Source organism: Globicephala melas, chromosome 15, assembly GCF_963455315.2.
Source record: "Globicephala melas chromosome 15, mGloMel1.2, whole genome shotgun sequence".
NCBI lineage: Eukaryota > Metazoa > Chordata > Mammalia > Artiodactyla > Delphinidae > Globicephala > Globicephala melas.
The window spans coordinates 49841997-49986175 of NC_083328.1; the positions used below are offsets into that span (position 1 = coordinate 49841997).

Sequence of the window (144179 nt, forward strand, 5' to 3'; positions counted from 1 at the left end):
TCAGGGCCAAGCCGGGGAGAACAAAGCAAGTGACAGTTCAATAAACTGGGGGTCACATTAGTGTTCTAGCAATCTAGTTGTTTTGAGGAGGTGGCAGCTAAATGTGGAACTTGAAAATTAGGAACTGGGCTTCAGTCAAAGGGATAATGTTAGAGTTTTTTCAATTCTTCTTCTACAAATTAGCTGTCCAACTCAGACTTCCTGGACAGCATTTGCAGTCAGACTTAACAGTTTCTCCTAAAACTTGATCGTTTTCTATTAGCCTCCAAGGAAGGTAGATAGTTATTTTGTCCTTTTTGTTTTTTTAAACATTAGGTAAAAGGCTTCCGAGGAGAGGGTTTCGTTGTTGTATTTTCTCCCCTTTATGCTGTTTAGAAGCCATTGTAATGTTACAATTATGGAACCTGGTCTTTGGGGGAAGGTTCAATAATTTATTCACAAGGTGGATGAATTTGTTATCTGTTGCTGCATAACAAACTGTCCCCAAATTTAGCAGCTTAAAACAACAAGCATTTATGACCTCACAAAGTTTCTGAAAATCAGGGTATATTCTGGCTCAGGGTCTCTCATGAAGTTGCAGTCAAAATGTTGGTTGGGACTGCAACAGAGCAGGACCCTATGGGCCTTCCTGAGACAGACCCTACCCTCATATATTCTGCTGTAGCTCCTCTCTGAAGTACCCAGGTAATAGTATCTCATGCATATTTCTTGAGTTTTTCAGATGCTAAAAACCACCACCAAATAGAAGAAATTAACTACTTGATGATCATGAGCACATAACCCCCAGACCTTCTGGCGCCTAAGGATTAACAATGTTAACTGCTCTGTTACCACACCATCAACCAATCAGAGAACTGTGCATGAGCAGATCACATACCCTGTGATGCCCCTCCCTCACCTGGCCTTTAAAAATGCTTTCCTGAAATCCTTTGGAGAGTTTGGGGTTTTGAGGGGCATGAGCCACCCATTTCTCCTTGCGTGGCCCTGCAATAAACCTTTCTCTGCTCCAAACTCCAACGTTTTGTTGTTTGGCCTCACGGTGCATCAGGCACATGAACTAGCAGTAGGTAACAGGACTACTGCAGTCTTCAGAAGGAGCTGGAGTACCTGCTTCAAGAAGGCTTTTTCAGGTGCCCATTGGCTGGAGGCCTCAGTTCCTTGTCATGTAGCCCTCTCTATGTATAAGGTTGCTTGAATGCCCTTATGACATGGCAGCTGGCTTCTGCTTCCAGAGCAAGTGATCCAAGAGAAAGAAAGGAAGAAGCCACAGGTCTCTGATAATCTAGTCTCGGAAGTTACACACTGTCACTCCTGCCTTATCCTATTCCTTAGAAGTGAGTCACTAAGTGTCCACTTAAGGGGAAGAGAATTAGGCTTCACCTATTGGAGGGAGCATCAAAGAATTTACATATATATTTTAAACCACCAGAGTGGCTTTCCTTCAAATAGCTCCAGAGAAGGCAAACAAATCCTTGTTACCCTGTGGATAAAATACCACCTGGTATTTGAATGTTCTGCTGAGAGGTTGCAAGAGACATGGAAGTCTTACCTAATAATCATTGGAATAGTGAAAAAATAATACTTATGAGAACGGGTGAGAGGGTATTCTGTTCTTTTAGGTATGGATAACTGGAAGAACTTGGGAAGAGTAGGGGATGCCATTGGCTTCAATTTAGTACTTTCTGTTTAATATATTCAATATTAACTAGTTATCTCATTGTGGTCTTCCGTTTGGCAATTCAATACCAAGGGCCATGATGAATGAAACAAAATCCCTGCCTTCAAGGATGAGATACAGATGGAGTAATGCTATCCCAGCTAAGCTGTCCAGCCAAGCTCAGCCCAGATATAACCCTATCAGACCCACAGATGCATGAGTGAGCCCAGCAGAAACCAGCAGAAACACCCAGCTCAGAACTGCTGAACATGGAAGAAATGTGAGACATTAATATTTATCGTTGTATGCCACTGAGTTTGTGTGATTGTTTCTGACACAACAATAGTAACGGATACAAGTTTATAGTGTCATGAAAGAGACAAACATAAAGGCAAATTTTGCAATGCAATGTGATGCATGTTATACTTGAAGATTTAATAGGATGCTCTGAGAAGAGTGAGAAGGTAGTGTTTAAATCTACCTCAGAGTGGTCAAGGCAGTGGAAGACTTCAGCTGATGCCTGAATGAAGTTCTAAGGATGAGCAGGTGTTTGCTAGAGTGGGTTGGGAGACTGAGGTGGGGGTTGAGGAAGCACATCCTTTTCTGGTAACTGCAAGCCTCTTAGTAAGCTAAGGAGCAATAATAATAAATTGTTCCTAATTATTGGCAGCCACTGGATCATGAATAGCTTCATATGTCCTGCTAAAGAGTTTGTTCTTTATCTTAATGGTAACCAAACCACTGAAGGACTGGAGGTGCATAACATGAATGGATTGATGGCTTTTTAAGCTCGCTCTGGGGGTGGTGTGGACCCAGGCAATTCTTGGGGAGGCTAGTCTTGAATCTGTGTTCTTCCACATGTGGCCATAGGAAAGAAGGGGCAGAGGAGGAAGATATTAGGAGGTGGTGCAGACAAGGCTTGGCAACTGATTTAATGAGGGCGTGGTATCTGGCTTCAGTCCTGAGGCAGAAAAGTTTGGAAGCGGGGGCGGTATGCAATTCAGTATGGGTCATGATGAATTTGAAGTGGCTGTGGGTGAGCTGGAAGGAGGTGTTTAGTAGGCAGGCAGAAATGTGATTTGGGACATCAGAAAAGAAGCCTGGAGTTCTAGTTTTAGGCATCATCTGCATGGAGGCTGTAGCTGAAGCTAATATAGGCAAGGTTGGGTTTATGCAGAGTGAGAAGCAAACCAAACTCAGTACTTCAGGGAAACACTAACACCTAAAAGATAGGCAGAGGAAGAGAAACCAAAGGAGACTGAGAAAGAGAAGATTCAGAGGCAAGAGGTTTCTTGTAAAACAAGGAAGGAGTTTTGAAGTTGGAGGTCAACAGTATCAAATATACCAGAGAGGTTGGGGCATAGAGGATTGGAAAGTTTTCTCTTTGTCTTGTGCTCAGAAATTATGATGAACTTCATGGTGACCTTACCAAGGGTTGAATCAAAGGTCATGAAGGGTGAGAGAGTAGTAAGAAAATGGAGAAAACAATGGCTGTTAACTATTCCTTGGTGGAAGATCCATCCATGGTCTCTAGACCTCAGCTCTGATTTCAGTCATGGAGGGGTAGATAGTCCTGTGCAGTCTTTGACTCATTTCAAGCACACAGTGTCTTGAAAACTTTAAGTTTTCCCTTCTGTCCAGGGCTTCTCCAATGCCATGAGCACCAGTGAGAGCTTGCTCAGCCCTGTACATGAAAGCTTAGAAGTATGGGGGAGTTAACACCTCTGTGGGGGAATCAACAATCCTCCACCCATGTGGATGTGAGCTAATGAATGAATGATTCTGTCTTGCATTATTGACAGTAGCCAAGATATGGAAACAACCCTAAGTGTCCATCAGCAGATGAATGGATAAAGTAAATGTATTGATAGTATTTACACACAATGGAATATTATTCAGCCATAAAAAGGAGGAAATCCTGCCATTTGTGACAACATGAATAAACCTTGAAGATATTCTGTTAAGTGAAATAAGTCCAACAGAGGAAGACAAATACTATGTGACCTCATTTATATGTGAAATCTGAAGAAAAGCTGAACTCATAGAAACAGGGAATAGAATGGTGGTTGCTAGGAGCTGTGGGTAGGGGTAATAAGGAGAAATTGGTCAAAGGGCACAAACTTCACAGTTATAAAATGAATATATTCTGGGGATCTAATATCCAGCATGGTGACTATAGTTAATAATACTGTATTATATATTTGAAAGTTGCTAAGAAAGTAAATCTAAAATGTTCTTAAACAAAAAAAATTATAATTATGTGAGGTAATGGATGTGTTAATTAACCTTATTGTGGTAATCATTTTGCAATATAAACACATATCAAATATCACCTTGTACACTTTAAACTTACAAAAAATTTTGCATGTTAATTATAGCTCAATAAAGCTGGAAAAAAAGAAAAGAAAAAAGAATGCTCTTGCCTTTCCTCTTTAGACTGGACAATTCTGAGAGGCATTCTGTAAAGTTTTCAGAGGTTCCCATGGAACTGAGCTCCATTGCCCAGAGCAGTGATTTTGACAACACATGCTTGTACTGGCTTTTCTTCCTTACCAGATCCCTCACTCCTGCACACTGGGATTACCTCCCAAATAAACTGTCTGAATCTGAATCCCTAACTCAGGTTCTGCTTTGGGAGAATCTAAATTAAAAAAGAAATCTTTTAGACTAAAGATTTAAGGTGAATATATAGATATCAATAGGTACTCACTCACTACACCCCTTTTCCTTAAAGCTCCTGTTGCTTAGGTGGCCATGTTTTGTGTCACATGACCTAACTCTCCAGCAATAGCTAACTGGAGCACGAGTGAGCATGTGACTGAGCTCAGCCTATCCAAACCAAATGTCAAAGAGTCAGCAACCTATGATGTTGCTTGTTGTGAAAATAAGGGAGGAGCTAATTGGATTCCCTGTTTTGGGAATCAGACTAAGAAAGATCTAGGGAATGAAGAAGTGATGAGAGCAGAAGCTGAAAGGTTGAGATGGATGAGTTGGACATGGTTGGTCCCCTGCAGCAGCATTATGAGAGAGCAAAAGCAGTGAGCTAACGAAAGAATATAAAGACAGACAGCAGGGGAGCTTCCACAGGGCTCATAACTATGCTCCTTCTGACAACTTCAAAACTGACAACTTCACTTTTTCTCTTGAAATACAAGGTAAAATCATTCTAGGAGAGAGGAAACGAAAAGGATGGTTCAGAAGGGGTTCCTTTATATTTGAAAGCCCCTTACAGCTGAAGGGAGAGCAAGATGAAGCTGGGGACTCTATTTTGTTGTTTTTATAACTCTTTTGAAACTTCTTGTTGAGGTATATAATATACATCCAAAAAGGTGCACACATGTCATATTCTAAAGCTCAGTGAATTTTTGCAAACTGAATACACCCATGTAACCAGCATTGATGTCAAGAAACAGGACATTATTAATGCCCCAGAAACTTCTCTGTGTCCTGGTTAAGTTACTAGCCCTTCACTCTAAGGGTAATAACTATCCTAACTTCTAACCCTATGGATTGATTTATTCTGTTTTTGAACTTTATATATGTGGAATCAAACAAAGTGTTCTTTATATTTGGCTTCTGTCATTCTGCATTGAATTAATAAGGTCTATGCTCCTTGCTTTAGCATGTAGTTGTAGTTTGCACATTCCCATTGCTGGAAGAATTCCATGTGTAAACAACCATAATAGATTTCTCCATTCTATTATTGACGGGCATTTGAGCAAATCCCACTTTGAGGCTATAATGAATACTTTCTGCTATGAACATTCTAGTACATGTCTTTGATGAACGAAAGTACATATCTGATGGGTAGATACCTAGGAATGGAATTGCTGAATCATAGTGTATGCATATATTTAGCTTTTGTAGATACAGTGATCCCTTTGTTTCCTCGGGGGATGGGTTCCAAGAACCCCTTCGGATACCAGAGTCTGCGGATGGTCAAGTCCCTTACTGATAGATTTGTGATCGGTTGAATCTGCAGATGCAGAATCCCAGATACGGAGGGCCAAATGTCCTGCCAAATAGTTTTCTAAAGTGGTTGTACCAATTTACACTGCCACCTGCTGGGCATTACAGTTCCAGCGGGACCATGTGTTTTTATTGGCACCAATCCAGGTATTTGTGTGATTTTACCCTATGTTCCAAAGGACTTCATGCAGGTAGGATCAGGCAGTGGGCTGCATTTATCCAGAGTTTGGGGTTTATAGTCCAGGGCTGATGGGCAGAAAGTTACAGATGTTGGTACAAGAGTGGAGGAAGTTGTTGACCAGGTCTCTTGGTGACATTAGGAAGTTGGACTTAGAAAAAATGTAGGAGAAGCAGCTAGAAGTTTAGATGAGTTTGAAGGGCATGTACAGATATGTAAGAACACGAGAGAATGGAAGTGTAAAATTTTTGGTCAGAGATGATTTTTTTTCTCTGAACTTTGGAGCAATATTGGATGAAACTGAGGATGAGAGAAGCTTTGCAGTGCAGAAGCTTATAATCAAGGTCACCTTGATCACTGTGAGAATAAAGGTAGGTGGAGGGCTTCCCTGGTGGCGCAGTGGTTGAGAGTCCGCCTGCTGATGCAGGGGACGCGGGTTCGTGCCCCGGTCCGGGAAGATCCCACGTGCTGCGGAGCGGCTGGGCCCATGAGACATGGCCGCTGAGCCTGTGCGTCCAGAGCCTGTGCTCTGCAACGGGAGAGACCACAACAGTGAGAGGGCTCCCGCATACCGCAAAAAAAAAAAAAAAAAAAAAGAATAAAGGAAGAGAGAAGGACCAAGGATTGCAGGTGAGGTTATTTCCGGAAGATGAAAGAGAAATAGTAACAAGGAACTGAGTCCATAACCAGCCCCTATCCTCCAATCCTTCGGGTAGTTGTTTTTTTTTTGTTTTTTTGTTTTCCTAGTACGCGGGCCTCTCACCTCTGCGGCCTCTCCCGTTGCGGAGCACAGGCTTCGGACGCGCAGGCTCAGCGGCCATGGCTCACCGGCCCAGCCACTCCGCGGCATGCGGGATCCTCCCGCACCGGGGCATGAACCCGCGTCCCCTGCATCGGCAGGCGGACTCCCAACCACTGCACCACCAGGGAAGCCCCGGGTAGTATTTTTATCTAAAAGTTCTCTTTTATATTTCTTTCTTATTTCCTTTTAACTAGTTATGGCATTCTCTGCTCCCCCACCCCCACTCCCTCCATCTCTTCTGTGTTGTCATTTTGCCAGAATTGCTCAATACTATCTTCTTTGGTGTTCCTCTTCCTTATCTCCCTCCTAATGCTAAACTTTCTGGCCTTTTGCCTTTGGGTTTCCAGGACTCAAAAAACAAAAACAAAAAGCAAGCCTTCCCTGTTACTTTTCTGTTAACATCCAAAGCCTTTGATCCATCACTAATGTATAGAACTTTATTTTTTTTCCCATCTATTCTTCAGTTTGTCCCTTCTGTTGGTCCTCCAAATTATTCTAAAACAGAAGCTTTTAAAGGTTTCATCTTATGTTGTTTTTACATTTTCTTTTTTAGCAGTGGAATCTCTTTCAAACAAAATCTCATTTGAGACCCTATATATAAAGCAGGGAAATATGGAGCTGCTATTATGCTGTGAATGGCACCCTCTAGAGTTGAGCAGTATGCAAACTGCACAACTGTATGCAATGCACATCAGATGCTTCTTAAACATACCTTCCAACTCTCTTGTCCCTGTCTCTTATCCCAGCCACAGCAGTAGTGACCAGTTTCATGCAGATTTCAACAAGCATGAACTGACAGTACCTGCCTCAGCCCCATCTCTCACTTCTGCCTGGAGGCCTTTGATCTTCTACGGCAGGACAACCTTGAAAAGAGCCCCTTGACATTCAGGTGCCTCACTCAGAAGTATCTGGGAGTTGATGCCCTGCCCTGTGGCTATCCTTAACTAAAGGCAGATGGAAGCTGATGGGTAAATCTCCCCAGCTTGCCCCAGGAAGATGGTCCTGATGTGCATTTCACAGGGCTTCTCAGCTGCCCCATGGGAATCAACACCCAGGTGCCTGTAGCTTGGCTAATTCCATATGGCTCCCCCTCCTTTGCTATTTTACTCTCTTATCCCTCTTTCCTGCTCCCTGAAATCACACTCCCAGATAAACTACTTAGACTTATGCATCTATCTCAGCTTTGTTTTCTGAGGAACCAACCTGGAATGCCTCCTAATTCAGTCCCTGGAGGTTGCGGACAGCACTTCCAAGGCACTCCCTTGTTTCTTCTTGGCTTCAAATCACTGCTCTGGAATAAGATTATGTTGAGATAGTTGGTCAGGATATCTCGACTGAAGAATTAATTGTTCATTGTTCTCAGAGCTGAGTGGGCTCTTCATATTTAAGGTACAGAAATGAAATTTTGGAAGCCAGGAATTCCAGTAGGCCATTGTCATGGTCAAATCAATAGGTATGGAAGGTAAAGTGGATTTTCAGTGGAGACATATAAAAGCTCTAGCCCCTTAGAGAATCTCTCTGTCCTAGTTGGGGGCTTTACCTTTAATAACAAATGAGGGTATGGGTTTAGCTCTCTAGGGCTTTCTATCCCCCCCAGCCTCTGAAAGTTTAAAAACACACACCGTTAGCATTTTCTCATCTTTCCTAAACTGGCGGTTGTGTCGGTTCCTTTAAAGAAGTTAAGACGGTGCCTGGGAAGACAGTAGTCTCCTCCCACACCCCCATTCCCCAGACAACCAGGATACACTTGTGTGTACTTAAGCTGTCTCTGACACACATAGTTTCTTTTTCATCCCTGAGTAATCAGTCTTTTTTATCCTTTTAGCAAAGAGAATGGTGTATTTTTGTGCAAAAAGATTGGGAGGAAAGGAAAATTAAAGAAAGCACCTGCCCTCCTCCTGAGAAATTTCCATGTAAATTCCCACAAAATAGCAACAAATAAAAGATGGCAGGGAAAAAACCACAGAAGTTTTTAGAATAAGGATATTTGTCAGGTGCTGGTTGAGGATCCAGTTCTATTTTGAACATTTTAAAATGTTTTCTTTCCAGTTCTGGTGTTTAGGGGTTAATGATGGTGCTGAAACCCTATTGCTTTGAATAGGAGGGATTAGTTTCGTTATTTTGGGATTAAGGTCAGTCTTATCGACTGGCTGCCACATCCTGTCAGCAGTGCCCAGTCCTACAATCACTCAGCTCGGGTTCTCAGATCCTCGCTTGGGCTGCTGCCTGCTGAGCCCTACAGTTTTTCTTTTGAATATGACTAAAGGGGAAGAATATTCGGGTGTGCTTACTCTAAGGCACACAGAGGATCTACCCTTTTGCTTCCTTGAGATGACAAGGACACAGAGGACAGAAGGAGAATTCCATAGGCCTCTCGGTTGGTGTGGTGGATTGATTGCCAAGATAGCCATATAGTTCACCTCTCTCTGCATCCCTGCCCTTTGCAATATGACTTTAAGCCTTTCCCAATAAGAAGTGTATTTCCCTATCTCTTGAATCTGAACTGATCTTGTCACTTGCTTTGGCCAATAGAATGTAGTAGAAGCAATGAGCCTAGATCTCAAGAGGTTTTGCCTACTTCCACTCTTTTTCTTGGACTTTTTCTGATTTTGCCCTGAGAGCAAATCTTAGTTGACTTGTTGGAGAATGAGAGGCCACAGAGCGAAAAAGGGAGATTCCTCAGCAGACAGTTGGCCAACTTGCCCAGCTGACTGTAGTTATGTGAGGAGCCCAACCTAGACCAGAACTGCCAGCCAAGCCCAGCCTCAAATGCCAAAATGCAGAATTGTGAGCCAAATGAATATTTATTAAGTCACCATGTTTGGGGGCAGCTTGTTTTGTAGCAATAGCTAACTGTTACAGAGGTTCACAGCCTCCACCATATTCTTTGGATCCTTTGCCTGGTTTCCCTTATTATCATTGATAGTATTGGCAACAGTGATAACAATAGGTAATATTAAGACAGAACTGTAGAGTGTACGACTCATTTGGGTCTCACAATAACATCTAGGGGATGCCTTTTATTTTGTCTCTTTTTTAAATTTTTTGGCTGTGCCATGTGGATTGTGGGATCTTAGCTCCCCAGCCAGGGATCGAACTTGTGCCCCCTGCATTGGCAGCACGGAGTCTTAACCACTGGACTGCCAGGGAAGTCCCTGGGATGCCTTTTATTTTGGATGTGAACAATGGCAAAAACAGTGCTAACACTCTTGACTTTTATTACCTTTGGGTAAAGGTCAAAGAGACTGATAGATCTTTAATGGTGAAAAATTTAGCAGACCAACTGCTACAATTCAGAATGGAGATAACTGAAGAGTTTGTTAGTAGGTTTAACAAAGTATGAAGCATTTTTGATGTGAAAATTAATTTATTTAAACTTAAGGTGAAGTCCAGGGAGTACACTGTGTGTGCACATATGCAATGAGTGAATTCTCTAACCAAAAGTGGCAAGGGAGGCCTGTTTTCAGTCCTGGTGGTGCTATGTTCTCTTTCACTTTATTTGTCATCTTGTGGCACATAAGATTTACAAGGCATTTTAATGAACATGATCCCACTTGATAGTCTCAACCATCCTATAAAATAAGTAGGGCAAGCATCATTATATCTGTTTTGCTTAGACATATATAGACTAAGGCCCAGGCTAGTCTTAAGACTCCTGATTGAATTCTCTTTCCATAGCACATCCAAGCTACCCTTCAGTTTATAACTTTGTGAGAGGGAGCACATTGTCTTTCACTATAAGTTTTCATCCCTCCAACCCTTGTTTTGGGAAGGTGGGTGCTACATGAGGGGCAGAAGCCAGATTTCACAAATGCAGAGCCATGGGTTCAGACAATAATTGGTACTGCTTTGCATGCAGCTCCTTGCTCACCACTGAGGAACGCCAGTTTCTAGACACATGCAGTAGGAATTAAGGGGCATTTTACTGAAGAAGGATGGATCCAAAGAACAGTGGCAAGTAAAGAATGCTGGCAAGTGGGTGGCAGGCAGTGCATTTCTCTATGGCAGTGTTTTGGAGGAGATGATCAGAAGCTGTCATGAATCTCATAAAAACGTGTTGTCTTAGGTAGGGCTTCCCCAGAAGGGGACCCTGGGGCAAGGATTTGGGGGCATGTAGTTTATTTGAAAAGAGATTTCAGGAAATACAAGTAGGAAGGTGGCAAAGAGGCAGAGAAGAGAAGACAGCCAGTAAAGAAAGTGACAGTTACCAGGCAAGATGTCATGTGAGGAAGTTGAGATTGGTTCTACTGATGAACTCTGGGAGACAATATATTGAGAACACATGCCTCAGAGCCATCCCAACCTGGGGGCAAAGAAGCTGGGGAAACCACTCATCCAGCCCTATCCATCCTTGGTCGAGGACTGCTTCCAGGGGCATTAAAACTTCAGCACTTCTGGAGAGGGTGTGGAGAAAAAAGAACCCTCCTGCACTGTTGGTGAGAATGTAAACTGGTACAGCCACTATGGAGGTTCCTTAAAAAACTAAAAGTAGAGCTACCATATGATCCAGCAATTCTACTCCTGGGCATATATCCGGAGAAAACCATAATTCAAAAAGATAGGGCTTCCCTGGTGGCGCAGTGGTTGAGAGTCTGCCTGCTAATGCAGGGGACACGGGTTCGAGCCCTGGTCTGGGAGGATCCCACATGCCGCGGAGCAACTAGGCCCGTGAGCCACGACTGCTGAGCCTGCGCGTCTGGAGCCTGTGCTCCGCAACAAGGGAGGCCGTGATAGTGAGAGGCCCGCGCACCGCAATGAAGAGTGGCCCCCGCTTGCCACAACTAGAGAAAGCCCTCGCACAGAAACAAAGACCCAACACAGCAAAAATAAAAATAAGTAAATTAATAAACTCCTACCCCCAACATCTTCTAAAAAAAAAAAAATCATTTCATGAATGAATGAATGAAAGGTGGGTTTACCAAGACCTTCTACTAAGAAGCCCAGCACATTTGTCTTTACTGTTCTTTGTGAAGCCAAATGTCTCTCGGAGTTTCCTGACCAGCTGAATTGAGAGAAGCACAATCCTGGATTTATCTTCCAGGCCTCTCTACAGCTTTGGAGACACACACATCTGGCTTGAATCATGCCTCTGTCACTTATTAGCTTAAACAAGAGAAATCTGGTTCAAATAATCTATTCATTTCTTCTTCTGCAAAATGGGGCTAATAATGTCAAGTTTTCAGAGTTTTTAAGAGTGTTTAATGAGTCAACATTAATGAGGCACTTCACACAGCACCTGGAATGTACTAGCTGACCACAAGTATGATTTTTCTTCCCTTTCTCTCAATTTCCAGTGCCGTTATCAATGTGCTGACAAATCAGTGACACAAAGATTGGGACAAGATGGTCAAAGCAGATGCTGGGGGAGGATGTGGAAAAAAGAAAACCGGAACTAGAAATGGAGAGGCAGACAAGAGGAAAGGACTCTGTCACTAGGACACAGGACCACCTTTCACCTTCTGGTGTTCTGTTGAAGGCTCACGGATGAGAGGGATAGAAGACTTGGGCTTCGCAGTATTCCACCTTGCTCCAGTAATTATATTTCTACTGTACTTCCTGAGTTGGTGCGTTACACAGATCTGATTCATGCCTGGGGAATATGTCTTCCTTTAGCCAAATGAAGCTGACTGCATTAAAGCTGAGGGTAGACAAGCTCAATTATCAAAGGAAATATGTTTCAGAATGAATTATGTGATGGACCTTAAAGCAGGATACCCATGTCTTACTTTTCATGTATCCAGTGTGGGATTTTAATTACTCACACAATGTGGAACCACACTCACTCACCTCACTGAGAACAGATGGAGTTTGGAAAAGAATTTTCTAACTCGGCCCATACATCGACCCCTTAGCAGCTTCGACATACACGGTATATTTATTCGTCTTCTCCATCTTTGAGCATCCTCTCTATTACCTTAATTTTAAGGAATAAATGTGTTGCTAGAGTTGGTCCTTAGAATAACTTCTCTGAGCACCTGGGTATCTCTAGAACCTGTTCTGAGGTTTGGGAACAGGGTAAAGAACTGCAAACATTCCCTGAGAATGATGAGCTTGTCGTCACTGTTTTTACTTCTTAGCTGCTCTCACCAAACCTCCAGAGTTACTGGTGAAATGATATGGCAGCCAACCAGAGCAATCAGGATACATTTGCCTGCATTGCCATTATGGGGTAGGAGACAGAGACAGAGGAGGTGGCAGAGGTGAGAGAGATAACGGTGGTGTTGGTGAAGGTGGTGGAGGAGATGGAGGTGGGGGCAACTGTGGTGGTGGCAGTGGTGATGAATGAGATGGTTGTGGCTGGGAAGGTAGCAGTGATAAAGATGGAGGTGCTAGTTAAGACGGTTAGAGAGGTGGCAGAGGTAGTGGAAAGGTCAAGGTGGTGGTAGTCGAAGCAGTGGTCACGGTGGAGGTAGGAGGGTATAGGTTATGGTGGAGGTGATGGTGGGAGAAGTGTTGGTGGCAGAGGAAATGATGGTGGTGAAGGTGGTAATATCAAGAGCAATGAAACTTATGTTTGCCCAAAAACTTGAGCACGAACGTTCACAGCAGCATAACTCATCATAGCCCCAAAGTGAAAGCCATGCAAATGGCCATCAGTGGATGAATGGATAAACAAAATGTGTTTTCCATACAATGGATATTATTTGGCCATAAAAAGGAATGAAGCTCTGTTAGATGCTACAATATGGATGAACGTTGAAACCATGATGCTAAATAAAAGAAGCCAGTCACAAGGCTTCCATTATATTGTATAATTCCATTTACAGGAAATGTTCAGAATAGGCAAGTCTATAGACAGAACTTAAATGAGTGGTTGTCTATGGCTGAGGGAAGTAGAATGGGAGTGATTACTAATAGGTATGGGCTTTCTTTTTGGGATGATAAAAATAGTCTAAAATTAGATTGCACAACTCTGTGAATATACTAAAAACGATTGGATCATACATTTTAAATGGGTGAATTTTATGACACATCCATAAAGCTGTTAAATAAAGTGGGGGCAGCAGTGGTGGTGGTTGTGGAGGTCTAAATTTGGTGGGGATACTGGAGAGAGGAAGGAAGATGAGAGTTGATTGACACCTGATATACCTCAGTCAATGTACAGCCAAGTCTGAGTACCACAGATATTTTTCCCATGGAATTTTTTTCTATGCCTTCTGGCTGAACTACATTTCCCCACAGACAACACTGAACCTACACACAAGCATTTCTGAAACAGATTATAAAAATCAAGCCAAGTTTTGGCTGTCATTGGATCGTGTCTAGAAGGGACACCTTTGCTTTTTCCATGCAGTGTCCTCAGCACACAGAACTGGCTTCTTAGGAGCAATGGGATAGTAGCCAGATTTCTTCTTCTCATGTGAGTGCATCCATCCAGATTTCTTCTTCTCATGTGAGTGCATCCACTCATGTGAGTGGGTCCATGAAGAAATTAAAACAGACATCTGGAGTCTATAATTTTTAATAATTTTAAACTAGCTACAAAATGTCAATCACATCACAAACTGACAGAGAAGACAAGGGGGAATTTAATATTACATGCTGTAATGATATTTATCTCACAGTTTATCTATATTTCATTCATTTATATTATTTTTTAAAGGTTTCTTTATCAGCTACTAAACATCTCAGCAATTTGGTGTGCATAGCTCTAGATTAAGCAACAGAGAATTGTACTGATAACAAACCACAGGGGAAATGGTGATTAATAAGAATCAGCCTTATAAAATTTACATCTCCACACTGTTTCACAGCAAGGTTGCTTTCTCCAAAACAGAGCCTTCAAAAGCAGCAAACAAACCCTATATTACATCCATTTGACATAGTTTCAGCCAAACATATATTTTGCTGGAAATGGTTCAATGGTGAGCGTGTTTAGCCCATCTTTTTAAAAACAATTTTTTTTAAAAAAAGGATGATTATGATTAGTAAGTCTAAATATTGACAAAAAGAAAGTGACACTATTGCAGTTTTGCTGGTATAACTTAATCTTGACAGTGTCTCAATACTGAGCATGCTTTGTTGTTGTTTTGCTGTTGTTGCTGTTGTTTTATGTATGTGTTTTCTCATCAGTATGCTACTGTCATGGAAATATTTTGTTTAAGTAGGAATCTAAAAATCTATTTAGTTCTCATGCATAAATGCATAAATCACATCACTTTGAGTGCAATGCCTGTTATGTAATTCCACATTGTCTAATCATGAAATCATAAAGACAGATGACAGCCGTGAGGAACCAAAGACAGCAAATTTTGAGAGTTTCAGAGCCTGACACCCAAAGAAAGGACAGTGGCAGTAGCTCTGTGGAATGTCACAGTTTTACAAGAACAATACTGTGTATTGAAAGAATCAACAGCACATTGAGCATTCCTAAATTGTTGTCATTCAGCAAACGCCACTGAGGAGAGAAAAGGAAAAAATGAAACCCAAGACATCTTACGTAGGGAGTTAGAGCCACCAAATGACCACTATATACAGCCTTTGGAAAGAAAGAGACCCAGAAAGAACAAAAGACACGTAGTATTGTTGGGCTGATGGATGACACAAGACAACATTCACAATGGGGGCGGATTGATGTGTGCATGTGTGCAGACCTACTAGGTAATACCATGAAAAAAGCATGAAGGTGCCATCTTGCCCGACAGCATTTGGAAGAGGACACAGGTGGGCACATTTAACCACTCCCCAGCATCTTTGTTGCACGTTGGTTGGCCTCATCAATTCTGGTTTTGTTGGAATCAGCCTGGAGAAAGGGGAAAGAAAACAGAATTCAGTTTACCCATCCACATTCCATTCATCCTTCTGGGTCTAGTTCAAATTCCTCCTGTTGGGTGAAGGCATCTTGAGACTTCCCTGATCAGAATGAACCATGCCTCCTTTTGTGTTCCCAGAACCATTGCTTATGGCTGGACTTAGACATGATCACAGAAGCTTGATCTTAGTTCTCATGATTCTTTTCCCTACTATGGAGAGCAGAGTTATATCATTTATCTTTCTCTTCTGGAATGACACCCAGTGATTTCTATGGCAGGCATTCACATCCGTTGGATTGAGTTGAATTCCTGCCATTTGTACAGTTATTAGCAGTGTCACTTTGGGAAAATTACTTAACATTTCAGGGCCTCAGCTTTCTCATTTATAAGCTGGGGATAATAAAGAACACTGCTAATGAGCACAGTTCCACTCATTCAACTTTGACAACATCAACTATGAGGTATATCCTGTTATTAGCTCCTTTTACCAAGTGAGGAAACTAAGCAGAGGGGATTTAGGCAATTTGTCTAATGTCACAGAACTAATAAATGAGGAAACCAGAGTCAGAAGGCCAGCACCCTGGAGTCAGCGTCCACACTGGTAGTCACTATGTTAGTCATTTTACTACTTAAGTTTGCTATGAGGATGAAATGAGTTTATACACATAGTATGTTTAGAATAATGTTTTGCAAAAATTAAGGGCTCAACATATCTTATCTTGTAATTATTGTTATTGGGTGAAAACGTGGTTTGCTTTTAAGGATGTTTAATAATTGTTTAGCCCCATTTCTGAAGACTTACTCTTATGAGTTATAACTGGCTTGTTTTAGCAGGGGATCATTTACTATCATTTTGTGCCTTGACTGACCCCTTCACTGCTTGAGCTACCTTTTGCTCTGCATGCATCATGAAACCCAGGTCTGCTACCTGGATATACCTTTAAACTCCAGAAAATAAACTATTCCTGACACCACTGAGAAATGTATGAGTCAGCAAGTAGAAGGGAAGACAAAAATTCTTTTTAGGCTGTTGTTTTCCTCTATTATGATTGGTAATGTTGTCTGTCCCTCTCCAGCCTGGGAAGAGGGGAAGGAAGCTGAGAGGCAGTGTAGGGAAACTGGACTGTTTTTATATCAACCAGTATTTACTCAACAGTTACTGATTTTGCATCCATGACTGTGCTTGGTGCTTTCCAATCTCCACCAAGTTGTGTCTTCTTTAGTCAGTTTAATTGTGAATTCTCAGCACACTAGAGTTATCAATATTCAAATAGAAATTTGCCAAGTTAAAATAAAAAATAATTCTAGATTATCCATAACTCTAAATTATCTGGCAATGGCTCCCTACCATCTGTTTGGATAATTAAGTGTTGACTTCAAAACAGATAAGATAGAACACTAATTTTCCTTGATTGCCTTGATCTATAGATTCATATTTTTGACCTTAGGTTCCTAATTTGGGAAATGGGTATTCTCTCCAATTTTACTTGGCTCTTAAGTATTCCCTCTTCAGCTACAGAAATAATGACTCTTTGGTACAAAGGAAAATTAGAGGCTCAGACCAGTGTGAAATGCTCCTGAAGACTGGATTATTCTATTTTTCCAGACTTAACTTTGAGAACTGTTCAAATGAGAAAAATCATCCATTTAAAAATGGATAGCATTTCTGGAGGCAAACATTCTAGGATTTCTTACATTAAGAATGCACTGATGAGTCTTCACATGATGGTACAAGAGGATATTTTGAAGTAGAGCATGAGGTTACTCTTTGGATATCCTCAAAGGATCTGGGAGGAGCTGGAACAGACCTATCTTTAACAGCCATCTGTGATGTCCACCTGAATTATTTCTGAAGCATATCAAAATTCCAGCCCATACAGTACAAAAGTGCCATATCTTTATTATATTATATAACAGTAGTGCTTTTAGAAAAAACTCCTGAGATAATCTTATTTTAGATGTCTTCCTGGTATTTGGAGAATGTGTCTGTGTTTATTCTATTTATATGCTTTTTAGGACTTTATTTATGCAATATATCCCATTCCAACTTTCATATTTCTATGTAAAGAATCCTAAACTTGCTAATATACTCAAGATATGGTACATGATTTGCCCTTGTGAGAAACCCAGGATGACTAAGAAAAAAGCCAGTAAGAGAGGTAGAAGGAGCTATTTAGTTCACCCTTCTGAACACTCTGGAAATCTCAACTTCAGACCATGACAGGTAGATTTTAGGCCACAGCTCAGACTTCCACAAGTGGATACTCACTATCCCACATGGCAGCCTGTTCTGACCCCAGATTTGCACTGTTCTCTTATCATCTTTCAGGTGAGGAACCAGGTCATGAAGCTGGTGAGCAGGAAAACCTTGCTGGTACTCAAGATCTTAGTTTTCAAATTCCATGTTTCCTTGTTGATGAGAGAATGTGAGCAATGCTAAAGCTTCAACTTCACTGTATTTCAATGTGTGTGTAGCATCTTCCACTGACAACTTTAAGTCCAAGTTTGAACATCACTAAGTTGTTTCCTTAGCAACAGTTCCCATAAAGATCTGATATAAACTTGCCCTGTTTTAATAGTTTTCTAAGAGAATCGTAGCTTTTTAACCTTAGAAGATTGTCTATATATAAATATCCTAAATCAGAAAACAAGGTTTTAAAATAGACAAAGTAATTTCTTGACAGTCCGTAAGGATGTATTGAAAATTGGGTTGTTTTGGACTCCCAAAACTTCACTGCTATCTGAAGTGATGAGAAAGGATCATGACTGATGAAGTTGGGTGAAGATTGCTGTTGGAGTCACGAGAAAATATGGGAGAAACATCAGAAGATTCTCTTTTGTTCTACAGTGTGATTTAATCTTAAATATGCAGGAGACCTCTGCATACCATTCCTGTTATCAGAAGTAAGAACTTGCACAAGAAGATAGAAGTCTACTAATAATTTTGTAGCTCATGTAACATGTATCATTTGGAGCAATGCTGAGTTGAAATGGGCTTTATCTCAATCATATCCACATTGTTATTTTGAGGGGAAAAAAAGGCTAGTTACTCAATGGCAACTAGACCCCTACCTTACTTCTTAAGCAATTCAGCATTCAAGGATGATATAAACTGTAATGACTATTTCCTATCCACTTGTCTGACTTTTGATTAAACCTTATAGCTGCACATGTCTTTGCTCTTATAGCAAACTTGGCCCAGAATGAAAGGTATTCTCCTAAAGAAGAGAACTAGAAATACAAAGCGGCAGAATTAAGATGTCACTTGCCTTTCCAGGAAAACAGCTTGCTTAAAGCCCAGATCTATCAATAAAGATTTGACCCCTCTCTTTTAGTAGAACTTCTCCTTCTAGGACTCTAAGTGAGTTAGAGATACATTATCTCCCTACATCTGAGTCAATTGGGTCCTTTGATAGAAAATGACTACTCTTCATTTTTTAAAAATCATTTTCCTGTTGGAAGGTAGTTCAGCAATTATTTCTTAGTTCATTTTTCTGGGCCGTAATGGTTAGGTCCATTTCTGTTGGCTCTAGTGCTTTATGAAACCCCCAATATTGTTCTGAAAATCTATTGATTTGCTTTAAAAGCTTTAAAAGCTTTAGCGTATCAAAGGCTCTTAACAATAATAAGTATGTCATGACTTGTAAAGTAGGCAGAGCTCAAGTATTTTGTCAACTAACATTGACATCTGTGTAGCTCAATATTGATTAACCAAAGTGTTATGCAATCAAATATTTTTAATATAAAGTGCACAGAACACAATAGGGCAAAGCGTTCCCTTTATGTCTACTCGTTGCTTTCTCAAGTCAGTGGAGAATGCTTAGGTACTAAGAAATTGAGTATTTAGCCTTATGATTCAAGAGATCTCAAAAACCATCCTTCTTCCCCCTACCAAAGTGGATGAGTTGTTGAAAAGAAACTCAGGGTTTCAGCCTCAAAACTTCAATATCTTCCAAGGAATAAACTCACACAATATAAGATTAGCCACGTAGAATCGATTATAGATGCACAATTACCATTAAACCCATAATGTGTCTATTTCTCCCTGTTGGCATTTGGACACCTTTAAGAGATTACAAGCAATATTTAGGAGTCTACTGATTGGGGAGGGAGTGGAATACAAAGACATAGAGACTGAATCAGATTTACATAGTGTAGAATACCAGGTTTGGGTGCCCCAAATCTTTATATAAGAGCTTTCCAGTGTTTCTTTCTGTTTCCTCCTAATCTCAAGCCCAAACCTACCCTTTTCCATTCTACTGTCTCCACTCTTCCTTATGCCTCTTGTTGACACTAGGGGGCTCAGTCTTAGCATGACACCTGGTGTCCTTATGTGAACGCAGCTTCATCAGATTATGTTCCCTACTTTGAGATCTGGACATGTGCACTGTTGAACTGGAAATGGAATCTGGGACTTTTTGAACTGTCATTAAAGCTCTGGCACTTATAAAATCAAAGCTCATATTCATCATCTGGCTAACCTAAAATAACTATTCTTTTGCTCATTTCCTGATTCTGTTCCTACATCATCTCCACCTGACAAGCTCCTAACCATCCTTTAGGACTCAATTCAAATTCAACCGTTTTTTTGGAGATTTTCCCATCCCCTGACCCTTGAAATCTTTCCTCATCTAACATGATTTAGCATTTGATGTGTGGCTTTCTTGGCAAATTATATTTTCATCTAAAGCTCACTGCCTTCTGTAGGCTGTGAGTTTCTTGGCAGTTGGGATGATGTCTTTCTCATCTTAATATGTCCTTTGATTCCTAGCACAATGCCTGAAGCAAAGGTTCCTCTGAGGAATATCTGCTAGATTAAATTCTACCCTGTTACTTACTTATCTGTTGCTGGATTTTTGTCTTAGAAAATTAAGGGAAAATGTCTATCTACCAACGTCTGAATCCAAAGTCATGGTTTGAGGGTCTTGTTATGCCCTTCGCACTTCCTCGGTGGTTATTTCAGAGGAAGTGATAAACAATGGAAACTTGCTGAATGCCACATGCTCACCTTCTCCATGATCCTGTCGATCTGGCGGTTCTGTGTATCGATCTCATTGCCCATATCCAGGGCCATGTGACGGAGGTTTCCAATGATGCCGCTCACCTGCTCCAGGTTTTCATCCATTTCATTTTCTCGGGCATCATTTGTTACCCTGGGCATCAAAGAACAGTTTTTAGAAGATAGGAAAAAACCTCAAATACCAAGGACTCAAAGTTTAGGGAAAATCTGTAGACCTCTAGGTATCAATCCTATTCTTTTAAAATTTCTATTCTATACAAGAACACATGTTCGCTGTTGTACATTGGAAAATGATGTTTTAAAGTGCATTATTGAACACTTACATTTCTATTTTTAAAGAAAGCATATTAAATAGATTAATTTATCTTCTTCTCTTGCTTCCACCAACACATCATTTCCTCCCTTCATATGTTTATCCCAATTTTCATTTTTTTAAGGGTAAAATCAGCTGGGAGGATTAGTTGGGAGGGTTCCAGGTCAGAGAATGGAACTAGTTAGAAACTGTATTTTTCTTTCTGAAGTGTCAGTCAAAATCTCCAAGACTCAAATTTAGAATGAAACAAAAGCTACTGTACTAAGTCAGAGAATTTCTCCACTCATCTTCTTCCCCATTTGGGACCAACATCAATGGGAAGAGTAATGAGAATTACCGTCTTCCCCTTAATCCTGTTTGCTCCCAAGAATTCCAAAGGGAGTTACTTGTTCAAGATGATTTTTACTTGCTCAGATTTCAATGCTATGGGGGTTTTGGTGGCATTGTGAATGGTTGATTTCAAGGAAGAAAACTGTGATAAAAGATTATTGTTTCAGTTTGAATGGGGAGGAAGGAATTGGCTCTCAAAGTGCCTTATCCAAAGTGCCTTTCCATTTTTTTCATAGCTCAGCTTGAAAGTTAAGAAGGCACTAACTCTTTATTGTAAACAGTAGGTACTTATTGCAGAATGTCTGGCTAACTAATATCTTTCTACAACAGATGGTGATGAGCTAAAATATGTTCAGAGGGGTTAAAATCCATCCCCCATGGTAAATCCCAATGCAAACTGCCCCTCTAACGTTTTTAAAGCAGTCCAGGCCAGATAAAATTAAAGGGGAACTTCCTAGATTTCTTCTGTAGAAAAGAAGCTTATTTAAATGATCTTCAGCAGCTAAGGCATACTTCTGGTTCCAGGGTTCCCAGCCCTATTTGCACATTAGAATCACCTGAGGAGCTTTAAGAACTACTAATACCTGGATCTCATTTCTAGAAATTATGATTCAATTGGTGTGGATTAAGTCCAAGCACTGATACTTTTTAAAAATTGCTCAGGTTATTCTAATGTGCAGCCAGGATTGAGGACCCCTGGTCTGGTTTCCCTTGGAGCAATAGAAACATGAATAGAATTGTCATCTGTTATTTCTAGGTAGATATCTAGATTTTTATACACAAATGGCAGTGACATTTGAATCTGGTTTGTTGGCAGTCTCAGCTACAAAGGCCTGGGTATAGATGGCTGTACAAACAGCAACCCTAGTCATTGCTAAGTCCTAGTGTAGTAACCTGTAAAAAGTTATAGTTTTTTTTCCTTTTCTTTTTAACAACAGAGATATTTGTTCTTATTACTATTTTCTGATCTCTTGAGACTTTAGTTCCGAGTTGGCAGGTCTGTGTGACTTGAGATTTTTTAATAGATGTTTAAGTTAGCTTTTGCTTCCAGATCTCAAAAGAAACGATAAATAAGAATTCAGGTCTGCTCATTATTCTCTACTTGTACCCCCAGATCTGCTCTCTGGCCTTCTTTGCTCTCTGCCCAGAGAGGCTGACCTCTCTACAACCTTATCACCCAGGTTCTCTTACTCTGCCCTCCAGTAGGCTTTGTCCAATGGCCAGTGAGAGACTGGAGGACAAGAGACTGAGGAGTTGGGGCATTTATTTCCCTTTCTAGTTTCCTGTTGGGTTTGACAGTGGCTGCATCTCAACCCACAGCCCCTGCCCATAGCCATAACTACAGTTGGGTTCTGGTGACAGCTCTCTCCTATCCTTTCAGGATTCTTCCTGCTATTCCTAGTTCATAAGTGCTTCGCCATTCCTTATTATTGACCCTGCCCACATCTCTGTAAATAATCTTTCATAAGTTCTGTTCCAATTAAACTCACAGAATGAGACACCTGTTTACTGCCACACTGATGCTGGATGTGGTCATGTGACTTGCTTTGTCCAATGTAATGTGGACAAAGGCTTGATAAGTGCTTGCTCATCAGAGCCTGCCCCTTGGGTTGCTGCCACCACCATGCAAGAAACCTCAGCTCTCCTGCTGGAGAGGCCACATAGAAAACAATGGATGCTCCCTACTCACAGCCCCAGCCAACCACCAGACAAGCAAGGAGGGCCATCTTGGATCATCCCTCACCCGGGTGCATGTAATGAGTGAGTCCAGGAGAGGCTTTTGGAAGACCTACTCAGCCAACATAGAGGTTCAGAAGTAGAAAAATTATTTTTTTTTTTCTTGGCCTCTACACGCAGCCTGTGGGATCTTAGTTCCCCGACCAGGGATTGAAAGCAAGGAGTCCTAACCACTGGACCACCAGGGAACTCCTTAGTTGTTGTTTTAGAACCACTCAGTTTGGGGTGGTTTGTCACTCAAAAGTAGATAACTTACATAGCGCCGGCTGCACAAGGCTCACCTGCGGATGAAGCCACCACTGATGGCCATCTGCTCCCGTTCGTCCACCACACGAGCAGGCTGGCTGGCCACAACTCCATCCTGATTATTGCCCCAGGCTTTTTTGTAAGCATCGCTTGATTTAAGCCTATGCAAAAAAGAGGGTGAGTGACAAGCAAAGGGGGCAGAGCATCAAGCTCACAACAACGGTTACCTCTTCAAGCTAAGAACTGAACCAAGCGAATGAGTTTTAATTCGAGGCATTAGAGAATACCGATATATCATAATCTGGACCTATAGAGTTGGCCACCACCATGCCTCAGCTACTCAGGATTTAATTTCCAATCAAGTCAATTGCAATTGTCGAGATGGCAACCTTTGCCCGCGGGTTGTTCTTGTTTTGGTTTGTTTTTGTAGTTTAGTTGGATTTAAGACAAGGATTAAGGTAGTTAGAGGACATTCAGTTCTATTTCAATGACACGGTTATATTTTGAGACACAAAACACACAGAAAAAACATACTGGCAGACAGACACAAAACAAGACTGCCAAGTAGAGTGTGTACATCACACCACAGGAACACACTGTCATCAAGAAAAACATACTGGACCAAGTTTTTACACACCATCATGCAAAGATTCCCTGCTTAATTGTTTTCCCCCAACGCATGTGTGGAAACAAGCATTCCCACTCTGCATGGAGAACATAAAGGATTGGTGGTTGGCCAAGCGTGATGGTCTGTGAGTTGCCTCTAGAATGATTTGAATTAGATAATATATCGGTACTTCCAAACAGTTACCATACATCCAGAATCGATGTACAAACCTTTGTCCACAGAGACAAAAAGTAAAAGAAGCGTAGTGAAATGAATGCAGGAAAATAGAAGAGAGAACAAGCCATCTAGCACCAAAAAGGGAAATCCCTCTACATCTTCTTCATGCACCAGCTACAGGCATGAGTAGAAAGTGAAGCATTCTCATTTAAGCCAAACTACTCCAGAAGTTGACCATTCTCAAAAAAGGCACCAGCAGGACAGTAATAGCCTTCATGAGGATTTGAAACGCAGTTCAATAGCTTCTTTGTTGGGCTGAGGGGCAGGATGGGAGTGGTTACAGACTCCTACTTCAAACTGTCCTGGGATGTGGTGGGGGAGAGTGGTCTGGAACTGGTGTGGTCTCCGTAGGCCATATTTCACTGAGCTGCCTTGGAGAAAAACTTAAAATCCAGGCATACCTGTTGTGCCCAATAGAAACATGTGCAGCGTGTTTTGGTAGGTGTGTTGTAATTGAGCAATCAAAGATGTTTTTAGGTTCTTTGCATAGTAGAAACCACATGCTTTTTAGTCCAAGAACAGAACTTCCTTTGGTCCCATTTTTACATTTTCTATTATAAGACACCGGAATTTAACCTTTTTTTTTTCTTTTAGTGTAGGACCATAGCCATTTATTAAAACTGGCTCTAATACTAATATTTGAAGATTAGGGACCAAGAAACCTTGGAGACAAATTGGAAAATTGTACAAATGGAATTTCAGCAACTTCCACAATCTAGTGTATAATACCACAGCCTTAGAGCAGTCAGAATTCACTGCTCTAAAGAGCCAGAGGCCCACTTAGTGGGATAGGATCCAAAATCTAATTTAATGGAGTTTAGAGTCTGGTTTTGTTGTTGTTGTTTTTTTTCAAATCCCCATCTCCTCCATCCTCACATTAACAGAAGTTATATGGACCTTGTGATGCTTTCTGCTATGTAAAATGTCTGGTATACCATCTTTGGCAGAGTCAAGGGGGTGGGAAAGTTTGCGTTTCTGAACGAAGGCGAATCACTGCACCCACAATGCTGCACATAGACTCACATAACTGCCGGACATCTATCATAGTCCTTCGAAACATGCCGAGACAGGGCGAAGCCCTCAGAGAGTCCAGGGCACCACCAGCCACTGCGTTGTGACACATGGTTTTTAAAGCATTATTTACACACAATACGGAACACTTCAGTCAAGCTTTGAAGCTCAGTTAGGGTCTCTTGTGCAATAAGAAATTACTGCCAACTGGTATGTGGAATTCATAGGGGTCGTCATTTCATCTGAACGTTAGAATCCATCCCAGGGAGGGAAGGGGGCCTGCCTCCACCTTTTCTCCACATACAGTTGATGGATGGGGAAAATGTACCTGTGAAATTCATCACAAAGCAGGTAGACATCTCACCTGGGGGCAAGTGGCCACTGAAAAGGATATACAGTTAAATCTTGACTAACTGGAATGCGTAGCAATGTCATTTTGGTGAATTATTGGACTTTCTTCATTAGCAGTGGGCCATGGCGGTACATTTTATTTCAAGGGTGATGGCTGAATATCTGTTAGATTCTTGAGCTACTTTCCTGCCTCAGAGTCTTAGGGCAGTGAGCATGATCAAATCATTCCTTGGTTATGGTTTCTCTTGATGTGTCTGATGACCTTTCCTCTGCAGCTCAGCTCTTACTGTTTGGTCCTATTGGATGTAGAAGTTATATAGAATGGAGACTGAGTGAAAGAATGCCAACTGCCTAGACTGACCTTAAAGAGAAACACTTTAAAATCCTTGATGGGATTTGTTCTCTCCTTGTTCATTTGTCTTTTTGTTAAAAGTGGAAAGGAGCAAAAGTATAAATATACTCAAGGGTTCCAGTTAGCTAGATTCCAGTTAATCAGACTTTACTGTAGATCATTCTTTAAAAAAAGAAAAAATAAAAGTTTAAATTTATTTGTAAATTGAGCCCCTCCCCCTCCTAAACAGGAAGTGGGATATTTTAAATCAGCCTCAAAGTTTAAAGGATGTGAATGGTCATATAATCAGCTAGAAATGACATCAATTTCTATTCTAAAAGCTAGGATCAGGAGAGCTTTTAGGAAAAAGGTTCTGTTCAAAGGGAAGTGGGAGGGGTGAAGGGGATCGGGTAACGGGTTTAATTTTCCAAATGCATGTTGGACAATCCGCTCATGCATTTTTTTTTCACTGCTAGTCAAAGGAGACTACCTTCCAGAACCCTTATTTTCAGGTTCCTTCTGTTGCAAACCTTTATAACCACATGTCACATTTCTGCTACATTCCAAAAAAGCATTGCAGAACCTTAATAGTTGAATGTTTTGTGATGTTGTGCATGCAAAATCTACACATTTCAACATTTCGGCCAGTGTACAGGGAGGTCTTCCAAGAGGAGGAATTGGAGAGGGATGGGTCCAATTTGGCTAAGGCTTGAGCACTTCTTGTTGAAGGACTCATTGCCTCTGAGTTGGGTGCAGCTGTGGCATCTACGGGTTAACCACTGACACGATTTGGCAACTGGTGGGCAGTTGAAAGGGTGAGTTGCTGTCATACTCTCTAACTTATGAAATGCTTGTTTGGGCCAAATTAACTCTTATTTTTGCTTCTGAAAAATCAGACCTTGATACGTGTTTCTCATCTTCCCAACTTACCCACAGTCTTTTCTAAATCTGCAATTTTGGCTTTTGGGATTTAGAGAACATAAAATCCCTCTTTTATGGGATTTTATGTTCTCTAAAGCACCTCTTTCTTGAGATTAGTCTCTGTCTCGAGGTACACGTTCTGGAAAATGTTGAAACGTTCATCAATAAAAGTTGCTGACAGTGAAGCTTTCACTGTAGTATGCCTGATTTTTAATGCATCAACAGTAACTCCCACTAATATCATCTATGCTATGAGATGAATGCATTGGAGACGGTATTGATCTGTTCTGCATGCCACATACTCATCCTGCCTTTGCACCCAGCAGGAATGAGCTTGTCAAGGCTTGGAGATGGGCCTTGGGAAACCAAAGCTTCAGGCAGGCAGGCAGCACCTACTTGTTACAGGGACACACACAAAGCCCGCAGAATTTTCCTAGATCCGTCAAATTCTTTTCTGCTTCTTTCATGTCCTTATTGATTTGGTCCATCCCTTCCTCAATGCGTTCCAGTTGTTCTGATTAAACACAAGTATTTTATCCCCACAGAATGAAGCAGATGAAAAAGGACAAAGAAAAAAAAGACAAAACTTCAGACATTCACTTTGACATTAAAAAAGAAAAAAAAAAAAAAAAAGAAAGAAAACTGGACGCCACAGATTAGAGCTGGTACCCAGTACCTACTTGTTACAAGGACATATGAAAAGGCCACAGCATTTCCCTAAATCTTTTAAATTTTTCTCAGCCTCCTTCATGTCTTGGTTGATATGGTTCATGCCTTCTTCGACACGATCGAGTTGTTCTGGTTAGGACAAAGGGATGACAGTGTGGAATGAATTTTTGGGGGGTTTCCAACAGAACATGAGAAATGTCTATGTGAAACGGAATTTGAAAAAGAAGGAGAGCTATTACAATGCATTGTCCGAGAGGATGCATTGCTGGAGTCGGCTGTTGCTCCCCTATGCAGCCAGGGGTGGAAGGAAATGAACAAAAATGATGCTCAAATAGTTTATAGTGCAGATACGATGGGATGGGGTAGGTAGGCCTGTTAGATTCTGAGGATCCAGGAAAACAACACAGCATATTCACTTACTCAGACACCAGTGAAACCCAAGAGAAAGAAAACAGCATGTTAGTTTATGTTTTAGGCATTCAGATGTAATGCTACTAGAGAAAGTGTCTGCTTCAACTTTAACAGGTCTCAGTCTTCTGGTTTTTAAGCATCCTCAACCAGCTAAGGGTAGAAAATAATCCACCTTCTTCTTTGGGAAAAATAACAACTACAGTGATAACTATCACTGGATACCATACAGTTTTTCCCCCTAGCAGTGTTTCTCTAGTCAAAGGCAGGCCATGGACAGCTCTTGGTTTTGAATACTCAATTAACACAAGTTCTAAGAAAAGCAACATCAGCACAGCAATGTTATAGGTAGTGGAACATTTAAATTCCTTTTATCCTATGACTTCCTTGTAATGAAAGCTTTGGAAGGCATTTCACTTCTCTGCCCCTGATTTCCCATTCTCCACAATGGGAAATGCTAGACCCCAACCCCAGGCAGAGCATGGGAAAAATGAATGCCTGGGTCTCTGGAGGAAGGTGATGGATTGGAACATAAAACAGTACCAAGTCATCACTGCCAGGAAAGCTGACCTTAGTATACCTAAGACATAGATCAATACCCATAAAAATGAATCATACTTATAGGTCACCAGGGTAACATACACCAACTTGATTAATTTTTCAAAAGTTGTGTCATCAAATTGAGTAAACTATAAGTTCCATGAAGGGATTTTTAAAACAGCTTTTAAGACCATTAAGACAGCAATGGGATGTCTTGGCTGTCTATTTACAAAACCTAATTACATTTCTATTCATCTATATTTTCATGCATGCATGCCTACGCCTCTGGGAAGGAAGGCATGATTATAATAAAACTGGTAAATACATTTCCAGTCTAAGGGCATACACAATCACTTAAAAACAATTTCACATTAAATTGTCATTCCAGTCGAAATTGTCATTCCAGAAAACTAAGCTAGGTTCACTAGTGGCCCAAACTGGAGAGACTATCCATTTGGAAAATAAGAGCCTATTATGTTCTCTTTTGTGGGGCTGAGGAATAGAATTCAACTTATTAAGAATCTGCTATCTCTGCTCTGCTTTTCAAATGACAAGGGAAAACAAAATGTTTATCCAGCATAGGCTAGCCGGAGGAAATAAGGGTGCAGTGCTGGCAAACTTTTGCTGAATAAATATAGGTACGGTAATAGCTTAAGAAAAATCTCTGAAGGGGCTAAAAAACAAATGGATGACAATTCTTTACAATCCAGAGAATTCTGTACTTTTCTGAAGACTTCATTCCAGTTTCCTTTAAGGAATGCAATAAATTAGTCTGTAGATCAAATTAACTATCAAATGAGGGGATTGGTTGGGGGGAAAGGAGCCCAATATCCTCAAAACAAGAACTATGTTAAGTACAGACAGAATAGGGACGCCAAATTCCAATCGAGGAATTGCTAATGGCTTCCTGGAGAGCTGGGTTGAGATGAGATTGAAGCATCTGGGTTCAGAGGGAAAACTTGCTGGACTCAACTAATGACAGCTGACATATGCACAGGTTATGGCATGGGGACACACATTCAGGTGTTTGCCTTTCCTAAGGAATTTCTCTTGAGTTAATATTTTCAGCTAAGATAACTTTCTGACATTTCAAGATCCCCACCCACTGTGTCTCCAGGGATTAGAAAATAACATAAATAAAAGTGAACTGGCCCACAAGTGTTGAATTTCTGAACCAGAGAATTCAAATTAAAAGATAAAAACAAACAGGCAGGTCCAAATCCCTATTTCTGAGAGCGGGGTTCGGCCATGTTTTGCCAGTTTGTTCAGCAAAGATCATAGCAAATAGGAATTCTGGAGTTCTTTCAGAAAAGTTGATTCAGAAAACTATTTTATTGCTCCAATATTGGTTGAATGTTTCGTTATACACAATTATCAGTCAAATCCTTAATTAAAAAAATATTGTGGGACTTCCCTGGGGTTCCAGTGGTTAAGACTCCACCGCTTCCACTGCAGGGGACACAGGTTCGATCCCTGGTCAGGGAACTAAGATCCAGCATGCCTCATGGCATGGCCATAAATAAAAAAATAAACAAAAATTTAAAAAATAAAAATATTTAAAAAGAAATTTAAAAATATTGTGGAACCATTTTGTCACAGATATTCTGACAATAATATTTCTTTTTTTTGGTTCCCTCTTTGAATGTGAATGCTATAAAGGCAGGGATTTTTGCCTGTTTTGTTCAGTGCTATGGCATATAGCAGGAGCTCACAATAATGGCAATTTTAAGAGTGTTACTGAGTTACGTTTGTGGATATGTTTGGTGTATTGGGACTTCACAGCACTTAAATGATTTCTGTGAAGATTTTCCTCAGGAAATGCTTGAAAGCAATCAATATCCTCATTCCATTCTGGCGTAGACAGCAGCATCTGAGAGGCTGATGCAATGCAGTGTCTAGGGTTGACTGCTCCTTTCCTCCCTAAACTTACTTTCTGGCTGTTTTCTGTTTACTCTTGGAGACTGGGAGGGGAATAAGATTTGGGATTGGGGAGGTATTCCAGTACATCACACTATATGTTGGGGCAAGAGATTGTTCTTTCTTTTGCTATGATATTTGGATGACTGGTTATTTGCAATGGATCCACCAATGGCAGGATGCTCAGGGATCTAAGTTTAGACATCTTTTCTATTAATATTATGTAAGTAAAGCAGCATGGGACCATTAGAATCCTCCATCTAGTAAAAAAAGAAACAGTAGAAGAATAGCAAGAGGTCAATGCTATTGATTGATCCAATGGGTAAGCCTTCATGAGTGTAACCAATTACAAGATGCTGCCTACATGATTTTCATTTTCCTTAGAATTGATGACCATATGGAAATTCATTTAAATAAATTTAAATAGCCACGTGACTAGGGGCTACCATATTGGGCAATGCAGCTTTAGTCATTCATAAGAGATATTGGTGAGTGGACTTTAGCAAGAAGGATGTTTTCACAAATTTTACCCTGTAGTGCCATGAACCCTTTAAGAAAGTTGGCAGGCTCTGTGGATGAGGGTTTACTTTTCCTTTACTCTGCCAGGCAGTGGTCAAAGATTTCACTGTTTAGTTTGTAGCCGTTCCCATGGGATTGTCCCAAGAGCAGCATTTTCAGCATCAAAACAAACATATAACCCAGCAAAGACCAACAAAGGGAACAAGAGATATGGAAGTGAAAGGTTAAATCATCCCACATTAGGGCTAGGGGTTTTTCATGGGGATTTCTCTTGGAGACAAGAAAAGTCCAAGGACGTAGGACATTTCAGGGCCATCTGTCATGCTCAGTGCTCCTTGGTGTCTCCTGACACCTGGGTGTAAAACAAGAATCCCATAAGGAATTTCCTAGCACAACCATTTAGCAGGACAACCTGGATTGGCTCTTTAGGCGGATGGCTGTTTCTTGAGACTTCTGTGCAGTTGCAGTCAACACTTTTGGTGTTCAGGCAAAGACAAAATTAGTAGAGCATAACTGGAGAGAAATTTTAAAGCAGTTACTGATCTAAACAACTAAACACAGCATATGCAGTGTCAAAATGCATTTACAATGGCAGTAAAGATAGTTGTTGACTCATCAGTCATTTCAAAAGTTCTAATCTCTTCTTACAGTATAAATGGAACATGTAGCATTTAAGACCAGGCAGAAGCTACCCACTTTTGAGGGTTTACAGTTGCATGCTTCTCATCAGTATCAATTATTCACCACGCATCTGGTAAAACCCAGGTTATCCTAGGAAATATGTTCAACCAAGAAGTTAGCATTTATTGCTATGTGGCCACAATTGAAATGTCTTAGCTGAGAACATTAACTATCTTGTGGGGGCAATCTGCAATTTTACTTCGTTTCTCAGAGAATAATGTAAAGATGTTCCTGAGAATCATTTGTGTTTAAGAATAATATATTTTTGTATTATATTGGAGATTTTGGCAAATTTTGCCTGTAGATTTTCTTCATCAAAGTACAATGAAATTTGAACTCAATATCTTATTCACTTTCTTTTTGACTTCAGATTTGTATATATTATTTTTTCATGTCAATGCTTTATAATTAGGGGAGAAAATGGTATTATCCTGAACCTTTCTCAAACTTTTTCTTACTGCAATGCTCCTTTTCTACTCCCTTCACACGCAAATTATTAACTAAAAGAGTTAATAAGATAGAACTCCTTATTACCTGAGTATATATGTATCAATTTAGCTCTGGAAATGTGGTACCACTCTTCTGTATGGGCACCTGCTGCCTAATTAAATAAATTTTTTTAAAAAGCAATGATTTGCTGTGTCCTGAGTTTCAAAGTCTGGGACATTGTTGTACACATCAAGCCAGCAAGTCTTATGATTTATAGCAAATTCATCTGGAGAGTTCTGAAGACTGTCACAGCTATTGTAATTCCTTCAAAATACAACTCCACTAGGCTCCATTATTTTTGTATTAATTTTGACAATTTATATTTTAAAAATGGGGGGAGAAGTGTTGGGATTGATGTTCAATTGTTTTTTAAAAAAATTTTCTTCCGATTTAAAAAAATTAGTTGGTGTATATTTATTGGAAAAGTTCAATACAAATGAATAATATAGAAACAAAAGTCTTTATATAGCAGCCATGAGGGTGTACCCCTCAGATCTCCCTTCAAGAGGGACCCTGTAGTTAGCTGACACCTCCAGCTGTTGCACCTATGGGATCTACCACATTTACATGGAAGCCATGCCCTCCCTGGGATGCTTCTAGCCAACAGCTGAGCACAATTTACTAGAGCGGATGCATCCCTGCCCGTCACACGGCTGCTCCATTGGGTTGTCTTTGCTCCTGGGCTGCCTATCAGTCTGGCTGAGACTTTCTCAGAGCAGCACTACAGAATGAGACTCTTCCTACCCAATCCTCCTTCTGCCCCCTCTCCTCTCACAAGTGTCAAGCCCGCATCACAGTCCAAAGGCTCTCCCTGCCTACTCCTGCTTCCTCTCCCCTTCACCCATCACAGACATTTCCTTAAGAAGTCTCACACACTTCTAATTGATTCTTAGCAGTTGCTTCCCAGAGGACCCCAAATAATACACCTTCCTTCAGTCCCTCCCTGCCCCTGCTGTAACTCTTCAGAAGTCAGTAAAAATTGATCTCATATATTGTAAAGGTTGCAGAACATTTTATGCAGAATTTCTTTCCTGGCCATATCATAATTGATTTGGTCAGTCTCCCCACTGACAGACATTTAGTTTCCAGTTTTACACCATTACAGGTAAGGCGTGTATATTTTTCTTCATGGAGTTGTCAGTGAATATCTGCAGCATATAATTCTATGAGTGGAATATCTTGGTCAAAGATGGGTGAACATCAAAATTTGGAGATATTATCAAATTACTCTTAAACTTTGTACCGATCAACAGTGCCCATCTGTAGACTGAGAGTTTCTGTTTTCCCAACATATTCACAGCATTGATTGTTATCAATTAAAAGAAGTTGTGCCAATCTGCTAAAGAGTGGCATCTCATTAGTGTTGTTGGGTGAAGCATGGTTTCATTTGTCTACTTGGAAACTGATGATTTACGTATTACATCCATTGTTTCTTGTACGTTGTTGTCTTTTTCTTTGATAAAATGCAAGGTCTCTCTGTATTTTAGGGAAATGCCTTATGTCTGTTATCCATAAGGCAGTTTCCCGCCCCCTCCCCCCTCCCCAGTTTGAGGTTTATTCTTGGAGTTTGTTTATTGTGTTCCATGTTGTAAAAATTTTATATTTTTATCTTTGACAAAAAATTTCTCGTGATTGCTAAGAGTTTTCTAATGTCTTTGTAAAATATACATAAAGAGAAAAAATTCTGCTAAATCTGATTATTATGATAAGAATTCAGAATGGAATCAGGTAACTAACTTGTGGCTAGAATTAAATAAATCATTGCTGTATGATTCTATGTGTAAATCAAAGAAAAAAAGTTTGGTATTACCCTTCTAGGTTCCACTGTAGACTAAATATGCTATACTAAAATGTTGGCACTCTGATGTTCACTGCTTCTAGTATTTCCGTAATAATTAAAAGAAAAAGTTCAAATATTTTAAGTGGTTCAATTTTCCACTTTACAATGATTTCCCTCAGTTTATGTCCTGTTAAAAACAGCTTCCAGTTATTCAAGGAATTCTCATAATGACTTGGAAATCAATATTGCCAGATGCTGAATTAGGATGGTCAAAAGAAATGGACAATATGGTATACTATACTCTCATTCTATTTAGGAATTATCACATCAAATTTATGGGAAAGATTGGGGATGAGGAGGAGAATTCTCAAACTCTCCAAAATCCTATCATTAAAAATTCAAACAAATGACTTCTGCCTTCAAAATTGTATTACCCCAACACATATAACAGGGCATGTAGTACCATTTATTCAACCATGAAGATCTCAACATTTCCATACATTTACCAACCTTTTCAACAGAAAAAGGAGAAAAAAAGCAAGATAAAAACTGTAGAACTCTTACACACATATATGTGCATAACACACATCAATGACCACCTGTAGATGCACAAATCATTTTTTAATGGACTTTATTCAGATGAGGAATTGTTCTTACTGAAGAAATCTGAACTTACCTCCTTGTTCATCCAACATAACCAAAGTCCTGATACCAGCATCTTTACTCTACATTCCAATAATGGTAGCAAAGTGGAAAAAGAGTTAGAGAGAGAAAAGAGAGAAAGAGAAATCAGTAAGGGGACAATTAGCCCTAGATATGGAAAATGAAGAAGGACCAAAGGAAAAAGAGGGAGGAAATATGGCAGAGAGTATTAGGGGCTGGGGAGGAACTCAGAGAGGTGGGTCACCTGTGGACTTGCTTCATCAGTGATTCTCAGATAGAAGAGGGGGATGTAGCTCAGTCTCCACGGGGTGGGGCTCGGGATGGGGCTTGGCATGGACTTGAAATACACATACTTAATATTATAGTGTGATTTTATATCTGGAAAATAAAAATGCCTATAGTTTTTGTAACACCAACCACAGAAAGCAAATCTTTCAAAATCTTCAGGACTAAATCTTCTCTGGCACGATAGATCAGAAAGTTTCCCTAGGTGAACTGGGGAGGGGTGCTCTACTGAAAAGATGTGTAAGAATCTTGGGAGTGGTGGTGAGATTTTTAAGTTTATCAAAAAAGGTGACAGCTTCACAAAGGTTGAGAAACATAGCTCAAAAGGAAATTCAATCTTCCATTTCTTTCTCTATGGAGAGAAGTTCTGCAAGATTTAGAAAAGGGAATGACAGATGAGAAATAAGGGCTTTTTCTAATGAAATCTGAAATTCTGCACAATAATATGGTGTGAGAAAATAATTCATCCACAAGTTTTACTACAGTTTTTTTGTTCACCCCTTATGCTCTAAATAAACCAAACAGCCCTGAACTATTTAGTGGAGGGGAGTGGGAGTTGGTGGGTGGGAAAAAAGGAGCAGAGATATTTGCATTGTTCATAATCATCATTTCCAGGAACTAGTTATGTAAAGACCTTCCGTTTTATTAATAGATATTAAATGGCAGTGCTTACAGTTTGGATTAATTGTTTTTTCAAGAAAAGCTCATGGTGGTACCTAGAATAAATTCTAAAATATGTCTCTCATGGCCCCATTTATTTTCGACTGACTTACATTAACCTAAGAGAGAGATGTTAGTGGAGGTCAACAAAAGTGTTTTGTTTTGTTTTTTTAACAGTATTTCAACAATTTAATTCCAATAGTGCTTTCAAAAAATAAAATAAAACACTGAAAATTATTTCTGTGAGCTTTTATAAGCTCACCATTTCAGAGAACATGTGCAGTTAACTCTCCCGGACAGAAAAGCCTATTTTGCTTGTTTTAAAAAAATTGAATGAAAGATTCTTTAAGTTGTATAGTGCTTTATAATTTTCAAAACTTTCACATACATGATTTCATGTAATCATATAAGAACCCCTTTTTTACCCCTACACCTCTATGGCCCCTTCCCCCTTCCCTCTCCCCACTGGTAACAACTAGTTTGTCTCTATATCTGTAAGTCTGCTTCTTTTCTGTTTTAGTCACTAGTTTGTTGTGTTTTTTAGATTCCACAGATAAGATATCATACAGTATTTGTCTTTGTCTGTCTGACTTATTTCATTTGACATAATACCCTCCAAGTCCATCCATGTTGCTGCAAATGGCGAAATTTCATTCTTTTTTATGGGCTGAATAGTATTCCATTGTATATATATACCACAGCTTCTTTATCCATTCATCTCTTGATGGACACTTAGGTCATTTACATACCTTGGCAATTGTAAATAATGCTGCTATGAACACTGGGGTGCATGTATCTTTTCAAATTAGTGGTTGAACACATTTTGATAAGTTTTAGTTGCAAAGTCAGGATGTAGTTTGGAGAGTGATGGCTCAGGATGACTTCAGGAGTCATTGACAGCACAGATTCTGGAGCTAGACTCTGCCTTGGAATCCTGGTGATTTTCTTTTCTGGCTGCAGGACCTCAGGCAAATGTCTTAATTGCTCTGTGCCTCAGTTCTCTCATTTGTAATACAGCAATCATAATAGTTCATACTTCATTGAGTTCTTACGCGAATTCAGTAAATTAATAGGCGGCACGTGTTAGAACGGTGCCTGGCCTATAGTTAGCCTTACACCAGGGTTAATAAAATAAATACCTTCACAAAATGCATCTAGCGCAGGATATCTGGGCAAACTAAAAATATCATCATTACAGACTACCACCAGAAGTTTCTAGACTACTGCTCAAACTTTAATGTGTATATGAATTCCCTGCATAGAAAACATCTTGTTAAAATATAGATCCTGATTCAGTAGGACTGGGGTAGAGACTGAGATTTTTCATTTTGAACAAGATCGGCGATGCTGGCTGGTGCAGGGTCATACATGGAGCAGCAAGATTCTAGACCCCACAAGACATTTCAAAATCTTGTTCTTCAGTGTGTTATAAATGGACATTTGTCTACACTAGACTGTATTTTAACAATTTCTATGCCCCTTTTATGCAAATTTTAGCCATTGTTTATGAGAGGAAATTGTAAAATGCAGATGGCTCATTCAGGCATATGGATGTGACAATGCAAGTTCCAGTGAGGATGGAGTCATCTCAGAGAGCATCTTCTTCTCTAAGGACCCAACTCAAGGCTATGCACGAGATTTCTGTTCTGTTCTATTTGGGATGGAGGGTGAGAAACAGGTGAGTGACTTCAGTTTGGTCAGTTCAGCTCTCATCTGTTGACCCTTTCTGCTCTACCCATTTATGTTATATAATAAATAAAATAAAGTATAATTTCCTCTGCAAGTATAATTTCCTCTTTGTTCAATTTGGTGCCAAATGTTTCAGTGCTGGAATGATTCACAGAACCACCAAGAGTTTGCCCCAATTTGAGAGAACAGAAGCAGTGAGCACAGGTCAGAGAGTCAGGAATGCTGGATTATGTTCTTAGCTCAGCCAGTTAATAGTCTTGAGATTGGGGAAGAGTCACTTGACCTTTCAGGATGCTTTCCCATATTTAAGATAAGGATAGAGATGCTAAATAAGATTGGGTAGTTGCTAGGTTGGTTCATTCACTCACTCGTTCATTAGTTTGTTCATTCATTCATTCATTCACTAAATGGTTATTGTGCTTCCACTCTGCCCCAGGCACTAAGGTAAGGGCCAGGCAAATGCCTGGCTTCTAAACTGTGCTTCACAGAATGATAAACAGTTTGGTCAAGCGAACAGAGCTGGCATCTGGGAGTCAGTAATTCTGAATTCTACACTTATCTTTACAGTTCTATTGCTCTAGAGTCATCTGTTCTGTGTCTCAGCTTTTCCAGCTGTCAGATGGGGACAGAAACAGCTCCCTCACTTCCCAAGATTTATAAAGACAAAATAAGCTACAGAACCTAAAAGCTTCTACAGGTTCAACTCCACTGGAGGCCATGATTCAAAAACTGAGATAAAGGATTTCATTTGTGTGGAATCTGTCAGTTTAGGATGAGCTGCTATGTTTGTTTTCTTAGATCCTTTTGCTTTTTGTGGAATTCTCAAAAAATTTTTAAATATTGTGGGAATTGCTGGTGTAAGGGAAATGTTGTAAGAATTCACACTCTGGAATCAGGTAGATCTGAGTTTGAATTTCATCTCTGTCTTTTGTGGCTGTGTGTCTCAAGCAAGTTTCTTAACCACTGTGGACTTCAATTTCCTCCTTGGTAAAATGGAGAGCAAAGCAGTAGAAAAAGTGACTGCAGGGATTAAATTAGATAATAAACTCTGAGCACAGTCGCTGGCATATAGTAGGTTCTCAATAAATCGTAGAACTTATATTTGGCTCCACTTTTTGCTGACAACTTTTATCAAAACAACTGGGTGGTCCTTTGGAGGAACTAGGAGGGCAAGAGAGAAGGACAGGGATGGGACGATATCTTGGGGGAGGCAGAATATTACTTTCTCTGGTTCCTTAATGAGTATTATGTTTTAATAGCTAGGAGGGAGAGGAGGTTGTTCTATTTTTGTCTTAGCTCAATTCCTGGTTCCTGTTCAAGATCCCTGGGAAACTTGTCTAACTGTGAACAGGGGGAGTTGGAGATGCCAGTGATTTTTAAAAATATATTTATTTATTTACTTATTTTGCTGCACTGGGTCTTAGTTGCGGTGCATGGGATCTGCGTCGCAGCACGCGGGCTTGGGCTCTTCGTTGTGGCACATGGGCTTCTCTCTAGTTGCAGCACTCAGGCTCTCTAGTTGTGGTGTGTGGGCTCCAGAGTGCGTAGGCACGGTAGCTTCGGCACGTGGGCTTAGTTGCCCCATGGCATGAGGCATCTTAGTTCCCCAACCAGCGACTGAACCCACATCCCCTTCATTGGAAGGCAGATTCTTAACCACTGGACCACCAGGGAAGTCCCCGATTTTTTTTTTTTCATTTCTTTCATTTTACTTTTTATTTCTCTATTCTTATTTTTTTCTTGCTGATGATCTAAGACCATGTTTATAGAACATTTTAAAGTCCTTTGTCATCCTGCAATGCTTTTCCCAAAGTCCAATACACCTGAGCTAAAACTAGGCCAGTCCAGACACTCTCTTAACCGCGAGAGTTCCAAAAGATCCCTACAACTGCCTACCTGAAAACAACTGCTCAGCCTGAATTTTCCACCTTTAGTACAAAGTCTGGCATAACAAAGACATAGCTTTAGAATGCTTATTTTCTTCTTGTGGCCAACGTGTTTCAAAAGATAAGTTGGAATGAAAAGAAAAGATGCTGAAACACCCATAAATGTTGGGGAGCCCTCAGTAACCACCACTGCGTGAAAGCTCTGTGTGGGGCTTTGGATCAGCCTGCCCTAGGGCAGTGTGGCTTTTCCGGGCTTTGTTCTATAGCCCAAGGCATTAACATGTAGAGCTCATTTCCTGCAGTTAGTATTAGCAGAGTTAACTTTTTTGTCTGGAATCAAATAGTATTCATGACTCTCCCTCTAGAATTCATTGTCCCCTCCTCTGTGCTCCTGAGGCAGGTGTGGCCTTGAATTTGGAGAGCTATTTTCATATCTGTTTTTCTACATGATATCAATTTTGATCTTCCACCTCCAGCATCAGGCATTCCATAAATATTTGCTGAAATGCATCCATCAAAAGAGCCAGTTCCCAGCCCCAGGCTGGGAACCAAGTGCTATGTGATTTCTAATCTTTTTATGTGTGTATGGTATTCAGCTTTTCTGAACTTTCTCTACTGATCTCTGTGTAACTTTACATTGTCCTTGATACACTGATGATGGCTTCTATTGAAAACCAAGCTTCCATGCCTTCCACTCTGTTACACCGTAAAGTCCATGAGGGATGGCACAAAGTCCTATACATTCCACTGAAAGTGGGATTGTTTGCCTCAGGGAAACTTCACAAGTTGAGTAACCTTTCCTGTCTTTGAGACTGAATTTCAATAAGCATTCAGCTCAATTCAAATTATATGGCACTGATAGACTTTGGGATCATGGGCAAGATCCTAGTATTTCAATGCTCAGATTTTCCAAATGATTTCTGCCCTTGATGAATATTTAATGCTGATTCTCTTTAAAGAGAATTTCCTTCCTGATTGAAAGCAGAATAACATCTGACTGGCCAATGCCCTAGATATAAGGGATGTTTGACCATCAATATAAGATAACCCAGGAGGATGTAAGAGCAATCAATCTAGTCTAATAATGCCTTGCTCATAATTTCCTAAGGATGGAAAGTCTAATAGCCTCCTCTCATTTGTTAGAGGTAGGAGACAGCATCCATCTGTTTCACCCCCTGTTCTAAGATGCAACTTCATGCTTGGTCGAGAAACACTTTAGGAAAAACAAAAATGTAATATTTGAGAATCCTACTTCAATTAATAGCGCTTTTGAGATTTTTTTTTTCCAGAATAAATTAGAGCAGACACTCCTTTTCCAAGACTGGCCAACGTTGCCTGCAATTTAAGAAGACACAGAAAAAGAAGTCTCTGCAGCCCAAAGACTCTGATGGGGGAGGGGCCAGTTGGGAAAAGTGTGTTGGATGCATTCCTCCATCACTTTCTGTGCTCTGGGCAGTTTCAACATTGCACAGGTGGGCAAACTGGTGATAGATTTTGCAGTTTAGAAACTCCCTTCACATGTGCACACACACAAATGAAAATGAAATATGAGCTTGGAGGCCATGGTTGAAGGTCATAAACACGAATCAAGATAATGATGTCAGCTGACTTCTGGGCTCCCTGCCTTCCTGTCACGGTGAGAGCTCATGTGTGGATGTTACTCAGATCTGTTCCTTTTACTTGTTCTCATGACAAGATGAGGGGCAACATGTGGATTCTGAAAGCCTCACCGACACTAGTAGATTTAGAATATCTGCCTCCTTTTTGGTCCTCAAGTACTGCGTGAGTCCCAGGACAGCACAAAGAAAGCATTTCTCTTCATTAAGAGAGTGAAGGTTGCTTTCCTGTGCTGCTGAGGGCCCCTTGCTGGCCCACCTCCTGTGGGGGCCAATTTGTGCTATGCTGCAGGCTCAAACTCTCATTTTTCACGATAATAGATCTCCTTCAGTGGACCCCCTTCCCTTCCCAGGGGTCCTCTGAGCTCTTGGTTGCCACCTTCTCCTCCCCCTCCTGTGGCAATTCACAGTTAGCTATATACCATTCTTAGCTGAGAAGCTGAAGCTGCAGAAGTAAGGGAAAATGTTGGCTTCCATAGTGTAAGAGGCGGCTGCCCTTCCTTTTAGCCTTATAAAATTGACACTTTTCTCCTTTCATGTCATTGCAAAAGCAATTTACAGTAGCATGAGGCAAGTAGGCTCGTTTGATCATTCTGCTAGAAAACCCCCAAGATCTCTAAAGATGATAACCACACATGAATTTATACATTGATAAGCATTTTCAAAGCATAGATAAAACAGCATCTCACTGAATAAAAATGATTAGACTTGTTTTATTCAGTTAAGATAAATATAGCTCATCCCATTCTTTTTCCACTTCATCTCTCCCAACGGACAAGTTCAATTAATCCATTTATTCTTCCTGGTTGACTGCCGCTCTCCCAAATTGGAATAAATGAGGTTTATTGCAAATGCCCTTTTGATTCCATTATTGCTGTCTGCCCTATTTCACCCATTTAAAAATAGTCACGGATTCATTAACCATGCCTTGAAAATGGATGTTAAATCCAGAGTCAGGAATATAAAAGAGCTTCTATATTTACATGACTAGACTTGATATTTCCCTTTATTAAAGGATTTTCCTATTATTTCATGAATTTTAGTGCCTGACTATAAATGTAACAATTTCTGAAAATTATGCCTCTCTGGGTACATATTTTTTAAAGTGATATATGTAGCTAGATTTAAAACAGAAGGCCAAGATTAGATGTAATTTAGAGGCATCAAAATCAGTACAAATGAGGATTTTATGTAGATAATTCTTTCGTATATTAAAAAATCGTTCTGATTTGTTTTTGTGATTTCTTGGGAACATTTACATACTTGGAAATACCACCCTCTTCTGCTTCCGAGACTAGGAAGATAGGCTGGGCTGGAGGGAGAGTGAATACTTTGATGGCTACCTGGCAACTTAAATATAGCATCTCTCTCATTATATGGCTTTCTGGTAGCTACATTCACACTGGAATAAATGGGACAGTGGTCTAGGGAAAGGCAAAGGGTCTAGGCAAAGGATATGTCAGCCAAAGGGATTAGTTCATCTTAAAATATAGTCACTGCTTACCTCTTCAACCAGTTGTAGCATACGACGGGTGCTTTCCAGCGACTAAGATAAAAAACACAAATATTATGAGTGCAGGATCCAGAGTTCTTGGAATATCAGAAAAACTTTCTTCACTTGGGAAACATAAAGGGTTGTTATCACATGTTCTTTGAAGTTTGTAACTGAACCACAATTTCAATCTCTTTCCTATCAGGCTTTCTACATAATAAGATTCCCTAAAGCAATTACATTAAAGCTGATTGTCATAAAATCAAAACCAGACGAAGTTGATTTTGATATCAAAGACAAAGTGAGTTCGAAAAGGTAATTTTGCATGTGCAGGAGGCATGAAAAATTATCTCGAATACTCAGAGGACTAATTTGGCCTCCCTGGACCAGGAATATTGAATTTTAAAGGCAAATATCATTTGTCATGAATTGAGATGAATCTAACATCGATTTTCTTATAAAGCTCCTAGAAACACAATTGGAAGTTCTTATCAGTACAAATTAAGTTGTTGCCCTAGGGTGGAAAAAAAATCAAGCGTGTTTGAAACAACTAGTCTATAGGAGAAAGCTATAATAATTATCTTCATCCTTAGATAAGAAAAAATGAATTCAGCACTGGCCCCTTGGACACAGTGTGGTCACTTTTTTCTAAGTTCCTTTTAAATTACTAGAATCCAGCAACCAGTGTGATTTCTCAAAAGCTGTGCTTTTCAATGGCAAACTTATTTTGGACAAGAGTTTGCAGGAACATGAAGCATGTTCACTTTCCTGGAAGTACTGTCAGCAGGCTGCTTTTTGAAATAGAATGGCTGTAAGCAGAGGTATGCTGGTAATGTTAACAATGGGCTCTCCAGAAAAAAGATGTGTGTGTGTGTGTGTGTGTGTGTGTGTGTGTGTGTGTGTATTATTTTAATGATATAAAGGATGACTACCATAAAATTTATAAATAATAATAAAATACACAACACCTTATTGCAAATTCTGTATAGCCAATCGATTTTCACAGAAAACTTTTGTTGATTTTTGCTGAACTCTTGTGTCCACAGCTAAGCACGCATAAAACAAGAGCAGCTCTGGCATGAACGCTGGTTGATATTTTCATTTACGTGAGTGAATAAAAGGCAAGTGAAAGAATGAAGACATGTTTGGGAACTTTATTCATTTGTCAATGATGCAAGTGGCTTCTCTGCTGAAGAGAATCATAGTTTTCAAATACTGGAAGATTTTCTCAATTCTTTTTTGTGTTGCTTATAGTGTAATGGCTGCGGAGGTTCATACTTTTAAGTTTAATCTGCATTATTAATACTTTTCCACTTTCTTAAGTCTAGAGGGTCAACAAAACAATAGGTCAAGCCCTGATTTGTAGTGTTTGCAGATTCCGTCGTGTAAATACTTTTTCCCTCTCTGATTTCTAACTACACCATGGTATCACTGAAGGTGAACTTGGGAAGGTTCACGGTAACACGCCACTAGACGGTATCCTCACACTACAGATACAACACATGCCAAGAACTTTGAAAGCATAGATAGTAGTAAAATCATTAGGACGTGACGAGATCTGAGTATTTATTACCTTTGATTTTAATATGATCTATTCAATTGTCAGTTTATATAATTCAATTTTAATACCACCTTGCAAAGTTCTGGACAATGTAACAACCAGCTCTCAGAATTGAGCCAACTCTGGCAAAACGCTGGCTGTAAGACACCCAAAGACAGTACTTTTCTTAGAGGATCTTGACTTCTCTAGATTTCTAGGCATTGGAAGCTTGGGCTCAGTCACTGATCTGCATGCAAGTTTTATAACCAACCCATTCCTGTGTGCAGAGCCCTTAGATACATCGGAAATCAAAGTCATACTCCTCCTGTTTTTTTTTTTTTCTGAGACGAGAAGAAGCCCTTTTCCCACCTCAACCTGAATAAGACAAACTACGCAGCTCTCTATCTTTTGCTCCCTTCCCAGGTCTCCATCCCTCACCTCATCAGCCAGCTGGTCAGCCCTTCGCTGCATCTCCTCCAGCTCATTGCGCATGTCTGCGTCTTCAGCCATGGTAGGGGTGGGGGTTGGCGGGGTGCCTGGGCTGGGGCGTCAGTGATGGGTTTGGCCACGGAACCTGGAAAGTAGTAGCAGATTTGAAAATGTGAGAGCTTATATGTGTACAGGCAGGTGTGCTCAGCTAGGGGAAGGTCTCAACGGTCCATACTCTGTCTCCATGACTCATCTTCTTAGCTGTAAGCTGTACCCAGACAGGAGTCCGCAGAATGATGCTCTTTCTCCAAAAGCCACCATGAATACCTATTCGCCTACGTTACAATGGAGATGGATACCTGTCTGTCTATGAAATAATTTTTAAGACACACACCACTCAAGTTTGAAATGTCAGTAGGGAAGGATGTGGTTCCGTGTTAGAATACCTTTAACCTCCCACTTATTTATTTCTATTTTACTTTTTAACAGCTTTATTGAGGTATATTTGGCACACAATAAATCCCATATCTTTGAAGTATACAATGAGAAGTTTTGACAGATGCATCCTCCCAGGAAACCATGACCACAATTAAGAAAATAAACATATCCATCACCCCCAGAAGTTTCCTCATGCCTTTTATAATCCTACCCACCCACCCATCCCATCTCACTGTAGCCCCGTGCCAAGACAACTGCTTATCTGCTTTCTGTCACTATAAATTAGTTTGCATTTCCTAGAATTTTATATGAATGGAAAGATACAGTATGGATTATTTTTTTCTGGCTTCTTTCACTTAACGTAATCATTTTGAGATTCACTCATGTTGTAGCATGTACTAATAGTGCATTCCTTCTTGCTGGTGAGTAGTATTCCATTGTATTTAGGGGCATTTAAAAGCAAAAGACAGAAAATCTTTCATCTCTTTCAGTTGTTATCAGAGGTTGCCAAGAGGGCTTATGTGGGTGTGCACAGGAATTTTTCTAAAGAAGGATGGGCCCTTGGTCCTGAAACGTGACCTGTGCATTTTTCTGGCTGCTCTCTTGAAATCCCGTTTAGTGCAACTTACAGTTAACCAGACTAGGCTCCCTCCAGAGCCTTTCTTTCCCTACCCACCTCCTCCATTCTGGCCACCAGAATATGTACTCATGATATGATGTAGAGTTTTAAATGCTTTGCGTTTTACTTAAACACAAGTCTCCATTTTAGAAATTAGGGATCTAGGAAACAGAATTTGGAAGAAATTTATACCAAGTCATTCCTAAACTTTGAGATGAGCAGAAACAAAATTCCTATATTCCTCTGAGTGACTGGGATCTGCCCTCCAGGATAAAATGGTGGACCAGAAATGCTGAGTAGATTGTGGGTCGTAGCTTTGATATCAGAAAGACGTAGTTGTACTGCTGGTTCTGGCACTCAGTTGCTGGGTGACTCTGGACAAGTTTATCGCTGTCTCTGAGCCCCAGCTTTCTCAACAGCGTAAATAATACCAGACTCATTGGCTTGTTGACGGGCATATATTATAGAAAGTTCTGATCAACCTTGTTTGAAACGATGTGGGAGCTTAATATTCAGAAAGCTTGCTCATTCAGGATAAGCCTGTACCCTTTGCTAAGAGTGAAACAAATCCAGTGTTCGTTAATTAGCTTTCATTTACTGATGGCTGGGCAAGAGGCATGTTGCTGCAGTGCTGGTCACCCACGGAAGCCTGAAAACAGGGAAACCAACCGAGTGCCTGAATCTCCAGTCTCCAAGCAGCACCTCTCAAAGGATTTCCAGGTGGAGACAAACAAGAGCGCTTTCTCACCCTGGTCTCCATCTTCATATTTTGCTGCTGGGTTCCTTGGCAGAACTTCTTCCTTCAGTCTAAGCCAGCAAGTGACCTTTCCTTTTAATAGGCCAGTTTGTTAGAAGATAGAGGTCTTTGTGCTTTCAGACCTGTAGTGCTGTTGCTGTTTCCCACTCCTCTACGTCTGTTTGCAGATGGATGTGCCCCCAGAAATTCTTAAAGCATTTCCTGTCCACAGGGCACTGTATATTTGCTATAGACAGATACAGGGTGTGGTGTGTTTTCCTGTCTGTAGTTGTTTGTAGAATTTCCTTTGCCTGGAGTTTCCTGTGATAGGGTTTGTGTTTCCTGGACCATATTTTAAAACAAGAAATGATGCACGGGGCTTCCCTGGTGGCGCAGTGGTTGAGAGTCTGCCTGCCGATGCAGGGGACACGGGTTCGTGCCCCGGTCCAGGAAGATCCCACATGCTGCGGAGCGGCTGGGCCCATGAGCCATGGCTGCTGAGCCTGCGTGTCCGGAGCCTGTGCTCCGCAACGGAGACGCCACAGCAGTGAGAGGCCCGCGTACCGCAAAAAAAAAAAAAAAAAAAAAAAAAAAAAAAAAAAAAGATGCACGGAGTACAATATAAAAGTGAATTTGCCTTTGATGGACAGAGTTTTAGGACTACAAGTCAGATTTAATCCATGTGATTAATCTGGGATGACCGTACAGCCCTCATAAAGATGCCTAATTTTCATGACCAGCTGACCAAGGTTCCTAGACTCAGCATCAGCACCGGGCCATTTGCATCAGAGACGGAGACGTCTGAGGATCTGTCGCTGTCGAGGTATGCGGTACAAAGTGGGTTGTCTACAGTTATCCCTTGATGGCAGGTGTAATTTGTAAAGCTCTCATTCTCATTCTGCATCCAAGTCTATTTGAGACCCACTTTGGACACACAGCAGACGGGCTCTGGAGAAAACCCTTTCTCCCACATCAAGGGGCTTACTTATTTACATGAATTAGCCTAAGACTGCTTTCTCATGTAGAACCTGGACTCAAATATGGGGTTAGGGCTCAGGAACAGAAGGTGAGTGTGCGTATTTAGGTGTGTGCCTTTGATATACGAGGTTGACAGAGACATGGATGGCTATTATGCTGGGGACATCGGCTGTTAGTCCAAGTGCCATAGGGCAGGAATGTCATGGAAAAAGTGTAAGCAGAGTACGCCCTGAGCTAACATCTATTTCTCTTCCTGTTTCACACTTTAATTAAAAGAACAAACCTATATACATCAATACCCATCGGCTGAATTATCATAGAAAGCTGAAACCTACATCTTCGTGTCTCCCCACACCGCTAATCATTTGAACAAGGCTTCTGTAGGACAGATCCCTCTCTTCTTGTAGACCCTGCCTGCTTTCTGGTGGAGATATGCTTTCAAATTCAACAGAAGTTTATTAAAGACTCACTATGTTCAAAAAGCCCAAAGAAGAACACAGGGACTTTATAAACCAAGTCTGACAACTCTCCTTAATTATTAATAAAATCACACTAACACTTAATGAGGGCTACTCTTCGTAGGGCGCTGTTTTCAATGTTTTCACATAATAACTAATGTAAACCTTAAATGACATGTGGTATGCATCCTGTTAGTATCCCTACTTGGTAGATCAGGAAACAGGCTTAGAGGTAACTCTCTGCTGACACACAGATAAGTTTCAGATCATGAGTTTGGGTCATTTTCAAAAACATATTTTCAAAGCATATTTATTCTCAAAGCAAGTTGTGTGGATATTTTGTCTTTTAATTAAAAACTGGAAGTGATTTTATTTTTAGTTTCATTTATATACCAGAAAATAATGTAGTGGCCTGACAAGTACATCTCTTTTTTAATTGAAGTATAGTTGATTTACAATGTTTCAAGTGTACAGCAAAGTGATTCAGAACATACATATACATATATTCTTTTTCAGATTCTTTTCCATTATAGGTTATTACAAGATATTGAATATAATTCCCTGTGCTATACAGTGGGTCCTTGTTGTTTATCTACTTTATATTTAGTAACATGTATCTGTTAATCACAAATTCCTAATTTATCCCTCCACCCCCCTTCCACCTTTGGTAACCATTAATTTTGTTCTATGTCTGTGAGTCTATTTCTGTTTTGTAAATAAATTTATTTGTATCATTTTTTAAGATCCCACATATAAGTGATATCATAGGATATTTGTCTTTCTCTGCCTGACATTTCACTTAGTATAATAATCTCTAGGTCCATTCATGTTGCTGCAAATGGCATTATTTCATTCTTTTTTATGGCTGAGTAATATTCCACTGTGTGTGTGTGTGTGTGTGTGTGTGTGTGTGTGTGTATACACACCACATCTTTATCCATTCATCTGATGATGGACATTTAGGCTGCTTTCATGTCTTGGCTATTATAAATAGTGCTGCTATGAATATTGGGGTGCAGGTATCTTTTTGAATTAGAGTTTCTATCTTTTCTGGATATATGCCCAGGAGTGGGATTGCTGGATCATATGGTAACTCTGTTTTTATTTTTTAAGGAACCTGACAAGTACATCTCAAGTATATCCCAACTTTTGATATTATTTATCATCCCTACTTATGTTGTTAATTTCCAATTCTTTTTTTCCCTTGCATTTATTCTTACTTCTCTTATTTTTCTTTTCTTCCTAAGATGTGTTATCATATTGTTCCTTTTCTATCTTCTTGAATTGATAAAAGATTCATTTTACATTTTTTTCTTATTTTTGGTACAGTATACTACTTACTGCTATAAATTGTCCTCTCTGTGTTACTATGGCCCTATCCTACATGTTTAGGCATATAGAATGGTCTTTGTTATTTATTTCTAAGTAGTTTTAGATTTCAGTTTTAATTTCTTCTATAACTCAGGAGTTATTTGAAAATATGATTTTAAAATTTAAATAAGAAGGTTTTTTTTTTGGTAATTTCTAACTTTATTTTCATTATGGTCAGTGAAGGGGACCCACATGATTTCTGCTTTTTGAAATCTGGTGAGATTTCCTTTGCACCCTAACGCATGACCAATTTCTGAGAATGTTTAATTTGTGTTTGAAAAGAAATTCGACTCTGTCTAGCTACCTACCTACATCAAATTGAGCTGAAAAGGAAGGTGTGTTATTCAAACTCTCTGAAATCCTTACTCAACCTGATCTATTGACTTCTGTGTATTCAAATTCTCCATAGGAACTATAGTTTTATCAATTGCATCTTATATTTCAGCCCATTTTTTGTTTTTCTATTTTACAGCTAGGTTGTCATACTAATAGACCCCCAATGGCTACACATTCATGGTGGATTGTAACTTTTATCAATATTAAAGAATAGTATTGTACGTGTATACCCCATTTCATTATCTTATTTACATTACACAATTCTGGTCAAACTCAAGGGATTGGAGTATATGTCTTAGCCTATCCCTTTCATCTTCACAAAACAAACCCAACAGCAACAACAACAACAACAAACCAGTATCACACATCTAAACTGTGGGAGGTCTCATTTGGCTCATGACTCAGAATCTAACAGAGAGGGAAGCCACCTGTTTTCTCTGGGCTTTCGTCCTCACCTGTAGAAGGAGCCATCTCTTGGATGTGTTTGGAGGAAGGTCTCTTTCCCCAGCTGTGATGGTACGAGAATGTGATCAAGGATGGGCCTAGTGCTATTACTTTCACTGGTGAAATTTCTCCTTGAGGTTAATGCAACTGTAAGACTCAAAGTGCTCATTCTTTTTTTTTAAAAAAAAATTTTTATTAGAGTATAACTGATTTAAAATGTTGTGTTAGTTTCTGCTGTACAGCAAAATGAATCAGTTATACATATACACATATCCACTCTTAAGATTCTTTTCCCTTATAGGTCATTACAGAGTACTGAGAAGAGTTCCCTGTGCTATACAGTCGGTCCTTATTAGTTATCTATTTTATATATGGTAGTATGTATACGTCAATCCCAATCTCTCAATTTATCCCTCCCCACCCCCTTTTCCCCCTGGTAAGCATAACTTTTTCTACATCTGTGACTCTATTTCTGTTTTGTAAATAAGTTCATTTGTACCACTTTTTTAAGACCCAGGCTTCTTAAAGATTGCTCAGAATTACTCATTGATCAAAATCGATTAGGCAGATGGTTCCCAACCCTGGCTGCACAGTGGAATCAATCACAAAGTGTTCATTCTAAGGGAAGGGTGAGCACAGTTACTGCTGCTGAGATAAGTCCCTAAGTTTCCTCAAGCACATCAGAAGCATTATTTATTGTGAATTATCCGAATTAGGCCTAGGTTTGAAGCAGCCTTTCTCGATTAAGATAAATCAGCTGCACTTATCCAACATTCTGTGTCACATAACTCTTGTCAAAATATTAGGTGTGGACTTCCCTGGTGACACAGTGGTTAAGAATCCACCTACCAATACAGGGGACACAGGTTAGATCCCTGGTCCGGGAAGATCCCACATACCGTGGAGCAAATAAGCCCGTGCACCACAACTACTGAGGCTGCGTGCCTAGAGCCCATGCTCCGCAAAACATATTTTCAAAGCATATTTATTCTCAAAGCAAGTTGTGTGGATATTTTGTCTTTTAATTAAAAACTGGACTCAAAGAGAAGCCACCACAATGAAAAGCCCATGCACCGCAACGACGAGTAGCCCCCGCTCGCAACAACTAAAGAAGACCCAATACGGCCACATATATGTGTGTGTATATATATATATATATATATATGTGTGTGTGTGTGTGTGTGTGTGTATATATATATATATATATATATTAGGCATAGTAATAGTCATTTATTGACAACTTGCTATGTGATAGGAATCAAACCAGGAACTTTATATAAAACTTGAGGGTTTATATAGGATCCCCCAAACCTTTGCTATTCCAAGTTTTGTCCTCAGACCAGCAGAATTAGCTTCACTTGGGAGCTTGTTAGAGATGCAGAATCTTAGGCTCCACCCCAGACCTCCTGAATCAGATCATCTACTGCACAAGATCACTGAGCATCAGAAGTTTGAGAAGTGCTGCCCTAAACCACATTATCTCCATGTTAAATGAAAAGAATGAAGTAGAAGTTGATAACCAACCAAGATCACAGAGCTGCAGTGGAAGAGGCTGAGAGCCCCACCTTGGGAGCCTGACTCTGCCTGTCCCTCCACCCAGCACTGCATGCTGTTACTTCACTCTGCCCCTTCTATACGACCTGCAGACTTCCAGCAGCATTTTCTTCCCAAGAAGCTGAGAGCTCCATGGGGTCATGGGTTCTAAATGTCTCACAACAGAGTCTTGTACTCGGAGGGTGGACAAACTGGCTGATTTCCATGAGATTAAGTATTTCATTCAGAAAGCAAAGGGGAGATGCTTATCAGAAAAAGCACACTGGAGACTTTCCATCTTCCCCAAATAATAGAGTCTGTGAAGGCTAAGACTTATTATTTAAGATCATTAGAGCTCAAAAGGGAGAAAACATTGAGGATTTTGAATGCTGGAGACTCTATGGATGGTCCTGATAAATTCTTCTTCTTCTTCTTCTGAAAATGATGATAATTAAAGTTCATGTCTTAATGCTAAAACTAAGGACCTGAGCAAAGAATAATTTTAGCAGGTAACAGGTAGCAAGGTTCTGTTGGCACTTCTATGGTTAAAATTGCCATTTCTTAACTCTGCTGTGTTCATGGTTGTATAAGTTCTTCAAAGTGTGGACTGGACTTGACTCCCTGTGACTCTACTTTGAACATTCTTGTGCATGAAATTCAACGTCCTCTTTTCATTACTGGTTTTAATAAATTTCTTAGTTGAATGAAAAGAGCATCTTTCAAATATGAAGAATAAGTGACTCATAAATGAACTGATTTACTATCTTACATACATTTTATGTCCATTATGTGGTTCACAGATAAGTCTCAAGTGACTTAGGGCTTCTCGGTAGTGTGATCTGAGGTCTCCTTGCATCTAAAACATTTTAGTTGCTTATTAAAATACATATTCCCAGTCACACCACCAATGAAAAGAGATCTATGAAGATGGGGCTGGAATTTGCATTTTTGACAAAACCACAAGTCCTTCTTATGTGCCCAGAAAGGGAGAATCCATGTGCAGCATCACGTAAGGCCAAAGGGCTTTGCAAGTATCCAGTGGGCTGACAGTCCTATGATAAAGCCATCTAGAAATACAAGTACATGGTTGTCCAGCATTTAGGAGGCCATCTTGATCTGAGATGGCAGCCTTCTTTTCTCCCCACCATGTTCTCCTCAATATTTGATGGCATAGTATGTGCTGGGTTAAACACCATGAATGCATTCCCTATAAAAGAATTTTGCTTAAGAACCATCTCAAGTGACAAATATTTCAACCAGCTCACAGAATTGTCATTGTCTCCGTTAGTGTTTCTGAGGGATGGCACTGACCACCATTAGAGCCCAATTCTTTTCAAACTTGGCTTATTTATTTTCTAAACCACTGCACCCCACCCCATTCCTAAATGGGACTCTATGTTTGTACATCTGGATATATAAACAGATACAGTCCTGATCTGGTTTCTTTTGATAAGGTAAGTCCAGCTTCCCCAATGAGCCCCTTCCGTGGGCTATTCTGGGATTAATGACAGCATGGCTGACAGGCAGCTTTGCCTTGGTTTTTGCTTTTTACTGATCTGGGTAGGGGTGGCCTGGCATTTCAATGCAGCCAGCTTTGGCATCTCTTAATTGCAACAGGGCAGCCAACCACAACCAACATTGATTATGCCTAAATTTCCCCTTTTCAGAAATGCCAGTGTTTCCTTTGTCTGTTTTGCAAATGTGGCCAAATGGCTATTTAGCACTGAGGTTTGTATTATGCAGCAGTTCCTGATTGTTTACTTGGGAGCCAAGCACAGAGGACTCACTGACCAGAAGAGAGGGAAAGGCAGAACTGAACCTCATCTCATTTACCCTGATCATAGTCAAAGCCAGCCAGAGTAACTTGTTCATCCATTTAACCAATATTTACTGAGCACTATGGGTTAGTGCAGCCACATCTGGCTTGCAGCTGGAGGGGAATGGCTGCCTCTAAATGGTGGCCATAGGAGCTTGAGCTGGAAGCCTTTGCTTTCAGTTCTCCTCCTCCATCTTGCCTTAAGAGAGAACTGATGAAAATGTTTGTATCCCAAGGTACCTGGCTTGGTTCCTGAGGGAAGAATGATATCCATGTAAGACTAACACTTGGCCACATGAAAAACAAAATGCCCTAAATAAAATGATTCCACTCAGGAGTGCAAGAACATATAGAATCCAAGACCAGGCAGAAATACCCTCCTTCTCATCGAAACAAATTCTTTTTGTGCCCACATGACCAATCAACAGAAGGAAGCTGCTGTATGTTCCAGCTGCTGATAACTTACTTTCAGTTGTAGATGCTGTTGGTGCTCTGCTTGGCATCCCCAGGATTTCCCTCACTTGGTTCCATGGGGTCATCCCCCAATTTCTGCATATTTTACTCTGACTCATGCATGTGACCCTCTTTGTAAAACTGCCTTAATGCTGCTTCACCTGATCCACTGAGAGCTGCAAGTCCCTGGGTCTCTCCAGGGCAGACCCATAGCTGGTGACCTGCTGGCTCAGGAGTACAGAAGCCCAGCTTTTTTTTTTTTTTTTTTGGCCTTAAGGTGAGACACACCATGAGATGCAGTGGACACTCCGAAAGTTCTCTCGAGGTCATGCCAAAGCTAGGACCTCGCCTGCCATTGCTCTACTGCCTGGCTTCCTCTCCGCCTCGCTGTCCTCTTCCTCCCTCTCCCTTTCTGGTTTCTCCTGGTAGCGCCTTCTTAATAAAACACTTGCACACAAATACTTGTCTAAGCATCGGCTTCTCAAGAACCCAACCTAAGACAACTTCCATTGGCTTGTGAGCTATACTTTATCAGGTACAGATGATTGCAAATCAGGTACTGAAAGAATTAACAAATCACTGCATTAGGAAAGGTTGGGGGAGAACAAAAATTCCCTGTGTTCCCAGTCCTGCCAAACAATATGGGAAGTCCTGGCTGGACTTCATTGGATTTGAACACTCCACATCCAAAATATCACAGAGTGGTTAGACTTGAGGGTTATTGGAGCATCATCCTCACAGAGGGAAGGGAAACTCAAGGGTGGAGTAGTTTGTTGGTGGCTGCATCATCACCTGGAACGCACTTCTTTTAACTCAAGAGCTAGGGTTCATCTTAAGGTATCACTGAAACAGGAAATATCAGAAAACTCGGGAGGGAGGAACCCGTCTTGTCTGTGCACATTGACTGTTTTCAGAACGTATAAACAATAGCATGACTAAGGCCAATATGCCCTGTGCTCTTTTCCCACTGTTGATTTGAGGCAACCACTCTTTTTATCTGCCATGATATCATCCCTCCACTAACAAGACCCAAACTCTAGTTTCTTCTGGCTTGGGTCTTTTTGGTGGGTACTGGTCTTGGCATAGAATGTTTTCTTTCCTCAATTGAAAGGAGGCATGTGAGCTGTATGCGGTTTATCAAAGAATCAGTAGTGTTTGCGTTGCTAAACTAATTGAGTTTCAGCATTTTCTGTTATTTTCCTTCCTCCTGGAGACATGACGAATAGCTTAACAGGCAAATGACACTGGTTACCATGATCTCTGTTTTCCTAGGAAAGGTACTCATGGTGAAGACACCCAAGGCCAGGTCCTCCATATCACAGACCTATTATCCTTGTGAATAGTTTATCCAAAACCCTAGGCTTCCTGTGCCTTCAGAATTTAAGCAAAAATGCACACCAGGTTATTAACTTGATCTTTTTTAAAAATTGATTTCAATGGACTCACCTTTCAAACTTAGCCTTGTTCTAAGTAATAATGTCTCTAAAATCAGAAGTTTTGTATTTTCTTTAATAGACACATGACTATTAAAATCTTAAGGAACAAACGTTTTTCATTATCCTCTTCAGCTCACTTGGAGAGCCATCAAGGGTGTGTGTGTGTTATCTTTGGGAATTCACTCCCCACTCACATTCTTGTCTGTATTTCCACATGTCTGACCCATGTAGAGGGGTCAGAGATAGGCAAGAGAAGCTTGGCAAAAAGGGGTTCTGAGAGCATGGATGTAGAATATTTGGGGTGTGTGTGAGTATGAGTGTGTGTCTGTGTGTGTAAGTACCTTTATCCTGGAATCAGGGAGCCCACAGAACAAGCGATATCTATCAAAATTCATACTCATTAATTTGTGGTTAACTTGAAGTTGGGAGGAGTACAGGGTGGTCAAGAGCTTTGACATATTACAAAGGAAGGTATGAGAATGTTTAGCTGGGAGAAAAGAAAGCAGAACAAGACTTAATGGTTACCACAAGGAAGAGACATGATGACTGTCTTTGTGAACCCAGAGGCCCACCTTCCTGAAACAGCTACGACAAGTGTTTCCGTGTCCTTTATCTGTGATCTACTGGGAGGTTTGCTAATTAACATAATGGATGTTAGGGATGCTTTTTAACTGGTGAATTGAGTGTTCAAAATAGGGTAATTGGCTAGAAATGTAGGCACTAACATCCCACTTAATATGAATTGTGTGTGTGTGTGTGTGTGTATACTCACTCAGTCCAGACCTACTCATTGGCTTAAGGCTGAAGTTTGGTCCTTGATTCTGTTATGGTTAGGGAATTGTCTTGCCCACTGATTCTCATCTGGAGAGTTTACTAAAACTCAGCTTGCTAATGCAGTATGTGATTCCAGAACAGGGTCTGATAATTTACATTTCTAAGAAATTCTCAGGTGATAACTGTTGCTGATGGTTCACGGAACACTCTTTGGGAATCACTGTTGTGGTCTGACTATAAGGTCACCTGAATCCTCCTACTAGAATATTTTTGCAGCTTCCCTAATTAAGCCTTTTCTGCAAGGTTCTTACTGGAGTGTCAAAAAGAACAGAAAGCTGGGACATTGTACTGGTAGAACAGGTTGTCCAACTAGGATTGTGTCTTCTTTCTAATAAATATTTGCATGAAGGGAAGACTTCATCCTGAATCTTGTTTTCCTTATAACATAATATCTAGTTTCAAAGTCATGGGAGAAGAGACCCACAAGCATCACCTACTCTAACTAGTAGAAGCTGCGGCTATCTATGAAATAATTACTGAGAGTTACCAAACTGTGAGAAGACAATTTGCAACAGACTCCAAGGAACAAAACCATCAGCACTGGGGGCAAGTTACAGGAAAGTAGAGTTTGGCTCAGTAAAGAACCTTGGAGCCATCTGTCCAAAGTCTGAGTTGGACACCTTGGATGAAGTGAGTTCCTGTTCTTGGAAATATTCAGGAGAAAGCTGGTGGCCTACGGTCAACAGATTCAGTTAAGAGAGGGGACACTGGATCAAGCAATATGTAAATTCCTTTCCAAACCTGAGGTCTCCGGCTCTATAAAGGATGTCAAAGTGGATTTATGATGTTGATGCTTCAAGGCCAGGCCCGTTGCAAGAGTGGGGTCTTTGCAGCCATGGCAATTGGGATTCACTGAGTGGCAGCACCATCGGCCTCTCCGTATTAAAGGATCCTTTGTGGGTAGAAACCAGAAACATATTTCCCAAGTGAACAAGCTCCCAGGAAGGGGCTGATTCATTTGCAAAGTCTGCTTTATGGAGGTGAGAACCAAAAATGCCAACCTAATGATTATTTCTTAAATTCATTGACAATCTCATATCCAACGACACAGGCATTCGCCCTGGGCTTTATAAGTTTCACCTCTGATGGAGATAATGTGTTTTTTGTTTTTCGGGTTTTTTTGGCCTTAGATAACAGTTCTGTTCTGTCTCTCCTTGAAGCAGCCAGCACCTTCAAAAACAATCCCGCTCCAAAACACACCCATCATGGACCAAGCTACTGGGCGGTTAAGCTAAGAAACTCGCAGAAAATTACTTGCTCTAGAAATGAATTCACTGCAGGGTTTCTTTAAATAGCAAAGCTCCTAGCTTACATTCTAGCATTTTCCAGATCATTAAGTGTTTGACAGAGAGAGGGTGAACAAAAGATTAAAAAGTCTGGCCAAAGCACCAGGAATCTCAGCTAAAGGCAGAAGGGCTCTAAATGATGTGATTTGTAAAATGAGAATTTACTCAAATCTCCAGTTGCTTATGATAAGTAACCAGTGTATAAATTTGATTTCTTCAATTACTCAATTTGGCATTCAGTAACATTAATATGGAGTAGATTTAAAAGGCACTTTGGACTAAATCTTGTGGGTGGAGGGCCCGGGAATTTTTTTTTTTTTTTTTTTTTTTGCATGTACTGAGACCATAGGAGGGAAGGAAGCTTCCTGTGACCAAGTGCTAAGATGTTATGCCGGATAAATCCCCACTCAATGTGAGTTTCCAATGTTCGCTTCTATCATTGTATCTGTGTTTAATCATGGACAGTTTCAATATACAATTCCAAAAAGTTAAAAACATGACTCTCATGAAATTATAGAGTGAACGTGTGTCAAAAATTTATTTATCTCATTAATGAGGGAACCAATTAGATGGAAAAGCTGGTTCACAGATAATTCGTATATAACGATGCTGGCTTGAGATTGCTAATTGGATACAGAGCTGGTTTATGTCTTACAGGGCAGTAAAACTGTAACTTTTCTACTAGACAGAAATCATTTAAATCTCTAGCACACAAAAATCTCCAAGTTAATGAACCGGTAACTTCACAGGGTCTGGAGCCTGATCAGAAGTTAATAGTAAGTCAAACAAAGAGAATCAAGTAATCCTTGGGTGGGTCCCTTAGACTTGTATCCACCCTTTTGCCTTATTTCTAAGTTTTGGATAATTTTTCTTAATGATAGAAATAATCGAAAGAGGTGAGTTTTGCCTTGGGCACTACGCCAGGAAATTTGTAGCAGCCACCAGATGCTTCTTTTGCTTTGGAAGGCTGAGTGCTTTCTCCTAGTGTGCTTCGTAAAGAGGATTTAAAAAAAAAAGGTTCTCAAATCTGGGGTGGGCGGGGGAGCACATTAAAATCTCAACATCTCCTGGGGAGCTTTAAAAAAATCCAGGGCCCAGGCAACACCCCGGAGCAATTCATTGAGAATCTCTGAGAATGGATCCAGGCAGCAGGATACATTAAAGCTGTTGGGGTGATTCTAATTGCAGCAAGATTGAGAACCAGTGAACTACTTAGAGTCAGTATATACTGTGTATGCCTAAAATAAATTTATCTTTAATTTAGGATCATACTGATATATATTATCCTGTTTTTTCTTTTATTTAATTGTATTTTGAAAATTTTAATTAATCATTAAATGTTTCTCAAATACCATTTTAAAAGACTATACTGTGCTTCAGCATATAAATGTGTTATGATTTATTGGGCTTATTTCTGAACATTTAATGCTATTTTCTTTTTCTTTTTTTTTTTTTGCCATTATAAATTAGACTGCTATGGACATATTTATACAAAAACTTTATCTACTTCCTGGATTATTTTCTTATAATGGATTTCTGGGAGTGGATTTACAGGTCAAAAAAAAATTGTTTTAAAGAGCTTCAAGACATATTACCCAAATTGCTTCCTATAAAGTCTCATCAGTGTATACTTTTAAACGGAGGAGTTCTTCAATTTTTCATTTACATAATATTTACATATTCTAATAACAGTCAAAAATTCATTTTCTTTTAGTCTTTCTCAATGGTTATTTTTAATTTAACTTTTTATTCTGGCTTAAATTTATGTTAGAGTGTATACAGAAACAGTTAAAACTCTAATTTCATATTTTTTCCAAACATCCTTTTTACAACATCCTTTGTGGAATAATTCATTCTTTTTCCATTAATTTATGTAAAATAAAATATGTAGGTGGGTTAACTGTGCTTTGTAATGGTTGATAGACTCATAGATACACATGCCAGTTTAAACTACTAACAAGCTATTTTGAGTGTATTCTTGCCTCAATTTTAACCATCACTATTTCTTAGAGATGTCTAGTTCTGATTTTAACTCTCACTCACTTAGAGAACTCTTAGTGTTGAAAAGCAACTCAGATCTCATCCTCCCTAAGATGGCTTTAATCTGTCTGCAAGCAGCTTGTAGCTTTGCCAATAAGAAGCCTACCTAAATCCATCTGTTCTACTTTAAATATTCTCCCTCTGTAATATTGGTTATACCCTTGCATTATCTATGAAGAAAGACTTTTCTGCACTATATCCCAGACTGACTTATTACCAATTCTGAATTTAGTGGGATCCATTTTCATATATTTTTGTTTGCATATATTTAATATTATTTCTGTAATAATTATAGCCTCATTGTTCTATGCTTAATAGCCCTATTTACAGTCATTAAATGAAGGCTGAAGTTATCAAAGCCACATCACACAAAAGAAAAGGAGGCCAGAATTATGCTCAAGAAAACAGAAACATATTCGATGACTGCAGGACACAAATCTCTCCCTTCTATCCCTCAAGATTCCTCTATTAAATCGCAGGAAAGGTAGACTCGCCTACTCAGTTTTTTAATGAGCTGTGCTTCACTAGCTTTATTACTCTTTGTTAGCTTTGCTGAGTCTGAGAAACCTTCACTGTGCATCTCTTATTTCCAGGCGTTAAACAGACCCCTAGTGACTGTGGGTTGCAAAGAGGAACAGCTGACCTTGGTGGATTTCCATAACCCTGAGAAGGCAGAGGAAGTTGTATGTGTGTTAATTGTATGCTACCGTTCCAGAAACTGAGAATAGCTTACCCTGACTCATTCACCCTCTCCCACCCAGCCTCTGTCTTGATCAGGGAGTTATTTGCTCCTCTGAAACACACACACAAGATGTTGGACAAGAATTAAAGGTGTTGTCTGTGGCCAGGGGAGCAAGTATCACTTAGAAGTGCTTCCCAGCACCAAAGAGTCCATGTGAGACCACTGAACTTTTGGAAACCTGGCAGGTTGGTAGACCCTTAGCTGGCAGATGGCTGGGCCGAGGAGTCCCACTGAGTCTCAGCAATCTTCTTACTTCAAATGAAGAAGCAGTTGGAAGCCCAGACCCCTTGCTGTGGCTGAGCTGAAGGAGGAAGTTGAGCAAACTTTCCTGAGGTCAGTGAGGTGCAGAGCAGGCTGTACCTGTTTGGGGAGAAGTTCCTGAGGCTCTGAGACTACCCAGTGCATGAGAAAAAGTTTCCAGTGACACAGGCCTGACTAGAAGGCATCTTGCCTTGGGGACACAATGTTCTCCCTTGGAGGATTCTGAATGCTGCTTTCTTCACCCACTGCGAGCCCCGAGCCTACCTATCCTACTTCTCCTCCTGCCCCCAGAGTGCTTACAAAACAAGTAGCTCAGGGTGGGGCCAGTTGCTCAAAGCAAGCCCTGGCTTTGTGGGAACTTCAAGGTTGGAGCCTCCTCTTTTGGGGCTCCACAAGTTCTAGGCAGAGAGACACTTTTAGAGTTAAGAGTAAGGAGAAAAGGAGGTGGTCCTAGACTGCCTCCTCCCAGGAGCCAGCCCTAAGCCAAGAATCTGTGTGCCAGAACCTGGTTTACTGGGGGAAGTGCATCAGCAGAGACCAGGGAGGGAATAGAGGAAGTAGACTGAGGAAGGGGAAGAAGGCAATCAAGACAAGATCATCCCACAGGGAGCCCTGGAGTGTAAGACGTACCTTAGAGTATGTGCTACCTCAAGGCCACGGAGCTGGGATTTTGGACTTCCACACCAGTCAATTATGGGTGAAAGCCACTGAGTAGGCCAGTGGCACAGAGACCCCCCCAGGGATTTCTGAAACTCTATTCAGGGGAGGCAGTCCTTAAGGGGTTACACACAGGCAACCCTTTGCATGGATGGAGTCGTAGGCTGTCTGTAGCAGCAAAACCTGCAGACTCTGGGCAAAAGGCTGGTGCAAGGGATCCAATGAGATCTTATGGTGGCCCCACAGTGCCTGCTATAGGAGCCTCTGGGGACACATCTTCTTGCAGCTCTGGGTGGAGCGGTACCCCAGAACCAAAGAGAAGTCATCTTGCCAAAAGCAGGTGGTAAGACATCTGTGGGCTCTGTGGGAACATGAGGCACTTCCTGCTTAGGGAACCCTGCCAGTCAGCAGGGGGAAAGCCTGGCCAGGTCACCCTGAAACCTGCCTGGATGGGACCTTTGCACCGACAACACCTTTTCTCCAGTCCCAGGGGATGCATGACGGGTAGGTCACAGAGCTTTTTGTGTCATTAGACTGTATGTGCAGCTGTCAGACAACTTCTGTTAGTAACACAAATACACCTTTGGAATTATTACTGAATGACACTCCAAAGGGGAATTCTTCTGCATATACAAATTATGTATTCAGTCCTTATCATTCTGAGAAGTTCAACAACACTCATCAGCTCTGCTAAATGTCCAGGACCCTTGGCTTCTCAGCCATTCTTTCAAAGGCCCTAATAATAAGGGAATGATCACTGAGCACTTAATATCTGCCAAGCCCTGTTTAGATCCAGGGTAATAGTCCCAGCAACTCTGTGAGGTGGGTGCCTTTATTATCTCCATTTTACAGATAAGGAACCAAGGCACAGAGTGGTTGAGTGAATGGCCCAGTGTTCCCTAGCTGGTAAATGGCAGAGTTGAGAATTGAAGACAGAGAGTCTGAGTCCAGAGTCTTTGCCCTTGACCACTGGGCTACAGCATGGTGGACCGACAACTCTGAGAGCTTATGAGTAGATTCTGGATGAGAAGAAGCCAGAATTCTACCACGATTTGGCTCAAGGCCCGGTAAGTCAATTCCACTTTAAAAGTTAGATCCTGCTCTGGCTTTCATCTGCTCTTCTTATAGTTTATAGCTGAGGAAAGAGAGATAAGGTAAAGGGAAGTGCTGTGGTCAAGATCGCACAGTTCTTAGTATCCTTAGCACCTCATTCTTGGTCTGTAGTCTTTCCATTCACCTTATTGTCTTATTCAGATTCCTCAGCTATTTTCTTCCTCAGAAACAATAATTAAGAACAGTGAACATTCACTAGGTCCTCAACATAATATGTACTAGGTGTTTTGCTAAGCGTTCCACATGCATTATTTTCTTTAATCCTAGTTATATGCCTATGACATAGGAGGCTATTTTTATCTTCATTTTTTTCAGACGGAGAGCCTGAGACTTGGGGAGGTTTAAATATTTTGGCCAAGGTCACACAACTAGCAGGCGACCAAAACCTAAATTCCTTTTATTCGAGAATCAGTTGCTCTAATTACTTTCAAGAAAAATTATCCAAAACTTGGAAATAAAGCAAAAGGATGATCACATCCTTTTATGTCATACTGAGGAATTTTCTAATTGGCTCATGCAATGAGTATCTAATTTTCTAGGGGAATGTGCCTTCGTTTGGCTTTCTGTTTTTTCTCTTTCTCTTTTAACAGCTGTATTGAGGCATAATTGATATACAATAAATACATATATTTAAAGTGTACAGTCTGATCCACTTTAATGTCATATGTACATCGCCTGTGAAACCAGCACCATGATCAAGGTAATAAATATACCCGTCACCCCCAAAAGTTTTTACTATTTTCTCTTAATTAGAGACCAGACTACCAAATGAAATAGTACTTTATAGAAAATTGAGCAAGTGACTTTTGTCCAGTAGAGATGCAAATGATTCCTCTTTGATAGAAAAGATAACCCCAAGTGTTATAGTTTTATTGCCCTATAAGACATTAATCAGTTTCCTACTTAACTGAACGAATTTATTCTAACATTCCTTTCCTGACTGTTTATATAAATCTTTGTTCCTCAAATGCTCTGTGAATGAGCTTTCCCAGACTACTGGTTCTCTCACTAATGACATAAAGGAACTTTTGACATATTCTCACTATACATTGATAGGAGAGCCATGTTTTAACTCTTTGGACATTGCACTTTGCCACTATTGAGTTAGCATATGTGTGTCTCAGAATGTGTCAATGTATTCCTATATCCCCAGGCTCTTCCAGAGAGCAAATCAAGGCACATATTTTCTTATCCACCTAAGGATGGTAGAACTCTAGATGGTTCTAGATGGTCATGTCAGCCAAGGCAGAAAGCAAGCTTATGATCCTCACTCATTCCTATTTGGTGTGTGCTGGCGGAGTGCCCGGCAAACACAAGTGTACAGAGAATTTGTGCCTTGAATCTCTCCAGGTTCCTCTTCTTTCCATTTCCCGAGGTTTGAGATTTCTTTTTCTGTAGCTGCACAAATATCTAAAATTTCCATAAATTCACTTTCTAGGAGGCAGGTATTACAGGCGAAAGGGCTTTTCTGGGTCCACAGTTCACTAGAACCTCAAGGGGATGTGATGTGAAATGAACGATTTCATGAATAACAAAAAGGAAACACAAAAGCCACCCAGGAAAGGTTGGCCTGTTTTAATCACAAGTGCAAACATGGCTCCCTTCAAATAGATTTATGTGTTCCTTTCCAGAGGTAGCAGCAGGTTTGTTTAACATTTTCTGAGGAATCAGATCTCATGCTTATTAATCATTGCTCCCTCAGGAGCAAACCTGATGAACATGCTTACCTACCTACTTACTTTTACTGTAATCCTCCAAACCCCTGTGATCTCATTTGCCATAATATCACCTCTCAACCCTGCTCTGCCTCCTTTATCTGGCCAGCTTCTACCCAGCCTTCTTAATTTAGCACAAGTGGCATCTCCTGGAGGAGGCTGGTGGCTTGGCCAAGGCCCCCTCTGGACTCCTGTGTGCTCTTAGGTGTCCTGTCCTAGTATTTCTCACTTCATGCTACATTGGTCTCTTTATGTTACCTACATCTCCCACTATCCTGTTACGGGTCTTCAAAAGCTACCCTTTTAGTCCCAGTGGCTAGCACACAAAACACATCAAGTGACTGTTTTTGAGGACAAGGATCAGAGCTCACACTTTTTTTTGATGTGGACCTTTTTTTTTTTTTTTTTTTTTTTTGGTTTTTATTGAATTTGTTACAATATTGCTTCTGTTTTTTATGTTTTTGGGTTTTTGGCCCCAAGGCACGTGAGATCCTAGCTCCCCGACCCGGGATCGAACCCGCACTCCCTGCATTAGAAGGCGAAGTCTTAACCACTCACTGGACCACCAGGGAAGTCCTGGAGCTCACACTTCTTTGTAACAGTTTTTGTTTGACTTGATGCTGGGCTCTCAAACATGAGTAGACACTCACATACATGTTGCTTGTTTCCTGCAGTTTTTTTGGTACCAATCTTCCTTTGAGCATTGAAGGCAATATGTCCTCAATTAATTTGGGCATTTATTGGACAGTCCAATGAACAATTTAAGAAATCACAAACATACACACACACTGTCTGACATCAGAATCATAGAAGGTAGAGGGAAGTATTAGGGGAACATGTTAAGGCTTCCCTTTCCAAATGACACAGAGACAACTCTTGGAAATTGGGTGTCACTTTTGTGGGGCCTGACTAATGAGCCCAGAAAATGTAGCCCCAGTGCTGTTTACCAGGGACTCTGGTTCTAATGGAACCAGATGGAAGGCCATCAAAATCCCCCAAACATGAAATCATGAAGCTATACCTTACATAGCTTACACCCTTCTTCTCACTCAGACTCAGCTAGCTCTTTCAGAAATTCCCTGGACACCAGAACCAGCTCTATTTCTAAACAGTTTTTGTGAACTTTGGTTAAAAAATAAGTTAAAAATAATTGGATTCCTGAAGAAAATGAGTTCCCTAATTAAGAAAATATCATTTTAAAATGTAACTATAGAATCAGAAATCTTGAAAAGTTCTTGAACGTTGAGGTCAGTTGGTTTTTTTTTTTTGTTTTTTTTTTTTAGAGGGATGTTGGCTAAAGGAGTGCAAGTTGGAATGGGGTCCAGGACTAGCAGCAGCAGCAGCCCTAGGGAACTCACTGGGAATACAGATTCATGAGCTCCACCCTAAGCCGGCTGAATTGGAGCCCCTAAGGGTGCAGCTCAGGAATTTATGTTTTGCCAAGCTCTCCAGGTGATCCTGATGGTCACTAGAGGTGCTGACTTAAAACTCTCCAGAGGATCAGCTGTCCTCCTTGGGAAGCAAATCAATCCATTCTGCAGGGTTCTCAGTAGACCGGGGCTTCTAAAAAGGTAGCTGCATCAAAATCACTAGGAGAGTTTGTTAAAACATCGATTCCTGGACTTCAACCCTGGGGATTCTAGTTCAGTAGGTTTGGGGTGGGGCTTCTGAAGTTCCATTTCTATCAAGCTGCACAGTGGTTCTGCTGGTCCATGGACCACACTTTGAGAAGAAAGGACAGACATCCAGAGAGCAATGAGCTGATCATACATGGCTACAAAAGCTGTACTCCATGTAGTCAGGACATCATGAAGCCTTGACAATCACGAGGAGGTTTTTGTTTTTTCCCTGTAAGAAACTCAGCGGAATATTACTGGGCTCTTTGCTGTTTAAAAATAGCATAGAAGACTTGGGAGCAGGCTCCTTTCTGTATCTTCAAAAGGCAACATCTTTGTGCAATGTTTTCCTTTCATATCTTTTTTGATGAGGACAGTCACTTAAATATCAGTACTTAGAGGCTGCTGGGACAGGGCTCATAACACTACCCATCCCAGGGCTTCCCAGCTGAGCCCCTCACCAAGGAAAGGAATAAATGAATAAATGAATGAAGAAGTAATGACTACAACCTCCACATCTAACTGTAATGCCTGTTATCAGAGAGCCTGCATCTGAGTTCAGAACTGTCTCATTGAGCACCATAACCTCACCAGAAGAAAAGCATGGGCTATAAAATGAGATGAAAATTACCCCTGCTTATTATTTTCAATGAGAGTGAACTGGAAAAGGGGTATAACATAGAACGGGCCAACTGTGTGTCCATTCACTGGACCTCTCTGAACTTCCATCCTTTCATCTGTGAAGCAGCATTAACAGTACATACCTCAATGTTGCTGTGAACAGAGCTTGTGGACCAATGTGGTTCATGGACCAGTGGCATCAACATCACCTGGAGTCTGCTAGAAATGCAAATTCTTAAGCCCCACCCCAGGCCAACTGAATCATAATATCTGGAGCGGGGTCTCAGCAATCTGTGTTTTAACATGTCCTCCAGGGGATTCTGATACACACTGCACACTAAAGTTCGAGTAACACTGGATATGAAGACCAACAGTAGATTCTCATGGTCAAGACTAGCTAAGGAGTGAGGGTGCACTGCTGCAAATGCTGGCTCTACTACTTGCTGTGTGATCTCAGGCAAGATGTTTAGCCTCTCTGTGCCTCATTTTCCTCATTTTAAAGTGGATTATTGTTGTAAGGATTAAATGAAGTAACACAGGTAAAGCAGTTAGCAAAAGGGCTGACACATAGGGCTCAACAAATGGTATTACTGCATATTTAAGTATAGATAGAAGCAAGGCCAATGTTATACCATATATATAGTATAATAATTATTTATAATTATTGCTTCTGGACCATGAGGTCATTGTTGACTTACTTTTTTATACTTTCCTTCACACTTTTTCTACAATTTATATGAATTCTTTTTTAAACATCTTTATTGGAGTATAATTGCTTTACAGTGGTGTGTTCGTTTCTGCTTTATAACAAAGTGAATCAGCTATACATATACATATATCCTCATATCTCCTCCCTCTTGCGTCTCCCCCCAACCCTCTCTATCCCACTCCTCTAGGTGGTCACAAAGCACTGAGCTGATCTCCCTGTGCTGTGTGGCTGCTTCCTACTAGCTATCTATTTTACATTTGGTAGTGTATATATGTCAGTGCCACTCTCTCGCATCGTCCCAGCTTACCCTCTCCCCCACCCCTGTCCTCAAGTCTATTCTCTACATCTGCATCTTTATTCCTGTCCTGTCCCTAGGTTCTTCATAACCATTTTTTTTTTTAGATTCCATTTATATGTGTTAGCATATGGTATTTGTTTTTCTCTTTTTGACTTCACTTTGTAAGACAGACTCTAGGTCCATCCACCTCACTACAAATAACTCAATTTCATTTCTTTTTATGGCTGAGTAATATTCCATTGTATATATGTGCCACATCTTCTTTATCCATTCATCTGTCGATGGACACTTAGGTTGCTTCCGTGTCCTGGCTATTGTAAATAGAGCTGCAATGAACATTGTGGCACATGACTCTTTTTGAATTATGCTTTTCTAAGGGTATATGCCCAGTAGTGAGATTGCTGGGTTGTACGGTAGAACCTCCATACTGTTCTCCATAGTGGCTGTATCAATTTACATTCCTACCAACAGTGCAAGAGGGTTCCCTTTTCTCCACACCCTCTCCAGCATTTATTGTTTCTAGATTTTTTTTTTTTTTTTTTGTGCTACGCGGGCCTCTCACTGTTGTGGCCTCTCCCATTGCGGAGCACAGGCTCCGGACGCGCAGGCTCAGTGACCATGGCTCACGGGCCCAGCCGCTCCACGGCATGTGGGATCTTCCCGGATCGGGGCACGAACCTATGTCCCCTGACTCGGCAGGCGGACTCTTAACCACTGCGCCACCAGGGAAGCCCTGTTTCTAGATTTTTTGAGGATGGCCATTCTGACTGGTGTGAGGTGATACCTCATTGTAGTTTTGATTCGCATGTCTCTAATGATTAGTGATGTTGAGCATCCTTTCATGTGTTTGCTGGCAATCTGTATATCTTCTTTGGAGAAATGTCTATTTAGGTCTTCTGCCCATTTTTGGATTGGGTTGTTTGTTTTTTTGATATTGAGCTGCATGAGCTGCTTGTAAACTTTGGAGATTAATCCTCTGTCAGTTGCTTCATTTGCAAGTATTTTCTCCCATTCTGAGGATTGTCTTTTCATCTTGTTCCTTTGCTGTGCAAAAGCTTTTAAGTTTCATTAAGTCCCATTTGTTTATTTTTGTTTTTATTTCCACTTCTCTAGGAGGTGGGTCAAAAAGGATCTTGCTGTGATTTATGCCATAGAGTGTTCTGTCTATGTTTTCCTCTAAGAGATTTATAGTGTCTGGCCTTACTGAATTGTTTTTATAACCAGAAGAAACACTATAACAATGATGTACATAAAGAAGGGAAAGTGTTAATAGCTGAGTTGGATGAGTTATTGGGTTGGCTATGGAATATCATATGGGTCCTCATGGGTCTCCCTCCATTCATGCCTTATTCTTAGAGCCAAACATATCTTTTATTGGCTTCTGTACATACATGTGTGAGTTTGATCATTCCTATGCAATCAATCAGGAAGAAAAACCTCTTAGGCCTCATTACCCATGGGCCTGGGCTCCAGATGATTGATTGGACTGAGGTGATTTCTATACCTGATGGATCATAAGACAGACCATCTGGAACAGAGATAAGTCATCTCAGCTGAGGTCACTCTAGATCAGCTAGCCCCCAGCTGACCTAGCAACTGACCACAGACTGAGCCTAACCAAGATGAGAAACACTGCCCAGCTGAACTCAGTCCAAATTACTGACTTAGAATCATAAGCTAAATAAATGAATACTGTTGAAGCCACTAAGTTGGGGGGGGGTTACTTGTTACCCAGGATAAGCTAACTGATACACTGGGTATACGTCAAGAGTTTGCTATTACGCCATCATCCTATTCTTCCCTCAATATCCAGCAGTCAAATTTCTTTTTACTCTTTTATGTTAAGAGTTTTACAGACAGTGGGACTATCAGGATAAGTAAGCAGCAGGCAGCAAGTAGAGCGGAAATAAAGCAGGCTCGAAAGACACATCCGTAATGGAAGGTGCTGTCTTCACGTCCTTTAATAAAAGAAAATAGGCCAAGAGGAAAAAAAGAAGCCTGACTTAATATAAATTTTTCACATGGCATCTCAGGAATAACCAGCCAGTCTATTCTTAGTCTTTTCCTCTATTGAAGCTGAAATTTATTTCCACTTTAATGTCTATCTTGGTCTGAAAGGCAATACTGAACTTATGGGCCAGGACAGGAAGAATGGAGTCGGGATAATAAAGTGTTGGCATCTCATTTCTTTCAGGAGCCTGAAAACAAATCAATGTAGGGCTGGACCCAGATGTTACCACCAATCTATCTCTTTACTGCTCTGCTGATGGCCATTAATTAATGAGACCTCAGGTGCAGCATTCTGGGCAGAACCAGGGTGTCCTCTGCAGCTTCATCTATCCTTTAGGGAGTAAGAAATCTCCTTGCTTACCTGTTGAGAAATTGCCTATTCTGTTCTAACTTTTGGGTCATATTGATTTTAATTAGATGAATTTGGCCATCTTAAGTGCCTGGAAGCACCACAGTTGACACATAGTTAACTCACCGCATGCCAGGTAGTGTCTGACCTCTTTGTGTGTGATAATCTCCACAACAACCCCATTATCATTTCTCTACCTTATACATGAAGAAACTGAGGAATAGGAAGGTTAAATAGCTTCCCTCAAATCTGAGGCTGGAGCACCCACCATTAATGCTTATGTTAGATCTCAGCCAGATGACAGGACGGTGCCTAGGATATAGTAGATGTTCAATAAATACTGTGTCTGACTGACCATGTGAGCCCTAACAGAGATGTTGTACCAGGTGCTGGCAAGCGCTCCTAGAGAGTGACTATTAGTGATGGGTACTGATTAATTCTCCCCTTTTATCCCTACTTTTCCCTTTATAGGGCCACTCTTAGCATATCTATTCTTTATGGATTTTGAGGGGCCTATGAAATTCTTTATGGCTTAAAAGTTGGTGATTTGGTAGGAAGTTCAGGAGACTTGTCTGGAAAGTGAGATTTCCCAGCAAGCACACTGTTTTCACTCGGGTTCTGTGTGTGCTGTGGATGACGGCTGGGGTAGTGGTGGAGATTCTGGGCATGGTGGATAGCAAAAGCACCACCCCCCTACACACATCTGCCATTGTCAAGATGGCTTGCCTCTTTCCTTTCTTCTCTATGTTTTAGCCAAACGTCAACATTTCTTGGGCTCAGCTGATCGTTCAGTCTTCACTGATAAGGAGAACCTTGCAAGTACAATTTGCTCCCCTCTCAATAAATTGGTCAGCTCCTTTCATCTCTTTCTTTCCACCTTCTGTCCCCACCCCACAAACACATACAAATGTGCATGGAACACACCCCCCACCACCATACTTTCTTTTGCTCTCAACCAGGAAAATTCAATGTGAGACTCTATCTTTGAAATACAACCACTCAGAATCAGCTCAGAGTCAACATGGCCCCAGTGAAACCCCTGGAGTTCTGAGTTTTCCCAGCAGGCTTCAGACAGAAGTGGAGTCAACATAGTCAAGCGTAAGATGAATTCCAATGAGCTCCACTAAATAATGCCAAACTCGAGGACACTAGTTACCTGGGTTGAAGGACATACAGTTTTGAAGTCTCAGGTGTCAGTAAAGGTGTGTTTAAAATTTCAGTCATGATGTGAATTAACATACTTTATTCCCTGCCAATTTTGGAAGCAGAAAGATGATTTTATATGGGGACAAGACAGGACAAGGGAAAGGACATAGCTTATAATTTACATGTGCTCTTGAGGTTTCAAATATGGCTGCAGTGGTAAAAAAGCAAGCCACAGCACTTCATCATGAGTCTGTTTAATTATAAATTCATTTAAAAACACATATCAAGCACCTGCTGTGCGGGAATTGTCAGTGTGAGTGTGTGAAAGATGAATAAGATAGCATTCCTGTCACCAAGAAGTTTGTAGCTGAGTTCAGGTGCAGGAATATGGATCTAGAGACATACCCAGGCTGTGGACCTGGCAATACTTTGAAACCCACACTGATCAGAAAATAGTACTTATTTTTGACTCCCAAATGTAAATTAATGTTCATTCTCCCGAAACATAATTTAATAGCTAATCTAAGTCTTCTTCCTTTGCATTACCAAACTCCCGACATAAAAATGAAGGAGGACAGATTGATTCTCTTAAGCGTGGAAGACAAAGCACAAGGATCTGTTTTGAATGGTCCAGATTCTTTTATACTGACCACCAGTATGAGTTATTGAAAGCGTCGTCTTCCCCACTCCTATCTCCCTAAAATCAAAGACCTACTGAATTTTCCGAAGGGCACATTCAAGAATTGAGAAAGCAAGTAAGAAGGTAAGAAAGCAAGAGAGAAGGAGACTTCCTGTGAAAAGGATACTTAATGTCGGATGGCTTTGGGGGGAGCCAAATCTTTCCATACATCCCTGATCTCCTTCCCCTAACCTACCCCCCAACACCCTTCTCTTGCCTGGTATAAATTTACCCAAGATTTCACAGATGCTTTCCCTGATGGGGCTCCCCTCCCCTGACCAGGCCCCGCCCCATTTTAAACAGTCTCCCAACACTCTATAATTTTGTTTGTACCATTTAGCGTAGTGTAGCGGTTGCAAGTATGGACTCCAAAATGGGATTTCTTCAGTTCACATCCTGCCTCTGCCACTTTCTGGCTGTGTGCCTTTAGGCAAGCTGCTTAACCTCACTGTGCCTCAGTTTCCTTATCTGTAAAATGGGGCTAAGAGTAGTTCCTACCTCATAGGCTTTTTATGAAGACTAAACGAGTTAATATTTATGAAAATGATGAGAACAGTGCCTGGCATATAGTAAGTGCTAAATAAGTGTTCATTTAATAAATAAACATAGTGGAATGAGTTGTTTAATATGTTCCTTTCAAATATAAGTTCCAACTTATTGTTTTATGTCACTGAGGTGAATTATTGTGACACTAGATGTCTGATGCACAAGACTGGAGTAAGGAAGGCATTACTATCCACTATTATTACTACTGTTGGTACCTAACGTTTATGGACTGTTTGCTCTGTGTCTGGCACTGTAGTCAAAACTTTATAGGCATTGTCTAATGTAATCTTTACAAGTCTTAGAAATAGATACTCTATTGATACTCATTCCTCAGATGAGGAAAAGGATGCTCAGAAGGGACTAAACAATCTGCCCAAGGTAACAGCCAGGAAGTGCTGATTCAATCCCAGGAGATTTGAGGAGCATTCCAAGTTCTGGATCATTTGAGGAGTTCGCACGATAGTGACTGGGAACTAAGGCAAAGAGATGGGGACAGTATGATGGCCATGGAAATGTGTCTTTCAGATTTTTGCCTGTAGGTGGGGTTTGAGTACCACCTCCCCCCCCCACACACACACACCCCTTGAGGGTGGGCTAGACTCAGTGACACATTTCCAAAGATAAGAATATGGAAAGGGAAAAATAGTAACTCTACAGGGGAAAGACTTGGCAAGCACTACCTTGGGCAAGTAGTATAATATCACCAGTGATGTAATATGGATTTGCTGTCCCCCCTGACATAAGGTGATGAATAGGACACTTCACTTCTGCCATATTCTTTCCCAAAACCTATAACTCGAGTCTAACGGTAAGAACAACAGCAGACAAACCCAGATTGTGGGAAATTCTACAGGGTGCAGGGCACTACTCCTCGAGACGGTCAAGGTCATAAAAAACAAAGAAAGATGGAGAAACTGTCATAGATCATAGGAGACAGGGAGAAATAACAACTAAATGCAATGTGGTATCTGGACTAGATCCTGGACCAGGAAGAGAACATTAATGGAAAAGCTGGTAGGATCCAAATAATATCTGAAGTTTGATTAATAGTAATGTCAGTTTCTTAGTTGTGACAAATGTACCATGTGTTCAAATGTACAAATGTGAAAATGTAAGGTGTTAACAATGGGGGATATTGGGTGGGAGGTGTACTATCTTTGCAACTTTTCTGCAAACCTAAAATTATTCCTAAATAAAAAGTTTATTTATTTTTTATTCCTAAATTAAAAATGCCTCCAGAAATTGTGATTTGATTGGTCTAAGATATGGCCTGAGCTTTGGAATTTTTATAAGATCCATGGGGATTCTGATGTGCAGACAAGTTTAGGAAACCATTGATCCACATTCTTAAGAGCTACTGAGTTGAGTGGTAAAGCCAGTTTCTTTTAAGTAAAGTCACAAGGGGCAGCTGCTTTAAGGTGGCTCTACCCCTGAGCTACTGGTTCCATCTCTGTGATGACGGTACAGTGGTTCTTTCTGGAACAGCACTCCTTGCAAATTTACTCTCACATTTATCCTCAGAAACAGGACCTTATCTCTTTGGTGGGACACTCTAATGTACTGGTTAGATTAATCCTAATCTCCTATTATGTTGGCTAAGTGGGTATTCAGACCTACCTTTGGAGAACCAAACTAAATGGAGTCACTATTGTCAGGGACAAAATGTACATGGTCAATACAGGCATATAAAGGAAATGTAAACTAGACTTACAGGAATTTACAGCTCTTCTCAGAAATCAGAAGAGGACACTAGCCAATCCTCAAACTCCAGGTCTGTTCATGCCAGCTCTGGATTTCCTTGTTCCCCTCACTCAGCTCCCCTGATCCAAATGAGAAAGAAGACCACTGGGCAACCAGTCAGCTGAAAAAGACAAATAACTTCCCTATGATCCCATAAAAATCCCTTAGTCTATGAGCAACTCAGAACTCATTGCTCCCAGAGTCTTGAGTTTCCCAGTTTGCATGCAGGTCAAAGCCTTGCAATAAACTCATCCTTCTGCTTTGTTTTATTCAGCGGGCAGAGTTTGGTTTTTGACACCTTCTAGCATGCAAGGAATTTATTCCTGAGGAGCTGGGTGAATGAAACAGCCGTGAATCAGTTAAGTGCCTAGTGGGAGGTGACTATTTAAAGGTTTTTTGAAGAGGACCTGTGGGCAATGAGAGGCTTCTCCTGTAACAGACCTCCCAGGTTAGCTCATTTAATTTCTTTACATTTGGGTTCAGTGTTTTCTGGCAGCAGGGCGCTTCACAGACTAGTCATCTCCCTCCCTCACTAGAAGCGTAGTGGCTACCATAATGGATGCTGGAGGTGCCCTGCCCAGATCCCAGTTACTCTTTGCTGGCAGGTGTACCAGTTTCCCAGATGCTGAGCTTGCTGTGGCTCACAGGTTACACCTGTCATTTCTCCTGAGCCCTGCTCTTGACTGACAGGGCCCACCTCCCCTGAGATGCCTGGCCGTTTCCAGGCTGCCCAGGGACTGACTGATACAGAGCTACCTCCTTGCCTCAAGGCAGGATGAACTGTGATGCAACCCACACTCCAGAGCTGAGGATCAGACTGCTAGTCCACAGCTGAGATGGCATCCTTGCCAGGCTCTTACCCCTGCCCCATCCTGTTCCTCTCATGTTATTACAGGTTGACCTGAAAATCCTTTCTCACTGAATCACTTGCACTCATATTCCACTACAACCAGGGAATCAGACTTACATCAGCCCGCATCCTGTTCCAGGCGGTGACTGAGGGGACAGCAGATAGGGTCCTCCAGTGGCCTCCCACTCCAAGGATGCTCACCAGCTGGCCATCCCTGTCTAGCTGGGAGCCCCTAGTAAGTCATGTCCTCTCACTGGGTCTCAATTTCTCCATCCACAGCTACCTCCTATTGGGCTCCCTGTTTCCGCTCTTGTTTCACCCCAATCCAGAGTGATGTTGGAAAAAGATAAGGCACATCACGTCAGTCCCCTTCATAGAACTCTCCAGAGGCTTCCAGTACTCCCCCACCAAAAGCCAGACCCCTAACCAGGCTGTGCAGTCCTCGCTGATCTGGCGCTTCCTAACTCCCGGCCTCGTTTCACACCCCATCTTCTCCAACAGCTCTGGCCACTTGCTATTGAAAACACACCATCCTTCCTGAAATACTAGCCCCCACCAAGATGGTGCCTTCTTCTCCGGAGCTTGACTGCCATCCCCTCAGAGAGGCCCGCCCTCACCCCGTCTCACATTTCCACTTCACACTATTTTAATCTCCTGTTTAGCCCCTGTTCCATCTGATGTGGTTCTTGTCTGTCTGCCTGTTTGTTGGATGTCTGTCTCCTCCCACTAAAACGTTATCTCCACGTGAGATCTTGCCTGACTTGTTCACTCTGTTTCCCCAGTGCCTAGAGCAGCACTAGGCATGTAATAGATGCTCAGTAAATACATGGGGGCGACAGAAGGAGGGAGGGAGGGAGAGTCGACGGTGCTTTGAACTCCAACGCCACAGCACGAGGATCTGAACCCACTGATGACCTCGGAGGCCCAGGAGGCTTTGCCAGGCTGCCTATAAATCATAGAACAAAGAGACCACCCTTGCCCCACAATGGCACCCCTCTGCCAGCATGCCCCCTCGAGGTCTGTCCCAATCCCTGTCTTTCTGGCCAAGTCCTCGCTGCTCTTTCTGGTTCAGGGAAGCCCAGCTTTGGCAGGACTCAGCATGCTGAGGGCCCTACAGTCCACACTGGCCTCTCTTGAGCAGGGTGGGCTGCCCTAGATTTCTTGCTCAGCTCCATGGAAGCTCAGAGAGGCCGCAGGGCATCCCCATTACCCCCAGCAGCTGCTTCACAGAGGCGTATCCGTAGCTCATGTCAAGGACCCCCAGTGCCCACAGTGATTGCTGGCTCCACAGAGCGAATGAAGTCATTTGCATCAGTCTCCAGGGTTGCTAATGGCAAACTCTGCAAGTCGACTCCTCTAGAGGCCCCTGCCTGCTCTTCCAGGGCTCTGAGGGCCTTGCCTCTTCTGGAACAATGACTGTGGATTGAGGCAATCAAGGTCAGAAAAGTGCACGCGGGCCCCAACTCAGGCTGGCAGGCAGGTCTGCAAACAACCAAATTATCCAGTTCAGAGCGAGCGCTGGCTGCTGAGAAAGGGTCATTTGGGAGGCCGCTGACTGCGATGTGGATCCAGGTGTCCTCTAGGGTAGGAGCCTGTAGATGGCTGCAGGCAGCAGAACTGACCTTTACCCCAGGGTGGGGGTCAGAACTCTAAGACAGCTCTCAAGGTTCCCACATAGCTCTGTGTGTAATCTCCTCTCACTGAGTGTGGGCATTTGTGAATAGGACAGGATGTCACTCTGTGATTAGCTTATGTTCAATGGAAAAGGGTAAAGTGATTCTGCAGGTGTAATTAAGGTCCCCAATCAGTTGATTTTAAGATCATCAAAAGGGAGATTTTCTGGGGTGGGCCTGACCTAATTAGGCAGAAGCTCTTAAACCAGGGAGCTGGCCCTCCCTGAAGAAATTCTCCTGCTGGCCTCGAAGAAGTAACCTGCAATGCTGTGAGAGGGTCTGCAAGGGGGCTGTGTGGCAAAAGGACCCGAGAATGGCTCCTGGCGACCAGCGAGCCAGGAATCAGCCCTACAATGCAAGAACTGAATCTGTCAACAACCCGAATGAACTTGGAAGAGGACCTCAGGCTCCAGATGAGGATGCAGCCCAGCTGACCCCTGGACGGCAGCTGTGAGACCCTGAGCAGAGAGCCCGGCCACAGGGTGCCCAGACCCTTGACCCATGGAATGTGTGAGATGTTTTAAGCCACTAAGTTTGAGGTAATATTGTTTCACAGCAATAAATAAGGAATACACCTGGGTTCCAGAGAGGCCCCTGTGGGTTCCCGGTGCTGCCTCCCCCAAGTCAGAGGGCTTCTACCTGCTCTTGTCTCCCTCCACTCCTCTGCTTAGGGAAGGCTCACGGGTATCGCAGTGTAGTGTGGAGGCTCCACTTAGCAAGCGTTATAACAAAGTCACAACAGTGTCCTTACTTGTGAGTGAGGGGGTTGAGTTGAAGGCTTCGCAACATTTCTTACAGCTCAACATTCCATGATTCTACAATGTAATACCACCCCTGGTGGCACAGGGGTGGCATGGCACATTGAGTGGTTCAAAAGGCCCCAGAGTTGGGATCTAAGATGGGATTCAAAACTAGGTGTGAATGACCCAAGGCACTCTAACCTTCATTCTCCATTAAAGCACTTTGGATTGTACCATTTAAATGGCCTCTTTGGACCCATGGCGTGAAATTTACACTCACTGATCTACACCAGGGCATTTTCCATCAAAGACCTCTTGTTTTGGTTCTTTCAAGTCCAACTTTAATTTGTTTTTGTCCCATGAGGGGTGGAGAGTTTCTGCCACTCACCAGTACTGACTCCAGAGCAGCAGAGTTCATACTGGCACTGACGCTCTATCGATAATGTTTTTCAAAGTGGTAGCAGGGTTCCCATGAAGTCCGATATAATGGCTCTAAAATGGAGCTGTGCAGCAGCGTTTTGCACCCCACATGCTCCCCTTTATATTTTTTTGCCATCTGGAGGCTGAAGTTCTGTGTTGACTGCTGTGGTATACTCCCTGGGACTGCAGGAGCTGCTGACTCCTTCCCACTCCCCTGCTGGCAGGCTGGAATTAATTATTCCCTCTCCTGTTCCTCACCCCACGCCATTTTATTTTTAAAATATTAACAACGGTAAAGTGGGACTTACATTTTTGTCTGATGCTTAAAAACAAACCATTTGATCCTGTTTGCTTGGGGCTCATGGGTGAAATCAACCTTAAAATCACAAGATGCCACAAAGAGATGATTCTCCGATTCCTTTAGTAGGAAACCGGAAGTAGCAGGACCTGCCAAAACCCCGGACAGATACTGGTTGGAGGAGCACAGATCATGGGTGGGTGTGAGCTGAAGGTGTTTAAGGATCCGGAGATTCAAAGATGTAGTGAGCTCGGAAAAAGCGGTCACAGGGCTCAGGGTAAGGGGGGCCTGGAGTATGTGAGGGACAGTCCACTATCCTTAGAGAGGGTTTGCAACACTGAAGGAACAGGAGTTAACTCACTAGAGGCAACTTGAGAACTGGGCTGGGGTTACAGTGAGTGGAGCTTAGACTTGAAAATGGACCTGGATTAGAATCTTAGCTCTGTCATTTTCAAGTTGAGGGACTAAGGTAATTTTACTTACCTTAAATTACTCACTGAATCTCAGTTTTCTCAGCTGTAAAATGAAACAAATAATACCTTGTAGGTTGTTATGGGAATCAAATGAGATGATGTATGCAAAAACCTTAGCTTAATGCCTAGCAGACGGGTGCTGAATAAATGGTACCCAGCTGGAGCCCAGTGAATACATGTTGAATAAATGAAGGGCTGAAATATCAATGTGCCAAAGCTGGAGACAGCTGTTTTGATGCTTGGGGTGTCTGGAGATGACAAGTTGCAAAATCGTAGCAGCCATTCTTGATGCTCCACCTGTATCACCTTGGTACTCACCTCTCCTGTATATTCTGAGAGCCTCTATGACAAGCATCTATGACTCGGTGCCTTGGGGATTTCTCCAGTCTCAGGAGTAGGCTTAGCCTCTTACTGGGCTGGGTGCAAGTTTACACTCCTGGGAAGAGCCCTTAGCCACTGAAGGATGGGAGTTGGTACATAAATACCCTAAATTCCTTGCCCTTCAGGTGGGGTAATTCAGGCATATTGTGTACTCCCTCTGAGAGAGGTCCTAGCAGGACTGAACCCCAGCAGGTGATACCCTGCACTCTGATGTCCCCTGTATTTGCTTCTTTCCCACCCCATCTAGCTCCCCTGCTCACTGATCACTGCTTCCTAGGATTATCTCCCAAATAAAGTATGTGCACTACATCCTTCTCTCAGGGTCTGCTTCTGGGAGGACCCAACTTAAGAGAGCATTCCGATTAAAGAATTTTGAAGGCTTTACATTTTTAGTTTCTTTTGTTTTTTTGCTTTGGGGTTTCAGTAACCTGAAGCCGGTAGAGGATTGAACAAGTGGACAGCTCTTCTGCCCAGGGTGTGATCCTAGGAGTCTGCCATCTGATATCTGAAGTGATTTGAGAAAATGAACAGCCAGGTCTCAGAATGGTCTTTGAGAGTGCCTGACTAGATAGCTGGGTGAGCCGGGCGTTGTCTGCTAATCTATGGAAGAGTTAAGATGAAGGCTCTCGTGGGTCTGCTGTGAGGCCCCGATGCAGGTGCCTGGTTTGTTTCCGTGACGCAGCAGCACAGCTGAAAAGGCTTCAGGGTTTTTTCCACTGTCTCATCCCTCGGGTTCCCATTTCCAAAGCACTCTTTGGATAAAGGGTTGGCTGAGGATTGTTTCTAACATTACGGGGAGATCTTGAAATTATAGGAGAAATCAGGGTTTTCTTAAACAGGAGGGACTTCTGGAAGGACAGAAAAAAAACTTCAAATACAACTGCTTTTGCCGAGACAAGCTCAAGTGAAATTTCAGATAAAGAAAAATCATCACAAAACAGTAGGAAACTGATATTTTTTTCCAGTTTGAGCCCAGAAAGTCTTACTCATCCTCAAAGTTCGGAGCAGAAAATTTTCCCTTTGACTTTCCCTGAATTTACCAGACATCTGGGTCTGTGACTGCTTAGGTGCCTTGGAGAGATGCAGCAAGGTGTTCCAGGTGCCCTCTTGACCCAAGGATATCCAAAACTTAAGTCCAAGGGCTCCAAATCTGGCTGAGGAAGGAATTGGAAGGCTGACAGTGGCAGGGTAATAATAACGCATGCTCAGGTTTCCTGCTTTGTGGAATGTAGTGGAAGTTATGCAGGCCCAGGATGGACAGGTAGAGCCTAGAGCCAGCCTATGGCAGATGGACGGGCTTTCTGTGACTTACGCTCCCAAGACTGGGGGGCTGTGGTAGATATTTTTACAAAAATGGCTGTAATAATTCCCCTCTCAGTATCCATAATCTGGGGGTGCCCCTCCCACACTGATTCTGTACTTGGCCACGTGACTTACTTTGGCCAATGGGACAATAGCAAATGTGGCCTCACCAGACTTGAGAAGTGCCTACACCTGGTGGCTTGCCCTCTTGTGCTGTTTTTGAATGGTATGTGGTCTAGTCACCCCTATTGCCCCAGCCAAGAGCCAGCACCAACCGTCACTCATGAAAGTGAGGATGTCGTGGACCAACAAGCCTCCAGCCAATCGACCAGCTGAATAAAGAACCGCCTAGGTCACCCACAGACCCATAAGCGGTAAGAAATAGTTGTTTCAAGCCGCTAAGTTTTAGGGTAAATTGTTACCTAACAAAGACCAACTGTTTCAGGGTCTCCCAGCTGTCACTGGCACCTGAATGACATGAAGACACACCCCTCCCTCCACTTCATCGACTTCACCCCACTACGCCACCACTGAGGGGGCGGGAAGAGAGCTCAAACCCTGATGAGCCACCAGTAGAAATCTCAGGATGTTTTCATATCACTTTATAGCTGTTGCAAATATCTCAGAATATCATATTCTCAGCACCACTTTGAAATTATGGTAGTTATTGGACCAAATATTATTTAATGCTTAATTTTTAAAAGATTATATATTGCTATCCACAATTTAAATATTTTTATAACTATACTTTAATATAATTGGTTTCCTATTAAATCCTTTGTATTTTATTTTATACATTAAAAAATACCACTCTGCAAAGGGATCCAAAGGCTTCCTCAGACTGCCAGGAGGGTCAGTGGGAAGAACAAAAAAGCTAACTCTATTCAGATTAAAATAAGAAAAATACCCCGAAACTTGGTTGGTCTATTTAAGGCAACCAATCTTGTCTCCAAATACTGACATAACTTAAGAAGACTAGGAACAGTTGTGACAAGATAACCCAGGAAACTTCTAGCTGTATCTGATTCTGGCAGGATCACAGAACCACCAAGAATGCCACAACTTTGGTAAGCAGTGGAAACAAACTCAAATGCCTACAGGTGTTGGGAAGATAATACAGATGTATGGACTGAAGCAGGTATATGAAGACAAGTGGTGTTAGGCTCTGTGGCAAATTGGAGAAGAAATACTCTGCCTTAAGTCATTCAGATTTAAGATGTTTGCAAACTCAGCATTGGCCAAATGAAACAAGTTTGTGGATAGTATTAAGCCTAGGGGTCATTAGCTTGTCATCCACGGATTAGGAGCAAAACTGAACATCTGTTCAATCTTCATCCTCTGAGCTGGCTCTGCCATCAACTTAAGTAGGTAGGTGATGTTTTCCAGGGCAATCAAATTTCTTAGGCCTCAGTTTGTATATCCACAAAATGGTTACTTTTTAAAAAATCATCTTCCTTTCCAGAGCTGTCATGAAGTTAAAAAATTAGATCACATTGGAGAAACAACTTGTAAAAAAAACCCAAAAAAATATCTTTAAACAAATGCAAGTGTTTGGTAAGTGACCTGATAAAAATTGTCTGTGTACATAGGACACATAATATGGCTTATTATGTCAACCTTGAACCTGGTTCTTCCCCCAACGGAACTGTGTGGCTCCAGCACATAAGACATACTGTTCCATGATGCTCCACACCATTGGTGTGGAGCTTGGCATTCATTCAATTCATTGGTGTAAGCTTGGCACCTGGCCCAAGCTGGACCAATCAGAGCCTTTCCCTGAGATTTTTTAACATGGGGTACAGAAAATGGCAGTCCCTTTTCTATAGTGGATGTGCAAGGAGTACAAATTAGGTGTCCATGTTTCTGATATATAGAGGGAGGAAATGACTTTTTAACAAGAGAAAATGAAGTCAGTGTATAGAAAGAAGCACAGGGAGGAGGCAGCACGAGAGCCTTGGTGGTGCTTGACTCAACTCGACTCAACCCTGAGTTGTTCCTGAATTCCAGCAACCTCTCTGCCCTTCCCATGGTTTGACTGTTTAACATTTACTCAGGTTCTTTGAGCAATCAAACATCTCCATTTTTGCCTAAATCACTTATATTTGGGTTTTTCTGTCATGTGCAAAACCCAAATAGACATAAGCAATATAGCCAATCATTTCAGGATGCTCTACCTGGCAGCTCAGAATCATGAGAATGTTCCTAAAATGCTTTTATAAATGTTGGGTTACCATTTGAGGCTGGAGACCTCTGAGGGGAACAGCAGACTGAGAGATTTCCTGAGCAGGCTGTGGGCCTGTGCTGGAAAGAAAATTTGGAAAAGATGAGGCAGAAGTGGCAAGAAAGCACAATGCAATAAAAGAGCACTGAACTGTGAGTCAGGAGCCCAGGCTGTAATGCTCACACTGTGACTTTGGTAAGCAATTTATCTCTGGGCCTAGTCATTTGTCATTTTCTAAAAAGTGCTAATTTGTATGTTCTGCCCTAGCAACCCAAATCTATAATTCTATGTAAGATGAGTGCTAAAAAGAAGGGTGATGTGAGCCATCAGGATCTTTTCCCCAAGGGCAATTGGTGCTCTGATCCAGAGCCGAAAACAAAAGATTGCAGGATGAGTGGGAAAGGGTCAGGCCCCTTCTTGCACCTGTGGCAGTTTATTGAGGAGCCCAAAGCAAAAGCAATGGGAACTGCTTTATCCTTTGCACAGTGGGTACCATTTTCTCTCTGGTGTCCTTCAGAGGTTGCAGGCTCGGACTGCAGAAAGAAGGGACTATCCTGTCATTTGGTGAGATTTTATACTTTGTTAACTTTTGGGAGCAAGATTCTGGGAGCCAGAGATTGAGTCATTGTTGCAGGGGAAAAAAGATAACAAAGAGCCCTATGGCCCCCACACACAACCCCCGTCTTCATTCTGTGGACACTAGTCTTCCTCATCCTTCAAACTCATTCTGATGGACAATAGCATCCTTATAACTAGGTCAGAAGAGTGAGTGGAGACTTCTATCCAGTGCCCCAGGACAGCACTTCTCTCTCTAAATACCTAGTCACAGCCTTTGTAAAGCAGAGAAGAGGGGAAACACCTCATCCTCATCAGACCACTTCAAGATCAATGTGAACACTTGAAGGAGCTACTAAAGATCTCTAGGATATTGGTTCTCAAACTTGAGCATGCATCAGAATCACCTGGAGGTGATGGAAACAGAAAACTCTTCCCCCATCCCTAGAGTTTCAGACAGTAGGATGGTGTGGGGCCTGAGAATTGCATTTCTAACAAACTCTTGGGTGATGCTGATGCTGCTGGTCCAAAGATCACAGTTTGAGAACCAATGTCATAGAGTAAGGAGCCACTGATTCTGAAGGGTCAGTAATATTGCACTTGGGATCTTAAATTCAAACTCAAGTTCCCTCTTTTATTAGCTGTGTGGAAGGAGGATCCATTCTCTGCCTCTCAGACTCATTAATTCCTCCCTTGTCCCTTAAAATAGGAACCTTCACTCTTTGGGAAGATTAGTATTAGGAAGATGGTTTCCACCATCCCTTCCACCCCTTTCTTTATTTGCCCTTCTAACCCCCAGCTTAAGTGCTCTGTGAGATGGGAAATGGGCAGTAAGCACGCATACCTCAGTCCTACACTTGGCTTTTTCTTTTTCTTGCTCATAGCAAGGTTGCATTTTCTGCTCCTCCAAGCTGCAAATCTTCTGCGCCTTGGGAGGGGTGAGTGGGGGAGTAGGGGCAGGACCTAAGGTATTCTAGCTGTGCCTGACTACACTTATCTCCATAGCTCTTCCTCCTTTGGTGGCTCTCCATGTCTAGACTTGGAGAAGGACTAGAAGTAGAACTAGTCTGATTCTGGCTGCTGGTTCTAACCATTTTCTCCCAATCAAGCTTTGACAAAAATCCTGATATTTTCATCACTAACGTATATATCAGTTGGTTCATGGAGGTGGAGAGAGGCAGCAATTAGCACCTTAGTAGGACCTTGACCAAACAGTATCCTCTCTGAGTCAAGTGTGGAAAATTATGTTCACCATTTAGGAGGTTGTGTAGAAATTAAATATAATACTACTAGCTACAATGGACAGTAATATAACAAGTAGAACATAGTAGGTGCTCAAAAGACAGTGTGGATTTCAAAAATCTTTCCCAGCAAGCTCTCTTGTCCTGTAAGCCTAGATTTGCAGGAATTCTCCCAAAATTTGAGGTCATTGCTGCATAGAGAATTGTTTTGGGAGCATTTTCCAACTTTGGACAGGAATCATTCTGTGAATGCAACCTAGGATCATACATTTTGCAGTTCACATAACTTGCTCTGTTATATATATTTTATATTTATTGGTTTATATGAATATAGCTAAAGGTTTTGACAATGAGGTGATGCATGTAGGAATCTTGTACCTAAAGCTGGCTGCAAGCAAGAGTCTGTGTTTGCACCTGTCTGCCTATATATTGTGTGCACACACAAAAACACACATGCAGTATTTACTAAGGAACCCAACACTCCCCGACAAAAAACATTACACTCAATAGAAAATGAAGCCAACAGATGCAGCTTCAATAACGGTTGACTAAATAGCTCACAGCAGAATTATTTTTCTTAAGCTAAAGAAGGGTAAGTATTTTTGCATATCATTTCTTTTTAACTCCTCAAGGACCCTAACACCCAATGCATTAAGCAAGAGGGGGACCAGTGTTTCATTAAAGCATAACCTGAGCTTCTTCATCTCCAAAGTTATCCTGAAAGTCACAAAGCCAAAGCAGAGATGCAATTCAAAGGTATTTTAAAAACCCTCCCACAAATAGAAAAAATCAAAGACTGTTGACACATTTTCCCATTTTATCATGCATGCTGCTCAAGCTAAAAAATAGTATGATGGCAGGACCTGTTACTTCTTTAAGCAAAATCCACATTATAAAGAGGAAAAGAAGCATATGGCCTGCAATAAGAACACTGGAAATCTGGCACGGCAAACAGCAGACAATGGAACATGATAACAACAGTTCATTCTTCTCTCCCAAGTGGAGGTAACAATACTTCACAAGCATTAGCTCAGAGTCACATAGCAACTACAGGACGTATGCATGGCAGCTATTGCTTTCTTTGTACAGATATGAAAACTGAAGCTCAGTTCAAGTTAGGTAAGTTGGTCAGGGTGATACAACTGAAGTGGCAGAGACAGGCCAAGTATGCAGCCCTCTGACTCTAAATTCTTCATTAGCATTTTAGCCCCTGATGCATAGGTGATAAATCCAGTGCCCCATGAGTTTGTCTGGATATTTAGTTTCTCCAGGTAGTTCATACCACCACATCTCACCTGACTTTTTAGTCCGCAGGACTGAGTTGTTTGGATTTTGCTGACTCATGTTCTACATATCAGGAGCATACTTTCTATTAGAAGATCTCAACGGACTGTGTGCGACTCGTGGGAAAATTCATGAGGTGGTGGGGAGAAACATGGGCTTTGCAGTCAGAGACAAGAATTCCAAATGCTTTTAAGGTTGCCATGGAAATTAAATGAGATAATGTATGCCAAGGGTCTAGCTCAGCATACTATGGGCATTCAATAAGTTAGTTACTTTTTTCTTATGGTCAACAAGTGGTGCCTCCATTCTCAGCTGGAGAATGGAGGGCACAGAGTAACTGACCAGTGGTTTTAAAGTTGTTTCATAAGAAGGACTGGGGGGAAAAGTGCAACATTCAATGCTCCATTGGTAATGGCTTTTTCTCAGTGATAAATGGGACTGATTTACCACATCATGCCTCAGTTTATTTTTCTCTCCTAGGCAAGAGGACACTGGATGTTTGAAAGGATAGGTTAGAAATTGATGTGTTTGGAGGACATTTTCTAGGAAGCCAAACGAACATGGAGAGCTTGTATACACCATGCCACCAATTCTAACAGAGAAGCAGCAAATATGTGGCCTCAAAGACAAGAGATGGCTGAAGCCACCAATCTACTTCCCTGGTGACTATATGTCTCAGTGAACATGTGAAGAGGGGCATCAAAAATATTCTTTCCATATTAATGAAAAGTAAAGAATTTTGACTGCATTATTTTATATACGTTAAACAGCTTTGTTTTATGTGTGAAATTGACCTAAATAGGTCATAGGCAATGGTTCTTCATTTCTTTATATAAACCTGTTTTTAGCAATGCTTTTCACGAGACTCTTCAGATCCTTCATTGGCATTTTAGCCCCTGATGCACAGGTGATAAAACAGCAGGTCAGAAAAACAACTTATTTGCCAAAGTTTGGCAGCTAGTTGGGATGAACAAAAGTGCTTCCTTGGGACATAATTTTATTCCAACATTTAGGGTGAATCTGTATTCCCAAGTTGTTCTGATCATAACATCTGACCAATTAAAGAAGGAATTACTTACAGTGGTAGAATTCTTTTCTCTGCAAAGGGGTAGCTGGTATCCCCACTCACCCATTCTTTTCCTGTATAGCTGGTGTGTGACAGGAACTGTTATAGGTACTGAGGATTCAAAGATGGTTAAGATATTGCCCTTGCTCTCAAAGACTTTTATATTCTGTTAAGGAAGAGAAATGCATAAGTACATAATTACAAAGCAATGTGATAAATGGGAGCTTTGCTCCTTGGTAAGAAGAGGTAAATTTTGAAAAGCAAGAGCTGGGAAACTAATACATTCTTCTATCTGATCCTGAATCTGTAAACTTGTTTAATGATAGGGAGTTTTCAGAGGAGGAACGTGGATTGGCTCGGGAGGTACTGTCATCCAAAAGATGCTGCCGCTTCTCTGTCATTCTGTTCTTGCATTGCTTCACGAATTTTATAGTTGGGACTAGGTTTTCTAGCCTAGGAGATACCATGTTTCTTGAAGCTTGACCCGTTCTCCGCATGAGTGGTGGGGAATGGTCTATATAGGGAGGGACTGGGATACTGGAATATAACATGTTCTGAAAGGAAATTTTAGCAATACTGCCACATAAATAGAGGCAAATTTATACAAGGGCATATCTTAGATATTTACTAAGTTCCTTGATGGCTGAGGCTGGTTCTTAATTTACATTCTGTTTATGACAGCAACCTTTCCATGGACACTGATCACTCAGTAGAAACCTTTAGTCAATTGCATATTTGGACAGACAGCCAAGTTCTTTTCTAAGTTGGGTTAATGTCTTAGAGTCTAAAAGGGATTCTATGTGAAACATGTCTTCTAAAATAATACCTCAAAAAGGGATGCCCATCAAAATACACGGAGGGCAGAATCATTCATGTTTTATTCACTGCTCTATCTTCAGTAACCAGTACTATGTTTTCCTGGCACATGACAGATGCTCAATAAATATTTGTTGAATTAATTAATTAGTGAAGAGTGCCATAAGGACAGCTGATTTATGTTTGAGGAATACAGGAATAGTCATCTTGAAACTGGAAAAAGTAGATATATTCAACAATTTCTCAGGCATAAATTAGGAAAACTATCTTGATTTCTAGTGTTATCATGAAGTTATAATGGACTTTCCTATTAAAATAAAAAAAAATCACTCTACAGGACTACTGCATATTGAAATCATTTGCCAGTGTTCTTTCTAGCAGGCTTACTGGCATTTATTTCCTTCTACTTTCTGTTTATCAACAGAAAAGCTGCAGTGTGATTTACCTGTAACTAGCTGTCAGACCAACCTTAGACTAACTTCAGGGAAATTTAAGAAATATACTGTTTTGCAATTTGTCAGTCACTATTCTATGAAATTGTACAAAACATGAATAAAGGTGATCAGCAGTTTGGTCTGAGATTTTCCATGGAAGGAAATTCTGTTCAACTTGTAGGACTCTGGGCTGAATTGAGAGATTTCTCTAGAATAGGAATGAGGCAGGAGTACAGGGTGACTCTAGCCTCAGGGGGCACCTAAGAGGCTTCCACTTTCTTACATGTTGTCATCAGTAAAGGACAGAAACCACTCATTCAAGCCTGCAGGCATGAAAAGTCATCTCCTAAGTTCAAAATCTGTAACTAGGGTCATTTGGATGTAGGAAGTGATGGGGAAGCAGGGACCAGATGGTCATTTTGTCAGACCTACCATTCTAGCAGGAAAATAACATTGCTCTTCAAGTATAAAATGGACCATCTTCAAGTATAAAATGAGGTGAGTCAGCAGAAAGTGCAAACAGTCTCAATTTAAGACCTGAGAATTAGCCATCTTTGGGTAATAGGAACCAAATCAAATCAACAACAAAAACCCCCAAATAGAATAAAAGATAAGTAAGTTCTTTTAGTTTTCCCTTCACAGGGACCATAATTCAGCTTCTTTTACAAGCTAAGAGGATCAAATTTATTTTTCCATGACCACAGAAAGCAGTTCATAAACCTAGCGCAGCTGTCATTCAGTACCAATCCGGTGTGAGCATTGTTAATTCACTTTGAGTTTCACCAGAATGGTTGTTAGGCATTTAAAAGGAAGCGCTAACCCTTAAACAGGATTTACCCCATCTCTTTTTGGGAATACAGATTTGTTCTTCTCATCAGTTGATCACTACTGAAGCTAACCTCTGTGAGTCAGCAGTAAGAAAATCAGTTAGCAACTCCCCTTGTCAATGCTTTACTGTGATGGAAAGATGCTGAAATCTGCAGCAAGAATGAGTTTATAGCAACAAGGAGAACATGGCTTTTCTGGAACTTGTGAATTTAATTAATAAATATTGTACCGCCAACTGCTAACCTCCAAAATTTATATCTCATAGGCTTTAAAGCTTCCTCCTCTCCTAGTCCCTTGTCCTTGAAGCTTTTTTGTAATGTTATTTTACCATCACCTCTCCATCCTCCAAATTTTATTAGTTTTTGAGCTGGCTACTTAAATCATGTAACTCAGATCATATGGAAATGTTACTTTTTAAGTACTTAAGAGCTCACAGACTCTTTAAAAGCTTCTGTTTCCCCTTTTCTAAGAGGCAGAGGAAAAAAGAGGAATGAGGAAATAGCAGCTAATAAATTGCTTTAAGTCAGACATAAAGACATGATCAAAAGGGGGCCTAGAAAGAAATTTTTTGTAACAGTTAATTAGGTTGAAAAAAGAATTATAAAAAGTTTAGGCAGGTTGTAGAAATAGTCTGTTCCAGACAGCAATAAATCTGAGTGAGAAAGAGGGGAGATCCCCATAGCAGTGATGACTCAGATCAGGGCTTTGAGGAAAAAGTCAGGATTTCTTAAGTCTGACCAGAAAGACTTCAGAAAGATGATGTCAAAGAAATTACTGAGGGAAAAATAGAGAGAGATTGAAGGGGGTGCTGTGGATATAATTAATCTTACAATGAGGGAGGTAGTCAGGTCAGTTACTGAAGCAGTATTAAGGCAGTGCCATCTGAGACCACCAGGTCACTGGCGTCAGACTTACTACCTAGAGTTTTCACCACTGATATCATTGACTTCTGAATGGCATATTGGAAAACATTAGTTCAATTCTGCTGTCATTCTGCAGATGAAGAAACTGAGTTCAATAGAGATTGAATGACTTATTTAAAGAAAATGACAAGCAATTGCTTCAGGGCTAGATCCAGGTCTCCTGGCTCCTGATCAGCATCCTTGCCATCATGCTCAGCTGTCCAACTGAAAGGGAAAAGATATTGCAAAAAAAAAAAAAAAAAAATCATATACATTCTCTGTGCCTTATTTAGCCAGTATGAAAAATGTGGATGATGCAAGAGGTAGCAGAGTATATAGTTAAGAGCTTAGACCCTGGAGTCAGACTGATTACATTTAAATCCTGGCTCTGTTCTGTGATGTAAGGCAAGTTATTTAGGTTTTCTTTGCCTCAGTTTCCTCATCTGTAAAATGGAAATAATAATAGCACCCTGATTATAGGATTGTTATGAAGATTCAGTGAGCTAGTACTGGTAAAAACTTTTAGAATTAGTGGTTCTCTCTTCTCTCCCACAGACCTATTCTGATTAATCACTGCTTTGGGTATCTCTGTTCTAAATCAGATTTATGGCTTACTAAATGTTACCTAAATATCATATATGAAATGTTATCTAATATCATATATGACTCTGGTTTGTATCATTCACTTGGAAATCAGAAACTGCTTGGACTTTTATATTGGGTGAAGTGCTTTGAGATCCTTGTGAAGAAAATTATGTAGAAACAAGTAGCTATTATTACAGCAATGACAGTAATTCTGAAGAGTTCAGAGTGCAGACAGGGTTCTCTGGAAATTTCTCTGAAGCCTCTTTCCTCTTGTAAGAATAATTTTTTAAAACCTCTTCCTCCACTCATCATGTCCTGCTTCCTCAATGCTCTGTCATATCTCCTCCTTCCTACTTAATAACTTGGAAGGCCTTCTGCACTCAGTTTAATAACCACCAGTCTGACCTCCTAAAGCATCAAACGTCACTACCTCCAATTTTGCCCCAGGGAGTCAGCTTAGAAATCAACAAGTTACCCTAAGGATGTCTCTCCTGCCAGTGTTTTGGTGAAGAACAGATGAGAATAGTCCCTTGACACTTCACAGTGAGAACTGAAATAGCAACAAGATCTATGTCTGCAACTGCCATTTAGTCCTCCACATGAAGCCATTGACTCTTTCAGTTCAGCAGTTCTGTCAGAATTTGGAATTGTGAAGCTCTGCTGTGAGAGTAGTAACCACAAGATTAAAAATGAAATGGGTATAGTTCAGACCTCAAGCAAGCGCTGGAGTGAGGGTAATCAGCAAAAGTCAGCTAGGCTGCTAGGATGGTAGGGAAAGAAATATGATATACTGCCCACCACACCTCAGTTTTTCAAAATTTTACCATAGTATCTTTTCCTTCCTTCCTTCCTTCCTTTCTTCCTTCCTTCCTTCCTTTCTTTCTTTCCTTCTTTCTTTCTCTCTCTCTCTTTCTTTCTTCTTCCTTCCTTCCTTCCTTTCTTTCCTCCCACCTTCCTTCCTTCCTTCCTTTTTTTTTCCCCCAGTTTTAGCCACTTGGAGCTGGTTCTATGTGTCATGCTGCCTGAAACATGAACAGAAAACCTGGCATCTTTTTTCATCTATCCAGTCAGTGTATTTGACAGTGCAGAATACTCAGAGGGCCCAAGAGAGTGTTTGCGTGTTTATTATTCAAGTGTACCTGCTGGACACCTCTCATCCCCAGACGCCTGACCCGATTTTCAATCTTCTTGGTAGGCACTCATCTTGAATAATTTGTTCTAGTCAATAACGAAAAATTGAAACCTACAATTAACTTCTGGGTAGGACTTAGAAGCCCATGTATATACTGAAGGGTGGTCTTAATAGATGACTAAATGAGGACTGGTTACTATTTTTTTAATTAATCATCCTTTATGATAACAGTTTGCTCCCCTCTATTTCTGGAAGAATGTAAATTTAATTCCACTCAGTCAATAGCAATTCCAAGATGTTAAAAAAGACATGGTTACTTTGTTATATCAGCTTCTGCTCAGAAATCAACTTTAGAGGATAAAGCACTAAGTCCTCAGTGTGGCATTCAAGGCCTTTCATAGGCGGCTCCAACTCACAGTTCCAGCATATTCCCCTTTATAAGCGTCCCACTTCACCCAAATGGATGGGCATTTTCAGGGTTTGCTGACCATACCTTGGGCTTGCCTAACTTGTAGTTCTGCCTATGCTATAACTTTTACTTAGCAGAGTCCCCTCACCTCTCTCCAACCTCCCAAACCAGCTCAGGTCCTGCTTCCTGTCTCGGATCATTCTAGTCCACTGAAATATTGTCCTCAGAATTTGCATTCCTTATTTTTGGTCGCATTGACTTGGCAAGTAATTATACACTCCCTCATGATTTTTCTTCTACTGTTTTATTGCACTTTCCTTCTGGTATTATTAATTTTTATTGTTTGTTGTTTTCATTAAGAGTACTAGATGTTAGGGCTTCCCCGGTGGTGCAGTGGTTGAGAGTCTGCCTGCCGACGCAGGGGACACGGGTTCGTGCCCCAGTCCAGGAAGATCCCACATGCCGTGGAGCGGCTGGGCCCGTGAGCCATGGCCGCTGAGCCTGCGTGTCCGGAGCCTGTGTGCTCCACAACGGGAGAGGCCACAACAGTGAGAGGCCAGCGTACCGCAAAAAAAAAAAAAAAAAAAGAAAAAAAAGTACTAGGTGTTAAACTTATTGAGGTCAAAGACTATATAAGCATGAGGTTTTACATCCTCAGTGGGGTTCATTTATGTATCTGGTGCTCACTGATTGAGGAATGTCTTCCAATCAGGTTGGTCCCTGCTGACAAGGGATGACACTGCAGAAATATATTTAGCACTGAGGCTGAAAACACCAATTGCCTTACCTTTATAGAATTGTAAAGTAGTTCCATGATGTGAGAAAAATAGTTTATTCATAGTGCATCATATAAAAAGCAGAGCTATCTATTTTTATCCTTCATGTCTCCTTTGTCAACCTCTTTCTCAAATTATCTCTCATTTCTCCTAATCGTCAAAACCTACATGCTCTGTTGAAGGCTGGCTGCTATGAGAAGAGGTGCTACTGGCAGATAGATCAGTCTTCTGGTTGATAACCATCACTCTGGGGTCAACACCTAGAGTTTAGAAATGTCTTTATATAAGCGAATTCAGAGGCAGTTTGTATTGTGTTTGTGCATGTGTGGTCGTGCATGTTTAACGAAGTAAAAATAAAATTGTGAATTCTTGGGAGATTTACCATGGAGAGGTTAATAAGATTACAAATTGTTTCATATTCTGAATGCCAAGGTGGTAAAGCAGAAAATGCCAATGAGCAAACAAGCAGGTACCACTGGAGGGTCTGTGTGAATATTTCCTGGCACATCTCTGTGTCCATCTGCTCCTGCCTCTGCTCACCATATTGCCCTGGATTGTTAAAATTTAAAACTTAAAATAGGAAATCTCTTGATATTTTTCCTGAAGCTTATCAATAATGTAAATGTTAAATTCATGTTTCAATTACATTTTTTTAAACTTTTCAGTAAGCTATTAGCTCCATAATTGTGCACATCACCACTTCCTCCCAGATTTGTACCCTTTGCCAGCTTCACTGCAGTCCTCTACCTCTGCCCCCACTACCCCAGTCTTCCACTAACAAACAAACCCAGCAGTAATTACTAATGTCCAAGCACATAATTCCAGCAGTGTTAGGCTTTTTCATTTGTCGCAACTACGCAGAGAGCTGTCTGGACATGCAGCATGAAGTCAAAGCATTTTTCAAGACTCCTACCCATCTTGTCTCCCCTCCTCCTATCACTGAAACACAGTTATTTATTTCATCTGCAGATTGCAGAGTTGTAAAATTCTTCTATGCAGTTACATACTCTTGAATAATAATTTTACATCCATATCCAGCAACAGATCTGTATATACTTATATGGAACCACATGGTTATCCTTAAAAAACACTAGGAAATAAATAGCTGGGAATGAAAGTACCTTCTCTATGTGGACACGGCATTGGAGCACCTCTAATATATAAATGGTTGGAGTTAATGACTAACTAAACCCAATCCAAGATCTTATTTTAAGGCTTTTCAGGGGATCATGATAGCATTTCTTTAACGTGCTGTATAAACATTCTTACATATGACGCTATTACTCTTATTTAACAACTACTCAAATAGCACAGTTTTGTTCCTGGTCATTTTATGTTGATTTTATCTATATTAAACAGCTGGGAATATCCCTGTGATAATTTTTGTTCACTCACAGGCTCCAAACGTCAGAGTAGAAAATGGTTAAAGTACTTATTACTGCCTCAGCAAAATCCCGCAATGCTGTAATGGAAATTGCAGTAGATCTTTAGGTCAGAGTCCAGTTTCAGCCTAACACCATGGTCCTTTCATCTGCATCACCCTGAAGGACACAGTTAGATTCCCCTGAGGAAAGCCAGTCTTAATGTTGTCAAAATCAGAAACTATCCTGAGATAACAAATGTCCATAGGAAATACTTCCCCTCACTCTGAAACTATGGCCAAAGAGGTTAAATCTATACCCTGTAAGACCTGTAATATTTCTTAGAGATGTATTTTTATGGGCATGTGCTTGTGTCAATGCCTAATTACAAGGATGGGAGAGAGGAAGAAGGATTGATTATTAAAGTTGATTCTGCTTAGTTCAACTACCCCTACATTTTTTATCAAATAGAAACATGTAGAAAGATATATCGCTCCTATAAACAGATTGTGTTGGCATCTTCATATATACCTCATTCATGATCACCCTGGATCTGCAGACAGATCTGTTCTGTGTTTTAAAAAAAAAAAAAAGAGAGAGAAAAGAAAGAAATAAACAAAACCCTTGATTTCTGACTGGAGGATAAATGCAAATTTTTAAAAATGTGTTTGTTTTTTTACCTAAAAAGGGGGGGGGGGGCGGGGAGGGGAGAGGGTAACACAGAAAATTTCCACAAGTAGACTTTTTTTTTTTTTTAGGCTATGCAGGAGCTAAGGATGGGAGCTGGTAATTGCTTCCAAAGGAGTCCTGTAGGCAGGATTTTTTTTTTCCTTTCTTTTTTTCTTTTAACCTACTACACCTGCTCTATTAGGGGTTCTCCGTGAGACCTAAGTCTCAGAGAAGCAATTTGGCCTGCAGCCCTGGAACATCTAGCCCCGGCCAGGCATCTCTGCAGCAGGTAGGTGCGCCGGGGCGGCCGGACCGCTATCCGCGGTGCTGGAAGGTCGCGGGCGCCAGAGCAGTCCCTTGGTATTGCTGTCCAGGGTGCTGAGCGCTGGCCGCCGCAGTACGGAGGCGAGCCCGAGCCCCCGCCCCCGCCAGCCTTCCGCAGAGCCCTCCCACCCAGCACTACCCGCCCGCCTCCCGCCAGCCTGCAGTTGACGTGGAGCAGGCGGCATAAATCAAGTCCGTGGGGCATGGAGGCTGCTGTGGCGGCTGCAGCTCAGCTTGCCCGGGGCGGGAACTCCCCCTTCTTTCGCCTCCCCAGCGCCCACACCCTGCCTTCTCCCTAATTCTTCCCTAGATAATAGCGCCCTAACGACAAGTCCTAATAATCGGGTCAGAACCACAGGGTTTGTTTTTCTTGATCTACAGAAAAAAAAAACAAAACAAAACCAAAACCCCACAGCCTAAACATCTCTTAAAACTGCATCGCAAAATGGAAGAGACAGAAGGTCCCACTACTGTTTAAAGAGAGTAAGTTATTATTCCGTACGTATTCTTGCACTTCCTCCCCATCGCTCCACCTGCACTGTTCCCATTCATCCCTTCCCCAAGCAGCTCACCTCGAAAATACTTTATAAAGCCCCAGGCGGGAGTCTAGCCAGACGCGCACACACGGAATACCGCACCCTAGGTGCACAAATTCTTGTATTTGCCCAAGCTCACTTGGTCTGCCCAGCTGTGGTCCCCTCTGGGTATGTAGCCATCTAGAGCCAGAACCACGACCTGGGGAGGGGGGCTCCTTACCTTGGCTTCTCCAGAGGGTGGTGTTCGCCCGGCCCCTGCAGGTTCCAAGTGTGGAGGAGCCGCCGAGCTGGGAGGGAAGGAAAGACAGCGCCTGACCTCCTCGAGGTTTCGTCTTCAATGCAACGTGAGCTCTGCCCTCATCAAAGATGGCCGTCCCTTTTGACGTCAGCAGCTTTTAATAGCCCTCTCCTGGAGAGGCGGGGAGGAAGTGTGTTGAGGGGAGGGCGGAGGGAGGATGGGGGCGGGCGGTGGGAGGGGAGGAGCCGCGAGGGGCCGAGCACTTGACTCAGCTCCCGGTTCGCTGTACTGCAAACCTTTGTATTTTAGTCTTTTATAAACACCAGAACGGGACGATTCTTATGACTCCTATTTAATACCCGGTCACGGGCAAACTCATTTATCTCGCGACTGGTCATCTGACATTCTGTTTTTTTGTGTGTACGTGTGTATGTACATGTATATATGTGTGTGTGTGTGTATGTATATGTGCGATATATATGCAATATATTTGAGATTATATATACAAAAATTTTCCCCTGCTGAGTTCGTCTTTGGTTGAGTCATAGAAGGGGAAGGGAAGGCAGAGGAGGAGTAGACGGCAAGGGGGTGGGGGGAGATTTCAGCTGCGATTTTGCTTTTTCTAAAAAAGATAGTCCAAAGGGGCATCCCTGTCAACTCTCACCAGCTCCATATATGGCCAAGCTACGTGGGTTGCTATTTTTATGAGTGATTTCTTCATTTTATCAAAGTAGCATCGAGGCTTAGAGTTCGCCTCAATGTGGTCAGTTGGGGAGAGAGATTAGTACACGTTATTTTAAAGTACGTCAGAGCAATTATCGCTGAGCGATTTCAAAGGAATTGGGGGAAAGGGGAGGGAGGGGTAGTTAACCCAACCAGCGTGGGTTTGCTGGAGTTCAAAGCTTTGGGTTGAGAGTTGTTTGCGGAGGCCAAAATAGGTGACGCTGTTTGGGTTTAATTTGCAATCGGAGCCTGGGGTTTTATGTTGGGTTTCTTAGGAATAGTTCACAGAGGCGCATACACGCCTCCTAGGACTGACCAGACTTCTGGGGGTTGGGGTGGGGGTGGGGTGGGATAATGTGGGGGGCTGCGGCTTCAAGGATTGCTGGGACGCTACAAAATTCTGGTGCTTCATTCAGTGCACACACCCTGAGTACCAATCAAGGCTACCTTGGGGGCCCTCTGATGCTCAAAACAGGACGTGGGCGAGAAACTACTAGTGCTGGTCATAGGAGAGATTAAAAAGAATAATCATAAAGCAATAATCCTGTCCTCCTTTGTTGTGTGCGTTAGGCGCCAAGGAAGGGGGGTCATATGCAAATGGTGGCAGCCTCTCGGATGATTCACAGGTGTTGGGGAGGCTGTCGCGGGGCACTCCGCGGGGAGGGCGAGCTGGGAGCGCGTGGGACGTGGGGGATCTCGGTGAGGAGCTGTTTGTACTTTTCTGGGAAGGATGCGATTAGAAGTCGTGCCTCTCAATGTTAAAACTTGATGGCCTCTTTTAGGCAATGGAAAATCCTTGCCTGGGGCTGGGGAAACGAACATCACCTCCCCGACCCCAATACACACCCCTGCTCTGTGGGCTGAGAGCGAGCTTAGGTTTTTAACTGCACGTGATGAAAGAGAGAGAGAGAGGGAGAGAGAGAGAGAGAGAGAGAGAGAAGGGAATGGAGAATAAATCCCAGGAAAGAAAGGAGGAAAACAGAGTTTTAATGGGGGCATTTATAGCGAGCAGAGCTGTAAGAATTTAATAAACAATGCCTTTAATTGAAATAAGTAGAAGTCACTGCTTCTTTAAAGATTCCTTGACCCAAAGGGTATTTTGAAATATTAATGTTTTCAATAATAATGAATGAATAGTGTTTGGATTTTTATTAAAGCTGGATTCTTAAAACACGGCATGTTGCTGAAATTTGTTTACTTCATTAAACATTTAAGATTCATATACAATAAAGAAGAAGAAAATCTGCCTGGTCCTCCGATACTTGACAATAAACGCCTAGTTATGGTTCTCACTTTCACTACAGAGCAAGCTGGAATGGGCTGGGAGAAGTGACAGCGAATGCGGTGATGTCACTACAAAATCCTTCATAGTCAGGATTTTTTTCCCCCAAATGTGACACTTTTTCAGCATGTAGAAGTCTTGAGGGGGGAAGCCTGAAGTGGAGAGAAACGAAATATGTGTTTGGCCCTCAGTCTGAAAGTCATTCAGGCAGAAAGTTTTGTGCAGGAATAGAGGAGGTGGGGGATTTTCCAGATTAAAAAAATAATAAAACTAAAAAAGTAACTACACCAGTGATGTAGGCTCAACTGTAGGCAACAGCTCTGTGGCAGTCACAGGGGAGGACTGGCTTGGTATGCTGAATTTTCAGCTGCTGATGCCCCACATTGACATCTTAAAAAATTACACAGTAGAGGAGAGAGTCAGACTAATTCAAAGCATCACAGAAAATACCACAGGCTCTACGGGATTATGCTGTGGTGGCGGTAGCATTTCTCATTCTCCTGTGCTTATGTTAAAAAGATGCTGTTTGAGAGAGTCTTCATCTTGATCTGGGAAAGGTAGCAGAGTCTAATTTAGAAAACATAAACATTGGATAAATATAAGTCTACTCAGGAAAACCAGACATCCTTAAATGTATTTTAATAGGATAATGAGATTTTTTTTTCTTTTTTCTTTTTTGGCTGGGTTGGGTCTTCGTTTCTGCGTGCAGGCTTTCTCTAGTTGCAGAGAACAGGGCCCCCTCTTGGTTGCGGTGCGCAGGCCTCTCCCACTGCAGAGCATGGGCTCTAGGTGTACAGGCTTCAGTAGTTGCAGCATGCTGGCTCAGTAGTTGCAGCATGCGAGCCCTAGAGCATGTGGGCTTCAGTTATTGTGGCACACGGGCTCTAGAGCACAGGCTCAGTAGTTGTGGCGCACGGGCCCAGTTGCTCCATAACATGTGGGATCTTCCCGGACCAGGGATCGAACCTGTGTCCCCTGCACCGGCAGGCGGACTTCCAACCACTGCACCGCCAGTGAAGTCCCTGATAATGAGATTTTTCCCCCCTAGTGTTTTCTCATTGCTTGATTAAAAAAAAAAAATCCATAGTCATCTTTGCCAGTAGGGAACCAGCAGATTTATGTTATTCAGGGTCTATAAAGGCCTAAGCCATACAGAGAAGAAAGGTAATGGAAAATTCACTCTGAAATGATTCAGCTCTTGTGAGTTATTTCTACAAAGATCCAACGTGTAGAGTAACAAATTCTTAGGAACTCATTTGATGAGTAATGAGAAAATTACCTGCTCTGCTGGAAGGATATTTACACTATGCTAATGTAGTCTCTGAAAGCTTTTTCTGGTACACCATTCCCCAAAGTACTCTGGTTTGCAACAACTCCAGATCTAAGATATTTAGCTTGTATCTCCCAGGTAAGGAGCGAGATGCATGGTTGACTCAATAATTACAACATCATGAAGAATAATTATAAAAGTTTTTATAAAATGTTGTAAGATCTTTCCAAAGTCAGTTTGCAAGTAGTTTAGAACTAGCCCAGCTCAGAACCCCCTTCTCCAAGGTCCTCCTTTGGGCCATGCCAGGCACCCTGTGACAATATTTTGAAACATTGTGAGGGCACAAGAATACGTAATTTGACAGATCAACTGTTTTAATTCCTTGGGTTTTTTTTCCACATGGTTTGCTTGCCACTTTCTCTTTATATGTTCTTCTAGCCCTTACCTCATCCCCCAACCCATTTATAGATAGTGACCTAAGAGTAACTGGGAAAAGCTTAAATTCTGTAGATCTAAACTCCTTTTTCCCTGAAGCCTCTGAGGCAGAGACATATCCTGTAAGAGGTAAAAGCAGAACTAGGGATATTGGTTTCTGTTTCCGGCTTGCCATGTTGAGAAAAAATAAGACTGCACACCAGGATTTTAAATAACACCTCGTTCCTTACTAAGAACAGCATTGCAGGATGGAAGGAGAAGTGCTCAGCAGCCAGATGCTGGGTGCTTTCAAACTCCTGTTCCTTAATGCATCAAAATTACAGGGTTTCTTTTGTATGTGAATGCATCCCAGGACCCTCTCCAATACCGAGATATGCAGGTGGTCAAGTAGGGAGGAAGAACCCTGTGACAGTCAGGGACAGAGGGAAGGAAAAAATAGTAGTTGAAATAAGCAAACTTCTAAAAGGCTATTTGAAAGGGATCACAGTATTCCTTTAGTAAGTCTTTCAAGAATCTTATTAGCTCTCTAAGCTCTCTGTACCTCAGTCATTTCACAGGTAAAATGGGGACAGTAATTATAACCAACCCACAAAGAAATTGTGAAGTCTTGGTTAAATAAATCTCTCAATTTGATGAGACTTTTAACTTTTCCTCTAAGTAATGAAATGTAACTCTGCTTTAATATGAGGGGTTGAGTTTTTTCATTAGCTACTAATGAAATATGTATCAATGAATGGCCCTGGGCCTTGATTTCTTCATCTGTATTAGTTCATTCATTTACTCAACATTTACCTGCCGTATGCTTGGCACTGGAATATATTGGGATTTAAGTAAAACAGAGGAGGGAAATAAGGATTAAAGAGGTTAAATAACCTGACCAAGGGCACAGCTAATAAATGGTACAGCTGGAATTTGAACCCCAGGGCCCAAGTTCATAAACACTGTGCTTTAGTACAGACTCTGCCAGGCTCATTGGACTTAGCCCATCTGTATCTCTCCAGAGAAACAGAACCAATAGAATATGTATATATATCTAGACACACACATTGTCTCTCCCCCATACTACCCTCCCCCTCTCCCTATACATATACATGCAAAGGGATTTCTTCTAAGGAATTGGCTCATGTGATTATGGAGGCTGACAAGTCTCAAGACCTGCAGGGTGAATCAAGCTGGAGACCCAAGACACCAAACCAATGGTGGTATAGTTCTAGACCAGAGGCCAGCAGGCTCAACACCCATTGTTTCAGTTTGATCTGAAGGCAGGAACAAGCCAGTGTCCCAGTTTAAAGGAAGCCAGGCAAGAGGAATTCTCTCTTACTCAGGGGAGAATCAGCCTTTTTGTTCTACTCAGGGCTTTAGCTGATTGGATGAGGCCCACCACATTAGGGAGGGCAATCTGCTTCATCAGTCTATTGATTCAAGTGTTAATCTCATCCAAAGGCACTCTCATAGAAATGTTTGACCAAATATCTGGGCACCCTGAGGCTCAGTCAAGTTGACAGATAAAATTAACCATCACACTCTCCCTTTACAGCTAACCTCAACATGTTATGGCTTATGTATGACTATTTTCATTAGCAGCTTTGGGGTTCCACTTGCTAATGGGATAAGTCTATGGATCACTGACCACAAAGTGTGGTTGGGGTGAATTTCAAGAGAGGATCTAGGCTGGCAAGATGATTATCTGGAGTAAACAGGAGATACATATTCCAAATAAAAGAGTGCCAAGTACAATCAAGAAAGGAATTTAGAGATCAATACTTAATAAGGAGCATAAATAAGAATTGGGTCAGAAGATGCACTCAAAATATACTTGAGAGAGTCAGCCAGAAGTCAGAACAAAACATCAATGTCAACTACTGCTTTTGAGGGGATGATATGAGGTCTTAAATCAGAATTGATCCCAAGAGCCAGGAACTCTGGCAGTGAAAATCAGGTTGAGATGGGTTGATGTGAATAATTCAGGATATGGCTGGGATGGAGCAAGGCTATCTGGCACAATTCTATTAGTGTTGACCGTGAAGAGCAGTGCAGTTCTGCCAGCCAACAGGTACCAGGCTGGGCAAGGCATTCTAATATCTCAGCAGAGAGCATCAATGATCTCTTCGTCATAACCAATGGACTTCCCATCTTTTTAACCTCTGACTTCACATGACAATCTGTACCACTCATTCCATTTCTTAAAGTGCTCTGTCAGATGCTCTCACCTGTTTCTCCCTTTTTTGTTGGCTTCTTGTTTTCCATAGCAGATGGGTTGAAGCAGTAAAATTGCTGTGCCCAGCAGGTTAAGCTGGACATTTCCCTGAGCCCCACACAAACCCTCTGGGAGCTCCATATGTCCATGGATTATGTCCTGACTCTCCACCATGAAAACTTTTGTACTCTAAGTCAAAGAGAGGAATATCGAACAGCTCACGTTTGTACAAATTGTAAAGCACTGTCACACACGTGATCTCATTATATTCTCACCATTCTCTGAGGTATGTGTACAAGTAATTATTATTTTAATCCCAGTAAATACATGAGAATTCTGATTGATTTTCCGGACTCCTGAACTGACCACAGTACATCAAGAGAACCCAATGTCCTATCCCTTCCTTCACATGTTGTCTTAAAAATATCTGATCCATGCCCTTAGTTTAGCCATTATTTATATATGACTCTTCATTTTATATTCCCAATCCCACCTTCTCTCATGAGCTTCAGAAGCATCTTCTTAGCTTCTTACCGAATACTCTTACCTGAGGAATCAAGGTGTCTTAAACTCAACATATTTATGCATCAGTTGATTTCTTCCACTCTCCTCCTCTTATATTCTTTGTTTTTTTAATCTTTTCTTTGAAGGGGATCTTCAGAGGTATTTATCTGGTCCAGCCTTACATCTGATGCATATTCCTATTAGTGGTTTACAATTATTGAGTACTTATAAGATATTAGGCATCGTGATGAGTGCTCTACATGTATGAACTCATTAAGTCCTCACAGCAACCCCATGGGAATACAATTATCAGCCCATTTCAGATGTAGAAACTGAAGCTTAGATGAATAAATGACATGGCTAGGAATTGGCCTAGCTGAGATTCACCTTGAGGCCTGTCTGGCAATACAACCATGCTCGTCACCCTTTTATTATTACTCTGGTTCACAAAGACCCTGTGCTACAGTGACTCCTAAACTTTGATAGTCAGTGTTTTGAGGAGGAGCTTGAAATTCTATCAAGCTCCCAGCTGGTGTCACTGCTGCTGATCCATGGATAACACTTTGAATATTAAGACTGATTAGTTTGGCCAAGTGGTAGTCCAACTTGTACTTGAACACCTGCAGTTATATGGGACTAGCTACCACCTCAGAAAGGCAAGCCTTTTCATGCACAGATGGCTCTACTCACTATGTAAATTTCCATTTTGCATTATATTCCTCAGAGCGGCCAAAATCTGGCTCTCTTGAGACAGCACAGCACAGACTCAAGAACCAAACTGCCTGTGTTTATATCCTGGTTCTACTCTTAACTGTGTGACTTTGGACAAGTTATTCAACTCTGTTTTCTCAGTTTCCTCATTTTTAACTTGAAGTATAATCGACCTACACAACTATGCTAGTTCCAGGCATACAACATTGTGATTCAATATTTCTATACATTATAAAATGATCATCATGACAAGTCTAGTTATCACCTGCCACCATACACAGTCATTACAATATTATTGACTATATTCCCCGTGCTGTACATTTCATCCCTGTGACTAATTTATTTTGAAATTGGAACTTTGTACCTTTTAATCTCCTTTACCCCCTCCCCTCTGACAACCTCCTGCTTGTTGTCTATCTGTGAGTCTGTTTCTATTTTGTTATGTTTGTTCATTTGTTTTCTTTTCAGATTCTACATATAAGTGAAATCATACAGTATTTGTCTTTCTCTGTCTGACTTATTTCACTTAGCATAATGCCCTCTAGATCCTGCTATGTTGGCACAAGTGACAAGATTTTATTTTTTTAATGGCTGAGTGATATTCCATTATATATGTATAAAATATGTAACATATATATGTATGCACATGTATACACACACACACACACACCACATCTTCTTTATTTATTAATCCATCAATGGACACACTTTGGTTGCTTCCATGTCTAGGTTATAGTTAATAATGCTGCTCTGAACATAGGGGTGCATATAACTTTTTGAACTCCAGGAGTGGAATTGCTGGATCATATGGTAGTTCTATTTTTAATTTTTTGAGGAACCTCCATACTGTTTTCCATAGTGGTTGCACCAGTTTACACTCCCAACCACAGTGCAATAGGGTTCCCTTTTCTCCACATCCTTGCCAGCACTTGTTATTTCTTGACTTTCTGATAATAGCCACTCTAACAGGTGTGAGATGATATCTCATTGTGGTTTTGATGTCTTTTCCCTGATGATTAGTGATGTTGAGCATTTTTTCATGTGTCTGTTGGCCATCGGCATGTCTTCTATGAAAAAACTGTTTATTCTGCCCAGTTTGTAGTTGCATTTTTTTTTTTTTTTTATTTTCGGTACACGGGCCTCTCACTGTTGTGGCCTCTCCCATTGTGGAGCGCAGGCTCCGGACGCGCAGGCTCAGCGGCCATGGCTCACAGGCCTAGCCGCTCCTCGGCATGTGGGACCTTCCCGGATGGGGGCACGAACCCGTGTCCCCTGCATTGGCAGGCAGACTCTCAACCATTACGCCACCAGGGAAGCCCTTGACTTCCTCTTATGGTCAATGATAAACAAGCTCTCTTAGGTCACCACTTTTTCCTCTCCCTATCCTTTCAATATCATGAGTTTTCTTCACATAATCACTCGGACATTAACATGAGTATGTAAGTATTGTTCACTGACAAGTTAGCACCACACAATTAATATGCTGCTTCTTTTGAATAATTTCCCACTTTCCCTGGGGAAGATTTTAAGAATTTCTGTAGAGGAGAAAAGGATGGTTGCTTACAAAGAAACATGAATCACATCAACATCAGACTTCTCATCAGTGAATCCAGACGGTAGGGTCAATAGAATAAGTCTTCACATGTTGCAAGAAAAATTAATTTTAGTCTATAAGTCTATACCAAGCCAAATGTTAATAAAGAATGAAGGGCAAAATAAAGACATTTTCAAATATACACAGAATCAGGAAGTTCACTTGTGCTTTGTCTGCAAATCAAAACAGTTTCTGAGCATTGTACACTAGCAAAACAAAAACTCACAAAGGAATCCACTAAATGCAAGAAGACTAAAAATTTAGGAAATATTAAAACTAATATAGAATTTCTTTCCTAGTATCGAAGCTAGGAAGCAAGTATAGAAATAAATCAGTGCAAATTAGATAATCTAACAAATAATGTGATCTAAAAGGTGGATGATCCTAGTATTGGTCTGACAATGGCATAGATCTCTTCTAATGGCAATAAAAAGCACCTATTTAAAAATGCCAGGAAAAACAAAGCTATGCTATAAATTTTTGTTTCAAATATTACACAATTTTGAGAAATTTTTGGTGGAGCTTAAGGAAAGGTTTTCCATTTGTTCTTTCTCTTTAATTATTTTCTTGTTATTATAGTGAAGATGTAGTGCCATAGGAATGTTTAAAAACATACTATTCTACCTGGTTCTGCAGCGAATAATATTTATATAATCATAATGCTGTAAATGCTATTTATTAATTTTCAAAGTTTATAATCAAGTTGTAGATCAAGCACAGAGTTTTAATTAAGTTTATCTAACAGAATCTACATGTTATAGAAAAGTGATGATAGAACTTTCAGAATGTGATCGTTAAAGGAGGGGCTTGGGAAGGGACAAGGTGGAGAGGTTTTATTTAATGTACAAGCTCCAATTTATCCATTTTTATATGGTAAAGGGTTAAGAGAATAGGTGTAAAGTTGATAGAAGAAAAATAAAGTTTAATCATATTATATGATTAAACATACATTTATATACAAAATTAACCAACAGAAAACCAAAAATTGTTAGAAGTAATAAAGTTGAGGTGTTGGAATAGAGAGAAAGGACCAATTAGATCATGTTCTAATCTTTAATAAGAGAGAGTTAATAAATATTATTTAAAGTTGATAAATCAAGAAATAGGATTATATCATTTAAAATCAAGGTTATAAACACTAAGAAGAACTTACAACTGAAATATTAAAAGATGGTTACTTCGGAGAAGGATAAACACTAAAATGCATGATTTGATTTTATTTAAAAAATTTTATTGAAGCATAATTGACTTACAGTATTATATTAGTTTCAGGTGTATGACATAGTGATTCAATATTTCTATACCTTACTAAATGATCACCACAATAAGTCTAGTTACCATCTGTCACCATACAAAGCTATTACAATATTATTGACTATATTCTCTATATTGTACATTACATCCCCATGATATTTATTTTATAACTAGAAGTTTGTACCTCTTAACCCTCCTTCCACTATTTTGTCCGTCTCTCCACTCTTCTCTCCTGTGGCAATCACCAGTTTGTTCTCTATTTTTGAGTCCGCTTTTGTTTTATGTTTGTTTGCTTTCTTTGTTTTTTAGATTCCACATATAATATTTGTCTTTTTCTGTCTGACTTATTTCACTTAGCATAATACCCTCTAAGTCCATACATGTTGCCACAGATGACAAGATTTCATTCTTTTTTATGTCTGAGTTTATCCATCCATCTATCAGTGGACACTTAGGTTGCTTCCATACCTTGTCTATTATAAAGTTGCAATGAACATTGGAGTGTATATATATATATTGAATTAGTGTTTTTGTTTTCTTTGGATAAATACACAGAACTGGAATTGCTGGATCTGTCCCCTCAGGCAAGGACAACAAAAGCACATGTAAACAAACGAGACTACATCAAACTAAAAAGCATTTGCACGGTGAAGGAAACCATCAACAAAATGAAAAGGCAACCTACTAGGTGGGAGAAAATTTTTGTCAAAGGTATGTCTGATAAGGGGTTAATATCCAAAATATACGAAGAACTCATACAACTTAACATAAAGAAAACAAACAATCTGATTAAAAACTAGGCAAAGGACCTAAATAGACAATTTTCCAAAGACATACAGATGGCCAACAGACACATGAAAAGATACTCAACATCACTAATCATCAGGGCAATGCAAAGCAAAGTCACAGTGAGATATCATCTCACACCTGTCAGTGTGGCTATTATCAGAAAGTCAAGAAATGAAAAATGTTGGTGAGGATGTGGAGAAAAGGGAACCCTATTGCACTGTTGATGGGAATGTAAATTGGTGCAGCTATTATGGAAAAGAGTATGGAGGTTCCTCAAAAAATTAAAAGTAGAAACTACAATGTGATTCAGCAATTCCACTCCTGGAGACTTTTAAAAATTTTATTTATTTATATTTTTTAAAAATAATATTTATTTATTTGGCTGCATCTCGCCTTCGTTGTGGCGTGTGAAATCTTTACTAGCGATATGCAGGCTCTTAGTTGCAGCATGGGGGATCTAGTTCCCTGTCCAGGAATCAAATCCAGGCCCCTTGCATTGGGAGCATGGAGTATTAACTGCTGGACCATCAGGGAAGTCCCGACTTTTTAATTAAAAAATTTTTTTAATGTGACTGTATTACTCATCTTAAAAAGAATGGAGATATCAAATTTTTTTAAAATGCTTTTAAGCAGGCACTCCTGATTTGGGTAGGCTGCAATGTTCTACCTGAAATATCTGTCTCATAATGCCTCGGCAATTCTAAAAACTTGCTTGTTCAGTCTGTCAAAATGACATCCACTTTTAGAGTGGAAAAGAAAAAAAGAACTCCCTGAAGTGTATTTTTAATCTCTTTGTTCTTCTGGGTAATGCTAAATAGAGAGTCTGGATTAAATGTGAGATGTGGGAGCTGATGTCTGGGCAGGAGTCCTGCTGGAGGTCAACATTTTAATAATAAAATAGTGATCATAGAGAGTCACTTTTGGAATCATGGAGTAGGGACCTCCAAAATCTGCTCTTCGATAAAGCAATGAGAGCATTGGCAAAATTTTTCAAAAGCTTTTTTTTTTTTAACCTCTGGAAATTAACCAAAGGTTTATAACAATCTGATTTAAACAATTTATGCAAGAAAAATGATTGAATCTAGGTAAGAACAGCAAACTTTGTAGCGTTTAACTTTTCCTACTCCCATCCCCCTTTCCACAGCTCTGTAGTACCCTTGAAAACCATGAGCCTAGAAGCCAATCGAGGGAGGCATAATTGGTTTGGAGCTCCCTAGAAGCCCCACCCAGAGAGAACTGTCACTACTTGACCTGTTTGAAAGTTCCCTGGAAACTACTACTCTCGGGGCTTGTCTATATTTGACATGTATCAGAACGCAATCAATGTGAACAGACTTTTCCTCAGGGCATTTGTCAAAAACAGTCAGCAGCAAATGTTTAACATAGCAGCTGCCTGAGGCAGTGATAACTGTTGGGGCAAACAAGGCACTGACCAAAAAACTTAAAAAGAAATGCTGAGAAATGAGATGTCCATAGGGCCTTTGAAAAGTTCCAATATATTCCTGGGAATCTAGAAGATCATTCACATGCATGGGGCTGTGAGCATGCCCGCAAAAGATCTGAGAAAGCCCTATTCTCTGCATGTTCTTGAGACTCTGCAAAAACAGGAAGCAAAGGCTAAAGCAGCCTTGTAAACTGCCTGCCAGAATGTTGAAGCACTACCCTAACACACAGACAGAGTTTCTCTGCAAGTACTGTGAGACTCAGTGGTGCAAGGCATTTAAGGAAATCTGTCCATTCATTAGCTGATCACTAAGTTAACTGAGCAGAGACTTTAGGACACACACAACAAAGAATATAGACTTTATAGAAGTAGTTTGGAAAAGCCACTAAACAAACAAATAGTGGCAGCAACAAATGATGGGGATGTGTGGGGCAGAATCTGATTTCCAGAGTTGCTACATTATACTGTTTTAAATATTCAGCTTTTAACTAAATATTGAAACATGTAAGGAAATATGACCCATAAACAGTAGAAAAATCATCAGCAGAAACTATTCCTGAGGACACTCACGCATTAGACTAACTGGATAAAATTTTAAATCAGTGATTAGAAATATGCTGAAGAACTAAACAAATTCTAAAGAACTAAAGTAAAGTATTAGGTGACTCACCAAATAGAGAATATCAATAAGAGATAATTATTATTTTTAAAAGAACCAAATAGAAATATTGGGATTTAAATGTATAATAACCAAAATGAAAAATTCACTAGAGGATCACAATAGTAGATTTGATCTGGTAGAAAAAATAACCAGCAAATTAAAGGATAGATTAAATTTAGATTAAGAAGATTATTGATTATTATTATTAAGATGATTATTTATTTACTTACTTATTTATGGCTGCATTGGGTCTTCATTGCTGCACGTGGGCTTTCTCTAGTTGCGGCCAGTGGGGACTACTCTTTGTTGTGGTGTACGGGCTTCTCATTGTGGTGGCTTCTCTTGTTGTGGAGCATGAGCTCTAGGTGCATGGGTTTCAGTAGCTGTGGCACATGGGCTCAGTAGTTGTGGCTCACGGGCTCCAGAGTGCAGGCTCAGTAGCTGTGGCGCATGGACTTAGTTGCTCTGCAGCAAGTGGGATCTTCCCGGACCAGGGCTCAAACCCGTGTCCTCTGCATTGGCAGGTGGATTCTTAACCACTGTGTCACCAGGGAAGTCCCTACTATTATTATTATTAAGATTATTCAGTCTGAGAAACAGAAAAAGAATGAAGAAAAATTAAAAGAAACTCAGAGACCTGTGGGGCACTATCAAGCATACCAAATATCCATATAGGGAGTCTAAGAAAGGGAGAAAAGGAAAAGAAAGAATATTTGAAGAAATAATGGCCCAAACTTCCCAGTTTGAGAAATAACATTAAACATCCAAGAAAATCAATGAACTCCAAGTAGGAAAACTCTGCAGAGATCCACACCTACATGCACCATGAACTATCAAAAGCAACAGACAAAGAGAGAATCTTGAAAGCAGTAAGAGAGAAGTGACAGGGGATCCTCAATAAGATTAACAGCTGATTTCTCATCAGAAACCAGGGAGGCAATGGGATGACATATTCAGAGTGATGGAAAAAAAAAAGACTTTTATCCAGTAATTCTATATTCAGCAAAACTATCCTTCAGAAAAGAAGGAGAGATTAAAACATTCTTAGATTAAAACAAAAACAGCAGCTGAGAGAATTTTCTGCCAGTAGAGTGGTCTTACAAGAAATACTACAGGGAGTGCTTTGGCTGAAATGGAGAGACATTAGACAGTGACTTAAATCCACATGAAGAAAAAAGCAAAGATTATCAGTAAAGGCAGATACATGGGTAAATATAAAAGCCAGTATTTTGGGACTTCCCTGGCTGTCCAGTGGTTAAGATTCTGAGCTCTCAGTGTAGGGGGCCCGGCTTCCATCCTGATCAGGGAACCAGATCCTGCATGCCACAACTAAAAGATCCCGCATGCCGCAACTAAGACCCAGTACAGCCGAATAAATAAATATATATTATTTATAAAAAGCCAGTATTTTTTGGTTTGTTTGTAACTCTTTTCTTCTCCTACTATGAGAAGACACCTGCATAAATCAATAATTATGAGACTGTGTTGATGGGTTAATAATGTATAAAGATGAAATTTGTATGACCATAATAGCATAAACGTGGAGAGAGGGAATTGGAGGTATATCAGAAAAGTTTTTGTGTGCTATTTAAATTGTTTCAATATTAATTAATATTAACTGATATCATTAATTAATATTAATCTCAACTAGATTTTTAAAGTTAATATGATAATTGTAAATCTCAGGGAAACTATAAGAAAATACCTAGAAAATTATAGTTAAAGAATAAAATGAAAAGGAAATTAAAATTGTATACTGGAAAATATCACTTTAACACAAAAGAAGGCAGTTATGGAGAAATAAAGGGAAAAATCAAAAGATATAAAGAAAACAAATAGCAAAAAGCCAGACATAAATCCTACCTTATCAGTTATATTAAATGTAAATGGACAAAACACTCTAATCAAAAGGCAGAAGTTGGTCAAATGGACTTTAAAAAACATAATTGAACTATATGCTGCCATATAAACTGCCAGACCCAGTTTACAGTCGAAGACATAAACAGGTTGAAATTTAAAAAGGTGGAAAAAGATAAACTATGCAAGCAACCAAAAGAAGTATGCAGTGACCATACTAATAACAGACATGATAGATTTTTTCAGATAAAAATTGCTACTAGAGACAAAGAAGGACATTTTAATCATAAAAGTGTAACAGCAAAGCCAGAATTTGACAGATTGAAGGGAGAAATAGACAATTCAACAATAATAGTTGGAGACATCAACACCCCACTTTCCATATGGATAGAAGACCTACACAGGAAATCAATAAGGATCAAAGACTTGAACAACACTAAAACACTCTAGACCTAACAGACTTCTGTAGAACATTCCACCCAACAGCCACAGAATACACATTCCTCTTGGGTTCACATCACCTTCTCTGTGCACCTATGTCCAAATCTCTCCCTGCCCTCTTTATAAGGATACATGCAGCTTGATTTCATTTAGGTTTCACCCCAGATAATCTAGGGTAATCATCTCACCTCAAGGTCTTTAACTTAATCATATCTGCAAGACCCTTTTTCGAAATAAAGTAATGTTTACAGGTTCCAGGGATTAGAACCTGATATCTTTGGGGGACATTATTCAGCCTACTACAGGGAGCTTTAAAAAACATTGGCACTTTAGTACCATTTCCAAAAATCCTGATTTAATTGTGTTCAAGTGGGCCCTGGACACTGAAAATGTTTTTAAAGCTTCCCAAGTATATCCAGTGTTTCAAACTACTGCTGTGGGTAAGCCACAGATAAACTGATGAACAAGAATTACTCTGCTTATTTTCTTTTGGTCCTTTCCATCCACTCAATTCTTTTTTTTTTTTTTTTTTTTTGCAGTACGCGGGCCTCTCACTGTTGTGACCTCTCTCGTTGTGGAGCACAGGCTCCGGACACGCAGGCTCAGCAGCCATGGCTCACGGGCCTAGCCGCTCCGTAGCATGTGGGATCTTCCCAGACAGGGGCACGAACCCGTGTCCCCTACGTCTGCAGGCAGTCTCTGAACCACTGCGCCACCAGGGAAGCCCCACTCAATCCTTTTTTATTCAACTCCCTTCTCCTTTCTCCTTTGAGCTAACCTGCTGCCTCAAGTAATTTCTACCAAGAATAGATTATCTGGTAATTAATTCATATTAAATTAACTCATATTCACCATGCTAAAAAAATTTAAGTAATTTAAAAAAGAATTTAGTAAGGCCTAGTTCAGAGACATTGCATGGTGGTCAAAGAAATCTTGAAGGAAAGGAAGGACAGTTCTGGCTCAGGAGTGCTGGGATGTACCACAGAAATCACTCAAGACAGGGAGTCAAGATTTATTTTTATTTACTTAACAAACATGTATAAAATGTTATATGTTTCTGGCATCATTTTAAACACTACAGATTTAACTTCCTACAACTTCATGAAGTTTCATGAACTATCACAAAGCCCATTAAACAGATGAGTAAACTGAGATACAGAGCAGTTAAGCATTTTGTCCAAGGACACCCAGTAATAAGTATCAGGACCTAGGTAGCCCAGATCCAGAGCACAAGTGCTCAAAAACTATCCTTTGTTCTTTTGTTCCTTCTCAGCTCTATCTTCTCATCCCTGCTCTGCTGTGTCTGTACTGTGTGACTTTTTGAAAACCTCTTAACCTCTCTGGGCTTATTTTCTCATCTTTAAAATAAAAAATTGTTTCTAAATGGAAGTGGATGTCTTGCCACACACAGTTTCAACCAATTGTTTATTGACTGATAGAGACACACTTTTGTTTTTCTGCCCCCTCTCTTCCTGTTAATCAGTGCACAAGACTGTCACAATCTGTTTGAGTAATTGTCCCTAAAACATAAGAGTCTTAGAAAGTCCAGGCTGGAGTAAATCTCTGAAACATTCTGCCCTATTCATTTCACAGGTGAGGAAACTGAGAAAAAAGAAGAACTTTGGAGGACCAGTCTTCTAACTCCAAGGCAGTAACATTTTTCTACTATGTGATATGTGTTTTAGAGAAGCACTTCTCAACTTGTGTCCATGAATTACCTGGGGATTTGTTAAGATGCAAATTCTGATTCAGAATATCTGAGGTGGTAACTGAGACTCTGCATCTCTAACAAGTGCCTAGGTGCTGTTGATGCTGCTGGTCCACACTCTGAGTAGTGAGGTTCTAGATAGAACCTAGCACTCAGGTCATGTCACACTTGGGAAGAATTACATCTCCCTCAAATCACTAGGGTCATGCCCAGAATTATATCTTGAAACCCCATTCTTCTTATGACTGTGGCAGTGCATACAATTATGAACATAGATATTGGAAAATGACCATGTTACAGGTGATGGGGAATAGGGGACTGGCAGCTGAGCTAAGGACTTGTGCGGATCAGCAAGCTTGAAACATGCGGTGGCTTTTGTACATCAGGACTATTTTACTTTCGAGTTACAGAAATCCAAATCATAACAATTTAGGCAAAAAAAGATAATATATTGGCTCGCATAATTTTAAAGTCTGGGGTCAGGTCTGGCTTCAAAGAAGGCTGAATTCAGGTGCTCAAACAATGTCATCAAAAATTTATCTCTTGTCATCTAAGTGCTGACTTTGCTCTCAGATAGACTCCACCATCTATAGTCAACAGCAGAAAAGAGCATGCCACTTTCCCAATAGTTCCAGAAAAATCCATGACTATTCTTTTCTTTGGCCAGGCCTGGGTCATGTGTTCCTTCCAGAACCAATCACTGTGGAAGGGTTTTGTACTCTAATTGCCTAGCCTGGATCACATACCTATTCCTAGAACCAGGATAAGTCCCATCCAGAACACATGGAGGTGAATTGTCTCAAAGAAAAATCAGAATGAGATAAAAAAAAAGAAAGAAAGAAGAAGATGGGGAATGCATGCAGAAAAAGCAAAAACGATAGATGCTCATTCCAGAGAATGGGGCCCGGTGGGCAACTGAAGGTGGTAAGAGCTTGGGTGGGAGGTCAGAGACTCAACAAGGTGCTGGGGCTTGAAGAGTAAATTTACCTACTAGAGCAAATCTGGCTACAGATGCTATTTCAGTAGTATGACCTTGTGATTCTTGCTGAAGCAGTGCTTCTCAGGTTTGGATTCAGTAGGTCTGGGGTGGAGTCCAAGAGTCCACATTTCTAACAAACTCCCAAGTGATGCTGATGCTGCTGATTCTTGGACCACATATTGGCGTGGAGCTGGGCTGAAGCATCAACGGTAATCATCTCCAGCTGTGGTGAATTCTCCGGGTTGATTGTCCTTCCCTTGAAATGGTGGCGGTTGGAAGCATCTGTACTCGCTGTCTGTATGTCCGTAGTAGCTTCTGTCCTGCTATCAGTCATCTCTCTCAGGATAACATGAAGATGGAGGCAGCCTTTCTATTAGAAGCACAGGCTTCCTCATTTGCCTACTCCAGGACTGCTTGGGTTTAAGGCATTGGACCAAAGGAGATCCCTGGCTTAGGGTTCAGGGAAGGTTAGTTGGTGCAGCCATGGTCACCATTTTATTCAATAAAGGAGCCAGAGATCACTCTACTTCCTGCTGCTTATTTATTGTTCTTTGGCTATAGACCAGAGAGATTTGCCAAACTCCAGATGACTGTAGCTGCATGGCTGGGCCCTGCTGAGGCCACCTTAAGTCAGCAGGACTACTCGGTTGACCCACAGCTTGACGAGCCATACCAAGTGCCGTTATTATGAGCCACTGAGTTTTGGGGATGTGTGTCATATTATTGTGGCAATAGATTACTAAAAGACTATCTCGTGAACTGGGACAAATTTTTTATTGTCTGTAAGCCTCTGTTTCCTCTGTAAAATGGGGATAAACTTATTTAGAATTATTTTGAATAGTAAATAATAAGGGAGGTAAAAAAAAAAAACCCACAGTATTCCATTAAATGGCAGAATAACAACTACAGTTTGCCCTCCTACAGCTATCTTCAAGAAGCCTAATGGAGGGCTTCCCTGGTGGCGCAGTGGTTGAGAGTCCGCCTGCCGATGCAGGGGACACAGGTTCGTGCCCCGGTCCGGGAAGATCCCACATGCCGCGGAGCGGCTGGGCCCGTGAGCCATGGCCGCTGAGCCTGTGCGTCCGGAGCCTGTGCATCCGGAGCCTGTGCTCCGCAACGGGAGAGGCCACAACAGTGAGAGGCCCGCGTACCACAAAAAAAAAAAAAAAAAAAGAAGCCTAACGGAGAAACTTTCTATTAGAATTAAGAAGAGACGGTATGAAAAAGACAAAAGAAATAAACATTTAGTGATCTCTGCTTGGTGTCAGATAATTTCCTAGACTGTTAACATATTTTATGATCTTCTGTCTTCCCTAGCAACTTATGTGGTAAGCTGTATTATTCCCTTTTTACAGATGAGGAAACTATGACTCAGAAAAGTGAGCTGACTTTGTCAAAGTCAAACAGCTTGTAGTGCAGGTCCTGGAATAAAAAAAGGTTTTTAAAACGTAGGTCTTTTCACTCTAATGACCTTGCTTTTTCCACTGTTAAAATCCAATTCAAACTTTACTTACATTGCAATTTTTATTAAAATATTGTATTCTGGGATCCCACTACAGAGTAAGAAAATAGATGTCTTAGCCAAATCTTTCAAATATTTTTGGGTTTTCCATTTGACTTAATAAAATTTTCTTCTTTCTGTCTGTAATAGAATTAGTCTCTTTCTCCTTCTCTCTATAAATCGGTGTGTGTGTGTGTGTGTGTGTGTGTGTGTGTGTGTGTGTGTCTTTCTCTCTCCCTGCTGCCTTCAGGTTCCTGTAGTTAAAATTCTAGCAGAAGCCAAGTGACTCAGCAAGTTGGATGTGAATCTCAGTGGTTTATTCATTCCTAAAGGAAAAATATTCTCTTAGTAGCATGCCTAGAAAAGGGGGAATGAAAATTTTAAGGCTCTTATAGGAAAAGCATCTTAGATATACACAGCCTATGTGGTATTTTTTTCTTCAGCATGGCAGGAAAAGAGGTCCAAGCTCACAGCAGAGTTTAAATGGACATCTACACACCACTTATGCTCACATGCACAAGCTATTTTTTCTTTCTATATTTAATGCCTATAGGAAATCAGGTCTAGGATTGACTTCGTCAAATTTGATCCCTTGCCTCTATCTAATTCTTGATCTGCACACATATAGCTTTCTATTTTTATTCATAGAAACAAGACTCAGAACTCATTGTTTGCATTTTAAGCCATACGACCTGGATTTGGATGACGTATTGGTCAGAACAAGCTAGATTATATTGCAGTAATAAACACCCTCATGTTCATAATGGCTTCAACATAACAACAGTTTATTCTTCTACCCTCTACTTGTCCAATGCAGATTAGTGGGGCCTTTCTTCATCATCCTCACTAATGAATGTCCACTTCTGTGGACTTCTGTGATTGTCAGCAAAGGGAGAAAGGGGGAATTAGCCAAGCACAGGAACTTATATGCTTCTACACATACGTCACTCCTGTTCATATTTAACTGTGTTAACCAAGTCATGTGGCCACTCTTACTTAAGGGGGTAGGGAAGTGCAGTCCCTCCATATGCCTAGAGAAATAAAGCCAGAGGTTTTATGAACAGCTCCAATAACTAGCCCAGATGGTCAGGTAGGGTCCTTGCCACTCCTGGACCAATGAAGAAATAGGATTCTGGCCAATTCACTTTCTTCTTGGGTGGACTAACTTTTAACCTTAGAAAACAATAATGCCAGGGCTTCCCTGGTGGCGCAGTGGTTAAGAATCTGCCTGCCAATGCAGGGGACACGGGTTCGAGCCCTGGTCCTGGAAGATCCCACATGCCGCGGAGCAACTAAGCCCATGAGCCACAGCTACTGAGCCTGTGCTCTAGAGCCCTCGAGCTACAGCTACTGAAGCCCGTGCTCTGCAGCAAGAGAAGCTACCGCAATGAAAAGCCCCCGCGTGCAACAATGAAGACCCAACGCAGCCTAAAATAAATAAATTAAAAAACACCCAAACATAAAAAACAATAATGCCATATCTTATAAAGCTTAGAGGTTAACAAGTATAAGGAATAAACACATTTCAGTGATTCAAATAAGGTAATATAGAATTTTATTCTTTAAAATGATATGTGCCTGGAGATAATACAGTTAAAAATAGGTAAGGTTCTTTTTCAGTTCTTTCATGCTTTCACTGTTACTAGAAGGGGGTTTACATTGTTTGGCTTATATTCTCTCCCAGATGTCAAGAGATACTAAATTTCTTTCTTTGTTTTTTTAACCATTAATGTATAATGATCACTGAGCTCCAGGTAGTGAAAACTTTGTTCATGTTAGAGATATGAAATTTGGCTTTCAAGGGTGGACTCACCCTTCAAATACGTAAAACTTATTTTGAGACTGCATGCCTATGTCTAAATTTTAGCAAAATACAGGTCCTCTTAATTTCCTAAAAAGAGTTGATCATATTTTCTATTAAATAAGGCTGAGATAACTTGATGTAGAAAGCTGGACACACTAATGTAAAAGCTGTTTTTAGAGCAGTTCTGTCCATAGAACTTTCTGTGATGCCAGAAAATGCTGCACAGCTGCATTGTCCAATAAGGAGCCACTAGCTACATTTAACACTTGATATATGGTTAGTGTGACTGAGGAACTCATTTTAAAGTTTTGTTTAATTTTAATTAGTATAAATTTAAATCTAAATAGCCACATGTGGCTAATGACTGCTGTATTGCATAGCAGAGTTCTAGAAGTTGGTCTTTCAACAAAGTTTATTATTGTTGAGTTAAAAAAAAAAAACTAAAATGCATGCTTAACTTGAAATACAGGAATCTCATGAGTACATTCCTGGTCTGTCTACTGAAAACACGAGATTCCCATTGGAATGTTTTCTCAGTCTGGGGTATGGGCATCTTGGAATTCTAGCAACCTGCAGAATCACTACTTTGTGAGTGGACACTGGGTTAGGCCATGCTGGGTGGTGGTGCTGGACTGTAGGGTAGGGTAGAGGGAAAGCTGGCAATTGCCCTTAGAGCAGAACTATTATGTCAGTCAGTGTGGTAGCCCTAATACCCTTCCTGGCAAGACCCTCTTGAGAATATCTCCTCTTTTTTGATTTGTCCAGGATCTCCAATCCTTAATATGTGCCATCCACTATGCTAAGATCTAAGGGTACATACTACACCGGGTCCTTCCTTCAGGGAGCTCCCTGCCAACAGTGAGAGATATATATATGAGGTGCATGGGGACATAGAATAAGGAGTAACACAGTGGAAATATTGAAAGTGAGATTAATATTCTCTCTACTTACGTGGAATTCAGAGAAAGAAGTATTTCCAAAGATGTTTGTGGCAGAGACTGGCTCAGTACTCACCAAGCCTGTTGCTTCTTTCCAGTCTCCCAGGCTACACTACCCAGCCCTACTTTTATTTAGTCCAAGGCCATATGACAAGGTTCTGACCAAGGTATCTTGCCACATTGACATGCCTCCTATAAAACCTCTTGTTTTATTCTTCATACTCTTTCTTCTTTTACAGGAACCGTGGAAGCCAAATGCAGAGGATGGTAGCACCGTAAGATGAATGGAGCTGGATCCTTGAGAACATTGCTTGGAGGAGACACCAGGAAGGCCTCACAAATACAACTGGACTGTTATGTGAAAAATAAACTTTTACTGTGTAAAGCCAGTATAATTGGAGGGCTATTTGTTATAACTATTAGTGTCAATTATCTTTATATGTCCAATTGACTTCAACTTGGATATCAGATATAATCACAGATTTATAGAACTTAGAAAGTCCTCAGTCTATTTCATCTCTTTATCTCACAGAAGAAGAAATGAAGTGACTTGCTGAAGTTCACACAGTTTTTGGAAATCCCAGGACTAGAATCCAGTCTCCCAAGTCTCAGTCTAAGACTGGCTCCACCAAGCCAAACTTGTCTCTATTAGTCTATACATACTTTTCAGCACACTTGTATGACTGCCAGTGAAACAGAAACACACAGGTTGAATTTTGTGGAAAATTAAAATTGTCTTTATAAGGAGAAGGACATTAAAATTTAGCCTAATATTTTTATATTAACATATTTTGGTTGTTTACAAAGTACTGAATTTAAAACATGCTTTGATTTATTTATCAGGACAAGTTTAGGTTTGTCATCAGGACAATGCCTTATTATATTGTTTGCTTTTGTTACACCGTGCCTGGTATTTAAATTTATCTATCTCCAGGACGTGAGAAGTTGACATTCTTCTTTGGGTGCAATATATGGGTTCATCAATTTCTGAGAAAAGTAGGTTGTAACCTTGCTGTAACTTTCGGTGTCATCAGATTGAACTCTAAGTTTCTTAGTCCATGGACTAAATCCATGGTACTTATACTTTCTAGGATAAAGTGGGACAAAAAAACACACAGTAATTTAATTGCTGTGGCAGATACTGTAGCTTGCATGATCAATAGCCCCTCTCCCCTTTCGTTATGGATACCAAATCTTAATGCATTTGTGTGGCAACAAGCCACAGCCTAGCCTAGGTGATGAATGGTGATGAATGTAAACCAGATGTGTCAGTCTTGGTCACCTTTATAAATGATTTGTCTAGAAATGGGAATGGGACTGAATTCTGGCCAATGAAATGTAACTAAAAATCTGCTGGAGGTTTCTGGGAAATATTTTCCTCTCTGCTAAGAGGGAGGTACATAAGACAGGCCTTTATTTTCTGCCTCTGCCTTCCTACATCTGGATTTAATCGTGTGAGGATGTGACTCTGGGAGCTGCAGCAACAGTGCAGGGTGGGAAACTCTAATGTGAGTTGGGGCATCTCTTTTTTCATATCCCTTTAAAACACGACCCTCAACCCTCCTGACAAGTGCACAGTTGCTTTTCTCTCAACTCACTGCAATTGAGGAATTAAGGATTAGGCCCTTTATAAGTTCCCAAAAGGTTTATTGGTTTCCAGTCCCTGATACATTCTCTGACAAATTAGCCTAGTCACTATGTTTCCATCCCTTCTATCTGGTCTGAAAAAAGGGTGATACAGATAATATTTGCTTTCAAGTTTCTTATTTATAAAATTGTAGTGATAAAAATCTACTTGCTATTGTTTTTGGAAGGACTGTATTAAATTCATTTATTCAATTCATATTTAACAAATGCTTATAGTGAGCTAGAAATTATGGTTAACACTGATGATACTGGATGAACAAAGGAATTTCTGATCTGGTAGAAAAGACAGGCAAAAAAGTAAATTGTTAAATAAGCATACCAAGAATCAGAAATTGTAAGAATTTCAATAAGCTAAACAGGAAAGGATGATGGAGGAAAATGAGTGGGGCAGGAATACCACTTTCAAGAGAGTGTCCAGAGAAGACCTCCAAGAGGTGGTGAGATTTAATCTGAGAAGGATGGAATGGAGCCCACCAGGTAAAGAACAGGGAACACAGGGAAAGATTTTGCAGCAGATGAATAATAAGAATAAAAGTCTTGAGATGGGTGGATCTTGGTTATTCTAAAAGAAGTGAGAAGGTAAATGTGGCTGCAGTGTAGTGAATTATAGAGAGAATGGCAGGGACGAGGTCATGTAGGGCTTTATAGGTCATAATAAGGAATTTTTATTTGATTCTAATTGCAGTGAGAAGTCTTTGAAGGGTTTTAAGCAGGGGGGAGTCATGATTTTGTGGGATTTAAAAATTAAAACTCTAGCTTTTGTGTAAAAATGGTCTAGAGATGTTCAGAGGGAGAAAACCAGATAGGAGGCTACTCTAGTGCTATAGGTAAGCAGTAGCAGAGGCTTAGCCTGGGAGAAGAGATTGAAGCGGGACTGGGAAGAAGTGAATAGATGCAAGACAAATTTAGAAAGTTAAATCAACAAAATTTGCTGATGGATCGGGTGTGGGAGGTAAGGGAAAGGAAAAATTAAGTGGTATCTTCCAGATTTTTGATTCAAAGAACTGGATGGATGGTGGGGCTACTTTCTGAGAGGAAAAGACTAGAGAGGGGAGGATCTGGACTTGGGGTGAAAATCAACAGTCTGATGTAGATTTTTAAAAGATGACTGTGAACCATTTATATGGAGATGTCAGATTGGTAGTTGAATATGTGTCTATTTTTAAGTCTAAGCTAGTGTATCAGTTATCTATTGCTGTGTAACAAATCACACCAAAAGTCAGCAGTTTCAAAAACTATTTTGTTACCTTGTGGTTTTTTCAGGTTGGTGAGTTACCCTGGGTTAACTGAGGGTCTTATTTGGTTTTACCTGGGTTCTCTAGCCCATCAGTAGTCGGCTGTTATTTGGCTAGGTGGCTTTGTTTCTGGGGGTTGGTTGATTGTCAGATGGTGTAATGATCTATTCATTCTTTAGTGGGCTGCCTTGGGCTTGTTCATATGATAGAAGGAGGGTTCCAAGAGTTAGTAGAGTCTTAAGCTCATAACTGGTAAACCATCACCTTCCCAGAATTCTATTGACCAAAGAAAATGATAAGGCCAGCACAGATTCAATGAGTAAAGAAATAGATTACACCTCATGATCTAAGCTATTGTAAAGTCACATTGCAAAAGGGTATAGACACAGAGAGGTCGTTATCTGGGGTCATCAATGCAATTAACTGACTATAGTACAGGTCTTCAGCATATAGGTATTATTTAAAGCCATAGGAAAAACTGAGCTCAACTAGAGATAAAGTGTAGGTGAAGAAGAGAAGAGTCCTAAGAAGCTCCAGCATTTGGCCAATGAGGTTGGGGCCAGCAAAAAGACTAGAAGGTGAAACAGGAAATAAAAATATGTAGAGCATGCACTAATGTTTAATAAACGGAGTCTTAATATAGTTTATATTCATTTATTGTTGTGTCCTCAGTTCAGGTCCCTTAGCTAGCTCTGTGGCAGAGCTATAGACTATGGTCTTCCTGTAAAAACCATGTAGAATGTATAATTTAGTTGGAGGGACAGCCTCACCCTCACATAAAGTTAATAACAATGTAAGACAACTATACAGGTCTTTCTCAATAGCCTATCACTGAGAATCCTTCAGCAAGATAAAAGTCAACCCTTTAGCTGGTTACGTATATGTTTTTACTTTGTGAAAAATTCATCAAATCATACACTATTATTTGTGTAGTCTTCCATGTGTGCATCATATGGCAATAAAAAGTTTAAGAAAAAACAGTTCAACCCTCTGGGTTATTTATACCTGATAGTGATTTAGTTTGATTAAAAACACTGTCTTTTCATAAGAACTTACTTTTATTATACTAGTTTTCATATATGTGATATATTCTTATATATTTCAGGACCAAAATTTTGAAAAAGAGGCTTGAGAATAAAAAAAGTAAATTCTTTTTCCTTATAAACAATTTAATCATGATGAGTTTTTTAAACTTTTAAAAATAGTTTTGAAAAAATTGTATATTAGCTTTGTCTTTTACCTCAGCTTAAATGAACTCCCAATATGTAAAAGGAATCTAGTTCTCTGCTTCAGCATGCATTGTACTTTTAACACAAGAGCAAAAGAAAATTCAAACAGAGGAGAAATTGCTTTTTGTTATAAATTTATGCTGACAAAAGGTAAGAAGCCTCTTTTGAATAAGACAACTGAAGAAAAAAAATTGAAACAGAAAGAAAAGAACACCTTGCAGGAATTAAAAAAAAAAAAAAAGACCAAATCAGATAGGGGCTTGCTTGGAAAACTAGATTGGGGATAGATTGGCTGGGTCAAAAGAAGGAAAACAGCTTTTAGAAAATTTGCTATAGAAATAATCATAGAATCTAAAGTTGGTTCAGATGATTTAGGAATCCTGGGGAGGAGGGGTTACAAGGCAGCTCGAGTCTCAGGAGATTTGCATCATGTTCTGTGCAAAGTCGAACCAGAAGCCATTCTCATAACCAGTGCAACCAAAAAATGATTATTAACTGTATATTCATGGCATGTGAACATGGGCAGTGACTGAACCCTCTCAGAGTTGTCTGAGTACTGAGATATAAGGACTGTCATATTGGATGAAGAAACCGAGGCCCAGAGAGATTAAGTAATTTGCTGAAGACCATTTGAAGAGCCAAGAATAAAGTGGTATAGGGCTAGTCTGAGTTAATCACCTCAAAGTCTAAAGAGAGGAGTTAATCACCTCCAAGTCTAAAGAGAGGAGTGTGCTGTGTTTTTGGAGGTAAACCATGCAGAAGTGGACTTTGTAGAAGATTCAGTTGGTGTGGATTTTTTTTTTTTTAATATTGGGCAAAGCCTGTGACCAGAAGTGGTGGGAATGTCAAAGCAAGTGATTTACAGTGGGTACCAATATTCCTGTAAGAGTGATTGTAGCAGTTTTAAAAAATGGTCACAAATTCTTTGATACTCCTTTCATTGAGAGTTTGAGGGTCCATGTCACCTTCCCTTGATCTGGGTGGGCCCGTGACTGCCACCTGAAGAATAGATTGGGGTTAGAAAGCAAGTATAGAAGCCAAGACACCTGTTCAAAGGCTGCTGCTGCCATACAGAATGATGGCAGCTTGGACTAGGGGGATGATTCTGGAGATGGAAAGAAGACGCTCTAAATACATTTAAGAGGTGAAATTAAATGGACTTGATGACAGAATGAATATGGGAGAGTATGGCTTGAATAATTAAACAGTGCTAATTTCTCTAGATGGGGGAAACTAGGTATAGAGCCCCAACATTTTATTTTAGCCATTTGGGATGACCATGAGATATCCTACTTTCTACTGGTGGTTGGATGTCAAGTGGGCAATTGGATCCATAAACCTGGAGCTAGGGAGATATCTGAGCTAGGTATAGAATTTCTCTTATACAAAAATTAGTTTTTTAAACTTGAATTATTCTTTTGACATAGCTTTGTTGGCCTTTCTCCAAATGTGTAATTTCAATATCCTCTTGCGCTTCCCAATCACTTCAGTTCCAGGCAATACAGCACCAGGGTCATCTTCCTCCATCTCTGTTTTTATACCTATGAAGATTTTCTTCAGCCCTCTTATTCTGTGAAGTAAAGCAAGGGCTAACCATATTCCTGAGCTTTTAACCAGAGCATCAGAAAACAAACAAACAAACAAAAAAACAAAAAAAACAAGGTCTGGAGCTTAAATGGCTCCATTGCACATTTGTAGTTTCACAGCAGTCCCTAGGAGTTTAAGAGAAATATTGGAGGTTCAAAGTCTGAGAAAAAGATGGTGCCCCTCATCAGTTTTGCCTGTAAAATTCTATAACTCAGTATGACAGATTACATCCATTTTTCAGTTTATAAAAGCCTCAAGGGATGGCTGCTTCTCCAGATCTAATAACTCCCCATGGGACTGTAGTGCTGGTTGGTCCCCTCCTCCCAAATCCACACTGTCCTGCTCTCAGAATCACCATTATTTTCCCATTAGGTCATTTCTATTCCCTCAAGCTTGTTAGCTTGACCCCATTAAGTCATAGTTTAATCATTTCCTCAGAAATCATTTCCATCATTTCTGTAATCTTTGTAATTGGTCCTTGTCATAGAAAATCAAAATGGTAACAAGAGTAAAACCGAATGCTTTCCTGTAAGATATGCCACATACCCATATGTATTGGCTACTGTTCAGGATTCCTGACCTTAGGAATCAAACTGGGAAATGTCCCATCAATAACATAATGAGTTTTATATGATAGGGCAGAAGGAGAGCACTTAGTCAGTGGCAACAATTTGTCTCTTTAGAAGACGAGAACAATATCATTAAAAGAGGGAAAAGAAATGGTTAAGATCAACGATCATTTAGATTGTTGCACTTCTAGCTCATCTTTATCCTTCAAGCCTTAACTCAAATGCCCCTTTTCTCAAAGTCCTTTTCTGCCTACTCTTTCATCTAAGGAAACCACCCCCATCTCTGGCCAATTATTCCCTTATTCATTACTGTATTTATTCCCTTCCTTGTACTCATGATAATTATTTGTAATTTTCTTGTTTCAATGTTTGTTTATATGTTTATTTGGTATTCAAGTGCTACTTTATCCCTCGTTCAGAATAGGTGCTCAATTAATTAATGAAATGTCTGAACCAGGCCAAAATCACCAGCTAGTCTGGTAAGAGAACTCAATCCAATTGATTATTTGGTATCCTCTGCTAAGTACTATCCAATGGAAATACAATTCAAGTCATTTATGTAATTTAAAATATTCTAGTCACTGCATTAAAGAAGTAAAAAAAATGAAATTAATTTTATAATGTATTATATTTTACCCATTGTATCCAATATATCATTTTAACATGTAATTAATATAAAAATTATTAATGTAAAAATTATTAATAAACTAGTTTACATTCTCATTTTTTGTAGTAAGTCTTTGAAATCTGATAAGTATTTGATACTTACAGGAAATCTTAATTCGAATGTTAGGTTTCTATAGGAACTCCTTGATTTGTATATCAATTTTATAAAATTTATAGTTGCAAAAGAAGATTCACATATCCAAACGGTTCAAAACATGCTTAAGCATTTTCTGATAATGAATCAAGTATCAGATTTTAAATGTAAATTTAAGTAAATTAAAATGAAAGGAAATTAAAAATTCAGTTCCTAATTACAGTAGACACATTTCAAGTACTTAACAGGGGCTAGTGTCTACCATGTTGCAGCTCTAGACATCTTGTCAAACTTTTCTTGTCATGTTTTCTTATGGAAATGTGTCCTTACAATCAGATTACATTATTCCAAAAGGAAGAAGAGAAAAGAACTTGTACACATTAAGTGGAGGTGTTTGCCAGGAACTTTGGCAGGTATTTTCCAAATAACCATTCAAACAAGCCTATAAGGCTTGTTTCAACGTCCCCATTTTATCCATTGGGAAACTGAAAGCAGAGAGAGAAAGAGAACTTGTTGCAAGCACATGGCATCTTTCTCTCTCTCCAGTGGTTTCCAAATGAGAAGAGTAAGCAAATGGGCACTCACCCTCAGCTTTGTACTGTGTCCTTCCCCATCTTTCTAGGCACTACCCTGACCATCTGAGAGCATGCCCAGCTCCTGCTCAGGTGTGAGCTGCACAGTGCAGGCTTCCTGCTTCCCAGTCCTTGCAGAGCCTGGGGAGGATTGGTCCTGTGGTAGGAGGTAGATGGGGCCCTGGGCTGAGCAGCTGAAGTTTGTCAAGTGGAGTAAATTGGAGCTTTGTTTTCCCTAGACATGGCAAGGACAAAGTTAGTGGCAGGAGCTGAGCTCTGTTAGACTAAAGAGATAAGATGACCACTCCTGAGGTCAAGCAGACCTCCCTCACTGCACATGTGCAGAAAGACACCTTGGGGGTCAAAAGGGAGGGGGTCCCACCCCATAATAAGTGTTTTAAAACCTCCCACAGTCCTCCGTGTTGGAATTCATCTTGGCAAAAAGATGTGCATACATGTTGGGGAAGGTCCTAGAACAGGTCAGTTGTGGGAAAAGAAGCAAGATAATTGGCCAAAGGTAAACAAAGACCCAGAGGAACTGCCCTATATACATGATGTAACCGCCTCTTTACTGTGCTCCTCCTCATTAGAGAGGACGCCCACACCCTTTCTCTCTGGGTGCGTATTTCTGCCTTGCTTCTGTCTTACATAAATAAACTGCTTCTCTGTGTGTTCTCTCACGTGTTATGCTGTGTCTCTAGTAATAAACTTTGTACTCGTTTTGCTCTTTTTGCCTCTTTGAGAAACTAATTTTTCAAATGGGGCAACAGCCAGGAGAATTTTGCTTCTAGCCTCTAGCCACTGGTGGACTGGCAGCTAGGATTCCTGGTTTTCATCCAGGCTACCCAGGTTCAATTCCTGGGCAGGGAACTAAAATCTCTTTCCAAGACTGCTCGCTGCTGTCCCTCTGAAATCAGTCCCAGGTGAGGCCCTTTTGCCTAAGGAATTGAACTAACTCCCCTTGCCCCCTTGGAGGGTGCTTGAAAGTAGTACTCCCCCTTGAAGGTAAGGAGAGCACTGCCTACCTCAGAGCCAAAGACTCTCTGGAGAAGAACTGAGATCTTTCTGCATTGTTCTATGGGAAAGCTCTTTGGGTTGGGATGGCCTCTGGGGATGTAGAGACCAATTCAACTGCTAACATTTAAACTCTTCTGCATTATTTAACTTGGACAATATTCCTTATCTCCTTTGGAAAAAACAAATTGTATATTTAAAACAACTTTGAGATGCCCAGCCATCATCTGTGTTTATGTATTCACTTTCTCTAAAGAGTTCAAGGGGAAACAAAGAATTTTGATGAATTTACATGTTTGAAATTACTAGTTGCCCCTCAATATCCCTTTTCTTTTCTTCCTTAGTGATAGAACACCTTATTTTTAGCTATACACATGCTCCTCTCCTGAGAACAAAGATTATATTTCTTAGCCTTCTTTGTAGCTACCTGTGGTCATGTGACTACATTTTGGCCAATGCAGTGTAGGAGGAAGTGTGTGAGGCTAATCTGTACCTTTCTTCACTTCCTTCCTCTATTGTTCAGGCTGGAATGCAGAGTTGTTGGCTGGAATTTCAGGACCCATGTCGGACCATGAGGTGGAGGCCTTATGACATGAGGTGGGGGCCCTTGTGCTTTCTGAGAACTTCTTTTTTGCTCAGTCAATACAAGGGATTGTTACTGGGTAAACAGTAGGAGGAATTCTGGACCAAGTCGGGGCCAACTCCAGGCAGTACTTCTACAGACTTCTGCCCACATACTTATTCCAGGTACTTATGTGTGAACTCACTTTCATTTTGTTATCACACTGTTTTCTGAGTTTCCCAGTTCTTCTTCCTCCAGGAATTTCACCCTTCTCTTCTCCCGTCTAAGAACTCATTTCTCTAACTTTCTGGTTATTGGCTTGCTACTGGAGGTTGATTGCATTAATATACACAGATTTCCATGCCTCCCTTTATCCATAACTTTCACTAGTGACCTTCCACACTTATTCTGGGCGTGGGCATGATATATGTTTGATTAATGAGATAGCAGCTATCTTTTTGAAAAGTGCGTGCACGTTTTTGCTTTCTCTCTTGGATCCTTGCACCACCAAGAGTACATGCCTGAGCTAGCCTGCTGGAGGGATGGGAGAGATACATGGAACAGAGCCAAGTCATCCCAGCTGAGGCCACCCTAGACCAGCCAGCTGACAGCCAGCCTGTGGCAGGTGGTAGTGGATGCCTGAGCAAGCCCTGCCAAAATCAGTCAAGACTGGTCCAGGGTTGCAGAACTTCCTAGTGGAACCATAGGCTGATGAGAAATAACAAATGGTTGTTGTTTTATGACACTAAGTTTTGGGGTGGCTTGTTGCATAGCCATAGCACTCTTCTCTCCCCACCTGCCCTCCCCACCTTACCACAACCATCTCTGCCATTTACCATCTATGTGATTATATCAGTTAGTCATCTCAGTGTAACTAACCACCCCCCAATTTTTTTGGCTTAAAACAGCAAAAAATATTCATGATTATTCATGAGTCTATGGGTCGGCTATGGGTTCTGCTGACTTGGGTTGTGCTTGCCTGATCTTGGTGGGATTTGCTCATGCATCTGTGCTCAGCTAGAGATTAGGCTGGTTTATTATGGCAACACTGGGATGACTGGGATCTCTCTCCACATCGTCACTCATCATTCAGCAGACTGTCCTGAGTTTATTCACATACTGGTCACAGAGCTCCAGGAGTACACAAGAGTGATGAATCCTAATGTGAAAGCACTTTTCAAACCTCTGCTTACATCATGTTTGCTCTACTTCATTGGCTGAGGCAAGACACATGGTCAAGCCTAGAATGAGTGTGGAAAAAAGTTGTAGAGTGGCATGAAAAAATTGGGGCCACTAGTGCAATTGATCCACCGTAGTGTCATCACACAAATCCCTTGGTTTCTCTGAACCTCAGTTTCCTCCTTCAAAAAATGGAGATAGTAATACTAAGCTGTTAGAGTTGAATTGTATGTAGATATGTAGAAGTCCTAACCCCCAGTTCCTGTGAACGGACCTTACTTGGAAATAGAATCTTTGCAGATATAATCAAGTTAAGATGAGGTCATTAGGGTGGGCTCTAATCCTATACGACTGGTGTCTTTATAAGAAGAGGAAAACACCGTATGAAGGCAGAGAAACACAGGCATAGGCAGATATTAGCATAATAGAGCAGCAAGCCCATAAATTACAGGGATTGACAGCCACCACTCAGAGCTAGGAAGGGGTAAGGAAGAGATTTACCCATAACCTCAGAAGAAACATGGTCCTGCCAACCCCTTGATCTTGGACTTCTGGCTTCTAGAACGGTGAGACAATACATTTTAGTTGTTTTAAGCCACTCAGTTTGCAGTACTTTGTTATGGCAGCCCTAGGAAAATAATAGAGAGCCTTACTCCTCTGGCAGAGCTTTTATCTAAGTATCAGTGAGACTAGTGACTGCTGATGGATGGACTCTGGCCCTACAAATAGTTATTCTGAGATAATGCCAATCCTATTTCATATTGGGAAGAAACTCTTCAAGTAGGGATGAGGTTGCACAGCTGCTGCAGCATCAGAGCTACCGCAGATCTCTGGTTTTAGAATCCTTGATGTTTCCAAGGGAGGAAAAGGTCAGCTTCGCTTGTCTTCCTGTCAGCCTCCCTCTTGGTTTGCCATCAGCTCCCCAACACCTGCCCCCACCAGTCCTTGAGAGGCATGCCTGCAGGGCCGGGGACGTTTCCCTTTGCTAAAGAAGAAACCCTGATGTCTGACTGCTGGCCTTCCTCCTATGTAACTCTAGCTCCAGGAACGTTCCAGGAAGACAGAGGCTAAATTTAATCTCCCTTAACCTTGAGATTTCTATACTGTGTCCTCCATCCAGACTCTTTTATTATGCAGGGAACTTGGTTCTGGGCACTCTAGAAGCAGTAGTGGTTGTTTTTGTAGCCAAACAGGCAGGAAAGGTGCCTTTCTCCTGTGGAATGTCTCACATCTCCTTAGACATTTTAAGAGGCTAGGCAAGCGAAAGTGCTCCCAGAATGCACCACTAGATTTCTCCCAGAATGCTTCATGCTGTCTCCCACCCCCTAACATTGCTCATTCTGTTCTCCTTGACTAGACAGGGCTTTCTACCACCTCTACTTGTTGAAGTGGTTCTCGAACACTGAGAACTTTATGTTTTTACAACTTTACTACAGCTAAGTCTTTTTTCCCCCCACATTTTGCATTATATTGTCTTTTTATTGAATTATAATTGACTTATAATATATTAGTTTCAGATGTATTGCATAATGATTTGATAATTTTATATGTTACAAAATGATTGCAATGATAAGTCTGGTTACCATCTATCACCATACAAAATTATTACAATATTTTTGACTATATTTCCTATGCTGTACATTATATCCCCATGAAATTTATTTTATAACTAAAGTTTGTACCTCTTAATCTCCTTCACCTATTTTGCCCAACCCCCACTCCCCTCTTCTCTGGCAACCACCAGTTTGTTCTCTGTGTCTATGAGTCTGTTTCTGTTTTGTTTATTTGTTGTTTTTTAGATTCTACATATAAGTGAAATGATACAGTACTTGTCTTTTTCTGTCTTACTTATTTCACTTAGCATAATATCCTCTAGGTCCATCCATGTTGTTGCAAGTGGCAAGATTTCATTCTTTTTTATGGCTGAGTAGAATTCCATTTTATGTATATACCTACACACCACAATTTCTTTAACCACTCATCAATTGATGGACATTTAGGTTGTTTCCATTTCTTGGCTATGGTAAATAATGCTGCAGTGAACATAAGTACACATATATTTTCAAATTAGTATTTTTATTTTATTTGGAAAAATAGATAGAAGTGGAATTGATGGATTGTATGGTAGTTCTATTTTTAATTTTTTGAGGAAGCTCAGTACTGTTTTCCATGCTGGTTGCACCAATTTACATTCCCACCAACAGTTCACGAGGGTTTCCTTTTCTCCACATCCTTGCCAATACTTGCTATTTCTTGTCCTTTTGATAATAGCCATTCTGACAAGTGTGAAGTGATATCTCACTGTGGTTTTCATTTATATTTCCTTGATGATTAGTGATGTAGAACATCTTTTCATGTGTCTGTTGGTAATCTGTATGACTTCTTTGGAAATATGTTTATTTAGGCCCTTTGCCCATTTTTCATCAGGTTTTTTTTTTTTTGAGTTGTATGAATTCTTTATATATTTTGGGTATTAATCCCTTATCAGGTATATTTTTTGCAAATATATTATCCCATTTAGTAGGTTGCATTTTTCATTTTGTTGAAAGTTTCCTTCGCTATATAAAATATTTTTAGTTTTGATATATTCCCATTTGTTTATTTTTGCTTTAGGGGACATTGCCAAAGAAATACGGTTAAGCCTGATATTGAAGAGTGTACTGCCTATGTTTCCTCTAGGAGTTCTATCATTTCAGGTCTTTCATTTAAGTATTTAATTGATTTTGAGGTTATTTTTGTATGTGGTGTGAATAAGCAGCTCAGTTTAATTCTTTTACATGTAGTTGTGCAGTTTTCCCAACACCATTTTTGAAGAGGCTGTCTTTGTGTCATTGTATATTCTTGACTCCTTTGTAATAGATTAATTGACCATATAAGCATGGCTTTATTTCTGGGTTCTATTCTGTTCTATTGTTCAATGTGTCTATTTTTGTGCCAGTACCATATTGTTTTGATTACTACAGCTTTGTAGTATAGTTTGCAATCAGGGAGAGTGATATTTCCTGTTTTATTCTTCTTCTCAAACTGCACTGGCTATTCTGGGTCTTTTGTGGTTCCATATAAATTTTAGGATAATTTGTTCTAGTTCTATGAAAAATGCCATTATTATTTTGATAGGGGTTGCAATGAATCTGTATAACGCTTTCGATAATATGGACATTTTAACATTCCACGAGTATGGTATATCTTTACACTTATTTGTGTAGTCTTCAATTTCTTTCATCAATGTCTCAGTTTTCAGAGTACAGGTCTTTTACCTCCTTTGTCAAATTTATTCCTAGATATTTTATTTTTTTTGATGCAATTGTAAATGAGATTGCTTTCATCATTTCTTTCTGAAAGTTATTGTTAGTGTATAAAAATACAACAGATTTCTGTACACTAATTTTGTATCCTGTAATTTCACTGAATTCATTTACTTGTTCTAATAGTTTTTTTGGCAGAGTCTTTCAGGTTTTCTCTATATAGTATCATGTCATCTGTAAATAGGGACAGTTTTACTTCTTCCTTTCCAATTTGGATGCCAAATTTTAAGAACTTTAAATCATGGGTCAGAATGGAGGGAGCACAGGACTTGAGATAAAAGACCTGAGTTTGAGATTCATCTTTAACACTTCCTGTGTGTCTTTGAGCAAGTCACTTAACATCTCTATACCTTAATATTAGTATCATTATTATTATTGGTGGACAGAGTAACTTCATTCTGAGAATCAGCTAAGATAATGGATCTGAATATGCTAAACTATGTAAGGGTTATACAGTTTAGAAAGAGAAAATATATTCATTCATTCATCCAACTAATAACTATTGAAAGCCTATAGATGTGCCAGGTCCTCTGCTGAATGCTGGAAATAAAGTAGTGAACAATATAGTTGAGGTCTCCACCCTCATAGATCTTACATTCAAGTGTAGGAAACAGGCAATAGACTAGCAAAAAATAGGCATAATTGCAAATAAATAGATAATTACAAATTATAATAATTTCTAGGAAGGAAGCTAATATAATGGTAAACTAGAGAATAACTGGGAAAGCCATTTGGACTGGATGTTAAGCAACAGGAACAGAGCTGACGTTGTCAGAGATTTGAAGGTTTTAATCTCTCTGCCTAAAGGAAAAACCAGGCAGGCAGAAGTGTGATGGGAAGAAAATATTTTTTTGCTCTTTTTCTATGATACATCCTGAATTTCCTGTAGATCTGTTTATCTTGCTGCCTTGCTACTCTCTACTCACTGGATCACTGGCATTCATATCTTCATGGGGAAGGCAGATGTCCTCCAGACAAATGCAGAGTCATTGAATTATAAAAAGGGCTTACTTAAGTCTAGTGAAACAAAAGTTTAGGAAGCTAGCTTTTGTTGCCAAGGAAAAAAGGAAGTTTGAAATTAAAAATTTTCCCTTACATATTAAGAGCAATTGGAGTCTGAACACAAGAGGTAGAGAGAATTTATTCTATATTTGAAGAGAGTTTCAATGAGACAGAAAGGAGTGGAAAGTTTCCCACTACTAAAAGAGAGAGGGAAACTGAAGGACAAGATACCAGATATAAATGTACTGGTTCTTTGGAGTACGTATAAAAATCTTTCAAAAGATGGTTTTAGGGGACATTGTTGTTGAGCAGCAAGCATCCATAATTGCCTATCTCATTATTGGTAGAATGAAGATTTTGTTGTGTCCATCTTTATCTCACACAGTCTTTGTTAGTAGGAAACTGAACTCACCTCCAGTTACAGGGGTGGGGCTTAATTGAAGCAAATGATGGTAATCCCCTTGACGGCAACTGTTTCCGAAACCCAGGTTTTAGCCAATCAGCACATGGCGTTCTTTTGTCCATTCTTATTTGTTTTGAGTTGGTCCAGTCAGGCTGAAGGAAAAACCTTCTACTACAAAGTTACAGAGAAGTTATTCTCCTTCCCTCTCCCATTGGTGATGGAGGAAGCAGGATGCCAGTACTATTTACAGCCAACTTGTGACCAAGTGGGAAGCCAGCTTTGGAACAAGGCCAACAGTGTGGCTCTTAGAGGGAAAAAGCCGAAAGAACCCACATTCCAGTTGACATTGCTGAGGTCTTGAACCAAGCAATTCTAATACTAGACTTCCCATTTTGTAATATAATAATTTTATATCCTGTTTAATCAGTTTGACTCAGACTTTCTGTTATTTAGAGCCAAAATCATGCAAGATAAATACAATGGGAGAAATAGCCAGACTGTTCTGGAGAAGTGCCAGAATATGAAGAATAATTTCTCACTCTTATGAGTAGATCCTAGGAAATTTTAAAGATGATTAGAAGAGTCCTATGCCAACAGAAGGAGGTGAAGGCAAAATGGAAATGCACACATGGCATGATGAGGTTAATCAGCAAAAAGCTTATGACACCTGCTTTAGTCTGAGAATGCTTTATAAAAAATTCAGAATTTCCTGCATGCTCCAGGGGATAGGGGACAGAGGGACATGTAAGACAGTTGAGGGAGCTGCCTTATGACTCCATCAGGGGACTCTTCCCAGTAAAGGGTGTGATGATTTTATAGTAGAGAACAGCAAGGCAGGTCACTCAGGCTAAAGGTTGAATGGGGATCATTACAATTTCCTCAGAGGAGGAGTATCACCACCAAGACCCAAAGAGAAGGACAATTTAGCAAGGGCAGACCATGAATTACACAAGACCCATCAGCACTGAATGCAGCAAGATTAGAGTTTTACCAGGTAAGTGAGGTATATCTGAACTTGAGGTCATTGGGAATCAACAGAGAACCACATGTAGGTAAGAATGTAAGCTTCTACCTATATCCAAACACCAGATTAGAAGGGATGATCAGATTGTGAAACCAACTGAGAAAGAAGAGATATTATCTTGATAGAGCGTCTGGAATTAAAAGTGTTTAATCGTGTACCTACTAAATGAGACTAGGTTAATCTGAAAGAGACTGTGTTAACCTTCTTCTGGTAGATTGCATCATTTGCCCTAATTCTTTGCCCATCCTGTATCCATGTCCTTTATCATGGGACCTCATAACTCCTCTTTCTAATGAGGTAGAGTCTAGGGTGGAGTCTATTTCCACACTCTTGGATCTGGAGTTGGCTATGTCACTTGCTTTAGTGAATAGAATGAAGCTGAAGGGATTTGTTCCAGTTCAAAGCCTATGTCTCAGAAGGCCCGTGTGTTTCCATTTTCTTGCACTTTTGTGTCTGCCATCATCATGAAAACATGCACAGGATTAAGGGTTATGTGGAGGTGGGCTGAGTCATCCTCATTATCCCAGCTGAAGTCATTTTAGATCAGCTAACTTCCAGATATCCCCAGATGTATAAGGTTTCTCTTGACACCGTAACAAATAAGCACAGTTTTAGTGGCTTAAAAGAACACAAATTTATTGTTACAGATCTAGAGGTCAGAAGTCTCAAATGAGTCCACAGAGCTGCATTCCTTCTGGAAGCTATAGGGGAAAATCTGATTCCTTGTCTTTTCTAGCTTTTAGAAGCTGCCTATATTCTTTGACTCATGGACCCTTCTACCATCTTCAAAGCCAGCAGCATAGCATCTTTCCTGTGTGAACTCCTGCCAATCTCTTTTATAAACCCTTGTGATTATATCAAGCCCACCCAGATAATCAAAATTAATCTCTCCATCTCAAGATCCTTAATCACAGCTGCAAAGTTCCTTTTACATGGCAGGTAATATATTCACAGATTCTGGGGATTAGGACATGGACATATTTGCGTACCATTATTCTGTCTACCATAACAGATATATGAGCAAGCCCAGACCAAGATCAGCAGATATAGATGTGTGAGAAATAAATGCTCAATGTTGCGTGCCACTGAGGTTTTGAAATCATTTGTTATGTGGCATTCTTGTGCCAATTTATAACTGACACATGATAGAGATCAAACTACTCTTAATTGCCAAGTTTGAAATTATATCCCACCATTAGTTAAAATGAAAACTACAGTGCAAAATGAGAATAAAGTAGTAAAAAAAAAAGTTCCTTTTCTCTTTTTCTTTCTTTCTTTCTTTGCAGTTTTTCATTATGGAAAAAAAGGAGAAACTGTAGAAAAACAAAAATATAGAAAAGAATAAAAAATCACTTTTCATCACATCATTCTACAGTAATTACTATCAACATTTTTGTGCACAGCCAGACTTTTCAAATATTCAATCTTTAGAAATTCTATTATGGGACTTTCAAAGGCAGGTTGACCTGACCCAGGAGAGCTCTCCTTCTACCTCAAATATTATACATAGAAATGCCAGAACAAACATACTAGAAAATAATAACATGAGGGAGCAAAGGTCAGAGTTAGTGCATTCTAAACTCTTGTACTGTTTAGAAGAAGGAGAAGGATGAAGATTAACTTGTGATTTCTTAAGTATACATGTTAAACATTTAAGGGTAACCACTAAAATAGTAGAAATAAAATGGGACCAATAAAGGAAGCCAGAAGGAAATGGATCCAACAAAATTCATGGAGAGGAAGAAAAAGAAGTCAAGAAAAAACTCCCAAATGGAATGCACAAAATAAGATGGCAGAGATAAGTCCAAATATGTCAGTAATTATAATGATGGGAATAGATTATATAAAAACTAGAGACAATCAGATTGTTTTAAAATATCCGTCTATCTGTTACTTTCCAGAGATGCACTTAAGTAACACAACTCAGAAGGGTTGGAAATAAGAGATGGAAAAGGCATTTGATATGTCAGGAAAGTACTAAAAGAAGGCTGGTGTCCCACACGGCCACAGAAGACACATCAAAGTCCTGTGTAGACTGCAGTACTGTTTGTACTAGAGAAAATTTGGAAACAACATAAAGAGCTATAAAAATGGAAGGTTATATATTCACGTGATGGAATGCTATGTAATAGTTACAATGAATGAACTAGAGCCATATAAATCAACACAGATTTCAAAAAATGTTGAATGGAAAAAGAAATGGAAAAACATTACATTCAGCCTGATAACGTTTATCCATATAAAAAAACAACTCTATATATCTCCCACGTGTATGTGGCAAAATAGAAAAATCTGGACTGGGTGATAACACACTAAATTTATATCAGTCAGTTTGAGGGGGGAAAAGATGGGCTAAAGAAATAGAATAAATAAGACTTTAGCTCATGTATAATATTCTAGCTATTTTAATTAAACATTCTGAAGGAGATATACAGTTGACCCTTGAACAACACGGATTTGAACTGCACTGGTCTACTTATACACAGATTTTTTTTTTTTTTCAGTAAATGCCACAATACTACAAAGTCTGCCATTGGCTGAATCTACAGATGCAGAACCAAGGACATGGAGGGCCAACTGTAAAATTATAATTGGATTTTCTACCACACTGGGGTCCATGTCCTTCACTCCTGTCATTCAAGGGTTAACAGTAATTAAGTAATGTTTGTTTCATCATTCCATCCAATTTTCTGTACTTTTAGAAAATATCTCAAAGTACAGTTCCTGAAAACAGAGTGAGGGCTGTTTTCTCTAAGTCCTCTTTGAGTGCCAAAATTCAATTTTACTATCATATCTAATAGATAAAGAAGCGAAAGAAAAAAAAAAAAGAAATCTATAGTGCTTTGGAAACTTCAGGCAAATATTAGGGCGTGGTTTACTATGGAAAAAATCAGGCAAACGCTAAATGTCTTGAAATAATAAAATTGACACATAACTTTGGGGGCAGTATTAAACTGCCCCCCTTTTTTACGTATCTGGAAGAAAAAAGAGATCCAATTCATAATTCAGCACAGCATTTTTTAAAATTCTTTTTTCTCTGGTTTTCATATAACCTATAGTTTTCTGGACCTTCTCATTTTCCAAATTCCTTCCTTTCTATTCCCACTTCTGTTCTATCTGAAGCCCCACTACACATGGCTCTTCTGTCTCATCATTTTTCAATTCTTTCCTCCTGCTCCTTCCAAACTGTCTCTATCCATTTTCCATATTCAGCTGTCACAAAAACCTGGGACCTTACCCAACAAAGACAGAACTCTCCAGGGGAGAAGAGACAAAGCTGAGTAGTCAAAGAGAAAATTCTCCTTAGCAGGGGTAGAAAAGGGAATAATCGTAGGCTGAGAACTCCGTAAATTAATATAGATCGTTCCCATCACAAATGCAAACAGCTGGCTTTGAAATACAGATCAGCATACAGATCAGAATCATGACAGCAACTGGGGATGAAAAGTATGTCCGGAGGAAGAATTGGATGGTCTTGGTTCAGGTCCAGATACCCCATTTAGATGGTAAACTCTGTGTTTTGTGCAGATAGAATCCATGTCTGCACTGTTTTCTGTTGTGTCTCAGTGCCCAGTCCAGAGAAAGAACCCCGATATATTTGGTGGGTGACCTTGAGAAGAAGAGTGTCAGTTTCTTTAATTATAAAGTAGCAAATTAAACAAGTCATCCTTCCACTTTATGGAAAATTTACTAGACGCCAAGTGATCTACATTGTAAGAGAAATAACGAAGAAAAGGGAAGTGTAGTAGACAAATCATCAAGTGTGGAGGCCAGAATACTCCTCCATAATCAGAGGGGGACCTGGGTAAGCTCACTCGTTGTAGTTTCTCACCTGTCAGATAGGAAAGGTTGGGTCAAATCACCTCTGAGTTCAGTTCTTATTGGCTCACTGTAATGTGACTTTGCAACTCCTCCCCTTAAAAAGTGGAGCTGTGGCTTGCTTTGACCAATAGTGGGGTGGAATGAAAATGTGCAAGTTTTAATTCTCGATCCCAAGATTCCTTGTGTGATTTTCCTCTCACTCTTGGAAGCCTGCCTCCACCATGTACATAAGCCCAGGCTAGGCTGCTAAAGGGTGAGAGACACATGGCCCAGGCACTCCCATCATGCCAGCCAACAGCCAGCCAGCTCCAGAAACTGATCAGAATCTTACCGCAGATACATAAGTGAGCCCAACTGAGACCAGAAGAAGGATTCAGCTGACCCTAACTCAGATTGCTGGGCCAAATAAATCATTTTTTTTTAAGCCACCAAGTTTAGGGGTGTTTGTTATGCAGCAACAGGTAACTGATATAATTTTCAAATTGAACATTCAGTGAGTCAATTACCCTTCCCTCCCTTGTACCTTCAGACAGAGGGTACATTTTCCAGGAAACTTCCCCTGACCAGGAAAGCATCCAATGCATTGTCTTGATGGTCTGTTGTCTGCTTTTGTTTGGCTGTATAACTTCCTGTATCATTGTTCTATTGGCTATTTAAAGAGCTCTAACAGACATGGTTAAAATTAGTCCACACATTATCCCTGGGACCTACTTATTTCTGCCTCAAGCTTTTTCTCATTTAGATAAGGCCTAGCTACTCATGGCTCTTGATGTTCACTGAAGAAAACAATGCAGTAGGACATGTCTGTCTTTAGTTTCTGCACCCCTCTCCTCTGACAGCCACCATCCTTGAAAGTGGGCATCATGCTCTTGCTGTCTTTAGATACCTGGGACTATTCCCCATGAACATCTAAGCTCACTTGTGCAGTGACCCTTTAGATGAGGACTCTGTTCACTGCATTTCAAGGTAACACCTAGTTATGTAACAGATTAATTCTGATGCTGGCCCATCACAGAAATTTCAGCTCAAATTGGCTTGAGTGAAGAAGGGGAATTTATTTGTTTTTGTTACTGAAGGGTATCTGGCTTCAGGCATGGTTTTAATTAGGTTTCCATCTTTTTCACTCCATCAGTAATCTCTCTTTTCCTCTGTGTTGCCTTAATTTACAGGCAGGCTTTCTCCACATGGTGACAAAAATGGCTGCTGGGAGCCTGGGACTCCCATGTTGTCTGCTGAATAACTGCAGCACAAAGAGAACTCTCCCTCCCCAGTAGTTTCAGCAGAAGTCTTCTGGCTGATTCTCACTGGACTCCTTGGGTCACATAGTGTGCCTGAACAGATTGCTTTCTCCAGGGGAATGGCAAATGCTAATTAGCCAAACTGATAACCTTCTAGCCCCCCAGAGAAGGGTAGAGTGGGAGGTGAGGGTGGGGCGAGCACCACTCAGTAACTTGGATTAAGAGAGAGTGGGATTTTCCCCGGAACATCAGGTGCTGTTACTAGAAGGGGGACAGATGTGGGCAGGTAAAACCAGCAGTTACCATCTGACCAATGTCTTTCAATCTCACTGTATATTATAGTCACCCGAGGGGGACTTTTAGAAAACACTTCCAGAAATACTGCTTTATTCATTCTGAGGTGTGGCCTGGGCCTCAGTATTCGTTTAAATTCTCCAGGTGGGGCTTCCCTGGTGGCGCAGTGGTTGAAAGTCCGCCTGCTGATGCAGGGGACGTGGGTTCGTGCCCCGGTCCAGGAAGATCCCACATGCCGTGGAGCAGCTGGGCCCGTGAGCCATGGCCGCTGAGCCTGCGCGTCCGGAGCCTGTGCTCCGCAACGGGAGAGGCCACAACAGTGAGAGGCCCGCGTACCGCCAAAAAAAAAAAAAAAAAAAATTCTCCAGGTGATTCTAATGAGTCGCCAAAGGCAGAACTGCTGCATTAGGGATATTAATAGCTAATTAAGCCTGATCCTGGGAAATGCCTTGAAGCCTGCGGGTCAGGCTAAAAGAGGGCATCTCTCAGGGCAGAGTTCCCGACACTGGAGAAAGCTAAGAATCAGTGTGGTGCAGTTGGCATGGGAGTGGACTGCGGTTGGCAGACAGGTAGCTGTAATTGCCCCCAAACTGAAGTTTATTAGCAACCACCTGCTGTGTACACAAGTTGCCAGCCCTGATGACAACTTTTTTTTTTAATTTAATTAATTTACTTTTGGCTGCGTTGGGTCTTCGCTGCTGTGAGCGGGCTTTCTCTAGTTGCGGCGAGCGGGGGCTACTCTTTGTTCAGGTGCACAGGCTTCTCATTGCAGTGGCTTCTCTTGTTCCGGAGCACAGGCTCTAGGCGCACAGACTTCAGTAGTTGTGGCACGTGGGTTCAGTAGTTGTGGCTTGTGGGCTCTAGAGTGCAGGCTCAGTAGTTGTGGCACACAGGCTTAGTTGCTCCGTGGCATGTGGGATCTTCCTGGACCAGGGCTCGAACCCGTGTCCCCTGCATTGGCAGGCGGATTCTTAACCACTGCACCACCAGGGAAGCCCCTGATGACAACTTTTGAAATTAAATTTTGAGAAACGTTTTGGTCCAGAAAGCCAGAGAATCCACTCCGACACCCCCAATTACAGACTGAAAGGTTCAAGGTCAGTTACCCCATCAGAGGCCACCTCCCCCAGGGTCAGGTGTAGGGACCCTTGGGGGCCCTGGCGTCATTCATCCTGTGGAGCCCACGCCTATCCCCCTGGTCCGCATTAGAGGGGGTGGAACAGTCATTCCCATCTTTCCTGCTGCAGAATGTTTTCTCCCAGCCGGTTGGAGGAGGCAAATTCTCCTCATCTTTCTAGTGAGGAAAAGTTCTGGCCAATCACAAGACGCCAACTGGAGACTGCAAATGTGGGGATGAGATGGCAAAATCTGTTTTTGGAGCTGCGAGCGACATACCTCTCCGTGCGCAGAGCTGCCCCAGAAAGCTTGTTGTCAGGCAGCCTCTGGCAGCTGCTCCCCGCTGGTGGGTGGAGGTTTCAGAGGCTGCTGGTTGCCTGGGTCTCTGCATCCAGAATTCCACATGTTCAGAGTCCAGGCCCTGAGCAAAACGCAATATGGGGCTTCTTCCAGAACTTTCATTTTGGGAAATTAGGGAGAGGAGAAAGCTCAGAGAGAGGCCATGGGATGCAGTAGGCAGGATAAGGGATTGGAAATCCAAGCTCCAACTCATTGATTCCTGTCCTGTCTTCCTCGACTTGGGCACATGACAGAGCCTCCTGGAACCTCAGTTTCCTCATCTGTAACATGGGGTCCTAGACGTGTCTGAGAATCCTCCAGGCTCTGCACATTCTGCGGTTATGATAAGGGAGGGAAGGGCCACCAGCCTGCTTTGCTTTGGGGGCAACTGGTGGTTGGAGGACAATGAAGTGTTTATGACCCCCTCATGTTTAAGAGCAAGAGACACCCCCATTTCTCCTTGTCCTTTCCTTCCCTCCTGATCACATCACTGTCACTCTAGAAGCATAAATATTGAGGACGATGCCAGAGGTGTGTGAGGGGCGGCCAGGCCAAGGGGTTAAACACGGCTTTAATCCCTGTGTTTCAAAGGGAGACGGGCAGCGCTTATGCAGACATGGAGGCTCGAGGCCGCTTCCGTTTTCTCTCCTCTCTCCCGCCCTGTCTCTCTCCTCCCCCTCCCTCCCTCTTCCTTCCACTGCTGTTTACTGATCCCCCAAGTCGTGATGACGTGCCAGGAACGGTGCCAAGCGCGACGGCCCCGAATTCATCGGGGGGTGGATGAAAGCTCTGCCCCGTCGGAGTCTCCTGGGGCAGAAGTGGAAATAAACAGTGACAGTACAGCCCCCCCTAGGGCTCCCGCGGAAATGAGCGCGGGCTGTTCGGAAAGCCCTCGAGAGGACCACCGAGCCAGGGAGGCCGGCTCGGCGCCCCTCACCTCCGCCGCAGATGGCAGGGGGCGAGGGAGGCCGGGCTGCAGCCCCGCGGGTGCCGCCGTTGAGTCAAGAGCCCGCCTCCCAGCCCGCGCGCAGGCGAATCCCCGCCGCCCAGCTCAGCGCCGCCCGCGCCGCGCCTCCGCCCACCCTCCGTGCCGCGCGCCCCGCGCCAAAGCCTGCTGCTCGCGGGGCGATGCGGCTCCCCGACCTTCCGCCGCAGCCCTGAGCCGCGGCCGCCGGAGGGAAGCCAAGGGGTGTGGGTGCCTGCCCTGCTGAAGGGGGGCGATTGCTGAGCTGCAGTGTTCCTTGGCCTCAGAAAACGTTGCCCGGGAAAAGGGGGGAAAACCGAACCAGTGAAATGACTCAGGATTCTTGGAGTGGCTACGACGCAGCGGTGCAGAGGACTGATTCCAGCAGCAGTGGTGGGAGCTAAGAGGCCTGGTGGGGCTCTAAGTTTCAAACAGAGGGACGGACCCTGCCCCAACCCTAGCTTGAATTTTTGTAGGAGAGTAGAAATGCACTTAAAATGTATAGCTCTAAAAATACCAAACTGCTGTATTTGGGTGAATTCGCACCAAGCAGGTGACCCAGAAAAAGAAATAAGCTCCTGAAGCCTTGAGCATCCACAGAATAATCACTCTGCTGGGCCAAGGCCAAGTGCTTCAATCCCACTGACCTTTCCAGATTACCTTTTGGGAAGAAAGGCTGGAGGATGGATGGAAATGAAAAGCAGCAAACTGGGTCATTTCTATCTGGAACTACCCAAAGCGGCCATCTCTGAAAAGCCACCCTGAGCCCCAGGGGCTGCAGGGTGGTCACCAGGTCCCCCAGGAGCTCCTGCTGTCTAGAAGCTGTCCTTCCTCCATAGGCTAATGGCAGAGGAATGACACTGCCCCGGGCCTCTGGGATGAAAGAGCTACCCCAGCCTGGATGTGCTTCCACCAAGATGGGCAGTGACTTGTTCAGCAAAGCCTATGACTTGGGATCTCAGCTCATAGAGGGTCAGTGGGGAGCCCTCTTTGTTTCTCTTGTCTGTACCAGTTTGCTTCCAGATGAGCAGAAGGCTGTCCTTCCTCTATATAGCAGCCAAAGTCATGCTCCTGGAACCTTAGTCAGATTATACTGTCACCTGCTCAGACCTCTCCAGTGACTTCCCATCCCAAGTCATTACCAAGCCTAAAGACCCTCTGAAATCGGGCCCCAGTTAACGCTTACCTCCTCCCCGTCCCCTCTTTCCCCTCTATCACTCTACTCCAGCCAGAGTAAGGGATCTGGCCTTCTCCCTGTTCCATGAACACACCAGGTGCACCCCTACCAATGGCCCTTCCGGCATGCTGTCCCCTCCACCTAGAACTCTCTTCCCCCAGACATTTCTTTCATTTTACTCTGCCCAAAAGACTACCCTCCCCAAAATAGAACCCTATCCAAAATAGCTCTCTGTGCTGTCTCCATAGGCCTCCTTGCTGTTTTCATGTCTTTATTTTATGTTTACTTATCTGCTTATCATGCATCTCCCCTAGAATGTGAGTTCCCTGAGGGCAAGATCTTTGTCTGGTGGGCTCTTCTACTTCCAGTGCCTGGCACACGGTAGGTGCTCAAATAAATATTTGTGGAAAGAATGAGGTCAGAATCGGCCAAGGAATTTGCTCAACTTCACACAGTCAGTTCATGGAACAGCCAGGAGCTATGCCCTTGTCACCTCCTCCTGAGCCTAGAACTTTTCTAGTATTTCATGCTCAAGCTGGTTATTTGGAAATGATCTCAAAATGAAATCAGACTGGGCAATGGCTACTGAATAAGCTGGACACCTTCTCAAGATGCAGTTTTTAGGGTCCTCCAAAAGCCCAAGGGCCCCATTACTCTGGAAAGCAAATATTAAAAAAAGTAGGAAGTTCCAATAGACGTTGAGTGATTCATGATGCGGTGACAGCCTTTGGTCTTTCCTGACATTTCTTCTTTAATAACCTTTGAAGTCTTGGCTGGAAGCCGAGTTTTAAAGAGTGCAGGGCCTTTGTACTGAATCTCATTCTACCCATTAAATCTGGAGTTATTTTTGGAAGAGAGAGTCCTGCCAACGGAACCCAGAATCTTAAGATCTATATTAATGCATTGGAATACAGCTAATGGTCATTTTTGGCAAAGACGGGCCTTCTAAGTCGTTCAGTCTTCTTGTGGCCATTTTCGTGTGCCATACCAACTAGTTCTTTTCTTAGCAATTTTTAATTTTCTCTTTTAAATTGGAATATTATAAAGGATATCCAAGAATTTCAGCAGTGCTAGTGCTTTTTAAAAATAGCATGATGCAAAGAAATAATTCCCAGAGTTGGAGACAGGAAAACTGGGTTTGCATCTTGGTTGCTCTGTATTCCAACTCTGTAACCCTCTTTGTATTCCAAGTCCTCATTTGAACAGGTAGGGTTGTTCTGTCCACCTGCGGTGAAGGTCAGATGAGTTATTGTAGAATAAAGTTCTTTGTAGGTGGCACAGCACTGGGTACTTCAGTGCCCAGCATGATGCTGTTATAAAGAATATTTTTAAAAATTGAGAATCAAAGTCCATCTTTCTGGAGTTACAGTCAGGGTGGGAACTATGTACAAAATACCTTGCACTGGGGCACATTAAGAAAGGGGTTGAGAGCTAAAATGGAAAATCTGCCGGTATCAAGGTCACCGTGTCAGGGATTGGGGGGAGGATGTGATCATTGAAGAAATTTGGAGGGCTATAATGGCTGAATCATAGGACTAGAACCAATGAGAGTTGGAGAGAACCACACAATGGATACTACTTGATCAAACTGACATGAAACAGAGTGGACGATGGAAGGATGGGGAGGGCAGGGACTAGTTCCTGTCTTCCTCCTTCTTTCATTTAGCAAATGTTCTTGAGTGCTGACCAGGGGTTAGACATAGTCTTTCCATCATCTTCAGGAAACTGCAGATAACTGATGAATAACTACATCCTTGCTGTAAGTGGTACACCCTATTGGTTCACCCTCCCCCTCCCCCACTCCTCACCCCACCCCAGCTTGGAGCAGTTGATTAGAGAACTAGGGGATTTGAACCTCCTGAATACCAAGAAAAGCACGTAATTTTCTAGAGCTGGAAGCCTGATGCAGATTTCTAGGGAGCCAGCAGAACTGGGTTTTGGGGGGCTTTGATGATGCATCCAACAAAGCCAAAATGGCAGAATCAAACCAAAGAAAATACCTAACCTTACCCTTTTAGTATCAATTTATCCAACCCTATTCTACATTTTCTACCAGTTGCCTGCCTCTGTATTGTCTGTTTTAGTCAATAAGCCACTAGGGGATGGGCAGTCTGTCTTCCTAGCACACCAAGCACCAAGTCACCATGTAAAAAAGCACATAGAAAATATTGTCTAATGACAATGTGTTTTCTCTAACATGCTAACTATAAAATAGCCTTTAAATGACCAAAGTTTTTGATCATTCATTGAATATTTATCTGGTACCTATGAGGTTCTCCTTTGTGGGTATATCTTCATCCACCTTATTTTTACTGTTTTACTGGGTCCTTAATAGTAGCTTTTCACAATCCTATGATGATACAGATCCTGATATTGAAACCCCTGCTAATCTAGGACTTAAGAAGAGGTGGTGATTCACTGTATGGAAAGAAACAGAGTAATGATAACAAATGGCAAACCCTATCTGCGTTCAATTGGAGGTGGAAAGATGAAAGGAAGGTAGTGTATCAGTCAGCTATTGCTATATAACGGATCAACCCCAAACTCAATTATTTCAAATAATCTTTTTTTTTCTTACTATGTGTCACTGGTTGGATGGAGGTTGGATTACCTAGGATGGGTTCAGATGGGCTTGGTTCAGTGAGCTACTTTGGGTAGATAATAAGAGCAAAAGATGGTAAACTCAACTAAGCAAGTTCATTTTGAGTCTTTGTTGCATCACATTTGCTAACGTTTCATTGGGTGAAGCAAATCACATTGCCAAACCCATCATCAGTGAAGAAGGGAAATGGATTCTGTTTCCAGTGGGAGGAAGTGTAAAAGGTCATG

At 41.0% G+C, this 144179-nt stretch overlaps 1 protein-coding gene across 3 annotated transcripts; it reads right to left on the reverse strand.

Moving 5' to 3' along the window:
* Positions 1–14052: 14052 nt before the first annotated feature.
* Positions 14053–94362, reverse strand: SNAP25 (synaptosome associated protein 25). 3 transcript variants are annotated; one of them, XM_030872574.2, is made up of 8 exons: positions 94203–94362; positions 43736–43871; positions 41770–41811; positions 34143–34191; positions 27144–27261; positions 23041–23166; positions 20368–20512; positions 14053–15349 (listed from the first exon to the last, which is right to left on the reverse strand). In XM_030872574.2, exons 2-8 carry the CDS (start codon positions 43805–43807, stop codon positions 15281–15283), a joined length of 621 nt encoding a protein of 206 aa, XP_030728434.1. In that variant the 5' UTR covers positions 43808–43871; positions 94203–94362; the 3' UTR covers positions 14053–15280. The 3 variants fall into 3 exon arrangements, with proteins under 3 accessions (XP_030728434.1, XP_030728433.1, XP_060141547.1); XM_030872573.2 differs by lacking the exon at positions 27144–27261 and adding an exon at positions 26860–26977 and having other exon boundaries at positions 94203–94361; XM_060285564.1 differs by lacking the exons at positions 27144–27261; positions 94203–94362 and adding exons at positions 26860–26977; positions 72678–72702.
* Between the last annotated feature and the right edge of the window lie 49817 nt (positions 94363–144179).

What these genes read in the sequence shown, in the direction of transcription:
- SNAP25 (XM_030872574.2), bottom strand. Translation starts at nt 43,807, where the DNA reads ATGGCTGAAGACGCAGACATGCGCAATGAGCTGGAGGAGATGCAGCGA. An exon ending in TGCTACAACTGGTTGAAGAG is followed by an intron (nt 34,192 to 41,769) that starts GTAAGCAGTGAC and finishes ATTGGAATGTAG; the next exon opens with AGTAAAGATGCTGGTATCAG. An exon ending in TCGACAGGATCATGGAGAAG is followed by an intron (nt 15,350 to 20,367) that starts GTGAGCATGTGG and finishes CCCTTTCTCCAG; the next exon opens with GCTGATTCCAACAAAACCAG.